At 43.7% G+C, this 144179-nt stretch overlaps 2 protein-coding genes across 2 annotated transcripts; both read right to left on the reverse strand.

The window, feature by feature from the left end:
• Window positions 1–842: 842 nt before the first annotated feature.
• DKK2 (dickkopf WNT signaling pathway inhibitor 2) lies at window positions 843–61728 on the reverse strand. Its single transcript, XM_035113453.2, has 4 exons — window positions 60827–61728; window positions 12050–12200; window positions 9895–10044; window positions 843–5869 (listed from the first exon to the last, which is right to left on the reverse strand). Exons 1-4 carry the CDS (start codon window positions 61085–61087, stop codon window positions 5619–5621), a joined length of 813 nt encoding a protein of 270 aa, XP_034969344.1. The 5' UTR covers window positions 61088–61728; the 3' UTR covers window positions 843–5618.
• LOC132592675 (uncharacterized protein K02A2.6-like) lies at window positions 61248–99093 on the reverse strand. Its single transcript, XM_060279129.1, has 2 exons — window positions 95943–99093; window positions 61248–61645 (listed from the first exon to the last, which is right to left on the reverse strand). Exons 1-2 carry the CDS (start codon window positions 99091–99093, stop codon window positions 61248–61250), a joined length of 3549 nt encoding a protein of 1182 aa, XP_060135112.1.
• Between the last annotated feature and the right edge of the window lie 45086 nt (window positions 99094–144179).

The raw sequence follows: 144179 nt of genomic DNA on the forward strand, positions 1-144179 counted from the left end.
GCAGCCTTACAGTGCAATGCTGCACATGTCTCCTTAGAATTAACCCCACTGAATTCATTGAGGATTACTCCCAACTAAGGGTTTATAGGTTTGCAGCCTAAGCCACAGTTTTAGAACTGATTTTGCAGTGCTGTTCTTAAGTTTAGCCCTGTTGACCATAGTAGGACCTCAGAGTAAATATGCATATAATCTTGTAGTAATGTAGATTATAGAGCATAAGATTGGTTGCTTAAAGCATTAAAACAAGGACAGCGGCTTGGGTGGGGGGGTCAGTTCATATGGTGCAAAAATCAGAAATCCCCACATATATTTCATCAAGTTTTTCATATTTATAAAGTGTTGTGTGCCCATGTAGTAATTTACATCACTGTCACATTTGATGATTTACATATGGCAGTTGTGAAATGTCCTACACAGAACTGACTTTTCACATAAGATTTTCTTAATGTGATGGGGCAATTATTGTTCACAAAGTACTTAGTGTTCGGACAGTGTTCTGTTGTAATGATTAAAGGAACCCAAGGCTTCTGTTTTCTCTGCAATGAGGTTGTAAGTTCAAATGTTCAAGTCAAAATATTTTCATTTTAAATGTGTTTTATAGCTTGTATTTCAGGACCAGAACCAAGATATCGGGGGTGGGGGTGTGTGCTTGTTCTCTTCTAAATCTTCCATGCAATTGATGTAATTTGAACTGCTTTAAAAACTGTGACAAAATTGGAATCCCACCTCCCACCCCCCCACCCCCCAGCCACCGAGCTGAAAATGAGCAGAGACATATTGCTGGAAACTTATTTATTTATGAAAATATTTATATTTTCAGCCCCATTCCAACATGGCTCACAAAAGCCTTTTAAAACAACATACAATTGGTAAAGCGATTAAAACAAAGAACCCAGATGAAAACCAATAACCAGATGTTAAGATTGCAGAAGGGGAGAAAGAATCTAAGAACAATGAATGAGTCAACACAGGAAAATGCCAGTAAATAATGAGTCAGTTGGGCTTCTTGCGGAACATACTGGTAATTCCACAATCTGGGTGCCAAAACTGAAAAGGTCCTGTCCCATTTTCAGCCTCTGAGAAATGGCAATAGGACAAAGAGCACTGCCTGTGATAATGATTGTACTTTTTGACCAAACTTACGTGGGGGAAGGCAATTCTTCCAAGTTGCCTACTCCCAGAGTTTATGACTTTATATAGCTAAGGACTCAATTCACTGAATTGTGACTGGAAATGCCAGTGCAGTTTGAACGATGTCGGAGTTACACCCTCTGAAAAACAGTTCACAGACAAAACATATCTGCTTTAGTATTATAAATTTAAAGTATATTGTTTGCACAGTTTATTGCTCACCATACAGATGTCTTGTAACATTTCCTTTTGTCTCATCTCCATCAACTTAGTTACTGTAGAAATCAGTCCTTGTTGGGGATGATCTTCCCAAACCAAATAGTATATGTTTTGGATTTTGGATTATTTTTTTAAGGTAATTACAGCTTTTATGAAACTTGGGGGGTTCAGTTTGAGGGAGGGAGGATGACGCCTGACATAGAGAGAAGATAAGTCTCAATGATCTGATTGTGAGTTGTTTGAAGTGTGCAGCCTGTGGGCTATATCCTGATGGGTCTTGCTCTTGTGGGTTCAAGTCAGAAAGAAACAAGGCCTCTTTGCTTCAGAATCAGATGCATTCCATATGGCAATACTGGGAGGTGCAAAGATAAGGGCGGTTGTTTGTACAAATATTTTGCACAAATATTTCCCTGGCCTTGATGTTAAAACATGCTTAAAATCTGAGCCCAGGGGTACACTTTAAAAGATGGTAAACAATATATGATGTTTGCTTACTGGGGTTATCTGAAGGAAGTCCATGTTTGTTTGAGAATTAACAACAGCAGCAGGAAGAGTATTACTCCTGTCCACTCTACTCTACTGGCAAGAGTAATTTCACAAGCAACGAAAGCTTCAGCCTTCCTATTTAAATGGGGTGGCCACATTTCTAGGTGGGGCATTTGAGGGAAGGAGGTGGAAAGGATGTGAGAGCCAGATCAGGAAAAGGAAAAGGCCCTCACTCCTCCTCCATGCAGAGAGTATGTTAAAAGTCTGCTGACGACTGGCATAATTTGCTCCTCAGTGGGAAAGAAATTGGATTAAAACAAAAGAAAACCAGAAAAGCACAGAGGAGAGGAAGGTTGTACCTTTCGTTTCACTTCCACCCTGCCAAAAGCAGCTCAGTAAGTCAATGGATTTGTCCACTTTCGGTTCTTCCTCCCCAACCGTCAACCCCATTTTAGGATGACAGCTTAAGTCAGGCATCCCCAAACTTCGGCCCTCCAGATGTTATGGACTACAATTCCCATCATCCCTGGCCACTGGTCCTGTTAGCTAGGGATCATGGGAGTTGTAGGCCAAAACATCTGGAGGGCCTCAGTTTGGGGATGCCTGGCTTAAGTGATCTTTGTTTTTTTTTAATTATTTCAGCAGTGGAAGAGGACTCTGTGGGTACAGAGTCTGCATTGGCAACACCCCGAATGTGAGCAAATGAGCAAAGAATACAAAGACAAATGTGGGCAAAGGGACATTTTAATATATTTAATCTTTTTATACATTTCTTTCTAAATTACAAAGTCGACAAGTTGCAAGTATAGTTTGCTGCAAAAAGCTTTCTGTACGAAATATCTTCTATAAGAAAATACATCTCATTAAACATTTCCTGTAAATAAATTACTTCAAATGCTAGTTCTTGCAGGAGAATTATGGGAAGGGCATGCAGAAGCCATCAGATAACGCTTAAATGAGTGGGAGCTTTACTCTGGCTGTGCTGAGGGACACCGACTCCTTCCTGTAGTCTCACAGAGGCAAAAGGATTTCAGATACGCACTTCCATCCCTTAAGGGCGTTCAGAAATGAAAATGTCTTCTTGAAACTGTACATTTTTCCAGCCTTAGTCTTGTTTTCATTGCAGTAGAGCCTTGGCGGAAACCTGTAGTACTCCATGTGATGCAGTGGAGAGGAAACTGGGGCTCTCTACCCCTAGGCAGCACAGAGACAATGGTAAGAGAGGTGGAAGAGGTTTCCCACCTCTCCACTAAAGTAAGCCAATTACAGTTTCCTGTATTCAGTCCTTAAAATAAGTCCCAGTGAGATACAGAATTAAGCCTTTCCTTTTTGGAGTTTACATAGTCCTTTGTAAATAATATTATTATTTAGAAAAATACAACCATGGGCAAAATCCCTCTGACCTAATCTTAGTTAGTTTGCTTCTGTTCTTAGCTACTGATATGTTGCCATCTACATGCAAACTACATGTTGCACACAAATGCTAGAAATGAAGACCTAGCTGTTTTTCAATGAGAAGGCTGAATTTTTGAATGAAGTTGTGCATGGAAAGAGAGAGGTCAGTCTGCCATTTTCCCACCACTGTTTTCTCACTCAATATGCTCCCCAAGCTGCTGGTCCTCCAAATGATGGTGGACTTCAACACCCATCAGCCCCAGACAGCATGGCCAAGGGTCAAGGAGGATGGCCATTGGTAGTCCAGTAGCACTAGGCAGGCCACAGGTTCCTTGCCCATGCCTGAGAGGGTGTACATTATCCCGAATATTGTGCATAGGTGTTGATACTAAGGCCTGAGGTCAAAGGGCTGAACCCAGGATATATAGGCACTATGCTCTTAAAACCATTTCATTGTCATGGCTTTCTTTGAAGTCCATCAAAGTGGAATCTTAAAATAATTCTCAGCACTCTCCCTAAAGGACAGTTAGTGAAGAAGCCATGGCAGATGGACTGGTTCAAATCCAGTTTCTATTTGTAGTGTAGACACATGCTCCTAGATAATTTTAGGTACCTTCCAACCCTTTGGTTCGATAATGACATGATAAATCATTCTCCTTATTCACAAATATATGAGAGTTACCTTTTTTAAAAAAAAATAGAGATAAAGAAAATGTAGCATAAGGCTTGCGTTTACTGAGAAATTTCGATACTGGTTACAAATAGACCATAATTTTCATGGCACGTTGTCATAAGGTGGCTACGGGAAGCCAGGAAAATATGGCTTATGGAAAGTGAGATAGCCAGGGAACCCCTTTTCCGTTAGACTGCTTCAGATGCTTCATTTTCACATAGATACGATCACACTGCTGTTGCAAATGGCACATGGTAGCAGGAAAAACTCAGTCTAACACACACAGACACACACACCCCGCCTCTGAGTAGCATTTAAAAAGGGAATGCCAATAATCAACAATATTTCCTGGAGAGTGATCCTACCCCTTTTCAAGGCTCCAGCGCTTACACAAATAACACATTTGAAAAACAAGTATAGTATAGTAAAAGAAAATGCAAGAGTGTTAGGAGGGTGGTGGTGGAATGATTGAACAGGTCACCATTCATCTTTGTCAGTCCATTAATACTGTGGCGGTGATAGTGAACACTGTTATCCACTACAGTCAATGGGAATCCAGCAGCAAGTGATACTATCCACATTCCAAATCTTTGCAAGTCTGAGTTGTTATATTTTAACATGTGATGCCATTTGCTGATCACACTTTGTGCCTCCATGTCCATCTCGTTTTCTTTTCCATTTCCCCCCTGTTGCTGCCGGCATAGGATGCTTTCATTTTAATGTCTCCAAACCACAGAAGATCTGTACTGAAAGCCCTCTTGATGCTGTTATTTAGTAGTATGCACAGTCAATGGACACTGGATGCCCCAGCCGGAGGCAAAGCTGAAAAAATAGTTCACAATACAACCCACAATTCCCCACTATTTACAGCTAGCAGCTCAGTATACAATTCTGCTCAGAATGCATTCATGGGCACTTTGCTTTTTTTCTCTGTTAGCCCCCTGTGTGCTAGCAGTAAACTGAGACCAACAGAAGCCATTGGCTATGAAGATGAAATTATTTGGGTGTTGTGGTCCAAATGCTTAACAGCATGAAAATCGAAAACATCATCTCTGCTTTATTACCTCTGTTCAAGGCAGATTTTGCCAGGCGTGTGTGTGTGTGTGTGTGTGTAATGAGTGAAATTTTTCCATTTGCATTGCATCTTCCAGACGTATCCCTTGTTTGGCAGGAGAAGCTTTCTCATTCAAGTGACAGCCTTGGGTTGTTCATGGGTAATGTTAACAGATAAAGACATGTATGGTAATTCCCCCCTTTGGCCTCTGATAGCTTCACTTTACTAAGATGGTTTTTTGTTCGGTACCCAAGAAGGTGCCGATAGAAAAGTCATTTGGCAAAGCACTGCTTTGTGTTGTAAATATGTCATATAGCAATATTTTACAATCATAATGGGGGGGGAACCTAACCACAACCAATGTGGAGAATTCACAAAGCCATACGTCAAAAACATGAGTTAAATGTCAAATGTCATTGGCACAGCGCTTTTCCACAAATGTCTGGCAGAGAGGCACCACGTCACAAATGAAAGGCCAGCTGCCACCGTATTCACCTCCAGGGCAGAAATATAATTCAGTTTGGGATGTTGTTTCTTCCCACAACAATGCATACTTCGGCCATTTGGTTCTTATTTACAATCCTTGCATTCGACGATGCTGCGATGCGTACATTTTGCCAGTTCTTCACGGCCTCTGAATGACAGTCTCCCAGTCCACCTTCAGATCTTCTGGCACACGTGAAGCCTCGCTTTTGAAGAGTAAGTGGCGTCTTTCCAGATTTTGCACGACAGCCCTTTGGCACAGTCACATCGCTGGAAAATCTCCAAGCCGTGGGACCCCTTCTTGCGTTGCTTGGTGCACACCTCCCCCTGGTGCAAGACGGGCTTGCAAATTTTGGTCCAGAAATGGCGAGCACAACAAAAGCCCTCAGTGCAGTCGGAAGACCTTAAGCAGGAGTCTCCTTCGTGGCCTAAAAAAAAAAGCAACTGCATAGTTAATATACAGGGAAGAAGAGCACGGAAAGGAATCAAACATGGGCTTTATATATTAAAAAAAACTCACAGCACAATACAGTTGAGGGAGAAACTATGCCAGAAGTGGGACTTGCAATGAAATTTTGTACTGTAGGCTTACCCACCAATGGGAAGGCTCCAATGTGGATGACTTTAAAGAGGATTAGACAAATTCATGGCTCCTGGACATGATGGTTATGGTGAGAGAGTGCTCTTGTGTCCAGGTCCTGCTTGCAGGCTTCCCACAGGCCACTGTGAGAACAGGATGCTGGACTACCATAGCTAGGCCACTGGCCTGATCCAGCAGCTTCTTTTTATGTTCTTTAGCACCTTTTCCAGGCAAGTTTACTCAAAGGTGACACAGAATTTAATGCTAGTAAGTGTGTTTAAGATTCCAAACTACTAGTCCAGTTCTATGCATGTAGGTCACTAATAATAATAATAATAATAATAATAATAATAATAATAATAATAATAATATTTCCCCAGCCACTCTGGGTGTCTCCCAATGGAATATTAAAAATAGAATAAAACATTAAAAACTTCCCTAAACAGGGCTGCCTTCAGATGTCTTGTAAAAGTCAGATAGTTGTTTATTTCCTTGACATCTGTTGGGAGGGCGTTCCACAAGGCGGGTGCCACTACCGAGAAGGCCTTCTGCCTGGTTCCATGTAACCTCACTTCTCACAGCGAGGGAACTGCCAGAAGGCCCTCGGCATTGGACCTCAGTGTCTGGGCTGAACGATGGGAGTGGAGACGCTCCTTCAGGTATACTGGGCCGAGGCCATTTAGGGCTTTAAAGGTCAGCACCAACACTTTGAATTGTGCCTGGAAACGTACTGGGAGCCAATGTAGGTCTTTCAAGACCGGTGTTATGTAGTCTCGGCAGCCACTCCCAGTCACCAGTCTAGCTGCCGCATTCTGGATTAGTTGCAGTTTCCGGGTCACCTTCAAAGGTAGCCCCAAGTAGAGCACGTTGCAGTAGTCCAAGCGGGAGATAACCAGAGCATGCACCACTCTTGCAAGACAGTCCACAGGCAGATAGGGTCTCAGCCTGCATACCAGATGGAGCTGGTAGACAGCTGCCCTGGACACAGAATTGACCTGCGCCTCCATGAACAGCTGTGAGTCCAAAATGACTCCCAGGCTGCACACCTGGTCTTTCAGGGGCACAGTTACCCCATTCAGGACCAGGGAGTCCTTCACACCCACCCGCCCAAACAGTACTTCTGTCTTGTCAGGATTCAAACTCAATCTGCTAGCTGCCATCCATCCTCCAACCATAATAATAATAATAATAATAATAATAATAATAATAATAATAATAATAATAATAATAATATATTATTTATACTCCGCCCATCTGGCTGGGTTTCCCCAACACTTTGGGTGCACTTTAAAATACAATAGTCTATTAAACATCAAAAGCTTCCCTAAACAGGGCTGTCTTCAGATGTCTTCTAAAAGTCTGGTAGTTGTTTTTCTCTTTGACATCTGGTGGAAGGGCCTTCCACAGGGTGGGTGCCACTACCGAGAAGGCCCTCTGCCTCGTTCCCTGTAACTTGGCTTCTCGCAGCGAGGGAACCGCCAGAAGGCCCTCGGCACTGGACCTCAGTGTCTGGGCAGAACAATAGGGGTGGAGGCACACACACAGGACATTCACCGCCTTCACTGGTTCTGATTTGAAAGAGAGGTAGAAATTTCTTCAGTGGGGCCTATCCAGGTAAGCGTGCTTAAGACTGCAGCTTTGATCAATTAAAAAAGACCTCATTCTTTCCAGTCATATTTATGAAGGAAACTCATTGCTGAATGTATGTATTGCTATCGCTGTATATGAGCATCTGATTAATTCAGTATGCTAGAATGGAGTAGCTCCGCATCCTGTGAAACTACGGTAAAGATTACGAAATGCACATTGCAAAACACTCACATGGCATTTCAGGGTTTTTAGAAATATGTTATTGCCATGGAAGGATGGGCTATAAAGAGTTGTAGCCAAAGTTTGTCCTACTGATGACACATTGAAACTACTAGACGTGACTGAGGCTCACTAATTTCAACGAATCTTCTTGGAACTGGATTACCGTTGGATGCAATACAAATACTCATAAACAAACAAACAAGCTTCCACTGCCAAGGCACGGGACTTCATAAAAGTGGGGAGAAGTCTTCTTTCAAATCAGGTGGCCACACACAGTTAAGATACGTCTCTGCAGAGGCACTCCTTGGGCTGTTCCAAGCCATCGCTCTCTTGCTTGGTGTGGGTGTCTTGTTTATGTACCAAAGAGGTGCATTACAAATGTGTCATTTGATCCTTTCAAGCAATGTGCTGCACGACTTTTCCACAGTAAATATGTTTACTGAAAAGGGGGGAGTGGGAGCATGCTGTTTTAATTCTTAAAAGTACACAGAGGAACAGAACGAAAACATGGGGGAATGGGAAGGGAGAGAGAGAGAGAGAAAAAAAATCCTAGTCTAAACAAAAGGCTGCAAATACTTGCATAGGTGGCTATAACTGCAATCATATGCTCACTTTTCAGGGTATAAGACCCATAGGATGCAGCAGGGCTTTCTTCTGAGTAAATGCACTTGCATTGCAGGACTGCACTTTTAGGTCATTCACATTTCCAATCGCCCAAATTCTGTGATGTGCACACACCCTTCCTTGGCTCCTCTTAGGCACTAACCTGTTTATTACAGTATGAGCTTTCATACTCAAAAGTTGCATGCTTAAGAGGAATCAAACCAGTACAACACAAGCTGTTACTAAGGCTTTGTCTCTTTTTTACTAAGCTGTCTCTTTTTGGCTTGGCTAACCCCTGAAAAAGGGGACCCAGGTAGCGCTGTGGTTAAACCACTGAGTCTAGGGCTTGCTGATCAGAAGGTCGGCGGTTCGAATCCCTGCGACGGGGTGAGCTCCCGTTGCTTGGTCCCAGCTCCTGCCAACCTAGCAGTTCGAAAGCACGTCAAAATGCAAGTAGATAAAAAGGAACCGCTACAGCGGGAAGATAAACGGTGTTTCCATGTGCTGCTCTGGTTTGCCAGAAGCAGCTTTGTCATGCTGGCCACATGACCTGGAAGCTATACACCGGCTCCTCGGCCAATAATGCGAGATGAGCGCGCAACCCCAGAGTCGGTCACGACTGGACCTAATGGTCAGGGGTCCCTTTACCTTTTTTAACCCCTGAAAAGTAGTTCACCACTGTTCCTCCAATGGCATTTTTTTATCCCCTTCTTTAAATTGATTTATTTCTAACCTGCTTTTGGTCTTACCGTGCAATATAGTTTTTACTAATCTTTGAATTATTGCTTGTCATTGCATTAATTGTCTTTAATAATTTCGTACGCAGCTAGAATTTTTTTTGATAAATGATAGAAATGCTTCAAATAATTAAATAGAATATATGAGCAAGTGCCCAAGACCATTCATGGAGTTTGATTTGAACTCAAAGCTATGCTGGTTCACCTGCTCAAGGGAACCCATTGCCAACTGATATCATGCCCTCACCCTGATGCTCCTCCTCCATGTTTACTTGTTTGTTTACCTGCTGTCTCTGAGTGAGTAAACAGTGACAGGAGAAAGGTAGAAGATGCTCGCCTTCCCTTTCTCCTTTCAGAGGAAGAGGCTGCAGCTCAGTGGTAGAGCTGGAAAAGGCTCAGGTTGGAAATCTTGCAGACCCGCTACTAGATAGGACAACACTGAGCTCAGTGGACCAATGATTTGACTTGGTATCAGTCCCAGAGGATTAGTCCCAGAGGAAGAGGGCAGACAAAATGGGAAGCCAGATACGGCCACAGGATCAGACTGTGATTCACTAGACACCATACTGCCTGCCTCTCTCTCTCTCTCTCTCTCTCTCTCTCTCTCTCTCTCTCTCTCTCTCTCTCTCTCTCTCTCTCATGGCAATGTTAAACATTTCAAAGCAAAAAGCTTTTCAGAAGACCATCTCTTCAAGGCAGTTTATGGACAACACGGCCTTACCTTTTGTGTGTGTCAGCTTGGTCTGCCCTTTCCCAAGATTCTGCCATCCCAAATCCTTAGTGGGATAATGATTATTTTTCTTGTTGCGAGGTACTTCCAAGGCTGGGATGTGGGGAGTAAGAATGCTCTCAGTTACTGGTATACAAATACCTAGAAAGATGAATAGAATTGAGTTACAATGGAAGGGTTCTTGGGGGAATAACATGGCAGAGGACAATTTTCACAGAATGACACAGAGAAGAGCCTCTTTGCTCATGAGTTTGTGACTAAGATGGGATTTTAATTGTTAATAATAATAATAATAATAATTCATTTAAATGCTGCCCAACTGACTGGGTTTCCCCAGCCACTCTGGGAGGCTTCTAATTATAAAACTACAGCAAAGCATCAAACGTTAGGTCTACAGGATCTGTCTATTGATTCATCTAACAATCAATACCATAGCTGCCAAGTATCCCGTATCCGCCGGGAAAACCCCTTTTTTCTTACCGTTTCCCGGCGGTCTCCCGTTTGGCGGAAAATCCCGGCATTGTCCCTTTAATTTGCTTCTTCCCGGCGGCCATTTTTCTGGTGCCGCTTTGCCCTTCTATGGGCACCAGAAAATGGCGGCGCCGGCGCCGGAAGTCGCTTCCGCGCATGACCGGAAGTTGCGTGACGCGACTTCCGGTTGCGGTTTGCCCTTCTATGGGCATCAGAAAATGGCGGCGGCGCCGGCGGAAGTCGCTTTTACGTGTTTTCGGTCATGCGCGGAAGCGACTTCCGGCTCTGGCGCCGCCATTTTCTGGTGCCCATAGAAGGGCGAAGCGCCACCAGAAGTTGCGTCATGCAACTTCCGGCCATGAGCGCGCTGCCGATCCCGGATCTTTACGATCCGGACTTGGCAGCTATGATCAATACATAGGTGCTTATATTTGGTACAGTACAGTGGTACCTCGGGTTAAGAACTTAATTCGTTCTGGAGGTCCATTCTTAACCTGAAACTGTTCTTAACCTGAGGTACCACCAGGGACATCTTAAGCATATCTGTTGCCCTGGCGCCGTGGTGCAAAGATCCCTCCAGCGCCCCCCTGCCTTGTTTCCCAGCGCGGCTGTCTGGCGGGCGCAGCAGCGTGGTGCCCCCCTGGCGGCCCTGCGCCCCCCAGCCTTGCCGTAGGGCCGGCCCTGGGTACCACTTTAGCTAATGGGGCATCCCGCTGCCGCTGCACCGCCACTAAGCAATTTCTGTTCTCACCCTGAAGCAAAGGTCTTAACCCGAGGTACTATTTCTGGGTTAGCGGAGTCTGTAACCTGAAGTGTCTGTAGCCCGAGGTACCACTGTATTTCAAATTTGACAAGCTAACCTTTTTTATTTTTTAAAAAAAGGTTCATTTTACTTTGTTTTACTTTGTTTTGCCATTGTCAAATCAACAGGGCTCGTCCCTTCACTAGGTCTGTCTCCAGTTTGAGAGAACCTGCTTTCATGCTTCCTTGCCGCTGAGAACCCTGCCTTAAGAGGGTTTCTAATATGGAGGAGATTAGCCAAATGCACTTACAAGTCCCTTTCAGACCTTCATGTTAAATAAGCAAAGGCCAGGGATGAAGGAGACTCACCTGTCAGTACTGGGGCAGGGTTAATGCATTCACCCCACCCCCTACCCACTTTAGCCCTCACACGCGCAGGTTGAACACCTGAAGAGGGCTTATATCTACGATGGTTAGAGGAATCCACAGACAGATCCTGTAGACACATGTATTTCAAGTACACATAATTAGTACTGTATATTGATTATAAAACCCCATATTGATCATTTTAAATGTTTATGCAGAGAGTTATGCAGAAATTCTGGTTTAATCTGCTGGCTGTTTGCCATAATAAACACTGACTGCCCGATCGATCTTGTAGACATCAGTTTTTGCTGTTCTAGACCAGGCACCCCCAAACTTCGGCCCTCCAGATGTTTTGGCCTACAGTTCCCATCATCCCTGACCACTAGGGATCATGGGAGTTGTAGGCCAAAACATCTGGAGGGCCGAAGTTTGGGGATGCCTGTTCTAGACTTCCCTACTTATTGACTGTGCAGTTCTAGAGTATGTGGATTGTGCATCGACAGAGAGTTAATACATTGAGCCATCCATGTTGTTCAAAGGGCATCAAAGTGGTACATATAGTAGATACCATTGTTGCAGCGGTTCCCAGGGCAGCACATGCCGTCTCTGTGACAACGCTTCTTTTTCCTCCTACAAATCATGCAGGCAGACGTCGCTTGATGGGGACTGTGGCAGTATTTCCCAACTTCACACTCCTTGTCATTGGTGCAAGGGTAAGCCTGGGTGGTAGGAAGAAAAGAATGCAGTGCTTTATTAATAATACCTTGCCAAATATAAAATGTAACAAATGAAGAAACAAGTTAGAGTGCAGCCCAGGGTAATTCCAGATGTTAAACTTGAATGACATTCAAACTGTAAAAGTTTAATGGCACTCCAAGTCCTCGATTTATGACCCTGTAATCTTTATTGGTCATAACTGATGGCACAAAAAACTTGCAGTCCAAAAGTATTCCATGTATTAGAAGAATATCAGAGAAATGGAGTCGCATTGGATCAGAAAGCAATTCAGGGCCAGGTGGATTTCTGTTTGACTGAAAAATTTTTGTGTTTCTCCAACCAATGTAAGGCAGACAACATGGGCTGAAAGCATTTTGTCAAGTGGCAAGACTCATTTGCTCTCAAAATTATTCATCAATTAATAAATCCATATAAACCAGAATATGACAGCAAGGAATTCAGAGTCCTCATCCTTAAAAAAAGAAGCACACACACACCCCATGCTCTTCAAATGGAATAAATAGTGCAAATTTCACACATTTCTAACTACAGTGGTACCTCGGTTTACAAACACAATTGGTTCCGCAGTCGAATAAAGTATATTGTATTGTAAGTTGTGGTGACAAGGGACTTTAGAATGATATGCCACACTCTCCTAGAAACTGTGAAACCTTATACTGTATGTAGTCCTCAGAAGCAAGTCCTAATGCTTTCAACCAGGATTACTCCAAGGGAAGTGTGTGAGAATTGTCAGCCTTTGTTCAGCTTGTAGAGCATTTGGCTTCCAGCAATAATTTTATCCCAATGACTCCTGGCCACTTATGCTGCCTAGCTTTCCAGGAGCAAAGTAGGATCCAGGAGAACCTCAGGATTTGAACCTGCTGTGACAGAGGGAGCACACACACACACACACACACACACACACACACACACACACACCAGTGGGGAGCAAGCCGATTGGGCACATGGGCGGCGCACATCTAGGGGCGGGGCCAGACACCTGCGGGGTGGGGCGAGCTGGGGCAGGACACTCTGCGGGGCCTCCGAGGAGTCTGCCTGCTTCTAACCATTCAGCCGCCCTACAGCTGGGAGGGAGCCAGCAGGCAGACCGTTTGGGGCAGCATGGCGTCTGTGGGCACCCAAGCCACGTGTCACTCCCAGGAGAGACGTGTGGCTCGGGCACGCTGCAGGTCCCACAGTGAGTGCCGCCTGGCATTTTGTCACCCCCCTCAGTGGTGACACCCGCGGTGGCCTGCTCCCACCGCACCCCCTTCCTCTGCCCCTGAGCACCCCACCCTGTGCAAGCATAACAACAATACATTCACAGGCTTTAGAATTTCCCATCCACTTCATTTGTGTCTTGATTCAGCTTCAGATCCTTTAGCCTCATCTATTCGTCATCATTTTCAGACAGAGGACTAAGATAACAATACCTGGGTATTTAGATAAAGCAATACAGAGCTGAGTGTTAACTGGTCACTAAACTATTTTATGGCAATATCCACACGCATGGAATGTGACATTTACTATTTATTTGCCAGCAGGAAGTTAGCAAGAAGCCAACTTACAGTTTTTCCACAAATCTTTAATATCTGGGTAAATTAACAGAGCTCCCATTATGCAGCATGCCTATCATTTAAAAAGACCAGAATTAATCAGATTTCCCTTTCTTGTATTTGACATGGTCCTGGCCCTGATCCACATTTAGAAACAAATGACAAACCACAAAAGCTTTGTACAGTGGAACCTCGGTTTATGAATTTTCGGTTTATGAACACCGCGGACCCATCTGGAACGGATTAATTCACTTTCCATTACTTTTAATGGGAAAGTTCGCTTCAGTTTATGAACGCTTCAGTTTATGAACAGACCTCCGGAACCAATTACACCCATGTTTCAGTTTATGAACGCTTCAGTTTAAGTACTCCGCGGACCCGTCTGGAACGGATTAATCCACTTTCCATTACTTTCAATGGGAAAGTTCGCTTCAGTTTATGAACGCTTCAGTTTATGAACAGACTTCCGGAACCAATTGTGTTCATAAACCGAGGTACCACTGTATTCATAGATGAGTACTTAAAAGCTATTAACGTTGCATAGAAAATGTTATTAATCAGTTAAGTTCCAGCATTTTACCCTCTTCGGTTTCTGTACATGTAAATGCCTCCTAATATTCTCGCATAAATCTTCTCCTCTACCAACGAGCCCCATTTTGGCAAAACATTATAAAGCTGAAACACTTATCTGAATTTATTACAGTGTCTTTGATCTAGAAAATTTGGCAATGAGAACCAGTGGGCTCGTGAGAATCCCAGCAGGGTGCTTCTTAATTGGAAGAGAGCAGGAAACACTATGAGGAGAGTGTAAGAGACACTCAGAAGATTCATTTTTTTAAAAAAATATTAAAAATAGAGTGTTTTTAAAAGATAATCTAATCACCGTGGCTTCTTGAGTTGTTGGCAAGGCCTTGTTATTAACTCAAGAAGCTGAAATGACTAGATGGATAGATTTTTTAAAATGTTTGTGTGAATGAAAGAAAAATATTGGGGAGGGAGCCTTAACTTTCCATTACAGATTTCATTGGTTTGTGTCATTGGTTTATGACCCCCCTCCACTCTCTTAACAGGGTGGAGTTTGATCTATATTCCAACAATCTGCCTGTAGATGTTGGATTTAAGAGAACCAGCTGTTCTTTGGTGGTGTCTCAAACTACTGGGAATATATTAATTTCTCATGAAGCATCTTGATATTCTCATGCAGCAAAAGAAACCAGTCCGTATACAAGAGCTCAGCCATCAAAAGCTATAAATCATGAAAAAGTCTGTCGTCTGTCCATCCCCCAATAACCATAAATTAGCAAGTACTGCCCTGTTATTGTCTGCTGGGTTCACATATCTAACCTTATGGCTGGAAATGTACCGAGGAGAAATCCCCACTGAATTCAAGAGGGTTTTCTTCTTACTAGGATCGCACTGCAAATTGTGTGGCAATATTGGGAAAGGGCTCTCTGTGATTATATAAACTTAATTCTATCAAATATTTAGCACCATCCTGTTGTTTTCGTTTTTGTTGTGCTCTTTCAACTCTATTCCTGTATTGCTCACATGCAGGGCATTTCCATGGTGACTATGGAGCAAGGCAGCACTTTGAGCCCTGTCCACAGTATAGAAACTTCTTTCTGCCAGTGGAGTGTGCTTGTCTGCTTAGAAATGCCAACACATGAGCACCCCAGTGTCACACACAAAGAAACCAAGATCACGTATAAACGTACTCAGCCACAAAACAGACGTGACCAGCTGATAATTGTCTCAATATTGCATGATTATTAAATATAAACTAAACCAAAACTAATTTTCAAAATTAGTAATTTTCAAATTACTAATTTTCAAAATTTGAATTTTCAAAATTCAAATCAAGTCCCTTGCTCCCATAGAATACTGTAGGAAGTTCAAAGGTATGAAAGAGTTCATTCCAACAATAATGCTTGTAATATTGCTAGTCCATAAAGTAAGAAAGCAATTGTCAAAGGTGTACAGCACATATTGTGGAGTCTTGTCTTTTGTGGTTGAACACATGAGCACCACCCGCTCCTGTGTAGGGACTCCACACAAACAAGACACCCATGTCATACCTTTCAACACAGGTGTCAACGAGGTGACAAACCAGGGCACTGTCTTCCGGGACTGTGCTCCCATGTGAGCCACATAACCTGGGTGAGATTGTGGGGGAAGCTGCCTGGGGCGGGGCGAGGGTGGGGCACACCGTGGGGCCTCCAAGGAGTCTGCCTGCTTCCTCCCACTCAGCCGCCCTACAGCTCGGGGGGAGGCAGCGGGCGGACCGTTTAGGCAGTGCGGAACCCGCACGCGCCCAAGCCACTGTGTCTCTCCCAGGAGAAATGCGTGGCTCGGGTGCACTGCAGGCCCCACGGTGAGTGCTGCCCGGCATTTTGTCACCTCCCTCTGTGGTGACACCTGGGGTGGAGCACACCCACCGCACCCCCCTTCCTCCACCCCTGCCCCTGAGATGGGAAGAAGATAAAGTCCCTACCAGAGAAGTGTGGCAAATTAAATTGTTGGACTATGCCGAAATGCTCAGGGACAAGGAAGACCAAAACGTTAATAAGAAATGGGGGGGGGATTATAATTTATCTTGGAGACCACTGTATGTAGTTGAAAACACTAGCAGTATTGCAATAACACTTGTATTGTAACGAGAGACATGAATATAAAGGAGTATGGATCATTGAAAAAAGATGCAGTAGAAAAGGTTTAACAACAGAAACCATGGAGGGGAAGGTGGAAAGTCCAGAGATTCAGAGGGATCTTTTAATTGTGGATGTTTTGTGGTATTATTATAATTTTAATTTTGTATAACCAAATAATAAGAATAATAAAAGATTGTGGGGGCCCCCAAAGCACTGTTTCGGAGTGAGTTTGTGGTACCCAAAATGGCTGCCATGCTCTCACGTGAAAAAGAGAGAGGATGTCCCGGTTTTCCTAGGACAGTTGAGCGTTATGCCATGCAACCTGATAAGACCATAAGAAGGGCCATGCTACACTGCCTTGCTGGTCCTGTGTTGCACCTTCCTTGAATGTTTCTGCTTAGCTGGATGAATTCTGATCACATCACTTGATTGCCTGAATGGAGCACAGAGACAGGATGTAAGTGTGGATAAAAACCTGCCTTATGTACAAGGGTAAAATTCACATTTATTTCTCCGCCCATTTTTTCCCCCTCGCCCACCACTGTCATGTGGACCCCAGAAGGGTATGTGGCCCTCGAGCAGAAAGAGGTTTCCTACCACTGCTATGCAGTCATAATTAGAAAGATCAGAAAGATGGCAGGCCTGTTCTTGACATGGCAAGAATATCCCCTGTGGCAGACCTTTCCCTTTCAGGTCACTTGACATAAACCTTCTGAAAATATCTATGGAAAGATAAAGACACCAGGCGGAAAGATAAATATTTGTGAGGGAGATGTGTTAGGAAACCAGCTCTCTTAGAGTGATGGGTTACAAGTTCTGCTAGTGGGAACACATAAGCTTTTGAGCTTCATGGAGATCTTTTCCAACAAATCTAACTGTTGTTATTGCTAGTACTGTATTTGGAAATGGAAAATAGATTGGTTCATTTTACCACAGACTGGCTGCTGCTTGCATCCAGGACTTCTGGCTTTGCCTTATGACTTTATAATTTCCCCGGGGTATCCTTATGGTTCATTCAAAGCCCTTGATATTACAAGCACAACTTAAGATGCTATTGCTAGAGGCCCCTTCTTCATTTCATGTCTAGGTCTCTTCATGACTTGGCTGGCACACGATATTCCTTGAGGAATGGTCCAAAAAGTACATGCCATGGCACAGAATGAGAGAAAAAACTCCCCAGAGACTCCCTGGAAAGCTTTTACTTCGTATCTGTATTTTAAAACAATCAGATGTTGGAGTCTTGTCTCCCTTGCTCGTACATGAGGAGTGTTTGCGACATACTTCAGCTATAAAGAGCTTGCAGTGAAAGAAAGCATATTTGCAAGAACAGTGAATTCAGGGTGAAGTCACACAGCTCCCCACCCACCCGTTCACCATAATCCAGCCAAAAAGTCAGAATCATGTGAGTTGTGTAAAGGCTTCCTCATGGATTGGATTACAAATCATCCCTACAGGGACAGACTTTGGTCTTTCAAATTTCAGCGGCGCTCTGTGTGAGGCCAAAATTTGACACCCCCTGCCGCTTGCCTTCTCTTCTGCTCAATCCACTACATCATAGTTGCAATGCCCAGTGGTGCCCCCTAGGCTCAGTGCCCAGTGCAGCAGAACCAGTCACACTGCCCTAAATCCGCCTCTGATCCCCACTTAGGTCGCCATCCTATACTCATGGAGTAAGTCCCAATGAATTCAATGCTATTTATTTCAGAGTAGACATACAGTCGTACCTTGGATCCCGAATGCCTTGTGAGTCGAACGTTTTGTCTCCCGAATGCCACAAACCCGAAAGTGAGTGTTCCGGTTTGCGAATGTTCTCTGGAACCCGAACATCCTGCGTGGCTTCTGCCGCTTCCGGTTGGTTGTAGCAGCTTCCTGCAGCCAATTGGAAGCCGTGCCTTGGTTTCCGAACGTTTTGGATGTCAAACAGACTTCTGGAATGGATCCCATTCGACTTCCGAGGTACCACTGTATGAGACAACACTCTTACCCCAAGACAGCCACATTGCCAAAAAAGAGTGGGAAAGCGTCACCAAAAACAATAAGAAGAAAGAGGACGCAGATTTGCATATATTTTGTAAATGCTGATTCACGTGGATAGATGCAAACTTAGAAATCACTGCTCTCTTCTTTTAAACAGAAATTCAATGCATCTCACCCTAGTGGAGAAGGTGATGTCAACATGACCAAGTGCCCCTGCTCAGTCTGGCCAGCCTTAGCCACAGAAGGCTCACCCAGTGGCGTGGAGCTGTAGCAATAGCCTCACTGCTGTTTACTGGAGGAAGGAGCAGGTTGAGAACCAGGTCAGGGTGTATGGGTGTACCAATGGAAGTGATGTATTGGCTCTGCTGGTGGGCCTGCACAGACCATAACTTCATTGCTGCCTCACCTCACACACACACACACACCCCGGTAAGTGGAAACAGTGCCCCCGATATTGCTGCAGATCCACACCACCAGGGCCGTCTTAAGCATACCCGGCGCCCTGGCACTCCAGATCCCTTCGGCGCCCCCCTGCCCCATTTCTCAGCGTGGCGGGCCATGCTACACTGTTGCGACGCCCCTGCGTGCGGCGGAGGCGGCCCCAGGCCCGCGCGCCTCCGGAAAGCGGCCTGAAGCCGCTGAACAGCAGAGGTGCGCCTGGGGCAGCCTCAGCCGCGGCGCCCCTGGTGGCCTGGCGCCCCGCGCCACCAGGAGCGGGCCTAGAGCTGGCCCTGCACACCACCACTCCTGATCTTGAGGCCTTATGGTTTTTTGTCTTCCAGCAGGACCAGAATTGGGCAGGCCTTCAAGCAGAAGACTTCTTCAAAGAGAGGGCTGTTCCTAAAAGCCCTTCAGATCAAGGATTGTTCCTGTAAAGTAGGACACATCATCTCTCCTGTGTAAAGATTGTACTGTTGATCAGGAGAATATGTAGATTGACCCTTAGAAGCCAGAAGAAGCAGGGTTGCAAGGTCTTTCTCCATGAAGCGGAATTATATAAGATTGTGTGTGTGTGTGTGAGTGTGTGTGTGTGAATGTGCTTTAATTGCAGAATTCAACTTGTGGAAATCAAGCTCAAAAAGCCTCCAAGGATGACTACTGCTATGTTCACGTGGTTCAAACGGAAAACCTTTGGCAGAATCCAGAACTCACAGTTAGTTTGTATTCCAAAGCCTATCTTTTATTCCTTCTGCCTCTCTTTAGTAGAACGTAAATAGCATTGTGTTAGTTGCAGCTCATACCCTCCAACATTTCTCCGATGAAAATAGGGACCGTTCCATTCCATAATGATACATTTTATTATTTATACCCCACACATCTTACTGGGTTTCCCCAGCCACTCTGGGCAGCTTCCAACATATATGAAAACATAATAAAACATTAAACATTAACAAAAAACAACAACTTCCCTATACAGGATTGCCTTCAGATGGCTCGGGGGTCAGATAACTCCATACCCTTCAACATTTCTCCAATGAAAATAGGGATATCCTAAGGAAAAGTGGGACATTCCGGGATCAAATCAGAAACCGGGATGGTTTCTCTAAATCAGGGATGTCCCTAGAAAATATGGACACTTGGAAGATCTGGCTGCTTATTAATCAGTTTTCTTAAAGGAATATAAAGTAATAATGAATTTGCCTCTTATTATAGGAAAAAAGTAGGTAGTATGCTTAATGGTTTCTGGAGACTGGAGGTGACATTTTGACAAAGTACCAAGTGAAAATGAGTCTGATGATCTCAGTTTTGCCTGTGGTGGACATTTATTCCTCTCACAAGACCACATTGCTTCTGATAAAGTGCAGCTATTTCCTGGTTTTCGTACAGGGAAATAACATAGTTACTGAGCCACAAAAGAACTGACTGGAAACCACTGTGGTTTGTCTAACTCTTATTAGTGGTACGTTATAATTACTTGAATGCCCATGTCTAGTACTATGACTTATGGTAATTCCAAAGGACAATCAGGACGACAATCAAGAGAGGTGCTCCTCTTGCAGTGGGTTGCCTAAATAAATCCTCCCAGGAGATAATTCATGGCCAGGAGAAAAAGCAAACAGGAGCGAAATTATGTGTCCCTTAGATGCGGGTGGCGCTGTGGTCTAAACCACAGACCCTAGGGCATGCCGATCAGGTCAGCAGTTCGAATCCCTGTGACGGGGTGAGCTCCCTTGCTCGGTCCCAGCTCCTGCCAACCTAGCAGTTCGAAAGCACAAAGTGCAAGTAGATAAATAGGTACCACTCTGGTGGGAAGGTAAACAGCGTTTCCATGCGCTGCTCTGGTTCGCCAGAAGCGGCTTAGTCATGCTGGCCACATGACCCAGAAGCTGTACGCCAGCTCCCTTGGCCAGTAAAGCGAGATGAGCGCTGCAACCCCAGAGTCGTCCGCGACTGGACCTAACGGTCAGGAGTACCTTTACCTAGATTCTGCAGAGCTGATCACAATTTTTGGGATGCATTTTCAGACTATGTCTGTACAACGCATGTTGTTAAAAGCATAAACTATTACCACTATAATTGTCACCGACAGTCACATAATGCTCTAGAAGTCATGGGAGGGAGGGTAATACCCACTGTGACAAGAAGACTTTATCACTTATTTATATGTCATGTCTGAGTGCTTCACCAAAGAGTCACTGAAAGATGAAGCTTGTCTGTGCACTTTGTTCCCCATCCAGGTTTTGTTTCTTTTAATAATCTTACTGGTCTTTCATCTCTGCTTTTTCCTCTCCCACCCATCCCCCATCTGCTAGTTAGCTTTTTAGTTTAATCTCTGAGTGGTTATTTATCATCTGGCCTAGAGTTAGATCTGGCACTTTGAACAGTCAGCATGCTGCTTTGGGAGAACATAAGAATGAAAGGACAGCTCTGTTGGATCAAACCAAAGGCCTACCTAGTTCAGCATTCTGTTTCCCACAGTGTCAGCCAGATGCCTCTGGGGAAACCCATAAGCAGGGCTCAACGTCAGTAGCCCTGATGTTGTTCCCCAGTGACTAGCGTTGGAGAAGGTACCGGTATCTGGTGACTCAGCTACATTAGTTAAGAAACAGCAATTTAAATGCTTTATAAACATGCAACACCAGATGGTGCTGTAGAGCACAAAACCTTTCTATGCGGTTTTACATAGGGTTTTTTCCTTTTGTTACAATGATTTAATTTATGGCATATTTATAGGTGCCCCCCCCCCGTATAGATCTGCCCTGGGTGGCGACTATGAGTACAGAATGCTGGACAAGACGGGCCACTGGCCTCATCCAGCAGGCTCCTCTTTTGCATTTAAAGTTACACAAAGGTAGATTACAGCTGAATGTTAGGAGAAATGGCTTGACAATAAGAGAGGATGGAACCTATGGTGGAACCTATTACCTAAAGGGGTGATGGGCTCGCCTCTGCCCAAGGCTCTCAAGCAGAGGCAAGACCACCGTCTGCTGGGGATGCTTTAGTTCTGCATTTCCTGCAATGAGCAGACTGCTGCAGTGGTGGCTGGCGCCCATTGAGACTGGTGGGGTGGAGGGCAAGGAGGGCAACACTAATTCAGTTTTTTCTACCATCCTCTCTGCTGAATCCTACAAGGAGCAACACTGACACTTAGGGAAGGAAGGACTTAGGGAAGGAAGCTGGTAGGCAGGGCCACCCCCACCCCCACCCCCAGCCCACACACCTTGACTAATTGTAGGAAGGCAGCAAAGTAGGGACTGGCTGAGGGCGGACTGAAGTCGGTAGGGCAGTGCCCCATTTTCCCTCATGTGTCAGCCTCTACCGAACTCTTAGACAAGATTGCTTAAAAGGCCTCGGACAACTCAAAGCTTCTATAATGTGAAATCTTTTTTCAGTCTGGGGGCCAGATTTCTCTCTAGACAACCTCCCAGGGTCCCATGGTAGTGGTGGGCAGGACCAGAGGCAAAAGCAGGCAGAACAGCAAGTGTGGATTTTCCTTTTGTGCAGTAGCTAATATCGTACATGCCTGCACACACCTATCTCCATCCTCCATCCAGACAAGCAAGCAACGTGATCAAAGGGCATATTCCAGTCAGGCAAAAACCCTTGGGGTGCAAACCAGCACCAATGAGAGGTGTGGCCTGGGGAGATTTCATGCCCTCTAACATCCCAGTGATCAAAATTGGGGTGCTCGGTTTTTTTGTGTTCCTTAGCTCTTGTGGGAGCATGCAGGACCAAAAAACAACCATCTTTTGGTCTAATGCTCTGGTGTGAGCCAGCTGATTCACACAAAAGTGTGAGACCAAGAAATGAGGATTGTTTGGTCCAGCGCTCTGGTGCGAGCCTGCTGACTTGTGACAGAGCAGCGGACCAAAATTAGGACATTCCGGGATCCAATCAGAAGCCAGGATGGCTTCTGTGATTCTGGGGTGTCGTGCTCAAATCAGGGAGGTTGAGAGGTATGGGATTTCCAAGGGGCAGCTAGAAAGACTTAGTGGGCCACACTCAACCCCTGGCCTGAGGTTCCCTAAACCCTTTTAATGAAGAGGTGAAGCTCAACAATCTTCTACAGCAAAACGAAGAATAGCAAGATCACAATGTTGATGTTACAGTTTGCAGTGCTGCATTTCGCTTTTCAACACTACAAAATCTTTCCTCAGACAACTTTATTTAGCTAGGCATAGATAGATGGAAGAAACAGAAATCTAAATGAAACCACAACGGCCTTTGTCCCTGCTTCTCAACAAGAGGAACTCACAAAATACATTCCAGGCTAGTTGTACACATGGGAGATTGTTGTCACATAATCAAGTCTGGTGGTGAAACTTTTTGGCAAGGTAATGAAGGTCGAATGGGAACATGAGAATGTAGTTTGGAGAAATCACAGCTAGATAAGTGAAACTCTGAAATTAAAGAGCAGCAAAACTGACACACATATGTTTATTGGTGCTCAGTCCAGCATACAACACAATTCTTTCTACCCATTGAGTCCTATTGCAGCCCTGCTAAGCTGGGGGATGATGACTGGCTCATGGTTGTTCACTGTGCTTCATGGCTGAGAGTCAGACACTTAGACCAGGGGTAGGAAACCTTTTTCACCCCAAGGGCCACATTCCCTTCTGAGCAACATACCAGGGGCCAGTGCTGGGTGGGGCCAGAGGCAGAAGAGAATGGAGCAATAAATATATATTTTACCTCTGTGAAAGTTGGAATACTGGTCTATCTACCTCATTTTCTTTACTGACTAGAAGTTGCTTATCTAGGGTTTAGAAATGAGTTTTTCAAAGCCACACTTTCAGAGGCAGGGGACATTCTGCCTGCAGAACGTGTGCTCTGCTACTGAGCTACAGCCCTTCTTAGTCCAAGGTAGCCCACAATGGGATATAAATGCAATAATTAAAAGCAGGTCATTTTACTTTTATGTACATAACGCTAATTATAATTATTATTTTTGCATTTCAATTGTCATGGTTTTATTAGATATTGTCTTGGTTGTTTTTTATTAGTGTTTTTAAGTGCAAAATTTTACTGGGTTGCTTTAAGTATTACTGCCTGTCCTTAGGCGCCAGGGTGTTTCAAATACATTCAATGAATTAAAATGTGGAAATACTGTCTGATGTTGCATTCTGATCTCAACTGCAATGGCTCTTTTTTCAGTACACTTCAGCTTCTGCTCTTTTACAATAGCCTTTTGATCTGCTTCAGCATACTGGCTTTCTCAAAACAATATTCCTTGAAAGTTCCGTTTGGGAACCTCGTCTTCCCTCTTGGATGTCTTTGAAACTAGTCAATGTTCAGTCATTTCTTCTTTAAAAAGTCCCAAATCCTCTGGGTTTGGCACAACATCAGACCAAGGGTTGTTCCTTTGTAGAATAAATATCCGTTGTTGTTTTTTTGTTTTCACACTGGTCACTCTTATTGTCCGGTGGGTGGCCCAATTGTGCATTCATCCTTTTGTGCTTATTTACCACCCCTCAGACAACTCTGCCTGAAAGAACGCAACTGCTGCATTTCTTCAAAACCAAGGAAAGGTTATTGTGATGCAATTTCATTCAAATGTGCTGCTTTATGAATCCCCAAGGAAACAACAGATCAGAGAAGGGAAGACCAGCCTCTTTCCATTCTGTGCCAGTTTTATATAGCTCCATAAGTCCATTCCATCTACTTCTTTTTCAGATTGCTTTTTTAAAAAAACAACACACCACCTTAAATTTTATTTGCCTTTCCCTAATTTTTGAATTCTTTCCTTAAATTTGTATTTTTGTATGCTTTTCAGTGTGTTTCCCCATAAAAGATATTTTACTGTTTGCATTTTTCTGTAAAATACGTGTGTTGTATCCAATACCGCTAATACTCAGAACAGACCCATTGAAATTAATGACTTACTTAGGTTTATTCGTTTCAGTTGGTTTACTTGGACTGGACTTAGTTGGGTAAAAAACCAAGCATTTTATGTGCATTTTCTTAAACTAAAAATGCCCTGTAGAATTCAGAAAGTAATTGACAGCTGGCTTCTGATCCACATACAAGCTTTTAAATGCAGAGTGAACCATATTTCTCCCTCCATTTCTTACGACAATCTCTTGTGAGGGAAAGTGTATATAGATCACCTGTGTAAGGTAATTTATAAAAGATTTGGCTGGATCCCTAGAGTGACAGTGCTGAGTTTCCAGCAAGAGAGACACCCCAGCTGAGTTTTAACATCACAAAAGCAAGCAGTAGTATAGCATGAGGAAAGTAGGTTGTTAGGCCTCTTAACTATCCTGTTTAGTCCGCAACCAGAGGTTCCCCATTTCTACTCTTCTTATCATTGAATAGGCCAATTTTAAAATGCTTACTGTGAATCCTGCCACCTGCAGAGGCTCCTGTGAGTGCACGTGTACCTCGGTTTAAGTACACAATTGCTTCTGGAAGTCTGTACTTAACCTGAAGCAAACTTTCCCATTGAAAGTAATGGAAAGTGGATTAGTCCATTCCAGATAGCCCGCAGAGTACTTAAACTGAAGCGTACTTAAACTGAAGCGAACCTTCCCATTGAAAGTAATGGAAAGTGGATTAATCCGTTCCAGACGGGTCCACAGAGTACTTAAACTGAAGCATACTTAGCCTGAAGCGAACTTTCCCATTGAAAGTAATGGAAAGTGGATTAATCCATTCCAGACGGGTCCGTGGAGTACTTAACCTGAAGCGTACTTAACCTGAAGCGAACTTTCCCATTGAAATAATGGAAAGTGGATTAATCCGTTCCAGACGGGTCTGCGGAGTACTTAACCTGAAGCGTACTTAACCTGAAGCAAACTTTCCCATTGAAAGTAATGGAAAGTGGATTAATCCGTTCCAGATGGGTCCGTGGAGTATTTAACCTGAAGCGAACTTAACCTGAAGCGAACTTTCCCATTGAAAGTAATGGAAAGTGGATTAATCTGTTCCAGACGGGTCCGCGGAGTACTTAAACTGAAAGTACTCAAACCGAAGCGTACTTAAACCGAGGTATGACTGTATCTGTTTTGGATGATTCCGCAACACTCCAAGAGGAGCTTTTCAGACGTTCCAACCTAATATCTTTTCCTCTGAACCATCAGATCACACAAATTGTGCTTTTTCATACTACTGCACATTCTATAAATGGCCACACAGTTGTATTGCAGTATCTACACCAACAGTAGATGCTCAATAAAATTATCTGTTAATATAAAGGGACCAGGCTGTACCTCTGTGATAGTGTACACTATAACATACACATCTAATACACCTCTTTGTCCTGGCTTTTGACACTTGAGGTGTATATTTTTTAGAACCCACCTTATTTCTGTTAGTTGCTTTAAACTGTTTTTAATGTTGTGTTGTAAAGTTGTGTTTCAATGTCATAACCTGCTTAGGACCTTAGGGTGAAAGGCAGGTAATAAATTGAATCATCAGCATCCTCTACATTATTCATGGCTATTTTTGCAAATGTCTATATTCCCATGGTCTGAAAATCTACTGAATATAAAAATGATAATTATCATCCCAGCCATTTTCATGGACTAAATGGCTGGGATCAGCAGAAGTGTTGAGCTGGAACCCACGTGGTTTTTCAACAATTTCAGTAAGTAGCGAATTGAAGATATTCAATGTATTATTATTATTATTATTATTATTATTATTATTATTATTATGCAAACCTGACCATATGGGGGGAGATGCCAGTGACCAAATTCCAGTCTCCTTCCAACCCTTCCTCTGCTGACTATTAATTCTGCATTACAAAAGGGGCAAAAGGTCATAAAAGTTGACGCAACTGATTATGAACTCTCTTGCCAGTTCTGAAAATTGTCAAGGAACGCAAACCCCAGAGACACATTGACTTCTCACTTTCAGTGCCCAAGGCACAAGTGCAGCCGATAGCTTCCTTCCAAACTCTGCTAATTCCAAATTTCACACTCTTGGGATAGTTGAATGAACGGGAATGCCTGCTACAAAGTCCGACTTCCTAATACAGGAAACGGCTGCTGCTGAGAGGCACGTCTGTAAATCCTTCTTCGGCACTGAGTGTCAGATATCACGATTCATTAGTAATGATTTGTTATATTGTAAGACATCCGTCTCACTTTGTATGTGTAACAAAGCGAGTGAAACACTGATTGCTCTGGGGGCAGGGGGGCAGAACTCACATTCGCTTCGTTGATAAAGTACCCGAAGGTCTCTGCTCTTTGATATTCAGGGAAGGTCCTCAAAACTCAATGCCCTTAACACAACCGCAGGCTAAGGCAACAAATGGTACAAAGGCTTAGAGGCATAGAAGCATTATAACTGTATAGTTAGAAGGGACCCCTCTCCCAACCCCCTACAAAGCAAGAATCTCAACTAAAGTATCCATGACTGATGTCCATCCAACCTTTAGCTGATTAACAATCCACGGCCTTTGGGATGTGTTTGTGGGAAATAGGGGGTTTTGTTTTTGTTTTGACTATTTATTTGTGCCTTTACCTTGTATTTTCATGTTAAGAACTACCCTGAGATCTTGAGATGAAGGGTGGTGTATAAATCTAATAAATAAAAACAATAAACATAAATAACACCTCTGATTAAAAACCTCCATTTTCCTCCTTCTTCCACATGACAGCCCTTTAGATATTTGAAAATGGCTATCACTCTCCTCTCAGTCTCGTCTTTTCCAGGCTTGTTGTTGTTGCTGTTTAGTTGCTGTTGTTGCTGTTTAGTTGTGTCCGACTCTTCGTGACCCCATGGACCAGAGCACGCCAGGCACTCCTGTCTTCCACTGCCTCCCGCAGTTTGGTCAAACTCATGTTCGTAGCTTCGAGAACACTGTCCAACCATCCCATCCTCTGTCGTCCCCTTCTCCTTGTGCCCTCCATCTTTCCCAACATCAGGGTCTTTTCCAGGGAGTCTTCTCTTCTCATGAGGTGGCCAAAGTATTGGAGCCTCAGCTTCACGATCTGTCCTTCCAGTGAGCACTCAGGGCTGATTTCCTTAAGAATGGATAGGTTTGATCTTCTTGCAGTCCATGGGACTCTTAAGAGTCTCCTCCAGCACCATAATTCAAAAGCATCAATTCTTCAGCGATCAGCCTTCTTTATGGTCCAGCTCTCACTTCCATACATCACTACTGGGAAAACCATAGCTTTAACTATACGGACCTTTGTTGGCAGGTCCTTTCCAGGACCTGTCCAGGCTAGACAAACCCAATTCCTTCGAGCATTCCTCATAGGGCTTGGTTTCCAGACCCTCCTCTGCACACATTCCAGCTTGTCAATATCCTTCTTAAATTGTGTTCACAGTATTCCAGGTGTGGGCTGACAAAGGCAGAATAGAGTGGGACTATCACTTCTCTAGATCGGGACACTATACTGGACACTTACTGTTGATGCAGCCTAGAATAGCTGTTGACTTGTGTTAAGCTTGTGGTCCACAAAGACCCCTAGATCCTTTTTGCATGTACTACTAGCAAGCCAGGTGGCCCTCATTTGTCTAAGTGTCACCTTTCACTGCTTTCATACATCAACTAGCTTGCAAGCAAGATGCTCCAAAGGGATGGGACAGGAAGAGAGCTGTAGCTCAGTAGTAAAGCATCTGCTTTGCATGCAGAAGGTCTTAGGTTCAATTCCTGGCAGTGAGAGAGAATTATCCCACCCCACATCCATGAAACAGTGGGGGAACCCAAAACAAACCAGTGAGAACTGAGCATGATCAGTGCTCATAGAATGGTGGCTGATAGATTGTAGGAAAATTGTATATGCTAATGTATATATATAGGGACAAACTTAAAGTTTTGCATCCTCTTCCCTCTAATGGTTCCTTATGTTTAAATCAGATTTGGAACAGGTAGCCTTTCAAAAAGAAGGCACCTTTGAATAGAGGACAGTCCTCTGCAGAATAGGACACATGGTCCCTCTTTTCACTGTACTGTGAAGACATGTCCCATATCTCATTCCCCGATGCAGAATCTCTTTGTTTAGCTCTAGAGACCCATTACAACAATCTAGCTGGTGTAAAGAACATTCCCCTCGGATATTTTCACTTTGGCCTCATGTTTTATGCACACAGAGACACTGAAAATGCTCATTGGTTACACATTCATTGAGGAATGCACAGTAGTATCCTTATCTGTTATATCGCATACAGTTTAAGAAGAGCTATGGGAAAGCTCAAAAGAAAAGCAACAAACAATGGCTTTCATGAGAATCCATTACACTCAGATCTTGCTTCCAAACAATGATGAGGCTATCCACAGCTGTTGGATACTTGCAGAGACTCTGGGAAATAATTTGTTCTATAGAGTCAGGCCAGCACTTATATTGCCTATCCTGGTGGGAGGGAAATGATACAAATGAATGGAAAAGTTGTAGTGGACCAACAAAAGGACCTCACCTTGCCAAAATCAAAACTACAGTATGTTATTAACTGACTTAGCCCTGGAAAAAGCGAAATAGTCATGGTCTGGACCTAACATAGCCAGTTGCATTGGCTTCCATAGGGTAAGTTAATGAGTTCTAGCAATACAAGCAAAGCCCATTCGTGTGGATAACAGCTTACAGCCCTAAAAAATGTAAAGAACACCAGCCATATTTCAAACCTGGAAGCATTAATTTGCTAGAAAGGGATAGACTTGGAAATGTTCAGTTCAAAAGCAAGCATTGTCATTTGGGGGCTTAGACTCATTGGGAGTCTTTTAATTAACAAAAATGGGCGTAAATTACATCTATGGGGTGGAGGGGGAGACAATGGTCAATGATCTTCCAGAATAAAGTATCTCTTGCTCTGTCCTGTTACATAGAGCAGTTCTGATAGAGCATAAAGCAGTAACAAATATTTTTATGATACTTCATGTTTTCACACTCCTTTATATGCTTATTTCCCCCTCCTCTTGTGGTGATGTTAGATATATATGAAAGGAAAAGAGGTGGTGTTTAAGGTTAAACCACAGAGCCTAGGGCTTGCTGATCAGAAGGTCAGCAGTTCGAATCCCCACGATGGGGTGAACTCCCGTTGCTCGGTCCCAGCTCCTGCCAACCTAGCAGTTCGAAAGCACATCAAAGTGCAAGTAGATAAATAGGTACCACTCCAGCGGGAAGGTAAACGGTGTTTCCGTGTGCTGCTCTGGTTCGCCAGAAGCAGCTTTGTCATGCTGGCCACATGACCTGGAAGCTGTACGTCAGCTCCCTCGGCCAATAACGCGAGATGAGCGCTGCAACCCCAGAGTTGGTCACGACTGGACCTAATGGTCAAGGGTCCCTTTACCTTTATGCTCAGATCCTGAACCCGAAGTTTCCTGAGATGAGAAGCAAGAGTAGATGCACCCTGCCACAGAGCTCCTCATTGCTAGTTACTCAGACAATCCAATAGATCTGAATATTTTGCTCCCAGGTCTGGAGGTCTTGGGTTCCTGGTCAGCTCTTAGACCAACCCCAGGCTGCAGGAGCAAGAGGAGATGGCAAGCCAGATAGGAATGCCAGAGCTGCCACCGAAGTGCCTTAGCTGCTCCTCAGGAGGAAATGGAATCACATGGAAAAAACCTGCATAGATCAGGGCCTGAGAGAGAGCAGGGAAAGGGGTGTAGCCTCCACCTATATAAGGGTGAGCTGCATCATTATTGAAGCAACAGCTCTCATCATAGATCCAAGCTCCTGCTTGACCTGTGGAAATGGATAGGTGGCAATTGTATTCCAGCCTAGATGACAGCTGCCATGGGTCCAACTTTACAGAGGACACCTGTCTCTCTCACTGAAGGGAATGCCAGTCCAAGCCAGGTTTGGACTTCCAACATGGGTGGCCATATGTCCAGATTTTCCCAGACATTTAAGCAATTTTCACCTGGACACTGTTTACGAGGGTGAAATACCATTCGTGTCCAGGAAATTCTGGAAGTATGGCAACCCTACTACTGTAGTGTCTTTTCAAGCCCTGATACTTTGTAGGTGAGGACACCGCAGACTAAAACTGTGACTTGTTCCATAGGGAAAATAGAATCCATGAGCTATTGAAAACTATTCTCTTGCATGTTCTCCACAGCTTGGCTTGAATGGATTAACGTTGTTGTTGTTGTTGTTGTTGTTGTTGTTGTTGTTGTTGTTGTTGTTGCCAGATATGTTGTAATGGCAGCTCTAAATTTTGGTGTGGGACAACTTCTATGTCCTTGTTATCCAGGAGGTGTAAAAGCTCAGGGGGTTTCCCCAGGAAATATATAAAGTACACATTGCATGTGAAGTGAGTGAAAATACCCTTCTTCTATTTGCCATAACAGCAACCTTTCTGGGTTTGTTGACTAGGGGTGCACATCAGATTTGGACAAATCTTGAATCTTCAGACAGATTCAGGGCTGGTCCAAACCAAAGCAGGCTTTTTTCCAAGCACCCTGCAGGGGTCTGTGAAGCAATTTGGGATGCTTCAGAGGATTAGGCATCGAAAAGACTGCTGCCATAACAGAAATCTTTCTCCCCAAGGCTGCCATATAAGAAAAATGGCACGGTTAGGAGAGGAAAAACAGGGAGCGCTTTTGTGACTGGTGCCAAATCAGGGTCTGAACTGAATTTTGTGGTCTGTGCACACCCCTGCTGTTTAGCACATATCCCAAAAGAGCTTGTGCTAAATGGAGGTGGGGAAGCTGAGCAGGGCAGAATCTCAACCTTATGTGCACCATGTCAAATTGGCAATACATTCTTCCATCCATGCCCTGCATATTAAATACAGATTTTATTTCATCATCGCCCCAACCACATGTGTTTGGAAATATTCCCCATTGACTTGAATAGGATTTACTTCCAAGTAAGTGGGATGAGGATCACAGCCGTAAGATATATTTTTTCCCCATTTCATTTCCTTCTCTCTGTTCGAAGCCATTTTCTATGTATTTTTTTCCCTTTTATGAGCTACCAAATTACATAAGACCAAATGTACCTATTTAGTGAAAATGGTTTCCATTAGTTTGTAACTTTAGCCAAACATTGTTTTCTTTTGAAGGAAGATAATGGAGAACAGGTGGAGATGTTTAGCATCAGGCTGCTGTTTCTAGTATTACATATCATCTGGGAGTCACCGGCAATCTCTGAAAGCTGTCAGGGCTGCTGGGGAACAAGTATGATCCAGAGCACATTCCATACATAAAAAGCCTTTTTGAAAATTTAAGTAGGTGAGACAGGAGAAAACTAGCTGGTTGGCAAAAGGATTTTAAAGTGTCCTTGGTCAAGGTCAGGCCTTCCTTCTGTACTTAAACTGGTCTCCAGTTCTGCAGAAGCATCTCAACATCCTTTCAGAGATGTAACTAAAATAGATCACTTCATCTTTTGCAGCCTTGAATTCGGAATTTAGAAACGTGAGCAATATCCATGCTACCAATGTGAATGTAGATAGATGGATGGTCTCCGAGAGGAAGATCATTTGAAAAAGGTGACTGCAAATAAAATCACCTCCTTAAATGCTTTAAGAAGACTAATCCATCAAGCCCAGGAAGAAGTGTGTGTGCCATTTCAGCTATCAATGGCATCTTTGTTTTCACTATGGTGCCAGTGTCCCTTGCTGTTAGCTTTTGGCAGCTTCAAGTAATTGTCCAGCATAACCCATTTTTCATTTCACTTTTAACTTACCGGGTATATACAGTACTTACTGTCTTTCTGTATTGCTATACACAAGGCAGTTTGCAAGCGGGAGGTATGCAACAAAGATCGCACACCTTATAACAATCTGATCCGATACAAATAAGTCATGATAAAAAATATGACTTGAAAACAAGCAACTTATATCGAACAGAGTGATATTCAACAATCCAATGGACTATAATAGTACACAATAAAAAAATAACCCTCAAAATATCAGCAAATACTAATTAAACAGAAATTCATTCTCAACCACTTCAATAAATCATTGCTAAACTATAACCAATCAGAATAAGAACAAGTCACAATACATAAAATATGTATTTTTTTAAAAAAACCACCTACCAGGGCTAACACCTGCCCTAGATCCCACCCACTCCTCATAAGACGGCCGGGTCTTTGTGCCATGTTTTAATTTTTTTCACAATTCCCCCAGTGTAGCATAACTCCAGGGACCCAGGTAGCGCTGTGGTTAAACCACTGAGCCTAGGGCTTGCTGATCAGAAGGTTGGTGGTTCGAATCCCTGTGACGGGGTGAGCTCCCGTTGCTCGGTCCCAGCTCCTGCCAACCTAGCAGTTCGAAAGCACGTCAAAATGCAAGTAGATAAATAGGAACTGCTACAGCGGGAAGGTAAACGGTGTTTCCATGTGCTGCTCTGGTTTGCCAGAAGCGGCTTTGTCATGCTGGCCACATGACCTGGAAGCTGTACGCCGGCTCCCTCGGCCAATAATGCGAGATGAGCACGCAACCCCAGAGTCGGTCACGACTGGACCTAATGGTCAGGGGTCCCTTTACCTTTACCTTTAGCATAACTCCAAGGCACTGTGAGGAATAAGATGGTGGCTTGTAGCCTTTTGCTGCTGACTCCTTGCTGCTAAAATCTGAGTGCCACAGCTGATAAGACCCGGGATACTTGTCAGTTTGCAGAGCCCAAGCAATTCCATATATTAAAGTGTTGTTCTGGTGCTGGAATTGTTACACCCCATTGGAAATGCTTCTATGCTAGGTCAACGTACTATTTAAGCTGCTTGCCACCCTGACTGACGGTGGATCTGCAGAGACTTGGGCTGAAACCTTTCTCAATAGCTGCCACTTGATCCTCTTCACTGAAGATGCCAGGCCTTGAAACTAGGGTTTTCTTCATACAAAACATGTTTTTTTATGACTGATCTCCAGAAAAACTTGAAAGTCCCTCTGATTTCCCTAGTGTTTCTGGGAATTGTTTCTGAAAAGCAGCAACTTTAAGACCATTACTTCTCAAGCTATAGCACAATGTCTTTTTAAAAGGAAATTTTTCTGTGTCAGTGTTGTAAACTGCAAAGCCGCAGTTGTGACAAATATTCTGAGCGTTGGTAGAACATGAGGCTACGGAAAATTACAACCCTGGTGTTTAATCTACAGAGCATCCATCATGAAAAGTGGGCCATCAATATATACAATGCATAGGCATGATTATAGCTCTTTAACCTCAATACTGTATAAAGTTCAGCTGGTTTTGTTCAACGTGTCATGTGATTATTCATAAAAAAGCAAAACATGCACATGCAACTTCCTTCCTCCATGTTGCCAGCAGCCCAGCATGTAAGGGTCCTACACAGAGCTAAAGAAAAAATTAAAAGTTCTTGGTTGCTACCATTACTTGGTGAAAAGTCAGCATGAAAATGTAGGTGGGAGTTAAATATTAGGCAAAACATCTTGTGAAATCTGTAAACCAGTGATTCCCTATGTGCTGGGGCACTCTAGCCATAAGGGGGACTGAAATGTGCTTTAGGCACTTTTAATCACCAGGTTAAATATCCCTGCCACTTTCTGCTCCTTGGAGTCGGGAGATCTCCTGCACAACTGATGCCCTGCATGCCTTTTCTCATGGCCAAGTCTAGAACTTCCAAGGAGACAGGGGCGTAGCGAGGCGCCGCAACACCCGGGGCGGCAAATTGCCCGTTATGTGGCAGGGTATTGCCGCCCCCCAGCGCCTCCAAAGCCGCACGCCTCGCTCCAGCTACAAACTCCAGGTAAAAAGCCTGCTCAGCATTGCGGGTGCGCCGCGGGGCTTTGGAGCCGCCGATCGCGGGGTGGGGGCGTGGCCCTGAGTGACATCCCCTGCAGGGCGGTGCCCGGGGCGTACCGCCACCCGCTTGCTCCGCCCCTGCAAGGAGATACTGGTGATGCAGCCCTGGTGCCCTGATATTATAACAGTCAAGTTCTGGTTGCTGAAAAACTCTAGAAAAGGTCGACCAAAATGATCAAGGGGTTGCACGAAATGCTCAGCTCCTGCCAACTTAGCAGTTCGCAAGCATGCCAGTGAAAGTAGATAAATAGGTACCGCTGTGCCAGCGGAAAGGTAAACGGTGTTTCCATGCGCTCTGGCTTCCGTCACAGTGTCCCGTTGCGCCAGTAGCGGTTTAGTCATGCTGGCCACATGACCCAGAAAGCTGTCTGTGTACAAACACAGGCTCCCTTGGCCTGAAAGCAAGACGAGTGTCGCAACCCCATAGTCGCCTTTGATTGGACTTAACTGTCATGGGGTTTTTTACCTTTACCTTATATGAGGAAAAGGTTTAGAATGCTTAGGGCTTTTCAGTTCAGAAGAAAGGGTTAAGTGGAGGGTCAGACATAATAGTATGTATGGTAGTGAGGAATTAGACTAGGAGACATTTAGTTCCCTCCCTCGCAATACTAGAACCTCAGGCCATCCAAGAAAGACTGAATGGTGGGATATTCAGGACAATGAATGGGAAGTACAGTTTTTCATATAATGCACAGTGAACCTGTGGAGTTGGCTACCATGACATGTGGTGATAGCCACCAAATTAGATTGCATTTGAAGAGAACAAGGCATGTTTGAGGAAGATAAAGGCTATATACTACCTCAAGGATTGGAAATAGCACGTCTCTGAATACCAGTTGTGGAGAACAAGTTCAGGAGAGATGTTTTGCCCTTGTGTTCTGCTTGCAAGACTTCCCAGAGGCATCTTTTTAGCTTATGCCACCCCGTCCTCAACACTTGCAGGCTGTAATTCAAAGATTCCTACACAAACAAGCCTGCTGTGTGCATTAGTGCATGTGAGAACCTCAGAAATGGTTGGTGCTACCAGATGGGTTGGAGCCCATCACCTCTGAATTCAGCCTTCCCACCCTCTAAACATGGTATTGATGTTACAGAAACTGACAGCACTGACCACCAGGTTTGTGTATGTATGTGCATCCATTTGGCATTGGCCTGCCATTAAGTGAGGTGACTACTTCGGGAGACAGATTTCAAGGGCCGTAGAAGCCGCAACCAAGCTGTTCTCCCTAATCCTCTCTGTTGGAGGACAGAAGTGTCCTGTCCCTCTGCCCTCCAAAAGCTATCCTGCTGCCCCAGGAGTTGTGAAGAATGTTGCCAGTGTCATATGATTAGACTCCCCATCTGGTCAGCTTCTGTATGTAGACTGGGAAGGGAACGCCATCTTATCCTTTGCCTCAGGGAGTAAAAAGTCTCAGGCTAGCCCTGATGATCCAGGGACTGCATGAACAATATCCAGATGTTGGGTGCAAGCAGCTGAATCATCTGAAACATATGCACAGCACTGTTCTGTGTGATCAGTTCCCAACCCAGCATGGCAGTTGCATGCAAAAGCTTGCTTCACTTACTCAGGGAGACCAACTGCAGCAATTGCTTCCACCGGTGCACTGATTATTATTCCACAACTTCTCGTGAGTGCTTTCACAAAGGCAATCTTAAAACAATGCTAGTCTCACCGCATTTCCTTTTAATCAAGCAGAACTACTAATGGCAGGAATGCCACTATTAAACGCTAAGACCACAGTCCAGCCAATGTTAACCTTTTGCATGGCAGTTCTATGAGTAGGTAAAGTCCTACTGTGTTCAATGGTACTTACTCTCAAGTAATTGGGTATAGGATTGTGCTGTTGATTACCTTTACCTGTTTCTATTTTAGTTATAAGCTGCATGGAGTCCCTGACAGGGAAAAGGGTGGGATATAATATGATGAGCATCAGGCCAAGAGGAAAAACATAGTTCTCTGTCTGGCCCTTGGTACTTTCCCCAGGCCATGTCCAGAGGTGCATTTAGGGCAGCCCAACCGGTTCCACCACATGGAGTGCCAAGTCTAGGGGGTGCCGCGAGGCATCACAACTATGACGTTAGCAGTGGCGTAGCAAGGTCAGGTGGTACCCGGTGCAGAAAATTTCTTGTCATCCCCCCCCACACACACACACATTGAAATTACAGTGGTACCTCTGGTTACGAACTTAATTCATTCCAGAGGTCTGTTCTTAACCTGAAACCGTTCTTAACCTGAGGTACCACTTTAGATAATGGGGTCTCCTGCTACCGCTGGCGCTCAATTTCTGTTCTCATCCTCAGGTAAAGTTCTTAACCCAAGGTACTATTTCCAGGTTAGCAGAGTCCGTAACCCAAAAGTTTTGTAACCCGAGAAGGAAAAATAAGATACTTACAGTTGCAAGTGTTGTTTTCTGGTTTAGTTACTTAACATTTTGTGATGGGAATTTCTTATTTTAAAAACACATGTTTTTGCCATTTTGTCACGCCCCTCGGTGATGACACCCGGGGTGGACTGCACCCACTACACCCCACTTCCTACACCACTGGGTGTAGAGAACTGAGCAAAACAGAAGGTGAGAGGCGGAGGCAGGGTGCCAAATTCTGTCCTTGCACAGGGTGTGCCTGAAATTTGAAGGACCAAAGCCTGCCTCTAGGCATACCCCTTCCCCAGCCACTCTCCCTCCCCTAGACTCACGGGTCTTGCTTCACACCCTCCTTGGGTGTCTTTGCATGGCTGGTATTTGCCCTGGAATCCTGGTAGTGACTCTAGCTTGGCTCAATGGCAGATCGAGGGGCGGTGGGGGGGGACGGGGACGGACTAGCCTTTTGTACAAAAGTGAAATTTCAATCCATTGCTCTGCCACTTTTGCCTCTATCGCTTCCCACCACTGGCATGCATCCTCTAGAAAGAGGCCCAAAAGGGAATGTGGTCCACGTCAATATGTGCAAGACAACTCCATGCAGTTGTGCCTATATTAAGATGCTGGCATTAACCTTTTCTGACATTACCTGCTGCAGCGCAACCTTTCTTCTCTTTGGCAGTCTAGATGAATTCACGACTAACAATGCAGCCCAATCGATGGCAGCCGAATTCCAGTAGCTGCAGCCATTTTACCACTTTTGCCATATTACTGCTGCGGCGGAGAAGGCAGTCCAGCTAAGCTACGGGCCAACACCAATGATAAAAACAGGATGTATCCCAGCAGAAATGCGAATGGGAAGTCAAATCAGAACAATCCTAGAAAAGAATTTTATTCCAAAGCGACCTGATCTAGAAGCTGTCAGCTTACCGAGTTAAGAGAGGTTATTAACATTTCTATGACTGGTGCCATTCAGTGTGAGAGCTACCATGTTTGGAGCCAGCAGAGAGTTTATAGCAAAGGACATAGACGAAAAGATATGGAAAACCCAGATCATATTCTGTTGAGACTGAACATGGGATACTTAACAGAAGCTGTTGATATTGTCTTATTGCAAGAGGAGGCAATCACTAAATGCAAAAGCATTGCCTCAAAACCCAAGTCCATCATCTGGGCCTGCTTGCACCATCTTATAAGGCTGACCACAGTGATACTACTCAGAGTCACACACAGTCTGTATGAGTTATTTACCAGCCTTTGTGATAAGTTACTACCTGGACTACCAAACATTTCAACATGGTCAACGGTGGTTTCTGCATGTGCTGTAGAAGATTATGAGAGGCATACGGGGGTCGTCAACCTGGGAAGACAAGGAAAACTCTGATCCTAAACCTCAGCTGCCTGGAAGGATATCTTCAGGAGAAGAAAAGGCTAAGGAGTAAACCCTACACAAAGCTGGAGTCCCTAAGACAGTTGGAAATGCCTTGTATGCCTCCTTCCAGGAAGTCATGTAGCCAAGCTGGTGCCAAACGTATTTGCTGTGTTTTCCTTTGGACCACATCAGTGAAGCCAAGAGTGTGGTCTTGTTGTCTAGAGCGGCAGCCCAGGACCTCAGTACACATTGCCCAGGCTTGCACCCCAAGGAGGTCACTTTAGTGCTGCTAACACAGCAGTTTGACTTCATCCATTGCCTCTTGACAGATTAACCGCCAACAGCAATGTTACTATTACTGTTAATTGTCCTCAGCAGCACCATTTGGTGGAAATGCAGAATACAAATTTAACTGATAAATAGCTAGGTGGAAGAAATTGCCTCTCCCAATCCACAATTTTGTTGAGGTTCCAATAGACATACACAGATAGTTTTGTTGATATTTTTGGGTTCATATGCACCAATTACTATTAATTTATTAGACTTAATAATGACTTTATCTGACTTTTGGATCTCAAGGCAAAAATAGCACTATGCAAATACAAGACAAATAAGATCTAAAATTTAAAACACAGAAGTAAGTAGTACCACCTTGAGGTTATTGCTTTTTGCAAAGGCTGTCCCCGATTCTGACATGGAACTTTCAGTCCACTCGGCAGACAATAATCTGGATTCAATTTTCAAATGCAAGACCGCTTAATTAGGCACTTCATACAACAAAACAACAACTTTAGAATGCCTTTGCTGACGTTGGGGGGAGAAGCTTTTTTCAGCTTTGGCCATTATTATTTATTTTGATGTTGGTTTTAGTTCTAAGCCGGTGATTGAAAATGTTTGGGGACAATTCTGATTTATAAGCGGTCTTATTTCTAAGACAAAGAAAGCAATCAATTCAGGAAAAACTAATCTTCTGTTCACAGAGATACTGTCTGGAATGGCAGTTCCTTGTTCTGACATAAGCAGATGGCTAACATTTTAAGGAGAACACATCAATTCAGGTGTTCCAGGTAAGTCCTCCCCCCCCAAAAAAAATTCCAATACATAATTTGTGCTGGTCTCATATAAAAGTCCATGTATCAGGAGTTTCCTAATACAGGTTTCCATAATAATAAAATGAAACAGAACTATGTTGGCTGAATGCTACCTTTCTACAGAAAGTAGGGACAGAAGCCTTATTCTCTTTAGAAAAATGATCAGCCTTTTTGCTTACTGTTTGTGTTCTAGCTGGTGTTTGTTTCCCTGTTACGTATTTTCAGCATGTGCGCCCCCTAGCCGACATAGTAAAAATGTGCAAGTACTAGACAAGAATTTTAAATCTCCCAAGGATTTGAACCACGCTGGCCATTAAAACAAAACCAAGACTAACTTCTTCTGTACATTCAGTCAAGGGGATATTAGAAAACACACATCTTCCATGCAGTGATTTGTTAGTGGACATGATTGAAATTTAGAAAGATAAGACTGCCTGCTCATTTTTATAGGACACTATTAAAATCCACAAAGAGCATTGCTAACATTTTCATTGTTGGAGCAATTCGTCGTGATTAGTTTCCCTTGATTTTTAAACAGACCAAGTGACGCCAGTACATTCCTCTTCCTCAACCTTTCTAGCTTCTTCCCAGTTCTCTGCTAATATTTTCCTATCTCCGCAGCCAGAAGCAGGCCAGCAACACTCCACTGTGATCTACATCAGGAGTGGACAAGCTGTGGCCCTAGGATTGCTGGCAACTATTGGCTTAACTTCATGCAGCCCTTGACCTCATTTCAAAAGCCCACTGCAAATGATTAATTCAGACCTATGGCATGAATTCCGTGACCCACTCACAGCAGCTTGCTGGTCAGAGAAGAGGGGGGGGTGGCAGAGAGGAAGCAAAAAAGTGGATCTGTCTGGTCCCTCCCATTGTTGAATTCAGCCCCCAACAGATGATCCCCTAAGAAATGTGACCATCAACAGAAAGCAGGAACACCTGATGTACATCAAGAGAAGAGCAGATTGTTCATTCTTGTACATCTTTGCATCATGCATGCATATGAACTGGGTTGGAGGAGGCAGACCCAGAAGGCACTTGATAGCCTGGGCACAATCCTTCCCCACTACGATGTGGAGCATTTTCTTTGCATTTCTATTTAAACTATTATTTCTAAATTTACATCTATGGGTATAAATTAGCACATGCAAGTTTTATGCAAATTGGCATCCTCTTTTTTATGGTGCCTTTTCTTTCTTGTGATAGAAAAAAGCAGTTATGACTTATACTGCATCGGACCCAGTATTGTCCACTCAGATAATGTATTTGTTGCCACCCTAATGGAACAGGAAAGCCAACTACAGTGGTACCTCTACTTACGAATTTAATGAGTTCCAAACGCACATTTGTAAGTCAAAAAAAATTGTAAGTCGAATCCCATAGGAATGCATTGGGAGAAAAATTCGTAAGTCGAAGCAACCCCATCTAAAAATTCGTAAGTAGAAAAAATCCTATCTAAACCACATCCAAGATGGCAGACGGAGCTCCATTTGTAAGTAGAAACATTCATAAGTAGAGGTACCACTGTATGTAGAAGAACTTCTGCAGCACATTTTCCTTTGGGTATCTATGAGCAAACCCAGCCCAGGTCATTAATAAAACTAGCAATCCCAACAGTGCCCAACCAGGTGAGTAAAACCAAAACAACTACTGAAGGTGTTCCCACTGAATTGTGTCTAGGCCTGTCTTTGGGATGCTGGTCTTAAGCCAGCAGAACATTTGTTATGGTTTAAGGCATTTAATTGAATAATAACTGCATTTTAATGGGTATTTTCTGTTTGTTCCTTAATCCGTTGTTACCATAAGGCTCTTGGGTTATGAATTCAAATGTATTTCCCATACTTCCACATGGATATTTATTTCTGGCTCGGAAAATGAAGCAACCCTCAGAGATCAGCCATTGGACACATTTTAACAGGCAGAAGGAGGCTAGTGATCAAATCCTTGGCTATACCCCAGGCAGCGTTGCAGAACTCCCTGCATGTAAAGACACACAGAGAGGTCAGCCGATGCCCTAAGATGAGAAGTTCTTTTTGTACTCTGGGGCAGAGGAACCCCAAAGCCCAGCAGGAACCTTCAAAGCAATGTGGGAGGCATGCTGCATTGTATGTGTGTGTGTGATAGAAACCATGAGTTACAATCATCAAACGCAGTCAAAGGCTGTGGGTCTTGCCACATTTGTTACAATTTGCAACACTATTATTGTCTATCTCACCAGGGGACAGTTTCTACCATCCAAGAAGGTCCCCTTAGGGGATTTTTTTTGACTCCCCCAACTGTTCTGCCCTGTTTTGGAAGCAGTTAGAAGCAGTGTAAGAAAGCAATGGCGAACGCCTTGGGAGAGATGCTTGGAGAGTTTGGGTTTTTTCTTTTTTCTTTTCAATGAAGTATTTCTGTAAATAAAAGCTGGAAGGAAAAATGCCATGGGGCTGGAAATCTGCAGCTGGGATGCTGGTGGGGGGGGGAGGGGAGAGGGATTCTAGGGTGGAATGGCGATTATTAGTTTCTTTGGGGAGGGGGAGAAGAAGAAATTAACATATGTATTTATCGTGACTCCAGCTGGAAGGGAAGGGCATTTTAGAAAATGATTTTTTTTAAAGAAAAATCATTATTAAATATATTTATTAAATCACAACTTGTAACAGGAAACTGCAGCTGTGGGAGGGAATGAAAAGAATGGTTTTTTTTCTTCTTCTTCAGACCATATGCAAGCATTTGCTTTCACCCGGCATAGGAAGCCAGACCTTTCTGATTCAACATCAAAGTGGACAAAAGGTCTACTTCAAATCTATAGTAACCTTTTATTAGCATTCTTAAACTTCCTGCATGCTTGCTCTAGCAGCTTTAAGTAAAAAAACATGGAATAATAGGCCTGAAAGGGAACTCGGACCATTTAGTCCTGGCTCAAGGCAGCAACGTCTCCTCCCCCAGAATCCCCTTGTCTCCCACAAGCAACCCATGTAATCAATGCCATAATGAACCTTAAGCAGAGAACAGGGATAAACTTGGTGCACACAACAGAGGATCCCAGCTGAATTGGACCAAAGGTCCAATGACCCTCCACAGAAGTCTATGTGAAGCTCACAAGCAGGACTTGCATAGGAACCTTATATCAAAGCAATACCATTAGTCGTCCCAGCTTACTACTGTCTATGCTGACTGGGAGAGGGTCTCCAGGGTTTGGGACAGAGCACATTCCCAGTCTGACCTGGAGATGTAGGGAATTGAACACGGGACCTTCATCGTGCAATACATGTGGCTCCCCTACTGAGCTACAGCTTGCAAGGGATCTGAGAAGTGGCCTCTCTCCCTACATCCCATCTTGGTTCTTCAGATATATGGCTATAGATCTGTTGACGATGCCACATACCTTTGTGGTAAAGCATGCGGTGACTCAAGCTCATGCTTTTATTGCTGTGCCACCCTTTTATTGCTGTGCCACCCTTGGAATTCGCTCCCCTTACTACTGAAGCAAGCCCCAGCATTGTCACGTTTTCAACATTTGCTGAAAACCTTCACAATCATAGAATCACAGAGCTGTAGAGTTATCTGATTTCTCATTTTCATTCACATATATATATGGTTTCTATTGTGTGGTTTTATGCAACACTTTGATATTTTTAATGAATTTTTGATATATAAATATTGCTATAAATAAATAAATTAGCCATTGATCCTCTGAATTTGTCTGATCCTTCTTTTAAGCCCAGCCAAGATGGTGGGCACTGCAACATCTCGTGGCAGCACATCCAATAGTTTAACTGTCTGAAAAAGTACTTCTTCTCATCTGCCCTGAATTTCTCATTGCTGGGATAACCCTGGGTTATATAATACTGGAGTATTATATGAGAGAGGGAGAATACGCAGGGTCATTCAATGAAGCTGAATCCCGAGTCTGCTCCCAAGGCAGTCGTGATGATGTCAACTATGCCTTTCTGATTTGGAGCGTGTTTCATTGGTGTGGTTGAAATTGCTGTATCTCCGTCAAGAGTCTCTTTAAACAAAGAACTCTGTCCCCACAGATGTGTTGTTAAGAGGCTACCCAGCACAAAATAAACCTATTACTCAGGCTCTAATCTCTTCAAGGCTCCCTAAGAATGTATTAAAAATAGAGCAGAGGCCCTTCCCACCTAACATTCTGGCTCTGGGGATCAGTTTGGGCAACATTCCCCATGAAGCAGACATGCTTCCACATGAGTTGAGATTGGGAACAATACTGAGGCCTGCAAGCTTCCTTCAGGCCCCATTCCTCCCACATATCGTTCCTCATGTGTGGAAGATAATTCCCAAATCCCTCAATAATGTGAGAGCTGTCCTCATGCGCTGAAACCTCAATAGTCCCATTCACATGCAAGGCCAGTGCTACTGTGAGGCAAAATGAGGCAATGTCCTCAAACAGTGGCGACAGAAGGCAGCCAGTTAGCATCCTACATACCCCAACTCACTTGTCTTACTGGCCAATACCCTTGTCATCCATTTGCCTTGCTGCCACTCCCACCCTACGAGGCTCCAGTGGGTCAGAGCTGCAGCAACAGCCTTTCATGATAGCAACACGATTGCCGCTTACCAGGAGGACAAGCTGTGGCCTGGTGATGCAGAAATGTTGTTGGAGTGCCAAAAATTTCTGGTGAGAGCCCTCACTTTGCCGCCTCGCCTTTCTTGGGAAGTGACCGTGACACTGCTGCCAGGAGCTCTGGCTGTGGCTCAATCCCACCAGAAGAGCCACTCCTTTTTTATATGGAAGCATAGATTGGCAGCAGCAGGATTGTACTTGTGGAAGCACCCACCCACCTTCATATCTTCATCCAGAGTTCTGAACAGAGCCTAGATTAGCCAAGGGCAACCTACAACTTCACATGGTTGGGGGAGACCAGAAGGAGAGAAGGACCAGAAGGGAAAGCCCATGTGGATGAGGCATAGCTGCCAAGTCTCCCGTATTCCCCGGGAAACCCCCGTTTTTCCAGCTGTTCCCAGCCGAAAAAATGGATTTTTTTGTTTTCCCCCAGTTTATTCTGGCATGGTGGCCATTTTGGAACTGGGCGGAGCATGCTCAGAAGCGACTTTTGATGCTGCTTTGCCCAGTTCCAAAATGGCTGCAGCGCGACTTCTGGTGTGACGGTCATTTTGGAACAGGGCAGAGCAGCATCAAAAGTAGCTTCTGAGCATGCTCCGCCCAGTTCCAAAATGGCGGCAGCGCTACTTCCGGTCTGCTACTTCCGGTCCAGTCCCTTATTTCTCAGGCCGGAACTTGGAAGCTATGGGATGAGGTGATGGAAGCTGGGAAGGGGGGAGTTCTCTGTTAGTGGGCAATCCAGGTCTATAACACGAGAGACCTGTTCCTTCCCAACAAGCTTACTTGGTTGGAGAAGAGGAGTGAGAGAAAAAAGAGAACGGAACTGGCTTTCATCCTACCCACTACTGGCCCTCCCTGGGCTGAGGAATGCAGCCCTTGGGAGAGAAATGGTTCCACACCCCTAGCCTGATGCATACACGGTGTAGATTTTGCACAAAATATTTGCCCAACCAAGGTCCATGTAAAATGTTTCTATAACTTGTATACATATAGGCTCTGTTCAGAGCTTCCAATCCACCTGTGAAGGTTGGGGTTAGAGATTCCTTTCATTCATATCCATATAGATGTTGAATGAACTGGTTCTCTCTCTACCAGAGTTGATCTGGATAACATGGGTGTCCTGCATCGAGTGTTGTCCATGTTGTGATGCCCAAGACACGTACTGAGTATTCCAGATGTGCTTACGGGCACAAGAAGGTTGGAAACCCCTGATGTATTGTATTGTTTGGGGAAACCCAGCCAGATGGGCGGGGTAGAAATAACACAGTAATTATTATTATTATTATTTATTGTTATTTGCTTTTCATTTTATTTTCCCATGTTTAGTTTGACTTGTAGATTCAGTCCACTGCTTGGTGAACTGCTAAGTTCTGCTTTTTATCTCAATTTTTTTTAATCCTATTTGTTTTGTTTCTGGGTTCCATTCAGCAGAAAGGCCAGGCATATATGCAAAAATGAATGAATGAATGAATGACACTATTAATGCATGTACTGAGATCAATGACTCCCAGCAGCCTGAAGCAAGATTTTGGTTTCACACACACACACACACACACACACACACACACACACACACACACACAATGTAGGGCAGGAACAAGTGTGTTCTCAATTGTGGACCCAGCATCTCTGGCACCTCATACTAACCCCACTGGAATTGGAACTTCTGAATGGAACCCCTGAGTAGAGTTGATCTCTGCCAAAGTAGATTTGCACATTAAATTCAATGCAGACTGCAAGCCCTATTTGGGGCAAGAATCTGCGTCTTGAATTCAATGCATGGCTGCAATGAACCTTCCTCGGCTGCCCCAGGTAAGGGCTGTAAAGAAAGAAGGAGAGGATTGGGAATACACTTAGAATTCTGCCCGTTGTTATGGAGAATTGCAGAGGATGTAAAATCCTCTGCAATTCACAAATCACATTGCAGAGGATGTAAAAATGTTCCATTTTTAGACATTTGCATCAAAGCAGCAGTGTTTTGGAGTGCATGAGTGCCGAACTACAGCTTTCTGTCTGATGGGGAAATGCTACAGCAATTTACTGGTACCCTCTGGGTCAGTAAGTGAGTGAGGCTCAAATGTCTTAATAATACCCGATATACCGGGTTCATCTGACAGCCATTTTTTTCCATAGAGATGATCCCTCTGTATTTTACTGCTGACCTTCTGCCCTTCCTATCAGGCAGCCCAAATGCTGATTGCTGAAAGGTGAGCGGCAGAAATGCTGTGCAACCAAAGAGGGAAAATCAAAACCAGAATTTTGGCCCTAGTTAAGTCTGCATCTAACACACACACACACACACAGAGAGAGAGAGAGAGAGAGAGAGAGAGAGAGAGAGAGAGAGAGAGAGAGAGAGAGCGCTTTCCTCATTCTGAATATAGGGACTCTCACCTCACACACTGCTTCTACCACTAGCACCATATTCCTGATCAATGGGAAATCACTTAGATGCTTTTCTGGGGAACAACGCGGTGCCTGAGCTTCTGGAAGGGCAAAATCAAAACAGACACGCAGAGCTGCCGGTCTGAATTGGCACGGCTCTCCCAGCTGCAGAACACATGGGGCACCAGTTTGTCTTCTAAACGTCGGCAAGGCCAGGAAGGGATTCATTAAAGAAAAGAAAAAGGCACAATTCTGCTTGTAACATCCTTGCATCCCTGTCCAGTTTTATATAGAAAGCATTAGATCAGTGTAGGAATAAAGGATTATGGGTTGCTGGTGAAAGGGTTGTTTCATGCAGATGAAATGCATCCTGCCCAGCAGTTGTCTCTCAGATCGTCAGTGCAGTGTTGATCTCATTGCTACTGAATGATGGCTACAGGCCTCAGACTGGCAATCGTCTGGAATACACATATAAAGCATCACAGTAATCCTTATAAAAATTCCTGGGAATGTATGAATGACTCTGCATAAAGTTTCACAGAATGGAGAGCTTAAGGAAAGCATGACAGACAGACAGACAGACAGACGACAGACAGACAGACAGACAGACAGACAGACAGACAGACAGACAGACAGACTGTAAGTAGCAATTCCTTCTCATAGTGCTGCACTGGAACAGTAACGGAACATTGTAATGGGGGAAATGCCATATGACAGTGGTAGAGCCTCTACCTTTTAGGCAGAAGGTTCCAGGTTCAAGCCCCGGCATCTCCAGGTAGGGCTGGGAATGGCCCTCACCTGAAACCCTAGAAAGCCTCTGCCAGTCAGTGTAGACAATACTGAGCTAGATGGATCAATGGTCTAGCTGAATGTAAGGTAGCTTTCTATGTTCCTAATGGAGTCAAAAGAGCTTGTGAAAGCACCCCAAGTGGCAAGGTTGTGTCTCAGAAGGAAACAAACATCACAATACATTTGTGATTTCATTCCCTTGTATTAAATCACGTTGAGCTTTATTATGATTCAGGGAAGGGTGGGGGAAGGAAGGAAGGAAGGAAGGAAGGAAGGAAGGAAGGAAGGAAGGAAGGAAGGAAGGAAGGAAGGAAGGAAAGAGACAGATAGAGAGAAATATTGTGCTACTCTTGAAAACTACACAGCAAACCAAGAAGTAAGAGTGGGCAAGATTTTTTTTTTTTACTTTATTTTATTTTATTTTATATTTTATGTGTCTCCATTATTAAAGATCGTGTTTCAGAAGGGAGTTCTACAGCTATAGGAGCAACCACAGAAAATTAATCCTGCACTCCTAGCTTAAACCATGGTGAGCATCTTCCTTTGCACATGCACACACACTGTTGTTGAAATCTCACTCGCTCTTCCCTTTTTGTTCTAGAATCAAAAGGGAGAATCTGTGGCCCTCCGGACTCTAATTCCCATCAACCTCAGCTGCCATGGCCAATAGTCAGGGGTTATGGGAACAGTAATATTGGGGGGGGCACAGGTCTCCATCCCTGTTTTAGAAGGAATGGGAGCAACTGAGAAGAAAGAAAGAAAGAAAGAAAGAAAGAAAGAAAGAAAGAAAGAAAGAAAGAAAGAAAGAGGAAAATTTTGGAAAATATAAACGTATGAACATCTCACAGAAGAAGAGGTCAAAACAGGGGCAAATAACCCTGAATTCAGCTGAGAGATGCATCTCCCTCAATGTACATACAGTATTTCTAGACATCAGATATCAGGGATAGTTTTGTGAATAATGCTTGTTGTTCTGTTTTGCTGGTAAATTCTGTATCAAAAGATCCAATTCCTAAGAGTTCAGATAATCCTGAAAAATGCTGTGGTATTTGGTGGGATTTTATCTTGCATACTTCAAACATAGCTACACATTTTCATATGATACATGAAATCTGGCTAACTTGATAGACTCAAGTACAATACTTTTCTATTGATAAACTTTTCTCAAAACCCCTACTTGCTGCTTTTTACCTGCTTTATTTTAATATAATCTGGGGGGAGGGTTGTGTTGTTGCTTTTTTTAAAAAAAGATCCAGTTCCCAATAAGTTGTCTTGCAGGTTATAATAATCATAATTACTTGGTCACTCATACTTTTAAATCTGAAACACCAATTGAGAGTAAAGTTCACTTTCAATTTGTTGCAGCTGCTGTGGCGAGGACCCCTTTGGAAGAAAAAATATTATAATTTCAAGAGGATTCTTCTGGTTAAAAAACCATTTCCTTACAAGGGAAGTTCTGGAAGATAGTAAATGTTGGGGGGGGGGAACAAGCCCAGAATTTTACAAGCACTCCAAAAAAGCATTTTGGAAGCATTATATTAATTCAAACAATTGCAAAAAAACCCCACACATTTTTACTGAGTTAAGGAGCATAGCCCTTCCAATGAAACTTTTAATATCGAGTGAATTTTTAACTTAGCTTTTGACAGACAGCTGTTCTGCTTCAGTGAACACATTACCCTTAACAAAACGCACATGAGGTAAAATGTATCACTCTGATTTGCTCTGGGAGCTGTAGAAAGGAAGGCTGGTGGCCAGTTTTGCTTTGTAGTTGTCTGGAAGCCACTTCAGTGGTGGGGGGGCGGGCCGACAACCCATGGTTTCCCTACAAATGCACACCCTATATATACCGTAGCCCAGCACAAGCTCTCTCAGAACAGGGCTATGCTAATTGAACTGCTTCTCTGTAAATAACGTTTGTTACAAATGGAGTCCCCAGATCCTTCGTGACCAGATCCTGATCTCTACTGTTTCATTTGTTATTGGCACGCATCCCCCAAAAACCTTGGATGAAAAAGCATTCAGCCCATGAGTGAATAGTAAACTGTTGTATGTCATCTACTTGAGACTCAGCATCTGGGGGCTTCCCATTGGTTACTGCCGTCATGTGGTGTAACATCTGCTCCCAGACTGGCTGAAGAACTTCCAGCACACTAAATAAATACTCGTGCCAAAATGTGTGCGTGTGTGGTGGGAGAGAGCTTCTTCTTTTTCTTCTTTTGCGAGACATCTGGGATTTCTGTACACCTGAAGGCCTCCTTCCATATGTTCACACATAACTAATAATATTATCCTACAACAATGGTACAGTGCATATATTTATGAATTGATTCCTCAGTGCTTGCAGAGTTGCTCTGTTTCCTAGGAGAGTCATCCGCCTGCCATGCCTGCTTAATGTCCCATACAAAACCCTCATCTCATTTATACACTTTCTCTACCACCATCACCACCACCACAAAATATACATTTTCCCTCTTTTTGCAAGATCTCTTTATTCATTACTCCATAAACCCTCATTTCCTCAGTTGCATACTTGGGTAGATCTCCTAATTCTCTAAAAGAAATAGCAGGAGCTGAGTAGTTTCTTTAACATATTGTCTTCTTCTTAGATGTGAATTCTCAAATCGGTTTTGTCATAATATTTTTCTGGAGAACTTTTAACAAGAACAAAGTATTTTCTGGATGGGTAACTGTTTGCAAAAGAGCTAGAGATAGGACAACAGATTTGTCATTGCCTGTGGTTGTCTGTACTGTGGTCACCATGCAACTACTCAGTGTTGAAAGTTCTAGATGTTGAAAGTTCTGGAACACCATGGACAGTGCAAATGAGTGCTTACAACACAACTGGGGGACGTTGTTTGTGCTGAGGGCCATATTCCCTCCTGGGTAACCTTCCAGGGGCCATATGCTGGTGGTGAGTGGAGTCCGAATCAAAAGTTGGTTGAGCAACTCATGTTTATTTGTTCGCACATCTCTCTCCCTCTCAGACAAGAGGCATTATCGGAGTTCAAAGACTCATTTTTGCTAAAACACTGGATGCAAAGCAAGGCGGGTGAGGGGCATGGCTGAAGATAGGCTGTGAGCTAAGGAGAATCCTAAAGGTCAGATAGAGAGGCCTAGAGGGCCACATTTGGCTCCCAGACCTGAGATGCCCCATCCCTGGTTTATACGATCCAAACTGATGGTGCTGCCAAAGCACTTTGAGCTCCCGGGAGTGGGTGGGAATCTCCAACCAAATACATGTTGACCCATCAACCTCCAGCATTAGGAGGCATCTGCATGTGGAAGTCAAGACGTGCACCTTAAGAGGTCCTGCAACAATGCTTACCAGCAAGACCAGCATCCGTATCTGACATCATAGGGCAGTTTTCATTGCTGCACTTTGATTTCTTTTTCCTGTCTGGGAGTCAAAACAGCACAGGCAGCTGGACCTAGACACCCTTTTAATGTATGCAATGTTCCTAGCCTAGCAATATTCTGGGCCATTGTGGGAAATTAGAAAGAGTAGCCGGAGACCCAGCTAAGAGCTTACTTACTCCATCATCCTGTTTTGCTGAATGGCCAACCCGATGGTTCTGGCCTGTTCTCCCTAAACTAGTATTCAGAGGCATGCTACCTGGAATGCTCCCACAGCCACATGAGAACATCAGAGGAGGAGGCTTACCATATGACACCTTGCCCAGTGCCCTCTTCAAAGTGAACAGAGGAAGCTGCCTTATATCGGGTAGGACCATTGGCCAATCTAGCTCATTATTGCCTAGACTAAGTATTGTAGACTCTGCACTGCCTCTTTCAAAGAAGGATCTCTCCCAGTCATACTTGGAGATGCCGAGGAATGAACCTTTTACTTGCAAAGCAGATGCTCTACCATGAAGCTGTGGTTAGGTGTCAATTCTGGAAGCAACATTCTACTAGAGAGAGATGTACAGGGAACTTTCTCCCTAGAAAATGCTATTGATCCCATGGGAAAAGTCAATCAATGCTACAGCCAATGGGTGGGGTTTGCAGCATGGCAGGATTCTATAGGGCTCTCTCTCCTCCCTACTCCCTCTGCTATCCATCTCTCCCTCTTTCCTTGTCTGTAGCTCCCACTCTCTCACTCAGCATTATAAGATATGGGGAACGGGTTGCAAAACTAATCTATGCAATCAAAGCTTGAAGGCTGTTGTTGTCTATGCCTGTCCCATCACCCAGCCACCCATCCCATTGTGGAATTGCATTCTAAATACGGAGGGCCGTTATACAGGGGAAATCATTATCATACCAATGCTTTCCTAGCTTTGCTGTATTACTGGTTTGAATTACAAGATCATCCAATCAAGGATGCTCTTATCCTGGTGGGTTTTTGTACATGGTTCAGCCAAGTAGGGCTCTGATCTTGACTACAGGCTGGGGCTTATTATAGTAGAGATAATAAAATACATTATGGTATTTTTCCCCCTCTTTCAAGTTGCCATATTAAAAATGCAGTAAATCAAAGGAGCCTCCACATGACAAGATGAAATCCCTGGAAGGAAAAGCGAATAGGAACACCAACAGTAAGCAAGGAAGCTTCATCGTAATAAACACTTAAGACTTTATAAAGCAAAGCACAATGGCAAACAGCTCTCACTGCTCGTCTAGAACTGCAATTGCTTCTGGTTTGCATAGTGAAATTTTTGCTGAGGTCCCATGGTTAAGGATTTGGAATTCTCTGGGTTACTAATTATTTAAGATGCTGTGGTTACATGTTTGGTGTTCAAGAGGGCCTATTATGGCTGTGCCTTCAGGATACTGTGGTCAATTATTCAGTGTTGTACAGATTTATTTGCCCACTGGTATGAAGCCCGAACTAGGGATTCTTCTCGGGATGTGACAAGCTCAGTTTTAATGGTATGCTCCAGCCCAGGGGGGGAAATTGTACACAAAGGACCCAAACAGAAATGTTCTGGTTTGGATTTAAATTCTCCACCCACTGAGCTTCCTTAGAAATCAGAGTGAATAAATAATAATTGCAAAGATAATCAAGTGATTGATAAATGTAAAAGAAGATCTCCGATTATACCCCATCAAAAAACTGCATCGCATATTTTTCTTGGTTTTTACCTAACACTGTCAAAGTCTACAGAGAACTAGCTCTAAGAAGTCAAGATGGGCAATGTTTGGTCATCCATGTTTGGTCAGTTTTTGGACCAAGATTTACACCCCCTGTGCTCTAACTGCTGACCCTCCTGTTTTATCTCACATAGGACACTAGAGTACCAAGGTGACTTACATGCTCCAAAACAATGACTAGGGCACTCAGGACAAATTATGTCAATGGCTCTTCCCATCTCACCCTTCCAGAGTGAGAGAAGAGGCTCAACGGGAACACCAGGCAGGTCAGCTGGCCTGGAAATACCTCCAGAGCATTCAGGAATCCATCGGATTCCATCAGTCTCCCAGGGTGGAGCATCTCAAGAAGTGCCCCACCATTGAAGAGTGGAGTAGCTGCGTTCAGCCCAGACCTCAAATTTAGAATTGATTGCTATAAATTAAATAGAAATACAATGTGTATCACCCTAGTGGGGAATACATGACCAGGTGATCTGTGAGCCTGTTCAGTCTGCTGTCCAGGTGCTGATCTTAAGACCGCTGCTCTCTTCTGATTCTGTATTACTAAACCAGAATTAAATCAGATTGTTGTCTGTAAAGAAAGACGCACAGGTACCCTACTTCAAATGCAGCCCTCCATAATATCATACGGTGGGGGTGTGATTTAAAGCACAAAAGGAATGTACAAGCAAAAGTTCTGGTCCCTCCCCACCAGGACTGCCTGAGGTGAAGTCCTCACCCTTCCACCTCTAGAAGCTGACCAGATTGGGAGCTCATTTATGCTTCAGTTGCAATGAGACAGTGTCCTCAACTGTATCCAAGGGCTGCAGGCTTGCTTAGAGGGTGAAGGGCATGGCAGGTAGCATGCACACACTCTCAACAACCTGAAGCAAATGCCTCATTTGCCCAATGGTGGTGCCAACATTTCTCTCCCAGCTTGGGTAGCGTCCACTATCAAACTTGGCGGCATGAAAAGTGACTTTTGAGGACAGGTGGCAGAGGTAACAGAAGCAAAGCAGGGGGTGCAACACTCCCCACCCAAGCACCCTTTTGGCATATTAATCATATCCTGCACACTCTGCTTGTGGTAGAGCACAGGAAGTTGCCGTAAGCCACATCAGACCATTGGTCCAGCTTACTCTAAATAGCTTTTGCTCTGCAGGATTTCAGAAACGAGTCTCTCTCCTGGGACCTCGTACCACTGAGCAATGCCCATTCCCCAGAGTGACTGGGGCAGAGTTACACTGGAACACATTGTGCTGTCCTGCTGACACACAAGTTTCAGCCATTGCAGGGGGTTGGAATAGATGAGCCTTGAAGTCCCCTCCAACTCTATGATTCTAAGTTTTGTGACTAAGGAATCAGTGCCCAGGCTGGCACTTCCTTCAGGACAACCTGATGGTTCTCTGTTGTCAAGAATCAGGAGGAGGACGCTTGAAAACCTTCACTGGATTCTGGCAAGAAAATCAAAGCACTGTGTAATGGAGCACATCGCTTGCCAGGAAAAAGAAGAACCACAAGTCCAGTCTCTAGACCAGCTGTGCAAAAACTCAGGCCTTTTTCTTTTCTTTTCAAAAATAGGCATGGCTGGAGCACATGTTATTTTTCAAGGTGTATGCCTGGATTGCAAAGTTAACACCTAAAAATGTAACGTTTGGATATGACAAGCAGGAGTTTGAAAACTCTTGCATCGTACAGATACACCTTCTAGAAAGCCACAGTTGAGTGCAGCTCCCTGTTGTGTATACACTTGTTGGGAAACCCATGTGTCTCATTGCACACGGCCATAGCTGCCAAGTTATCCCTTTTTTAAAGGGATTTTCCATTATGCTGAATAGGCTTCCTCGCGAGAAAAGGGAAAACTTGGCAGCTATGCACACGGCATGAAATGGCCCCCACACATTTGTGTGCAGCAGGAATGCAAACTGTAATGGAATGCACTACAGATTTTGGCCTGCTCTGATGTGGATTAGCAGTAGCAAATCACATGGAAAAACTGCTGTTCTGGACACACCCTAACAGTGCAGTCCTTTCCACGTCTACTCAGAAGGAAGCCCCATTGAGTTGAATGGGGCTTACTTCCAAGAAGGTGTGCACATAAGATTGAATCCTTTATTTATTTATGAGGTATTTTGAAGGCAAATTGATTAATCGGTTTAACCCAACACACACTGAACCCTGTTCTTTTGTGTAGCCTGGAATCATTTTTAATGTGCAGGGCAGAATCATCCCAACTGCACTCCATTAATTTACAGTGGGATCACTTTTTGTAGCTTTCTAATAGCTACAAGTAGCAAACAAAGCCATGTTATCCCATTCGTTTTGTGCATTTGCCTCTTTTTCCAAAGTTACTCTCTCTCTCTTTATGAAAGGAGGGAACCGTCTTAGAAACTAATCATATCAAAAAAATAAAATGTCATAAAGGAAAAGGAAAAGAAAGCAGGCAGAGAGAGAGAATGAAGAGAGAGAAAAGGAAGCCTTGTTCTTTTAACAGAGTTTTGTGTTCCTCCAAACAATATTTTGTAGTCTAAACAAGTCAGGGAGAAGTACTAATCTAATAAAGGTTTATTTAAAACAAAAAAATATTTGACTGTTATGTGCTAATTATTTAGGATATATGAAACCACTCTTCTTAAAGGCAAGACTTCTAGCTTTGAAACCGTTAATACCATCAAAGCAAATGATCAGCTGAAGAAGAAAATCATTATCAGTTCATAACAGAATAATGACTGCAGATACTTGCAGGGTTAAACATACTGGCCACAATTAAATTTGAAGGAGTGTCAAGCCAGACAAGGATGGCACCCAGGAATACCTAAGGGTGCACCCCCAAAACACAGATCTCAGCCACAGTACATTAAAGTCTGGTCTTTATAGCATAGATTAAATAGTTGCTCATATAATAAACACTTTCGCTACTCCTTGGCTCCTCCAAACTAGACTTTCTAGTCTGTCTGTAAAACTTACTCCCCATAATTCTGTAGGTGACAATGAATTCCCTGTGTCCCATCACAGGCTCTCCCTCTTGCCATGGGCAACTCTGGAAATGTCCTTTGCATAAGAGGAGCCTGCTGGATGGCTCTCCTAGTCCAGCATCCTGTTCTCACATCTCAGCACGAGAAAGCTTCATGCTCCCGTGGTTTCCAGCAACTGGTACTATTCAGAAGTACTGCTGTTCCAGCTGTGGAGGCAGAGCTTAACCATCATGGCTAATAGCCTTCGATAGCCCTCTCCACCAATTTCTCTAATCCTCGTTTAAATCCCTCTAGGTTGGTGGCCACCACTGCCTCCTGTGGGAGTAAGTTCATCGTTTTAACCATGCACTGTGTGAAGACATATTTTATTTTCACTGTCCGGAACAGGCCCAAGCAGAGTTTGTCTGAGGCCTGGGGCAGCAGGAGTCTTGTTAGAATAAGGTTATAAACTCTTGGCATGATGGCGTAAGTCCAAAAGGCTCCTGGCAGGGCCCCCCCCCACCCAGTTTAACTCTCCACGGCCTGGGGACAAGTGTACCTGGCTGCCCCTGGCACACACTCTGCATGGACCTGGTCCTGAATCTTCCAACATTCAACTTCTTTGGATGCCCACGATTTCTAGTGTTATGAGAGAGGAAGAAAAACTCCTCTCTACCCACTTTCTTCATGCCATGCAGAATTAAAAAAACTTCCATCACGTCACCTCCTAACTAAAAGAAATCCCAAATGGTGCAACCTTTCTTCATAGAGTTGCCCGCCTTTTTCTTAACCTTCCAGGCTTCAGAACTACGACTTCGAGGAAATAAACCCAACTGATTTCGGCAGAACTTACTTTCAAGTAAGTGGTCTGTGTGATTAGGCAAGTCATGTTAACAAGGCATAATAAAAATTGATGCATTGTTTAATCATTCTAGCCCCCTCCTGCTTTCCGCTCTGTTGTTATAAGTTGCTTCATAGCAGAGATAAAGGGATAGCTTACATATTTAGCAGAAACAAATGGTTATGTTCTTTCCGGACTGTGTGGTTGCAGGCTTCAGGATAATGTCTAAATGCTCTCTCTGCACACTGAAAAGCAGCATGTCAAGGAGAAAATTCCCTGCACATAGAAAGACAGGAAAGCAAGGAGAAAGTGGAATGAGCTTTTCTACTGGCATGCTAGGTTTGTAGGTACCGGGGGGGGGGTATTCATCGGAGGAGAAGCTTTCAGGCTTCTCCATTGTGTTTTCCATCTATGGAAGTGGTTCTCAAACGTTTTTCTCTGGGCCACACTTTCAGAATAAAATTTTGCTCGTGCCACACCAATTTTTCCATTGATAAGAAATACTCTGGAAAACAAAAAGAAACAGCTCCTAGCCATGCTTGATTTACAACACAGAACACAACTACTTTATAATATGACCATGGGACATCCAGGAAGGATAAAACAATGCAGCTATATAAGAACATGAATCATTCACAAAATATAAACGAGCCACTTAGATATGTACCGTAAGTATATAACAACTCAGTGAGTTTGACTGCCCTTGAATCTTCCCGCCATGCTTGCCATCCTCTCTTGCCACACCAGAGTGATGCGCCACACCCAGCCGGTCAGATAGATAGGCAATACTGTACAGTTTTAAAATAAAGAAAGAAATGAAATAAATAATACCCCACCTGAAGCCTTTTGTGGAAGAGTCCAGACTTTGCCACTTGCTTTTGTTGGGTGAACTGACCCCAGTTTACATCAATGATAGGGAGATCCAATACCATTTGCTAGAACCTTTGTTCGCTGTGTGAAACCCCAGTTTCAAAACAGCACTGACTTGAACAGTGTTTCCTTAGGAGTGGAACGCGTTTGAAATTATCATATAAATCATAACGTTTGGCGATTGTTATGTACTAAAGTTTTCTTGCATGGCATTATTTTAAACCTAACGGCTGTGGATGCTGTATTGTACATTAAAGGCGACTTTTGCATCATCTTTTTAAACCGAGCAACCCTGGTTGCTGCATAAAGGCAATTGTATACAGCAGTGAAGTTGTGAGATGATAAAATATCAGCAACTGCAACAAGCAAGGAATCTCAACTTGAAAGGAAAAGATGCTACAGTTTTCACTTATCATCTAAATGGAAGCTCTTCAAGGATCTATCAAGCAGATCAAGGATGTTTGTATATTCCCCCCATTCCATGATTCAGCTACTTAACTTACACATTAAAACTCTCTTGATAGTTAATCTGCTTCTTCTCAGGCTGTTTTACTCTCACGGTCCCATGATGGACTAAGGAGTGCAATCAGTCAATTTCCCTTAATTTAGTGGACCTTTTGTATTGTTAAATGCATTCTTCCTTTCCGTTGTCTGCATTTATAACTATTTCAAAATAAAATCCCAGGCAAAATCAAAAGGAAAAGTGTTTGCAGGAGTTCATTGAAGGCAAGGCTTTTGCCATCCTCCTCATTTTAGTAGCGAATGAGTTTTCCACTACTCTTGTGGAACTTCATCAAACTGCATGTCATGTAGTTCTAATCTAGGTCTTATTATTTGACCCTTTAAAATCGTGTTCAATGGCATCCCAGACATTGACTTTCAGAGAATGATAAGTCAGTGAATAAACAGAATGAAAAGCAACCTTGGCCGTAGCTCTTACTTCTGTCCCAACTACTGTGATGTACTGGATATTTGTTATCATGCATACTGTAAATAATGTACAGGGTGCATAACATTCCTTCATTGCAGGGGGTTGGACTAGATGACCCTCATGGTACCTTCCAACCTTACAGTTCTATGATTCTAAGTGAGGGTAAGGCTAAGATGGAACTTTAGAGAGGGCTTGGCTCAAAATTAATTATCAGTGAAGAGCTTAAAGGGAACAAGCGATATTTTAGGTAGACCTCGAATGGCAGGATTTTCAGGTAGCAAAGCTAGAATTTTCTTTTGTCTGGCCCTGAAGATTCTGGGCAGATGGACTGAGTCATGCTGGATCAATGGACTGACTCTGTATAATACCGCTTACAATATTCATAAGTCATTTGCTGAATGTAAAGGAGATCGATCCAACCACATGGGGCAGCATGGTATAAGGCATGGAGATAGAAATGGAAGAGGAAAAGGGAGGGGGATGGCTCAATGACTTTGTGATGGAATAAGCAAGACCCTCTTTATTTTATTGGGGTTTTTTATTTTAAAAAACATACTTTATTGGAAACCCCACTGGGAGAAAATCCTATCAATATAGTGCATATTATTAGGGAGGTACAAGATCAAACTATTTTTGAACTACCTGTGTTTGCTACCTTATCCACCAATGAAGCAGAACCCTTCCAAAGCAAACGATCACAAATACATGGTGACAACTTCATTCACTGATCTAATGTAACTGTCTATAGTCTGGGCTAAATTCCAGCATTGTTTTCCGACATTCTCAATGGGTAAAAATAAACAAACAAGCCAGAATGCTCGTTAATTCTCCCATTAGCTAGCATTACAATCCCTCATGGCAGAATTGCCTGTCTCCACTTACTATCCGTCTTAAATCCAAGGCTGGCGGAAGATTCCTTCCTTGAAGATGCCACTTTGTCAATTATACTCCACGGGGCTGAGTTGTGAATGGTAGCACATAGAATAATAGAATTCTTGGCATATGCCTGTCAAGCCATGTTTCATACCATCCCATTAAAATGTAATCTGCTGTAACATCTTTTTGTTAACACCTTTAACCGAAGGGTTTGCAGTTAACAGAATGAGGGAAAGCGGTCAAAATTCAGACAATGGATCTGTGACTCACCCCCTCCCCAAATATTATATATTTTCCTACCTGGTAACCACATATTCCGTCATAAACTGTTACCGTACATCCTATTATTCAGAAGGTACTGTTAAAATGTTAGGAGAGCCCGTCACTTGGTCAGCAAATGAAGCGACTTAGCAAACAATTGATGGTTGACTGAATCTTAGCAGTTCAGTTGCTGCACTGTCTGTCTCCTTGTGGCGCATATCAAACAGTCTTACCTTAGCAGCCAAACACTGTCTGGGCAGACCACCAACAATACACAAATGTCTATGGGTTTGGGGTGTTTTTTGTAGAATGCAGAGTTATTCAACTTATTCAAGTCAGGAGGCAAGGGGAGAAACCCCACGACTCAATATGAGCACAATGTCCCTAATAATCTCCTGAGTATCAGGAAGATGGGACAGGAGTAAAAGAAACCTTATTGTCAGGCAAACTGGATGGGGTACCACCCAGTTAGCACCTCCTCTGTGCTTACCACACCAGGTATGGAAAAAAACAACTACAATGCCAACTTCCATTATGAATGTCTAAGGGCCAAAACAGACATGGTGCAAGAGATCCATTTTCAGATCTCCACACTTAAAAATAAATAAATTAAAAACAGCTATTGGGGTGTGTGCAAATTGCACCAGGGCTTAGAGAGGTGAAAGCAGTAGCAGCTATTATGGAGGGGAGCAGATAAAATGCTCACTCATCCGGTTCCACTGTCCCACTCATTTCCCTTTCCCCTCAGTTTGGGTAGATCTGATCACAGATCTCCAGTTACCTTAGTTTTGACACCCGAACCCTGGCTAGCAACTGATCTGGTGGTGTGGGGACACTTCAGTAGTGGAATGGAGGGTAGAGTTTGCAGCTCCTGCCACACACACACACACACACACACACACACGCACACACACACACGGCAGATAAATTAGAAACAAGTCTTCTTTCCACAGCCACTAATGTCTTTCTTACTGTTGAGTGTATGTGGTGGAGATTTGTTCTGTCAGGGAGCTGAATTTGATTCCTGCGCTCTCCAGCTATGGACCTCTATTATGAGAGTGAGCATTGATGCCCTTATCCTCACTTAGGAGAGCAACAACTATTCTCCTATAATTGGAGACACGTTTATATCCTGATCCTTAAGCGCTTAGCAATCAGTCCCACTGATTTCAATCAAGCCGGCTTAGGATCACTGTCTTACAATGTTCTGGTTTCATGCTGAACTTTGCATTTTTGCACCTCTGCCAACTGGATGCACTAATGTCACACAACAAATAGCAAAACAATGAAAAATTATCATTCTTCCTAGTAGCGCCCACTGTTTCTACTACTGTGTAAAATGTAATACATCTCACATTTCCTCCATGGAGCAGAAGGCAACATTCATGAGTCCCACTCTCCTCCATTTTACCTTCACAACACCCCTGCGAAGTGTACTATTTGTGCACACACACAACAGAGAGAAAACACTGTGCTAGGGGCTGTACAGGCTCGGCAATCATTACTCTGTTGTCATGTTTTCTTATTTCTTTATCTTTGGGCTGCATGCAGTGCAAGTCCTACGCAGAGTAGGCCCATTCAAATCAGCCAAGTATTTTAAGTCCATTAATTTCAGTGGGTCTACTCTGAGTAAGACCAGCATTTTGCTACAACCCATTCTTAGCTAGAGATCCCAAGACAAGAGACCCTCCATGTTCAAGAGCAGTATATCTCTGAATGTTGTGGACGGACCTGAGAGGGGAAGGAGCTCCTCCTAATCCTGAAACTGGTGTTTGTTTTTAAGAAAAGAGGGTTAGAGCTAAGTTCCTGAAGCATCGTGTGGGCTGATACAGAGCAGTTTGGTCGCAAGCAGAGGAAGGCAAGGATGGTATCCTACCGAGAAAAGAAAAGAGAGAGAGAGAGAGAGAGAGAGAGAGAGAGAGAGAGAGAGAGAGAGAGAGAGAGAGAGAGAAGCAAGCAGGCAAGGATGGCTTCCTACCTCGCCTTGCCGGTGATAATGCTTCAGCCCCTTGCCCCCCTGGCCCAAGATTTTGCCCTTCTTGCTGCTCCCGAGAGCCAATCCTTGGTGGAAGGTGGTCGACCTGTTGGTGGTCGCCTGCGTCGGCGTCTCGCCCATTAGCGTGGACTTGATAGAGTTCACCTTGGTGCCGTCTAGCTGGGAGCTCTCCACCACCAGGAGCGCGGCTAGGAAGAGTAGAGGGCGCGACGTGGAGAACTGATTCCAGCTCAGCATGATCATCTCCCCTCGCCCCAGAAAGGAAGGCTGACGCTTCTTTTCCGGGGTTTGGGGGTGGGGTGTGGGTCTTGTTCTTGCCTTGACTGGTGCGTTTTATATAGATATTTCAAAGCACCTTCTGCTTCTTCTATTGCATCGCGATGTTCTTCTCATTCACGGAAGCTCAGGCGATGCACATCAAAGTCCCCCAGATGGCATTTTGGAAAAGACTCCGAGGAGCTTGGCGCGAGAAGCGCTCCCTGGAGGGGGCGGGCTGGCGGGTGGCTCGGTCCTTGCGGCAGCGGCTGCGCTTCTGGAGAAGGAGTGAGCGAAAGGAAGGCAGTCCCTGCTCGCCGCCCGCCTGCTCCGCCTCTAGCTGCAGATGCTGCCGGAGCAGCCCGCGGGGCGAACTCCAAGGCGACCCGCTCCCGGTCGAGGCAAGGCTGGCTGACCGGACAGGCTTAGCGCCCTCTCGCTCGCGCTTCCGTCGGGGAAAAGGGGACACGCTCGCCTCCTTCCCGCTTGCAGTTAGCTGGTCCCGGACATCCCGAGGGGAGGCCAGGAGAAAGTCCTGGGTGGGTGCTGGGGGAGAAGGACCCAGCGCGCCTGGCCGGGCAGAGGTTGATTCAAGCGCCTCGTCCGTCCCGTCGGTCCGCGCTCCAGCCCTGTCCCCGGCAACTCGCCTAGCTCTCCTCCTACCCCCTTCGCTTTTATAGCTTCCCCAGGCGCAGTTTTCCCTCCGCCCCCCAAAAGCCGAGCCGAGTTGACAGGGAGGGAAGCTGACTCATACGCCCTCCTCTCTCCCACTCCCCACATCTCCTCCCAAGTCCCACCCGGCGCCTTCCTCCTGCTCCTCCTATCGAGCCCTCGGAGTACAGAAGGAATAAATAAAACGGTCTGCCCTTGTCTCTGTCCGTGTCTAGAGTGCCTTCCCGCCTTCGCACTCATCTCTGGTGCGGACTTTCTTCCTCCTACCCCGGAAAAAAAACCCTTTCTTTTCATACCGTAGTAAGAGGGCTTTTAGGGATGTTAGAGCCCTCCTTTTCTTTTGGAAATGGAACCCCCCGCCTCTCAGAAATGTTGGGGACCGGTCAGGATTGCCAGGCGTCGGAAGGAACACAAAGCTTCCCCGCTTTGCACTCAGAGCTCTGTGCGAGACCGGAAGCCTGCGAACCTTCGACACAATGTTTTGCTCAATAGGGTTTTCTCGTCGGCGAACACACTGCACAGTTTGCTCCGGAATCCGAAACGCATGGGGTGGGGGTGAGGATTTTTCTAGTTGCGCTTAAACTGTTAGGCGTCTGGCGGCACTTGAGAAACTCATGGGTTTGCCTGGCGCATTTCATAGTACTATATATACCTTATTCTTTGGCGATTACTCGCCATATAGATATGGAGGGAGGTGTGTGTGTGTGTGTGTGTGTGAGAGAGAGAGAGAGAGAGAGAGAGAGAGAGAGAGAGAGAGAGAGAGAGAGAGAGAGAGAGAGAGAGAGAGAGAGAGCGCTTTCCTCATTCTGAATTTAGGGAGTCAGACCAGACCTCCATGAAATACAAATGATATAAGTCTGTGCCATTATTCTGCAACCTTTAAAATGTATCCAAGTTTAAGCAACGGGGCAGTTCACATCAGCAGGACTTGGCAGTATTGCTCTCATTACACCTGATATTGCATATTTCGATATCAACCACCAACCGAGGCTCGCCAGTCATACATGCCGGGCAAAGTTCGCTCTGGCCCTGCGAAGCTTTCGTTGCGATCAAATCTGCTGGCCACCAAACTCCTTGTAGCTGTTTCCTGCTGCAGCAGAACCGACGGGACTGGGTCTTGTCCCTGACGCCAGAGGAGACCCTTTTATTGCTTTTATTGCTGGATACAGCCAAGCTGAGCCTCTCTCCCCACTCCAACTCGATGCCTGAACAGAACCCACCACCCATGATTTCAAATCCATCAAAATATTTTCCCCTTTCTTGGCTGAGCTGAAATTCAAAACGCTTCCATTCTTTGCTTTAGCGGGCTTGCATGGATCAGGTTGAGGAGCCCTCGTGAGAAAGTTATCTCAGTGCCCCATGGGCATATATTAGATTTAGTATATCCCCGACCTGCATTGCAGGGGGTTGGACTAGATTTCCCTCGGATCCCTTTCACATCTTAAATTCTATGATTCCTTGAGCTCTTATCCAAGGAGAGCTCTCCCATCCAGGCAGGCAGGGCTTTCTGCATGTGCTCAGAGAAACACACCTCTCTCAGAGCCTGGACGATCTCATGCTACAGCACCCTTCTAATTTTGGTACTTGGAAAAAATAAACCCTGGTCCCCTCTATCTCTTGCTTCGCGAAACATCTTGTCTGATAAAGAGTTCTGGAAAGCTTGTCTCGCTTTCTGTGGCATGTTTGGCTGGTGAACTTCGGATTTTGGAGTTTCCGCTTGTTTCACGTGTACCAAGGTTGGGTCTAAGGTAGCAAAAGATACTGGATCTCTGAAAGCCGAGGACAGTAGTTCCAAGTCACATTTGCCCAGAGCTATAACTCTGCGCTCCTTCTCCATCCGGTAAGCAACTGTAGGGTAGTCCCAACAAATATAATAGACTCCGCAGTCCAAGGGGGTTGAGGCCAGAGGGACCATTGGACTGACCTGCCTGCGTGCTGTAAGTTCTTTCCTCTTCCTCTCTCTCAAAATATCTTTACAGGCAGGGACGGTGGAGTGGTTAAGACTGTCGGACGAGGATCTGGGAGACAAGGGTTCAAATCCCGCCGGGCCATAGAGCTCCCTGTTTGTCCTTGGGCTAGTCACTGCCTGTCAAGTCGACCTACCTCAAAGGTTTGTTGTGGGGATAAAATGCGGAGGAGGAGAAGCGTGTACACCACCTTGAGCGCCTTAGAGAGAGAAAACGAGATATAAATGCAATAAATCAATAATAATAAATGTTCTAAGAGATTACTCTCCTTGCGATTCCGGAGGAGGGCAGGGAAGGGCAGCCTTCATCCTTCATCTGCTTTCTTTTTTACTAGATTCCCCCAAATGGAGCCAGGTGCAAGACACATCCATTGGGACGAACTTATTCTGAGCCGAGGAATATGACCTGCAGAACTGAGCTGAGTTCAAGTCCTTCCACGCAAAGATCCGCTTCAGCTTTCTTCATTTCAGTCCTTTCTTTTAACGGTGTGTGTGTGTGTGCGTGCGTGGGTGTGATTTTGTCGTGACCCTTTGTTAAACAACAAGGCTCATAAAAATCCTTCCCGGTCTACCCAGAGAAGGAGCGGAGAGGCTGCATTTTCTGGTCAATTTATTTCCTCCCTGTGTAAAGAGGCGCCAAGGCTGCAGCCTTAGAGGTGTCTTGCTCAGAAGTGAGTGGGTATCCTCCTAACCCCACTTACCTGAGAGTAAGCCTCATTTTCAACGGGACTTACTTCTCAGTAGGCACAGCCAGGACTGGGCTGTAAACCACGGCCATTGGAGGTCTCCTCCGGATTCGCCTGGTTCAGGAAAGTGACAGCATAGGAATCCCCTTGATCCAGGAAATCTCGATCTAAGGAGGATATGCACACACACACACAACCTCGCAGGACGGTGCTTTAGAGGCGGCTCCATGGTCCTGAACATTAGCTTTCAACGGTCGTCCCCCCTCCCCACCAATTCATGGGCGCAAGAATTTCCCATTTGTTACCAACCAGAAGCAGCGAATCTGAATGAAGTTTCTTCTCCCCATGAGATCTGCCCGGGATGGATCTGCTTCTCAGTAAACACGCATGGAATCGGAGTTCAACGGGGCTTACTCCCAACAAAATGGGTATTGGTTTGCAGCATAAAAGCAGCGAGAAGAAAGTTTTATTAAATTTACGGGACGTATTTCTCAAGAGATACGCAGGGGGTTGGACTAGGAGCACTGAGATCCCTTCCAACTTTATAATTCTTTGATTCTAGGTGCCAAACCCCATTTTTCTTTGGGGAGGGGGACACACATTTAGACACCCTTTGAGGTAGTCACATGGACTGATGGTTTACACGTGTCAGACAGAGTAGGTTTAAGTGCCTATATGGTCATAGTCTTATTCCCAGGAAAGAGGACTGAGGGGCGCGATCCTTCTGCAAAGATGTATGCATACCTATGCGAAACGTGGCGCTCCGGGGTTCCTGCCCCGAATCACGATTAAAAAATTCTACTTATCTGGGAATATATGCTTCTCTGTGTGTAGGCGCCTCTCACACAACCAGCACCTTCTGAAGACGAAAAGGAAATGTTTCATCTGCCTAGAAGAGGACTGATAACTAGACGGGCTCTTTCCAGCTGAGACTGGCAGGAAGGAAGATGGCCAGGCAGAGAATCGAGCGCTGATGTACAAACAAGGGACATCTCGACGTTTTTCTTTGATGGGGTTTGGGAGTAAATTGCGCTGGAGTCACTGGGATTTACTTCCAAGTCTTCCTGCTGTGATCGAGTGGAAAAGATTTCGACTGGCAGAAAACGTTCACACGGAGGGCCTGGGGAAATGTAATCTTCCTCAAGGCGGGGGTGGGAGATTTTCCAGCAGCCTTTGCCAACCTGGTGCCCTCCAGATGTTTGGCACTACAGCTTTCATGCATCCCAGCTAGCACAGCTGGGGAGTACTGAGAACATGCATCCCCACCCCCTCCTGCAGTCTGAAGTAGTACAAATCCATACACTCTCTCCGCAGCCGAGAAATCTGCTGCCCCCCCATTCCCCCATTATTATTCTCCCTGTGTAAACCAGAAGAATCATACATAGAATTGTTGAGTAGGAAGGGACCCTGAGGGATAAACTCCTGCCTGGAACCACTGTGGAAGGATGTGTGGATCCATAATTGGCCTTCACAGTCACTTACGGACTCACTGTTAAAACCGTGTTTATGGAAGACAATCTCACTCGGCTACCAGTGATCGCCAAAGAAAGAAAGAAAGAAAGAATGCAGGAATCTCAACTTGATCATACATGACAGGTGGCCATGGGCGCCTGGGCGTACCCAACGTGGGGCGGGGGGGACAGCTGCCCCCCCTAGAAGCAGGGCCGGCGCTCGAGAGCGGCGCTGCCAGCGGGCAGAGGTGGAGGCGGAGCACAGCCCGGCGGAGCGCGAGTTTGGCGTTCCCGTGCGCCGCGCCGCGCCCTCCCTCCAGCTCCCCGTCACACCCTCTGGCAAGGCCAAGTGCGGCGGGGAACCAGAGAGCACGACGGGAAGCTGGAGGGCGCGGCGCGGCGGGCGGGAATGCCGAACTCGTGCTCCGCTCCGCTGGGCTGTGCTCCTCCTCCACCACCTGCCTCTGGAGACTCCCCCACTGCCGCTGATCCTGCTGCTGCTGCCGCCGCCGCCGGCCCCCTCGCCCGGCAGCCATCGTGCTCCGGCTCCTCCCCCGCCCTGCCCTGTTCCGCCGTGCATGCTTCCTCCCTTCCCTTCCCTCCCATGCCTTGGCCCCACCCCTTGCCCCCCCCTAGTTTTGATCCTGGGTACGCCCCTGCAGATGGCCATCCAATCTCTGCTTGAAAACCTCCAAGGAAGGAGAATCCACAACCTCCAGAGGGAGTCCGTTCTACTGTCAAACAGCTCTTACTTTCAGAAAGCTATTCCTGATGTTTAGTTTGACTCTTTTTTCTTGTAACTTGAATTGATTGGTTTGGATGCTAGCCTCTGGAGCAGAAGGAACCAAGTTTGTTCCATCCTCAATGAGAAAACCCTTCAGGCGATCAGATCTCTTCTCAGTCTCCTCTTTACCAGGGAAAAGATAGCCAATTCCTTGCCATAGCTGCCAAGTTTTTGCTTTTCTCGCGAGGAAGCCTATTCAGCATAAGGGAAAATCCCTGTAAAAAAGGGATAACTTGGCAGCTATGTTCCTTGCCCCAGAAAGTGTAGTAATGGCCATGAATGATGGACTCATCATTCCAGCAACATCTGGAAGATCAGATGTTCCCTACACCTTTGCATATATTTCATCTCCCACTCCACACACACACTGCCAAAAAATGTTCTTTGGTACCATTGCTATATAAAAAAAAAACCCTATGTTATGGGTATCAGTAACAGCATAGTAGTATACAGCTGCAAACTAAACAACACTACAGCCCAAAAGTCTGTTCAGCGTCCTCAGCTTTTGCAGCTGGAGTCAGGGCCCTGCCCTTCCAGACCAGCTGGGGAAAGTCCTGCAACGCAAGGGAGCAGGTCTTCCAGGACACACAGCCAAGATGGCCTCTGAAGCCCTGCAGAGCTGCAGCCAATCAGTGTAGCAGACTGAGCGGCATAAGGCAACTTCCTCTAATTATTCAAAGTTCCTTGGCTTCATGGTTAAGGACAAGGCTGTTCAATTCATATTTGACAGATGTATTTATTTACAGAAAAGGGAGTATCAGCTAAAGTTTGCTTAGTTAGTAGTAAACAGTGTACTTGGCCTGGGAAGATCGAGAAACATTTTCATAACCACTTGGCTTAGATATATGCAAATCTATTCACTAGTTTTAGGCTTTTGTGAAATCTAAACCACACCAAAATGTGAGTGATGGTTTAAATATTCTACATTATTGCTGTTGCTGTTCTCATCATTCTTATATTCTGCATGGAGATGTTAAATTTCAAGGTGAGGAGGTTATGACAGGCCACAAATACCTTTTTGGCATCACAGAATCACAGCAGGGGGCACATGGAAGTGGTCAATAAAATATTAAAAATTTAAAAAGGAATTGGAAAATTGGGGGAGAAACCCCTTTGGGCATCATTGTTTTAACTTATTGCTATGACAGCAGCAATTCAATTTAATTAAAAGCTTCTTTTTTAATGGACAGATTTGAGGAGGGCCTCAGAGGGTCACAGGGAAAACTCCACAGTATCACAGACCTCTGGGATACAGTAAGTTCCCAGTCATTGAGAAATAGTGACGGCCATGGACACTGTCTAAGAACTGAGGATAGTGGGTTGGATGTTAAGAAAAGATGGAAGTTGGCTGCTGTCGGCAGTTACAAGTGCTACATAGCTATCCATAATATCACCTAGTGGTCTCATATATGTTGAGTGGAAGTGAGTGAGACTGGAGTGGAGCTCTTGAAAGGAAGAAAGGCTGGTCCACTTTCCACCACCGAAGGAGCCTTCTCATCAAAACTGAGCAAAGCCACTCAAAAGATGCCTTGCAAATAGGAAGTAAGAGTACCACTCTATTCTGCTTCGGTCAGACCACACCTGGAACACTGTGTCCAATTCTGAGCACCACAATTTCTGGGCACAAGGATGCTGACAAGCTGAAATGTGTGCAGAGGAGGGCAACCAAGATGATCAAGGGTCTGAGAAACCAAGCCTTATGAAGAACGGTTGAAGGATCTGGATATGTTTTGCCTGGAAAAGAGAAGACGGAGAGGAGATATGATAGCCATCCTCAAATACCTCAAGAGCTGTCTCATGGAAGAGGGAAAAAAGTTTATTTTCTCCTGTTCTGGAGGGTTGAACTCAAACCAATGGCTTCAATCTACAAGAAAGGAGATTCCGACTAAACATCAGGAATAACTTTTTGACAATAAGAGCTGTTTGACAGTGGAACGGTCTCCTTTGGGAAGTTGTGGGCTCTCTTTCCTTAGAGGTTTTTAAGCAAAGGTTGGGTGGCCATCTCTCATGGATGCTTTAGCTGAGATTTCTGCATTGCAGGGGATTGGACTAGATGCCCCTTGGGGTCCCTTCCAACTTTACAATTCTGTGATTCTATTAAACATCTGCCAGAGGAGGTTGTCCATAAAGCAGTGTCCAAAACATGCTATCCCATTTTATTTACACTGTTTCTGTACTTAAAGACTATGAATTCCTTTTATCTCATTCATTCTATCTACTCTTTTCAGACAAAGACTTTAGCTCTGAGAAGCTGTGGAAGTGGAACCCCAATAGTGAATTTTAATCACCAGCCCTAGTGCTCTCCATAGGCACCTACATTCTTCTGCACTTGGATCTAAACGATGCAACAGATTAAGTAGCTTTGCGAGAGTCCTTGAGCCTTAAAATTCCTTTTCCTCCAGAAAGGATTTCCTGCTCTGGAGGGTGAATTCCTCTGAAGAGCATCTGACCATCTGTAAGAAACATCTTACAATGTAATGCTTTCTAAGTATTTCTGAAGGTGGGGTGGCGTTCTAAATTTCCAAGACAGTGTGAGAGATTGGATCAGAAGGAAGACCGACATTATTGGATGCTACATGGAAACAGCTGAAAATTTTAGCAGCAAATCCTAGCCAGATGCAGACTGTGCTGAGAAGGAGGTGGAATGGGGTCAGAAAAGGCCTCAGAGCTGAGTACAGGTAAATTGGCATTTGACACACACATATAGTGTAGAAAGAGTTGGACTCAGGCCTGGAAGAATCTGGGTTCCAATCCCTGTGCAATCACATTCTCCTCCAGCTCAGGTGAGACAGAGATAGTTGGATTCCGAACTATAGGATGCACTTCAAGCTGCAGATGGGAAATACCATTTCTGAATTATCATTACAGTAAATAACTTCCTGCACGTAGGAAATGAGCATGTCAGGGAGAAGAATTCAGTATAGTCCTCCCCTTGACATGTTAGATTTTTACTTATAAAGAGTTGCATTGTGGTGTTTTCTTCCCCAGGGGAACATTAAAAAATTGAATGCCTCCTATTGCAGGAGTGAGGAAACTTCTTCAGCCCAAGGAAACTTTGCAAGGGCCACATGTCTGTGGTCAGCTGGGACATGTCTTTTATTATAATAGGCTTTGCTTTAGCCAGTGGTGGAGCTTCATACTCCAGCACCAGGGGAGTACACAGATGCTTCTGTACATGTATAACAACACACATCCCTTTATCTTCTATCCAGGCAAGTAAGATGCAACATCTCAGTTCGAGGACACATTTCAGATGGGGATGGGCAAATCTGCCAATTTCAACTTATCTCAATGTCTCATTTTTTCCTCCCCAACCTAAAGCATGTGTTTTATATGTTATTTTCACCAATATATGCTATATATGCACACGTTTCACATGTATATGTGTTTTTGCTCACATTAGCTGGCCTGAGAACTGCACTACAACATTTAGAGAAGTGCGAATCTCAAAGGATGGCTGTGTTTTGGTTCATGGATGGTTGTTTTTTTGTTTTGTTTTTTAAAAAGTGTAAATTAGATCAGTGAACTGAATCAAATCCTTCCCCTAATTCCAGACAGGCAAATAATAGGGGAGGGTGAAAAGCAGGACTTGTTAGAAGTGTGGCCTTGGAGAAAGAGGGTGTTGTCCTGGAAAGTTCTGAGGGCCAGATACAGTGGGCAGTCACCTACCCCAGGTCTGAAGTTCCCTGCCTCTGCCCAGCATACTACCATAGGAGTTCAGCATCTCACTCATCTTCATGGGAGGGTGTATCCAAACATCATAGTCATAATAGACCCATTGAAATCAATGGTCCATTCATTTAAGTGAGCCAACTCAGAGTATGACTAATGTTGGTGATCACTCTGTAGATTCACTCTGGTTTAGGCTGCGTTACCATTAGTAAGTCAAATCATTTAAATGCAACCATACCTGACTTACACAAGCATGAGGTCATTTCCCCCCCCCCCCGGATCCTGCATATTTCCCCCTTTAAATAAACAACATTACCTGCTCTTAAAAAAATGAAATCTGTTTTTCATTCTCTGTGAAGTTTCGGAGACAATGACTGAATGAAAGACGTTGTATAAAAAAAATAAAGGTGTATTGTTCAGTGATTCTGAAGCTTTTTTACAATTTTCCTTTCCAGCTGCAATGAATTTCTGACATCCCATTCAGCAACCCTTATAAGCCATATATAGTAAGAGCTCATCCCTTGACGTATTCTCCCCAAAGTGCTCCCTTCGCAGTTTTATTTAATTACCAATTGAAAAATATATTGTAGGTCATAAAGACATTCCCCGGTTGTCCATAATAACAGTGGACCAAGCAAAGTGTGTGAAGAGAGTATGAAGTCCTGGTTACTTATAGGGAAGAGGAAGGAAATTTCTATGTGACTAGCAAAGCTGGAATGAAGTTTGGGGGGTGGGGGTGCTCAGTTCCATCACCTGTGCCTTCTTGCTGAGCATCGTTGCGTCTGGAGCCAGACCAAATTACCATTAGGGCTCCCACTTCTTTATTGGCATTCTGAGATGAAGAGTTATTTAACAGCAGCCCAAGAAACAACTGCTTTTGGATCTGTTGTGCTTGCCTCCCCATTTTTCCTACTGCACTCATGTCAGATACGTTTCCATTTATGGCTCATACGAAATGGCTTCCTTAATCAACAGCCTTCTGAATCAGGCCACATTACTCACACTGCAGTCTATGAAAAAGATGGTCCATTTCCTGATTCTCCCTGATGTGTGTCACTCGGTTATAGGCATGGATATTGATTTGTCATTAGGAACTTCCACAACTCCCACAAAAAATGGGATGATTGGGACAGTTTAGGCAGCATTGTTCTCTTGCCATCATTCCTGGTCAGAAACCAGGAATTTCTGACAAATACAATCAACGACACTCGTCCCACACACAAAAGCAATTATTTGCATCAAAGATGCTGCGTGTAACAAAACAGTAACATGACTTCAAATATTTAAAGGCAAGGATTCATAATGTCATTCTACTAACAAGAGTAATCCATTGACTCATATGCATCATAACCATAGTGCAATTCATAAGCAATTTAGGCTGCCATACTTATGCTGAGGTTTGTCCATTCTATAAGCCAGCCAAGCATGAGTGCACTAAACATTAGTTTTAAAGGCTAACTTGGAAATGGAAGCATTTGGGATCGCGGTGTTTTCAAGGGTGGGCAAACTTTTTTTCACTTTTAGGGTAGTCAAGGGAGTCGGGACACGGGTGGTGCTGTGGTCTAAACCGCAGAGCCTAGGGCTTGCTGATCGGAAGGTTGGCGGTTTGAATCCCTGTGACGGGGTGAGCTCCGGTTGTTTGGTCCCAGCTCCTGCCAACCTAGCAGTTCGAAAGCACGTCAAAGTGCAAGTAGATAAATAGGTACCACTCCAGTAGGAAGGTAAATGGCATTTCTGTGTGCTGCTCTGGTTCTCCAGAAGCGGCTTAGTCATGCTGGCCGCATGACCCGGAAGCTGTCTACAGACAAACGCCGGCTCCCTCGGCCTATAGAGCGAGATTAGTGCCGCAACCCCAGAGCCGTCCACGACTGGAGCCAACAGTCAGCCTTTACCTTTTACCCTCAAGGGAAAGTGGCCAGGGAGTGCAAAGTAGTGGTGGGTGTGTCAAAAGCTGGCAAGCACCCCATCTCTTCTTCATCCAGCCTTTACATGCACTCATTCTCGCTCCCATCAACCTATCCATCCACATTCACACAAATACAGAGCCATATACGCAAACTCCCCAGTTCATCATCATCATCACACAAAGCACAGTAAAAAAAAAAAGGAAGCACCTTCTCTCTTTCTCTCTCTCAGTCTCTCTCTTCACCACCCGCTTCCCTCTCTCCATTTCTTTTTTTCATACACACATTCATAGAATAATAGAATTGTAGGGTTATCTAGTCCAATCCCCTGCAATGCAGGAAACTTTTGCCCAGTGCGGGACTCGAACCCACACCCCTGGAATTAAGAGTCTCATCCCACACTTTCTTTCCCTCCCATTCACATAATCACCTCCCATTCTCCTCTCCTTCCGTGATGGGCAAGGGAGACAAAGCTTCATTTCCCCCCAGCCAGCCTAGCAAGGAAATAAAGTGAGATGCTAGGGCAAGAATAGATTGATCTGTTTCTCCACTGGCATCCTGGGAGCAGAAAAAGAGGCTTCTCTTTCTCTAAGCTTAGCAGGGAAGAAAAGCGATCTGCTGGAGCAAGAATAAGGCAATTTATTTCTCCATAGGCAGCTCAGTTGCCATGTCAGTTGATACTTGATCAAAGTAAGATTTGGAAGATGCCGGGGGGGTGGGCATTGGGGGCATACAGAGTAATTCAAGGGCTGAATGTGGCACACGGTATGCTGTTTCCCACCCTGAGTCTTTATTGTATTGAAGAGAATGGACTGAACCGAACCGTGGAGTTTTCTGAATCGAGTCACTTATGGATTTCAATCCCTGCACAGTTACTTGGCTTAATGGCTTGCATAGGATCAGGCCATTAGCTGCTTCTGACTTCAATGCAACGACAAGGCTGTAGTGCAAGTAATTTGTCTACCAGCGTAGCTCTTCTTCGGATGCCACCCGACCTACAGAGTAGGTGGATTGCCTTAGCAGGACCTTCACACATATTAAATATGGACTCCAAATGCATGGGCTCCGATTCATATTAAAGGTGCAGGGTGGCAGCAGAAAGATAGATGAGCTGAAGGTTTTCTTCAGTGCCCACCACATGTAAAGGAAACATGTTGGGGCTGCGTGTGAATGAGACCTGTATCGTGGCATAACCCGGCCAAGCAAGAAGATGGATCAGGCTGAACATCATTCAGCCAACAGCCTGAGAGTAATGAACACTAAAGATCTAGGCATGAGGCCTAAAGAGTCAAGCAGCGATTTGAGTCCTGAGAGGACAATATTATTGCAATATCTCTCTTGTGTTCTCCCTTTACTCTTTCTTCACCTTTTCCGCATTTCTGCATGCTTTCTTCTAGTACATCTTTCCATGTTTTCTTGCTCGTTGCTCTTTGCAGTCCTCTCAAAGAATAAAACGAACGAGACATCGGGGACGGCTGTCTGAATTGCCTGTTTGGGGAAATGACCCATATGAGCAGGGAGAAAGGGACCAATTTACATTAGTCTAGAAAGATGTGTTTTAGGAGCAAATTGAAGTGTTACTAGAAGTTTTAGAGCAAATTATATATATATATATATATATATATATATATATATATATATATATCCTGGAAGTCAAGTCCAAATGAAGAAAACAGAAGGGAGCATAAACTCTGGGAAGTTAAATGAAGGGGTGGGGGGAAACCTATAAAAAAGCTGGTCAAGGGGGAATTTTTTTTGGTGTAACCAGCTAAAAAAAACATTAAAATGAACAATACGATTTTTTTTCTTAAATAAAAGAAAGCTGAACATAGGAAACTTGCCAGAGAGTCAGTGAGACTAGTAGACCGCTCAAACACTGAAGAAAAGGAAAACGAGTTGTTTCTGCATAGGGTATCAGTATGTTTATATCCTATTTTTCTGTTATATTTACAGAACTTCTGCCTGATCATTTCTATGTGTGTGCTAATCACCATGCTAATTTAAGAGGAGTTAACTAAACTTGTCACCAAAATGAAATGTTAAATATTATGAGTGGCATCCAAGGCTTGCACAAGCTGCCTTCCCTTTATTTTCCCAAATTCTTTGCTCCCATGGTACTATTCCTCCCACACCTCCATGTACCTTCTTTAGGATCCCTGTGTAGGTTGTTGTGAGGATAAAAATGTTGGGAGACAACTACATATGCTGCCTTGAGCAACTTGGGGGTGGGGGGAATGCGAATGCAATAGACAAATAAATAATAAAACCCTGCTACCTTGGGTAACTGAGCTTGCACTTGGCAGAGACCATTCACGTGATACTCTGCAACGTCATATTGGTAATCTTGACTTCTGCCACAGGCACCAAACAAACCATTATGGATTTTGGGAGATGCAAAGGCAAACAGTGAAGAAACTGCAAAGCAATACCCTTGCAATATACATCTGATGTGATATTCACAATGCTTGCCAACCAGTTAAACCAACATTCCTCAACCTGGTAGATACTGTCCAGATGTTTTGAACTACAACTCCCATGATGCCTGACCATTGACCGTGATGGCTGGTGCTGATGGGATCTGGAGTCCAAAACCTCTGCAAGGACCCAGGATGGAAGGCTTAAGTTGAACACTCACATCTCTAAAACCCAGAAGCCCCAAAAAGAACAAGACAACTTTTCAATGTCAACTTTTAAAAGAGAAAACAACAACCAAGAGTCCCGTGGCCTCCGATTTGACAAAGTGGGCTTTAGTCCACAAGCTCTTATGCCTCGGTGAATATGTTAGTCTTTAAGATGCCAAAGGACTCTATTGTTTTTGCTATAATAGACTAACATAGCTATGCTTCTGTAAATCATGTTAAAGTTGTTTCATGGAAGTCTAACTTCCTATGGCAAACAAAGCCATTCAGTAATTCATTTGAGTGGAAGACCGGGGGGAGGGAAGTCTGTAAGTAAGGTATCATACCTTGATATATGCCAACATTATGAAATACAAATGAGGAAATATGCTTTCTGCTCCGACCACCCACCCCCACTTCCACCATTTTCCCTCTACGCTATGGCAATTGCCCCCTAAACCAAGCAAAGCAAATGCTTATTAGCTCTCTAATTCCACCCAACACCACAGTATGTTGAAAACACAAATTCTAGGCAGGAGAACTATCATAAAAAATGGTCTCCAGCCCAAACCCAGAGATTTGGTCAGTTTTTGCCTGTCGTCCCTGGAAGATGCTGATTAATTATGGTGGTTGGGTCTGATAGCTTCCGCTCCAACTGCCAACAAACACCTCTTCTGATTTGAAAGAAACTGAGGTCCGTGAACAAAGAAAGGAGTGTGAGCAGCAACTCAGCAAATTATTATCATCAATATTATTAGCAATAACTATACACCTTGTATACGTGCATCAAAACGATTTATATTGTTATAGAAGTTGGGTACCACGCCACTCTCTGCCAAGCAATAGCAAGGTTCCAGGGGCTTCCCAGAGTTTGTGCTCCTTTAGGGAATTGAAGATGTGGTGTGAAGGCTGCCGTAACTTTAAGAAATTGAATTTATTCACATATTTGCACCTTCAGTCTGCATGGAGGGAGTCCAGATCTTACAGCATGGTCATTTCGAGAGGGACTTGTTCCCCACAGCAGTTCTGCACTGGAATGCAAGGCATCTCTCTCAGCCAGCCTTCAGCCGGTCTGCCCAAGATGGATCCCTTCCTTTTGTTTTCCCCTTTTCCTTCCCAACACACCTTGCTCAGTCTAAAGACTCTCTTTTCCCACATGCCCCATCAGCATGGCAACCTCCGTCTGCCCAGGCCCAAGATTCCCCTTAGATGGGACGTCAACACCTTTTGTCATGTTAATGTCTCTATCCAGAACTTTTTAAAAGCCAGAACTTGCCAGAACTCAGTTCTGGCACCTCTCAGGTGGGTGCTATTACAATTCTAAGAGAATGAAGGAGGTGTTCACGATGGTGACTTCCAGCACTTTTCCTATAAAAATAGCACTGCCTCTATCTATCCCAGGTGAGGCACTTGCTTGGAAGGAAGCTCAGCTTGTATTTTTCCACTGCCCTCCAAGCTTCCCTTCAATACTCCAAATAATCAAAATCCTACCATTTATTAATTTCTAGGATTTATGGAGGTTCCCCCATCTATAACACACACACATTCTCTCTCTGAAGACAGGTTTTAAAACAATACAAAATGAACATCTAAGGCAGAGACCTTTTCATCCAGCTGGAAAAGCTTGTTGAAACACCAAAACGTCCTCGATAGTTTCCAGAGTATATATCCATATATTCATCGTATTTCAGAACACCTCCTCACTTTTCTACAAACAAGCAGTCTCGTAACAAAGACAGCAATTCTCTTCCTCTTTCTGTGCTGCTGTTTGAAAGCACATCCTCTATGAATCCAATCCACTGTGTTTTTAATTCCCTTTCAGAAATGCCTAAAGAAACCTGAATTTACTTTCCAAGATTTAATTAGCCAGTTCCTCTGTATTGTACAGTGTATATGTTTTGTGTGTGTGTGTGTGTGTGTGTGTGTGTGTGTGTGTGTGTGTGTGTACACACACAAGCTCAAAAAAGGCTGGGAAACACAAATGAAGAATGCGTGGGTTTTGGCTGAGAGATTAGCCATGCTTTAGTAATCTAGTGTGCCAAACTGTTTCTTATTAATGGATCATGCAAGCTCTCCCCAGCAGCCCCCACCCCACCCCACCAAGTCTGCCACTTTCCCAACATATCAATAGCAAATGTTCTGTGAAACACAACTTTTTCTGATGGAGCCCACCCTGACTTTTATTGTGTGATCTTAAGCCGCCATCAAACGTTAATATCAGACGGAGAGGAGGCTTTCTGTTGCTGCTAAAGGAAACAATTCTCTTTCTTTTATAAAACACACACACACACACACACACACACACACACACACACACACAAACTTAGAGCATCTGAAGAAGTGTGCATGCACACGAAAGCTCATACCAAAATAAAAACTTAGTTGGTCTTTAAGGTGCTACTGAAGGAATTTTTTTATTTTACTTCGACCCAGACCAACACGGCTACCTACCTGTAATTAGAACATACAGTTTAACTGGTCAGTGCTTCCCCCCCCCCGGGGGGGGGTACACGAGGGTATGCGAAACCAGCACCTTTTTTTTTCTAGAAGAAAAGCACTGAGTTTAACACAAAAAGTAGTTAGATTTGTTCTGGGAAAGAACACAAAAGGATATTGTGCGAGGCCTGGGGACAAGCCCTTCACTGCTGCAGCACTTTGCCGTGGAAGGCTGTTGTCTTCATTGAAACACATATGGTTTCCCCCCAGTATAAGCAAAGTAGTCCTACTCAGAGGAGACCCACTGCAATTAGTGAACCTAATCTAATAATGTGCATTAGCTTCATTTAGTCTACTCCGAGTAGGACTACAGTTGAATACCACACACATTGATACTGAAATGTTTGGCGCTGGCATGCAGAAGTGGCATCTAGAAGCACTTGGCGCTGGCTACTAATTTACTCTTGTGTTAAACAACTTGGTTCCTTAAGGACTGCTTGATTCTTTATGTCCTGCCTTGATTGCTCAGGTCTTCTCGTGGGGCACTTTGGGTAGTCTCACTTGGCCCTGTAGTTCAGCTGGCCTTTACTAGGTCCAAGCTTTCAGAGTGGCATGCTCTGCCCTATGGAACTCCTTGCCAATAGAAGCTTTGCTGTCTGATAACACGTTGCCTTCTCTTTTGTGTTAAAGCAGGGGTGGGGAAACTTTGGCCCTCCAGGTGCTCTTGGACTACAAATCAGACTACAATTTTGCCTCAGCCATTGGCTATGGTTGCTACGGCTGATGAGAATTATACTTCAGCGATATCTGAAGAGCCAAAGGTCCTCCAGCATAAAATAATAATAAGTACCCATTTTCATTATACATCATACCACTTTAAAAGGTCATGGCTTCTCCCAAAGAATCCTGGGAACTGTAGTTTGTTCAGGATGCTGAAAGTCATGGTTGTTTTTATTAATATGCATTTATTATAGTTTTTTTAACATACTGATTTTAATCAACTGGTATTTTAGTTTGCTGTAAATCACATTAATGTTCTTGAATAATTGGTGGTAAATATATATGGATAGATTGCTTTCACAGTGCAATTAAGAGGAACAGAAAATGTGCAAATCTTCCCCATTTCCTTTTCCTTGTTCAGATAGCTAGGTAATGCATCAGACAGGAATTAGCTGCCGACATCCCACCGAAAAACAAATTGGGAATGTCTGCCTACTATGATAAATCCAGACCGCCTCCTTGAGAAATGTTAGCTGAAATGTTTGTGACAAGTGCAAAGAAAATGGATTCCAAGGTATAACATCCAAGCAACTGTCAAAGACCATGGTTAATCAGACTGGCAACTTTAAAGTAAAATGGGGTTCAAAAGGGATTTGCTTAGCAGAGGCTAATGGTTTTCTAAAGGAATGATCTGAATGACATGGTGTACCCTGACATTCTCAGTAGGAGGGCCGTCATGTGTTCTACTTTACAGAGTCCATCATCTATTTTGAGGACTGTTTGAGGACAGTGTCCTGCTTAAAGGGCTTCCTATCCCAGGTTCAGTTTAAAGATAGGTGAAGGGAGACCAGAAGATGTGCATGAACGGCAGAATGAGGAGGCACTCAGATCACCAGGTCAGTCTTCCGGTCTACGCCAGTTTATTCCTATTTAAATTACAGGAATTATTTCTGAAATCCCACCCATCTATATAAATTAGCACATGCAGGTGGCATGCAAAACTGTGTCCATTTTTGCCCCCTTTTATATCATGTATTTCCTCTTTTTTGCCCTAATCGTCCATCAGACCTGTCCAGTTGAAAAACCGTTTTTCATAGCATCCACTCTTAACTATCTTATGGCAGGTCCAGTGATGTTGACTGTTTTTATGAATGGCTTGGCTCTGAAAGAGCTGACTTCCCAAGCCTGAAAGAAAATGTAATTTAGTGTCCAGCTGCTTATGACTTCTTCATTCATGCTCCCATGTTGCATGGTCAGGGATGAATGGAGCTGAAGTCCAATAAAATTTGGAGGCCCAAAGGTTCCCCTGTCTTGAGATAGAGCCTATATAGTTCAGTTGGTAGAACATGAGACTCTTGATCTCAGGGTCATGGGTTTGAGCCCCACATTGGGCAAAAACATTCCTGCATTGCGGGGGGTTGGACTCGATGACCCTTGTGGTCCCTTCCAACTTGACAATTCTATGATTCTATGACTGTAAACAATTAGTGCTTTCTCCCCACTAGCAGGGAGGGAAAAACCATGCACATACAGTTGCATATTTTTAGACTGCACACACATGAAGATGCTGGCACATGTTGGATAGGGGGAGGGGGCAGCTATGTCTGATTGGCTCAAGATGTTCCTTTCTCCCTTCTTTATTACCTGTTGGTATATAACAATATTTCCTAAAAGTTATCTCTGAGCTGCATATGCTTGGACTGCTAGCAGAGGTTTTGAACCAGAGCCCACATTCCAAACACCCCGGAGTAGAAAGGATCTGATAGAAGCAATCTAATGGGGCTGTTTAGATCTGGTTCTTGCATTTCATCCATCGCTGCTGGCTGCCTTACAAATGCATCTCGGCCCAGGAAGACACATCCCATGCATGCATAATTAGCAGGGACTTTCAGACAAATGAGTTGAAGTCTACCTGGTTGGAAGCACCCATCCAGTTCCATCTGAAGCCCATTATCTCCCATTTTCAAAGCATCTCATCATAAGGAGGCATTGTGGAATGATCTTGAGCATCTGAGCAGAGCAGCTGCCCAGTCATTCCTCGAAGTTAAATGTGCAACTGCCCTGAATATATAGACAAGAAAAGAAATTGGGGTTCAATTTCCACAGCAGAAGAGGTGTGAAGGTGGATCGGTGCCATCAGGTAACCAGTGTAAACCTCCAAAATCATGGAGGTGGAGAGGGGCGGACCTGGTCCAGCCAAGGATCTGCTGGATCCTAAGCCTGTCCAGGTACCAGCAATGGGCCTGATCTAGGTTCGTCTGCTGCACCAGCCTGGAAATGGCACAGCAAAGAATGAGGGGAGAAACATTCTGGTTGGTCTATGATTCTATGGTTCTATGGCACTACCATCAGAGTTTTGAATGTGGTGGTAGTTCTGCCACTCTACTCCACTTCTCCCAGTTGGAGGTTAGAATTGCTTCTAAAGTTACCTAATTGCTCCATTAGCAGAGGTGAAGCAAAATAAGCTGCAACAACGGGTGTATGGAGGATTCTCACCCACTCACCCTTTCTGCTGCTACTCATTGTGTGTAAACATAGGGAATTACCATCCTCATGTCTAGTTTGACTTTCAGCATTATTTATATATAGTATTTATTTTCTGATGAATTGGTTGTGGCCCATTGTGACACCAACAGTAGTGCCTTTTATAAGGAGGTGTGCAGCTGCAAGGATAGTAAACCTACTCTAAAGTTGACAATCATAAGACAGTGCCTGAGAATTGAGACAGCTTTTGAAAACACATCAAAATAATGTGATTCAGACAGCTTTGCTCTACAGCCATGAAGACTAAAGACTTGTGCTGCTTTTAAAAAAAGAAAGAAATGAAATGACATTTTACAGGATTGTAATTTAAAGCAGGCTTAGGGGCTCTTTTTCCTAACAAGGGCCATTAAGCCACATTAAAATCAATTGGGGGCCACACAGTCAGTCGGGGCCTGGCTGGCTTTGATGTACACCAGTGACAGGGTCAGCTGGTTCATTTTGCATCTTCAAAGCTCTCCTCAGGCTCTCACCCCCCCCCATCATCCCATCCACCTTGTTCCCTCTGTCTCCTTCCCACCTCAAGCAGGACTCGGGGCAATCCAGGCATTTGAACAAGCAAATTGGGCTGGCTGACATCGGACCAACCCATGTTTTCAAAGGCATTTCCACCCTCCCACCCAGCCTTTTATTTGGATTTGGATTCCATGCATGGAGTACATATGGTTGGGTGTTGTTACCCAATGGAGAGGTGAATGCCTTTAGGCAATGGTGACCAATATTCCCTCCTCTAGCCAAGCCTTTCCAGGTTGAAAGCTTGGTGGGGGAGGGAGCATGCACCATGGGCTTCTCTCTATAAATAAGTGGAGCATGTTTAGACAACAGGAACCAATACACCCTCCTCCCACCCAGCCTTCCTATGGGTTGAAGCTGGATGAGCAGAGGAAGCAAGTGGCATGACATTGGGATCTGCTGAACACCAAAAGCCAAATGGAATTAGCCGCATAGGGCCCATGCAGATAGGTGGGATAGGACCCACCATTAGGCAGACTGAGGAGGTTGCCTCAGGTGGCAGAAGCCCTCAGGCGGCAGCTCTGCCTGCCTTGCCACCTTTCACCTGAAATTGGTGCCAAGCCAGCACCATTTCTCCACCAGTAGCAGAGGTGGCAGGGTGGGCGGAAAAGGTGGCGGTAGCAGCAAGTATGGTAGTGGTGGCAGCAGCAGACAAGGCAAGGCTCCAATTCGTGAAGCGGGATGTGCCACACCTGAGCCCCTGGGTCATAGGTTTACCACCCTTAGCCTAAAATCTCTATTGTGGAGAACTGAATCTGGTCAGCAGACTGAATCCTTGTCTCCCCTACCCACTGTGGGTCATGCTTGACAGGTGGGCAGAGTCATCCACCTGTCAATCACCAAAGATCATTGTCACGTCAGGCGACTCATTTTTGTCCACATAGTTTGCAATCGAACTGTGCAGGCAAAGCTACTGCCTGTGAAGGCAAGTGCTCTGCATGGGACTTTGCAGAGCAGACTCCAGCCACCAGCCAGTCATCAAATCTTGCATAGTCCCGTGCACAGCACTCTGCAAGTGCCAAGGACCAGCTGGTCATTGCGTTCCGCAAAGACCCATTCACAGTGCTCCTCAGCACCCAGCAATGATAGAGCTGTACAGAATCACCGCTAGGGCACCTCCACAAGGCAGTCAGTCCCACCATTCTGCTGCCCCAGATCAGTCCTAATTCTTTTCTGCTGTTATTGTTGGCCAGTGTGGTTTTCACTCAATTTTAGACACATTGAATTTATTCCGCTCTGGCTTCAATGTGCGACAATAACATGTGACTGAATCTCTGTACCTTCCCCCTAAAATAAACAAACTGTAGATGACTAGTCCAATATGATAATAATCAGTATGGCGTGTGTCTGGGCTTTGAGCATTTGTTTTCCATGTGCATTTCCTTTAAATGTCAAATATCACATTTCTTGTAAAAAAAAGAGAGAAAAAAGAATGCTATTTCCCAGCCTTGGGATTCCCATGGTATTGTTGCCTAATTCCTCATCCCGGAAGACACAAATAGGTATTGGTTCAGCAAGCAGCTAAGTTGCTTTTAATGCTCAGTGATGGGTCACGTGCTGGGATTGAGCATTTGGCTGTGTACACATTACTATTTACTCCTGCTCCAGTGCATTCCCACTGCTGGTGTCCGAGGCCAAGTGCACATGCTGTTAGCCACAATCCATATCTATCTTGCAGTTTTCTGAGAAATGTTGAAGTTCAATGTGTTTTCTTTCAAAGCAGCATCCATCCAGTTTGAAAATGCAAGCTATGATTAAGCTGGGGTGTATACATTTCAGACAGCTGTTACACATGTGCAGATGACGGCTTCATTGAATAGGAGTTCAGGGTGGTCAATTCAGGTGTAAAATAAATCATGTGAGACTAGATGGGCCATTGGCTTGAACCAGAAGGCTCTTCTTGTGATCTTATGCTTCCCAAACCAGTGCTGGGAGCACACTCAGGGCTTTTCTTGAGCCAGAACTCGCTGGAACTCAGTTGTGGCGGCTCTCGGGTGGGCGCCATTGCCATTCCAAGAGAACGAGGGAGGTGTTCTGGCATCTCTTTTCCTAGAAAAATAGCACTGAGCACACTGAGTTAGCCAGTATTGGGTTAGACCAAGGGTTGGGAAGCCTTTGGTCCTCCAGATATGTGGCTCTCCAACTCCCATCAGCTCCAGCCAGCAGGGCTAGTGGTTAGGGTTGATGGGAGCTGCAGTTTAACAATATCTGGAGTGGCACAGCTTCCCCAACTCTGGACTCGGAGGACCAATATTCTGAGTCAGTACATGGCAGTTCTGCATATTCATTTCATATGGGAGGTCCTGCTATCAATCTGGTCAGGATTAGTCTCTTTGGGAAATGAAGGCGCTTCAGATATCTGCTGTTCAACAACAGTCCCGTCTCAATGACAGTAACTCCATTACCTCACACTTCAGAATGTTCCTGCTACATTCAAGGTCAAATGGCTACTTTTTCAAGGGAAGCTTTTAAGAATTAAAAATGGTTTGATAGTTCTTCCTTGCCCACTGCATATCCATGATGCTGGTGCCTGTTTTCCCTAAAGAAGGGCTTCTGCAAGGGCCAGATCAGAGAGACAGAGACAGAGTTCTTTGCTTCTCTGCAATATGTATATGGGAACCGATATCTAAATGTACTAACTCCCTTAAGTCATATGATTCATTTATACATGAGCCCTAAGCAGGCCATTTTAAATGGAAAGGGCTTGCCTTAATGGTTCGATGCTCTCCATTTCTCGCATGTTTTCAGCATAACTAATTTCTGCTCCAACTCCTGCTTGTCTCCATAGTGAATGCAATCAGAGAGATATTTATCGGTGGGGGGAGAGGCAATGATCCATTACGTAGATTAAGTCCCCACTCCCCATTGACCACTGCCTCTGTGGACCACAGCCAAGGGATAAAGCCACAGGAATCTCCTATTTGTTTGTTTACCAGAAGCCAGATAAATCGCACACATGCACATACAGCCTCGCTTTATGGGCCAATATCCACACATGTGTGAAACAAAGAGCCATAAATATGTCAGCGGTGTGGGGCTCCCAGCCCCTCTTTTTCGCAGAACGTAGTGAACATCTCCGGAAACATGCAGAAGTTTCCCATTCTTCTTTCTTCCTGATTGGTGAAGCAGTGATTGAGTAGCCTTCGTGTCAAAATCCATTACAGTCATTTGCTATGCTGACTGTGTAATTTTGGCACTATCTCCTTATGCTTGTAAGAACATCTTTTTGTAATTTCCATTCTTTCGGTTGGACTGAGTGACATTGGCAGGGTCTTAAGTCTTAGACTCTAAGAATTCCCACCTTCCTCCTTTGGCCCCACTACCGACTCCTTGAAAATTGGACCCATAAACAGCACAAAGGAGAAGGAGCAGCTAATCACACAGCTGTCAGTAGAACCGGCTGACAGCCTGCTCCTGTTATCGCTGAAATAGTCGGGCATGGGATGGGGGGGGGAGAGCTCCTACCTTGCATAAGGAGACTTTGTTTGTTTGTTTAGTCGTTTAGTCCTGTCCGACTCTTCGTGACCCCATGGACCATATCACGCCAGGCACTCCTGTCTTGCACTGCCTCCCGCAGTTTGGTCAAACTCATGTTCGTAGCTTCGAGAACACTGTCCAACCATCTTGTCCTCTGTCGTCCCCTTCTCCTAGTGCCCTCAATCTTTCCCAACATCAGGGTCTTTTCCAAGGATTCTTCTCTTCTCATGAGGTGGCCAAAGTATTGGAGCCTCAGCTTCACAATCTGTCCTTCCAGTGAGCACTCAGGGCTGATTTCCTTCAGAATGGATAGGTTAGATCTTCTTGTAGTCCATGGGACTCTCAAGAGTCTCCTCCAGCACCATAATTCAAAAGCATCAATTCTTCGGCGATCAGTTTTCTTTATGGTCCAGCTCTCACTTCCACACATCACTACTGGGAAAACCATAGCTTTAACTATACGGACCTTTGTTGGCAAGGTGATGTCTCTGCTTTTTAAGATGCTGTCTAGGTTTGTCATTGCTTTTCTCCCAAGAAGCAGGCGTCTTTTAATTTCGTGACTGCTGTCACCATCTGCAGTGATCAAGGAGCCCAAGAAAGTAAAATCTCTCACTTTCTCCATTTCTTCCCCTTCTATTTGCCAGGAGGTGATGGGACCAGTGGCCATGATCTTGGGTTTTTTGATGTTGAGCTTCAGACCATATTTTGCGCTCTCCTCTTTCACCCTCATTAAAAGGTTCTTTAATTCCTCCACACTTTCTGCCATCAAGGTTGTGTCATCTGCATATCTGAGGTTGTTGATATTTCATAAGGAGACTAATACTTTAAAAACGTACCCAAAACCTAGTATCCAATTCAGCTGATAGCAGCATTGCTTCTTCGTCCAGCTCAATGAACCCTAAACGTTTTGCAGTAAGAAGCAACATTTTGCACAGCCTCACCTGTTTCCTCAAGAATAAGCCCCTCATATGCATATTCCCCCCTATGTTTTCATCCCCAAAATGAGACATCAGGAGGCAGATGCCATCCAATCTGGTGCTATGGTGATTGTCTGCAGGGTCATCCCAGAGCAGTGGAAGGAAAGGGCTCTGTCGCAACCCTGCTGATGATCGCCAGAGCGCTGGACTGGAAAGACCCACGCCAGAGCACTGGACCAAAAAAGCAAGACAATCTGGGATCCAAGCAGAAGCCAGGATTGGCTTATGTGATCTGGGATGTCCCACTTAAAATGAGGCACTTGCGGTGTATGCTGTTGTGCCCAGGGGACTGTGCCTCCTCCATTCACAAGCAAAGTCTCAGCCAATCCATGAGGGTCTTACAAAGTGAAAGTTCTCCCTCCCCCTACCAGGTGGTTCTGCAGTTTCAGGAGCGTTGGAAGCTTCCTCGTCCCAAGGTGGAGTCACTCAGCCATCCACCTGACTACCAGGCTCTCTCCTGGCTGAGGTTCTGCACAGGCTTCATTCCCTTGACAGTGGTGGTTTGGGGTGGGGTGGACACAAAAGGGAGAAAGTGCTTCTCTCATTCAGCTCCCATCCAGGCTTCCTTCTCTTGGTGTTAGCATTGGGATAACGACATTCACAGCACCAGGAGAAGACAGACTTCAGATTTTTGTCCCATTCTCCCTGATGCTTCTCGCCTTCCTCCAGTATACCATGGTGGAGTGTGTAAGTTTAATTCTTTCTCTCCCCATAAAAATCTCCTCTCTGAAATAGCTATGGCCATATCATGGGAAGGTTTCAGCCTGACTCATTCTATCCTTGCCATCTTGAGTTGCTCAGGCTGCCCCATCGCTACTTTTTCACATCACCAAAACGCATATGAACTAACTTCACTTCTAGCTTGACCCTCAGCGTAAAGCCAATTCCAAAAAAACATATCTGCATGGGAAATGGGCAAAGACCGAGGCACATAGCATCCCCCTCCACTTGTGGGAAGGGCCATAGCTCAGTGAGAGGGCATCTGCCTTTGAGAAGGTCCCAGGTTCAATCCTCAGCATCTTCAAGTAGGGCTGGGAGAGACCCTGACTGAAATCTTGCTGCCAGTGAGTGGACATGAGTCAACAGTGTGATGCAGCGGCTAAAAAAGCCAATGCAATTCTGGGCTGCATCAAGATCAAGGGAAGTATAGCATCTAGATCAAGGGAAGTAATAGTACCACTGTATTCCGCTCTGGTCAGACCTCACCTGGAATACTGTGTCCAGTTCTGGCACCAAAGTTCAAGAAGGATATTGTATAGCTGGAACGTGTCCAGAGGAGGGCAACCAAAATGGTCAAAAGCCTGGAAACAATGCCTTATGAGGAATGGCTTAGGGAGCTGGGTATGTTTAGCCTGGAGAAGAGAAGGTTTAGGGGTGATATGATAGCCATGTTCAAATATATAAAAGGATGTCATATAGAAGAGGGTGAAAGGTTGTTTTCTGCTGCTCCAGAGAAGTGGACACGGAGCAATGGATTCAAGCTACAAGAAAGAAGATTCTACCTAAACATTAGGAAGAACTTCCTGACAGTAAGAGCTGTTTGACAGTGGAATTTGCTGCCAAGGAGTGTGGTGGAGTCTCCTTCTTTTGAGGTCTTTAAGCAGAGGCTTGACAGCCATATGTCAGGAATGGTTTGATGGTATTTCCTGCTTGGCAGGGGGTTGGACTGGATGGCCCTCGTGGTCTCTTCCAACTCTATGATTCTATTACACAATTCTGAGCTAGATGGACCAGTGGTCAGACTCGGTATATGTTAATTTTCTATGTACTGCCAAGCACAATATCCATGTTACTTATAGACTGCCAAGCACTGGAACAGTACTTGAATTATAGGGGTGGGAGTGGGGGGGTCACCCCCTTTTCTTTGGGGCTTGCTTCATAAGCTCCTGTTTTTAGAAAGTTGCATGACTGGCAAAAATTGGCACCCTGTACCTTTTGTATTGGACCAAAGTAGCAATACTGAGCAATGCTAAAATGAGTCACTTGGTTTTGTCTTGCTGTGCTCTTTTCTTTTTCACAAGACACAGATGTTGAGACTGTAACCAGCAATGGAAAAGCAGCTAAAAATCACTTGCCACTTGCCTCCCTTCATGTAAAATCATGGGTACCCCAGTGTTCTTGTTGCTTCGTGGAAAACAGCTGGGGAGAAGTGATTCACATCAAAAGATGGGGCTGAAGGGAAAGGGTTAAAGGAAACCCTTCATGCCCCACACCAGTCTTCCACTGCAGATTGCAGCCTTTGCAAAAAAAAAAAGAGAGAAAAGAAAGGGTTTTTGTAGGAGATAAAAAGAGAAAGAGAAAATATTAGGGTGGTGGTTGAGGAGAGATTACATACATTACATGGTTTGACCCTGGTGCGTCTGGGTTTCTTCAGAGCGAGCTTCACGCGACTGCCTTCCTCCATAAAAGGACTGTTTGGAAAGAGTCCTCTGCTTTTCTTAAAAGCTTTAACCACACTCTGCCACACATGTTCAAGTTCTGAAAAGAGAACACAAACTCCCGATGCTTGGGCAATGGATATATTTCTTCAGCTTTGATCTCTATGCATCTAAATTTTCTGGAGTTGTTTTCAAAAGCACTTGTCCTTTGTCTCTCCTTACCCATTTGTCAAACATAATTTCAGCTCAAGGCATAGGCCATGATTTTGGAGTAATGTTCTCTTTTAAAAAAAAAATCCTATTCATAATCCTTGTTTGTCATGAGTTTGGTAGTGAAACTGTTCTCCGTTCTTCCACATATGGGATGCAAAGTAGCCACTCTGAAGTTGGAGACATTCGGTCTACTTCTTTGGACTGTCCTAGACCTCAAAAAGCACTTCAAAAATGTGTGGTAAATAAGATTCAGACTTCAGAGTGTCTAGTTGCACTGGACAACAAAAACAGGACTAAAACAGTTCATTATGCAATTTCCATCCTAGATAAATCTGTCAGGTGACTTCTCTTTGCACTTCTAATTGAAAATGCTAATTATTCAATTAGCTTTGTGCATAATTTGTGTTGTGTTTATTTTAGAATGCAACCTCTCAAAATTTACATGTTTTGAGGTTTATTACTAATTATTTACTAATTCCTCACTTAGCTTTTTATAATATTTTGCCATTAGTCCATCTGGTCCCGGAGACTTGCCACTTTTTGTCCAATTCATTGCCTCTAATACATCTTGCACTGTTATTTGGGAAATTTAGAATCACTAATTGTTCCTCTTTTATTTTTGGCAGATTACTTATATATATATATTCCTCTAACTTAAAAACTTTTTCATTTCCTTTCTTATACAACTTTGGCTTCCATTTTACCATATCAGTTAATTTACACCTAATTTCGTCTTTAAACTTTTTTTTTTTTTTGGCTTTTACCTCTGATCGGAAGATCCACTAATTTTGCCTGATTGTTCTGATTCTTTTATGTTTTTAATTTGTCTGATTGTTTTTATGTATGTCAGTTTTATACTGTTTTTATTCTTGGTTGCAGTACATTATGGGCCTATGGCCGAAATAAAGTTTATCTAGTGCTCATAACGAGAAGATTGGGTTAGGGCGAGATCCCATGCTCTGCTGGACCCCTGGAGTCCCCACTAATCCATGGGGGGGAGTTCGGGGGGCCACCTAGCCCTGGCACTCACCCCCTGTGCCCTATCAGCCAGGACTGTGCCATCTTTAATTGGACAACACAGAGTGCACCGCCATTCGACCGGTTTGTATGATTGAGCAAATCATACACTGTTTTTAAATTAATTCATCTTAGCATTTTAAAAAAGAAATAACAAAATCCAAACCAACAGCATCAACAGCAAACAAACATAAATTGTGACAGAAGGATCAGCCAAGATATTGAAAGCCGCTGTCCTGAAGCGGCCATTTTGTCTGTCCCAGCCTCCATCTCAATGAGCCCCCTCAGTGAGACTTCAGTTCTATTTTCTAATAATGCTTTTGTGGGCTGGGAACGGATTGTTATCTTTGAAGTCTCACAAAGGATGGCATTTTAATTGGCACCACACTCACCACAATGTAGCACGCATGTTTCTCATTTGCCTGCTGTCTTAAATCAGCTCCCATTGATAACTGAAGCATAAGGGACAAGTTGTAAAAGAAGCTGCGTTGTAATTTCAGTCTGTCGATTTTATTCAAACAATGGTCCTCAGGTCAGTTCCGCTCTCTGAAAAAGATGAAGACTTCATGATGGGTCATTATGAAATGATTAGGTGAGAAATTTTGTGGTAGGTTTCCCACCCACCCCTCAGACAGGAAGCAGAAATTTCAGAACCAAACCTTCCTCAGTTTGATGGGGAAAGTTAGACAAGCTGGAGACAGTCAAGAGCTTTTAAAAGAGTTGAAAGCTGTTACCATATTTAGGGATGGAGGGTAATTTTGTTCTGTCCACATTTTTAAGCGAACCCACCTAATTTATGCTGTAGCCTTATCAGCTACTAAGGGTCCTTTAAGTTGCGCCCAGGCAGGACAGAGATAGTCAATGATGACACCGGGGTTGAATTCAGAGAAAGAATTTTAATTTCTTATTAATAAGAGACTCAAGGTGATCAGCTCATGACAAGAGTAAAGAAACACAAATTGCAAAGCTTCTTATACACTCCTTGGGCTCCTTTCCCCCTCCTCTGTAAATGTGTGCACGCAAGGGGGTCACAAGTACATATATGGATCTTCCTGTGTCCGGTCCTGTGCATAAACACATGCTGACTCATGCTGCCCCGGTAGCATCCTCACTCAGCCTTGAGTAAGACTATGCGTCAAGGATTCCAGCGTCAGCGTCAGGCTGGCAGTACCGCTGATAAACCTCTCTGCCTCTCATTCTGTGTTCCAGACAAGCCAGACAAGGTCAGCTCTTGGCCTTGATAGCCAGTCTCACTGTGACATTGCACTTTAACACACAGAGGCATAGAGGCAAAGAGGAAAGCTTCTTTAAGAAGCATTTTAGGAGGAATATGGGGGGGGGCAATGCAAACTATAGGATCAGATCTAGCTCAATAACACAATTGGCAAACCTCTCCCTTCAATACTTCCAGATTAATGCATGGAACAGGACGGTAGATCAGTGGTAGAGCATTCGGTTTGCATGTAAAAGGTACCAGGTTCAATGTCTGGCACCTCAAGGAAGGGTTGGAATGGTGCAACTAGGTTTGGACCTCAGGTGGGAGGTCCAGGGTCCCACAGGCCATGGGACATCCCCCCCCAAATGTCCACCTGGAGAGCAGCAGGTAACTGGGGCAGTGGCAGGCAGGCCTAGCAACACCATATGGTGAAAAACAGGCATGAAAGTGCCCAGCAGTTTACTCAAACATCCTTTTGGAGATGGCTCAGTGATAGAGCACATGTTTTGCATGTGAAAGGTTTCAGGTTCAATCCCTGTCATCTCCAAGTAAACCTGGGAGCATCTCATATCTCAAGCCCAGAAAGCCATTGCCAGGCCATGTAGACAATGCTGAGGTTGATAGGGGACGCGGGTGGCGCTGTGGTCTAAACCACTGAGCCTCTTGGGCTTGCTGATTGGAAGGTCGGCAGTTCGAATATGTGCAACAGGGTGAGCTCCCATTGCTCTGTCCCAGCTTCTGCCAACCTAGCAGTTCAAAAGCATACCAGTGCAAGTAGATAAATAGGTACCGCTGCAGCAGGAAGGAAGGTAAATGGTTTTTCTGTGTGGTCTGCTTTCCGTCACAGTGTTCTGTTGCGCCAGAAGTTGTTTAGTCACACATGAGATGGCAAGCTGTCTGTGAACGAACGCCGGCTTCCTTGGCCTGAAAGCAAGATGAGCACCGCACCCCATAGTCGCCTTTGATTGGACTTAACCATCCAGGGGTCCTTTACCTTTACCTTAATATCTGCAATAGTGTAATATCTGTAATATTGACAATATTCTCAAGTAAGAAACATTTCCCATTTTATTCCTATGGCCATAGTGGCACTATCATGTGACTTCAGAATTTTAAAGTACAGATGCTCTGTGTACTTGTTTCTTTTTTAACCCATGTATTACCTGTGCAAAGGATATAGCCAAAGCAACAATGCCTTCCTGAACCTGCAGAAAGACAAACTGTAACCTGAATGTTAAAGGTGACAATGTTAACAATAGCAAGAATGCAGATATTGACCCTGCCTCCCCTGCTGCTAATCATTTTCATTTTATGGGAAAGATTTAACCTGCTTGTACATTCCACATTCCATGCCTCTTGTGTTTCTCAGAGTTCCAAAAGCTTTAGCTGCCTCCTGTCAAAACCCTCCAGACTTTGATCCAATCATCTGCATAATGGCAAGGTGGGAGATAAAACAGAAAAGACCTATCCCCTCCCCCCCAAAAAAGTACAGCAAATACATGGAGGTGACTTCTCTGATTGCACATTTAATGTAAGACACTTGCCCCATCAGCTCAGTTTGATCATTTAATTGAAGCAACTTTCCTCCACCAAAAACAGGAATCTCACCATAAGAATTTACAGCTAACTTGAAGTGCAGTAATTGGAGAAACTGAGTATGGAACTCATTTCTTCAGGAGCTGAGAATGACCATGGATTTTTACCATCCATTAAATTTAACTACTCCAAATAAAAAGTTAAAAATATCCACAATCCCAAACCTCTAACACATAATTTGCAAGTGAAGAAGAAAAAGTATGTCTTTGTTTATTTTACACAATATCTTTGAAGCTCCCGAGACACCATGGTGATAACTGGGGGTAAAATGCTAAGACAAAACCTTCTTTGACATCAGCCCCAAACAAAACAAAAAACAAAAAAAACACTCATCAAGTGATAAGGTTTTCTGCCATGAATTTGCTTAGCTGTCTGTATTGATAAAGGCAGTACTTGACCCACACTATTGAATCTGCAGGGTGATCAGGGGCAAACCCCAGGCCCCTTGGCACCATGCTTCATGTCTGAGCAGAGCCTATAACACATTCAATTATATATGGATATTAGTACTGAACACACATTGAGTAACTCCACCTGCTGCAATATTCCTGATTGTATAGACTCTGCACTGAGCGAGCCGATGTGCACTCCACTTGCACATCTGTAGTACATCAAGGATAGACTGCCTCCCCCTGTGTTCTTTGATCACACAAGGAGGTTTGTCAGAATTGTCCTATTGTGGTGAAGGGATCCAAGCATAGCTGTCAAGTTTTCCCTTTTCTCGTGAGGAAGCCTATTCACATAAGGGAATTTCCCTTTTAAAAAAGGGAGCACTTGACAGCTATGGATCTAAGAATGCCAGGCCCCTTCTAATCAGCTTACCTTTAACCAGAAAGGGGGTTGAACAAATCACTGGCATGAACAGAAGTCCAACCTAGTGGGTGGATGAGTTGGTTTCCCAACAGGATTCAGCATAAATGGATATAGTGGTACCTCCGTTTACAAACACAATTGCTTCCGGAAGTCCGTACTTAACCTGAAGCGTACTTAACCTGAAGCGAACTTTCCCATTGAAAGTAATGGAAAGTGGATTAATCCATTCCAGACGGGTCCGCAGGGTACTTAAACTGAAAGTACTCAAACCAAAGCATACTTAAACTGAGGTATGACTGTATCTAGCTTAGCATCCCTTCTTCAAAGTGGCCAAGCACATACCTTTGGAAAGCAGCACATGAAGGCAATAGCTCATAATCGGTATTCAGAGTCATAATGGGTAGATCCACGCCATAAATTTAAAGCACATCCAATGCACATTTAAAGCACATCTTCCACAAAGAATCCTGGGAATGGTAGCCCCCCCCCTCACAGAGCTACAATACTTTCTGCCCAGGAGGATCCAGTTGACCAGCCAGTCAAAAGTCATATGGTCCTTCAATGAGAAGCTGACACCTGCAGTTCAGTGACTCACCACCCAGGGCAGCTGCTCACAGACTGTGACACCAATGGGTCCTTTCCAGTTGGTTAGAGGAAGTACAGTTGGAAGATGGCTGACATGTACAACTGGCTCTTTGACATACACTGTCTATGGTATTTGCTCTTTGTATAGCATTGATGTCTTTCTTAATGTTGTAAACTGTTTCAAGGATTTGTAATGCTGCACAGTACAGAAATCAAATCAATAGAAAGTAAATCAAATATATTTCTTCTGCACTCACTGCTAAACCTCATTTTCCTCCCTGCTGATGATTACAATCAAATGTACCCTTTCAAAGTAGTCACTATAGGATAGTTTATCATGTGAAACACATATGCTAAACAAATACTTCATTTGAATATAAGATCTGTCATTTAACATGAAACACTGGAAATGTGGCTTTGCGCTGCCCTACTACATAAGGTGTATCACCCTGTGGAGGTACATTCAGATGACATATGTGCCACGGTTTAAAACTAACATGTTAAAGTTAGCTTGTGGTGATGTAGGGCTGGCTTACATGTGATGCTTACCACATGGAGGCTGATTTAAAATCACTTCATGTGGCCACACAGTAAGCCACACTTGATGGCTTTATTGTATTTAGTTAGATATGATATCTTAATCATCATGTAGAAACAAAACCCATCAGCTGCATACACATGACATTTTATTAGAGAATCAATAAAATGAGTACTCCCCCCCCCTATTCAGTCCATGCATATATATACGGTGTATATATATAAAAGGTAAAGGGGGCCCTGACCATTAGGTCCAGTTGTGACCGACTCTGGGGTTGCGGCGCTCATCTTGCATTATTGGCCGAGGGAGCCGGCGTATAGCTTCCAGGTCATGTGGCCAGCATGACAAAGCCGCTTTTGGCAAACCAGAGCAGCACATGGAAACGCCGTTTACCTTCCCGCTGTAGCGGTTCCTATTTATCTACTTGCATTTTGACGTGCTTTCGAACTGCTAGGTTGGCAGGAGCTGGGACCAAGCAACGGGAGCTCACCCCGTCACAGGGATTCGAACCGCCAACCTTCTGATCAGCAAGCCCTAGGCTCAGTGGTTTAACCACAGTGCCACCTGGGTCCCATATATATATATATATGTCCCTGTTAATAGCTTCTTGAGAAGCTGGTTTCATTGTGAATAAAATCTCATTGCAGATTGATTCTGCATTACCCTACAGTGTGTCCATTTTAAAACAGATTAACACAGATGGAGGCAGGCCCAGTTTCCCAATGACATTATGGGTGAGCGTTTACCAAGATCACAATCCATGCTTCCTTCTTCATCCACATGCACAGGGAGAAGAAGAAAGAAAGGATAATATAATCAAGGGCAGGGCTTTCAAAAATGCATCAAGTAACCAGTGGCATACGATGCGGTGCCGCGATGACGCCTCTCCCTCTGGCCCTCCCTCCACCCGTCCTTACCGTGCTTGAGGTGGTTCTCCTCACAGCCAGTTTGCGCTGGCTCCATGGGGGCTGGTCCTGCTTGCCCGCCGCCTGGCTTTCTTCAGGGCCATCGTGGAGGTGGGCAAGGGCTGCGCTGCCGACGGAGGGCGTCTCCTCCGGCAGGGAGCAGAGGCCGTGGAGGAGCCGGGCTCGGAAGCTGCCAGAGCTCTTTCCGCAGCGCACCCCGACATCGCCTCCACTTGGGCGGTGAGGGCGCTCGCAGCGGCAGCAGCAGTTGGAGGTGGTCACCCCCGTCCAGCCTGCTGCCCCCCCCCGCCCAGCGTGGCACCCCCCCACCCCACCCATTACCACACCACTGCAAGTAACCAAAACCACCATTATGGGCAGCAGGATGAATCTAGATTGAAACCAACATGTTGAGCGTGGGCAAAATAAAACTATATATTGTTGTGACGTGGGGTTTGTGATTTCAGCTCTCTTGACATAACATGCTGGAGACAGTTCTCTAGTAACAGCTCTTTATTAAAGTGAACAAGACTGACTGTGAGGGCAGGAAGGCTACATTTATAGGGACAGGGGACTGGCTAGGAAGGGATACATTTTGGAGGGAACAATATCAGGCAATCACAGTGCTGCCTTTTGGAGGGAACCAATAAGACAGAGGATCCAAATACAGCAGCTTAAATGAACCAATAGTAGCTGTACCCTCTGGAACCAAAAGGCAGTTACTTTATCCTAATGCAAATACAGACAATAATAATACAGATATAAAATCCTTTGACTCAATACACAACACCCCTCCCCCCCTAGTGAGCACAGCAGACGTAATCCCTCAGGTACTGTGGGGTCCTACAACTTCTACCTGATCTCCTGACAACAGGTGTTGCAGGTTCTGGATTGGGTGTTACCTGTGGTGGAGGGGCTGCTATAGGGGTTTCGTCAGGAACAGATGGAGTCCCAGACACCTCAGGGTCCCCTACCTGTACCTCGTCATCCTGAGGACTAGCAGACCCTGGTTCATTTGCTGAAGCCCCTGGTGACTGCACCTCTGGGCCATCTTCACTCTGGTCTTGCAGCTGTGCGTCATTAGCCAGGGATGAATTATCTGACTCCTCCCTGCTGAGCGCCCGGCGCCTCAGCTGATCTATATGTCTCTTCCAAACCTGCCCATTTTCCAAGGTCACATAATAGGACACAGGTCCACTAGCCCGGGTGATCACACCGGCCACCCACCGCGGACCTCGTGAATAGTTCCTCACCCAGACCAGATCTTCAGGGGCGAGATACCTTGTTGTGTCAGTCTCATCCTGGGGGGTTGCTCTTGAATTACGGTTTGGCATTTTATCTGGGTGGACATAATCCAGCACCGTTACCAGTCTTCTACCTAAGAGCAGCTCGGCTGGCGACTTGCCCGTCGCAGTACACGGCGTCGCATGCTGCAAAAATAACATTCGTGCAATGCGAGCCGACCAGTTACCCTCCATTAAGCGCGCAATGGATTCTTTGGCTGTTCGTACCATGCGCTCAGCCTGCCCATTGGAGGATGGGTGAAAGGGCGCGGATGTGACCCCTCTTATGAAGTTATCAGCCAAGAATGCCCTGAATTCTTGGGATACAAAAGCTGCCCCATTATCTGATACAATGGTCTCAGGTAACCCGTGGGTTGCAAACAGCTGCCTCAACACCTTGATTACGGCAGCTGATGCCATGCTAGGGACCATCGCCACTTCTAACCATTTGGAATATGCATCAACGATAACCAAAAAGACCTTCCCTTGGAATGGCCCAGCAAAATCTATGTGCAGCCGGCTCCAGGGAGTCCTGGACTGCTCCCACCAGTGGACTGGTGCTCTGGCCACTTCTGGCCGCACCTCTTGGCATGCCTTGCATGTTCGTACCCATTGTTCTATGTTCTGGTCCATTCCAGGCCACCACACATAACATCGGGCTAGCGACTTCATCCTGACCATTCCCGGGTGTCCCATGTGAAGCGTCTCAAGAACCCTGTTTCTCAGTGGTGCTGGGATGATCACCCTATCTCCCCATAGGAGACAACCCTTATGCATGGACAATTCGTGCTGCCTTGTCGCATAAGGCCTGAATTTTTCTTCATGCGGACCACCTGGCCACCCCCTCCCCACCCAAGTGAGCACACGGGAGAGAACAGCATCTTTCCTAGTTTTCTCAGCTATATCCGTAGCTGTTACAGGAGCCCCCGGAAGTGTTTCTAGCATCATAATGTGCTCCGCCGGAGCAGGATCCTCATTGCTCCCGCCAGGAAGGGGCAATCGACTCAGCGCATCAGCATGGCACAACTGTTTCCCCGGCACATGGGTCAAGGTGTACTGGAACCCATTCAGGAATATTGACCAACGCAACATTCTGGGGGAGAGAATTTGTGGCGTTTGTTTGTTTGGGTTGAACAACCCTAACAGTGGTTTGTGGTCCGTTTCAATGGAGAAATGGCGACCGTACAAATAATCATAGAACCTTTTGATTCCGGACACAATAGCCAGTGCCTCTTTATCAATTTGAGCATAGTTGCGCTCTGTGGGCGACAACGTACGGGAATAGAAAGAGATGGGCTTTTCCGACCCATCCGGTTCCCTATGACTCAGCACAGCCCCCAGACCGTATTGAGAGGCATCACATGCCAGGACCAGCGGCTTTGACTCATCATAATGAGCAAGGACGCTCCTGCTACTCAGCATTCCTCGCAAGGAGTCAAAAGCCTTCTGCTGCTCCCGCCCCCATCGCCACACATTCTTTTTCTGCAATAGTCTATGTAATGGTTCAGCTACCGAAGCTTTCTGGGGTAAGAACGAATGATAAAAGTTAATAAGTCCCAGGAATGACTGCAACTCCGTCTTGTTCTGTGGTCGTGGTGCCTCGATGATGGCCTTAATCTTAGCATCTGTGGGGTGGATGCCTGATGCATCAATTTTAAACCCCAAGAAATCCACAGTTGGCACCCCAAAACTGCATTTTTCTTTTTTCAGTTGCAACCCCACCTCCTTGAACTTGAGCAACACTGCACGGACACGCGCAACCAGTTCCTGTGGGTCTTTTCCAGCAATCAAAACGTCATCAAAAAATGGCAAGACCCCCGGCAGACCTCTTAACAGGCGTTCCATGAGCCCTTGAAAAATCCCTGGGGCCACACAAACTCCGAACTGTAATCTGTTAACTCTGAACGCCCCTTTATGTGTGACAATAGTCTGTGCTTCCGCTGATTGTGGGGTTACTGGCAGCTGTTGGTAAGCTTGTGCCAGGTCAATTTTGGCGAACACCTTGCCCCCAGCCAGTTTAGCCAACAGATGTGATACGACTGGAATGGGGTATGAGTTTCCCCTGAGTGCCTTATTGATAGTACATTTGTAATCTGCACATATCCTGACTTCCCCATTTGCTTTAAGGGGCGTGACGATTGGAGTCTCCCACTTAGCAGAGTCCACGGGTGAGAGAACTCCCTGCTTGACCAATTTATCCAGCTCTGCCTCGATCTTGGGTTGCAGTGCAAATGGCACTCGCCTTGGTTTGAGTCGGATTGGGGCCACACCGGGGTCCAACTCGAAGTCAACTGGGGGCCCTTTATAACAACCCAGTTTTCCATTAAAGAGACCAGCAAATTCCTTGCATAATGCCTCACTCATCTCAGGGCAGGTTTGGATTGAATTAAGCCCTGAGATACTCAGTCCCAGGGCGGGGAACCAGTCAGTGCCCAGGAGACTGGGGCGACTGCCCTTCGCAATCACCAGTTTGAGTACAGCCTGTTTGTCCCGGAACTGTACTCTCACGGCACACATTCCCATAACATGGATGCGGCCTGCTGAGTACGACTGCAAGGTTGCCGGGAAGGGCTCCAGAGGGGGCAACTTACCCCTGGGGAAGAATGTCTTCGCGGTCTGGTCCGACACGATGGTGAATGCAGATCCGGAGTCCACCTCCATGTCGCACTGCTGACCCTCAATCTTCACCTTGACGTGTGCCTTGCCTTGCGCTGGAAACTGCACGGCCCTCCCGTTGATCTCCGTTACGTAGTGGCAGTCCTTTAGAAAACGAGTTGCTGTGGGCGGTCTGCGATGCTCCAGTCTAGGTGCTCCTGTTGCTCCCGACGCCGCCGATCTACAGACCCTGGCGATGTGACCCGTCTTTCCGCACGTCCGGCACATAGCATCCCTGAAACGACAACTCTTCCGCTCATGGTTTCCGCCACAACCTGGGCAACTGCCTCGGCGATCTTTGTGCACTGTGCAGGCCTGACGCACCAACTCGACCCCACGGACTGGGCTCTGGCTCGGAGTAGCCTCTAGCTCGTCCATGGCATGCACAACTTCTATCTGTGGCTTAGTGGCCTTGCGACTGGCATCAAGCTCCTCTCTTTCATAATTCTCCGTGGCGGTGGCCTCCTTCAAGGCTGAAGCAAGGGTAACCTCTTCTTTAGCCACGATGCGTCTTCTGGCTTTCTTGCTGCTCAGACCACCAATAAACCGATCCAGGAGAGTCTCTTCCAGATTTTGGAAGCCGCAGTGCTGAGCGAGCTTCCGGAGTTCAGCCAGAAATGTGGATACAGACTCCCCAGCATGCTGCTGCCTCTTATGGAACTCCATCCGCCGGGCCATCTTGGTCTCAGTAGGCGCCAAGTGGCTTGTTAGGCAGGCAAGAATATCTTTGAGAGATGTCTCACTCAGCTTCGCTGGAGCAAGTAATGCCTTGGCCAGCTTGAAGGTCTCGGGCCCACAGTAGCTCAGGAATGTGGCCCTTCTTTTGCTGGCATCGGTGATCCCTTGAGCCACTGCAAAGAACTCGAAGCGTTCGACGTAGTCTTCCCATGTGTGGGGCTCTGATGGCTGGAAGGGCTCCAATACCCTTGGACTCTCCATTGTCCTAGCGGGCAGGGTCGTCTTCTCAGCTGGCCAGTGAGTCTTGTTCTAAGCTGCAATCCGGACTCTGAGGCAGGGCTGTGTTTAACCGCTCCTCAGCATTCCGGATCCCATCCTCGTCGCCAGTTGTTGTGACGTGGGGTTTGTGATTTCAGCTCTCTTGACATAACATGCTGGAGACAGTTCTCTAGTAACAGCTCTTTATTAAAGTGAACAAGACTGACTGTGAGGGCAGGAAGGCTACATTTATAGGGACAGGGGACTGGCTAGGAAGGGATACATTTTGGAGGGAACAATATCAGGCAATCACAGTGCTGCCTTTTGGAGGGAACCAATAAGACAGAGGATCCAAATACAGCAGCTTAAATGAACCAATAGTAGCTGTACCCTCTGGAACCAAAAGGCAGTTACTTTATCCTAATGCAAATACAGACAATAATAATACAGATATAAAATCCTTTGACTCAATACACAACATATATAATTTTCTGCTACAGATGTCCTTGTGTGTATGCAGCCTAAGCGTCACATAGAAGGCTGTTCAATCATTCAAAAGCCTATCCAACAATTGTCTTAGCTGAATGGAACGAACATTGCTTGAGTGGAAGAAATTTTCCATGTACAGTGGTGCCTCGCTAGACAAATTTAATTCATTCCACGGGTCTATTCTTATAACGGAAAATTCATCTAGTGAATTCCATAGGAATGCATTGAATTTTTTTTAAATTTTTTTTTTTTTTGCCCATAGGAACGCATTAATTGAATTTCAATGCACTCCTATGGGAAACCATGATTCGCTAGACGAATTTCTCGTAAAATGAATTCGTCTAGCGAGGCAACCTCCGCTAGAAAAATCCTTTCTTTAAGCGAAAATTTCGTCTTACAGGGCGTTCGTTAAGCGAGGCACAACTGTACATAAGTAGAGGACCCCCACCCTACCAAGGAGGAAATTTGGGCCTATAGGTCCACCTTCTGAATGCCTGAGGCAGTACCAAATGCAATTGCACAGAGAACATCTTATATAAGACATACACGCGTGTGCATTCAGATCAGTAGGATAGGGTGAACACACATCCGTTCACTGTGACATCCGGTATCAATGAAGGTGTGCATTCCTATTCATTTTTCAGTGTCAATGACAATGAGTATTCTAATACTTCAACCAATGCATACAAGTATCCCAAGGTCAGGATTCAAGAGAATTAATTGGCATGGTTATCAAAACATCAGTTAAAAACTAATTCTACCTGATATCCCATTATTATTATTATTATTATTATTATCATCATCATCATCATCATCATCATCATCATCATCGAATTGGAAGAGACCACAAGGGCCATCCAGTCCAACCCCCTGCCAAGCAGGAAACACCATCAAAGCATTCCTGACATATGGCTGTCAAGCCTCTGCTTAAAGACCTCCAAAGAAGGAGACTCCACCACACTCCTTGGCAGCAAATTCCACTGTCAAACAGCTCTTACTGTCAGTAAGTTCTTCCTAATGTTTAGGTGGAATCTTCTTTCTTGTAGCTTGAATCCATTGCTCCATGTCCGCTTCTCTGGAGCAGCAGAAAACAACCTTCTTCATCATCATCATCTTCATCATCATCATCTCTGCAATCCAAAGAGAAACTAAGAACAACAGTTGTAACAATCCTCAAACTTTTCAGCACTTCAAATTTGATTCGGCATTTTTCTCTGGCCAATAATAGTATAATCCTATTGGCCATTTAGCGTTGTACATATTGACGGTTTCTTTTGGGGGCTTTGCTGCTTTTTAAAATATAGATATTTCTGCAATTCTGGTCCCAAAGAGAAAAGCATTTGTGGAGCTGTTTTTAATTATAACGTTCAACACAACTGTTTAAAGCCAACACTTCTAATTTACGACAGTGCCTGTTAATTTGCAACACTGAAGTTGTAGCGTTTAAGTAAACATTGCACTTCTGGATGACAGATAGCTAAACACTGAAATAAAACTTCAGAAAACAGCACTGCTTCTAGAGCTTACAAACAGCTTCCAGAGCTTCAAAACCAAACGACTTTCAGATGGTCAGTTGCTTATTACATGTTATGTGCCCTTTGACTGATAAAATATGGGGAAATACTTTATAATTGTCATACAGAATATTCTTTAATGTCTCCAAATCCTAGAGCCAAGCACTAGAGTCAAAACAGTCTTAGAATTGGAAAGAACTGAAAGCAAATTCAAAGTGACAATTTCAGATCTTGGCTTTGTTAAAAGTGGGGCACCGCAAAGAAGATAAATCATTGACTTTGCAATCTATTCCATTCAAATTTCCTGGTCTGTCACAATTCTGAATCTGTTCATAATCTACCACAGTGCAAGAAAATGCTTCAGGCTTTTGTTTAATTTAGGAAAAGAGGGGGTGAAATATTTTCTACTGGTGAGTACCTGGTTGCTATCCCAGAGAAATCATCTTACCTTGTTCCCAAACCAAACACTAATATTCTTAGGTCATAGGATTAAGGGAATTTTGCACAATATGGCACATCCTTGTGAATTTTAAACATCCTACAAATCTCTTTGTTTTCAAGCAAGCCAGCTACAGAAACGTAACAAAGGTCTGAGTGGCTGGAACATAAGAGCACACTTCATTGTAGATCAAATTGTTTTGTGCATCTAAGGGCCTCTCAAAATTGGTGTGTTGAGGATTTTTTTTGGCAGATGTTTTCTGCAACATGTTATTGACACAATAAGAGTGGTGGATTTAATGGTGCCACATTATTGCTATCCGGAGGGGCTACAGAGTGATGGAAATGGGACAAAAATAAACATTGGTTGGATTTTAGCATGATGTTGTAGGATATGCACTGAATGGAAATGAAGCAGTGTGGCCACTTGAAAACTTTTGCAGGAGCAAACAATACTGAAAGTGAGAGCATGTGTGACCATCTCAATAGCATCATGAGCCCAAATCATGATGAATCGAGGGGCCCTCCACTGCATCGTCTTCTCTGACTGATCCCAACTCCTGTCAGAACTCACTTGCCATGAGTCAGCGCCGCCATCTTGGTTCTCACCGGCTTGATCAGAGGCAGCGAGCACGGTCTCTACCCTTGCATTCAATATGACAAGTGCCTCACAATTTTTGTGACTATGCAAAGCGCTCCAAGGTATATTCTGCTCTTTTGTACCCCTCTCCAATCATGCAGAGAGCTTTCAGAAGCCACTAAAGAATCTGGTTGTGCCTGCCAATTGCAGAGGGTAATTGATCAAAGCCCGGGGTCAAAGCCACATGGATCAGGGGTGAGGAGATGCCCCCACTTCAGGGATATCACGAAGCACCACCCCTCTCTAGATGTCCATCTATTAGGAAAGGCATTCAGGTAATATCCCATCTAATTGCTCGCCACAAAGTGTTACAACTGAGTAACTTTAAACCTATTAGGCTACCTGTAATGTATCTTTTGGCTGCTCTGCAGTAACCCCTTGTGCCTTTAGGCCCTCAAACTGTGTGGCTATGGCTTGCCAATGCTGTTATGCAACTGCAGTTCAATGACTGCTGATAGGCAGCCACATATTCTGTAACTAAAGAGAATATTGGAGATGGGGTGGTAAAAGCTTGAGGCATCAACATTAGGAATGCTTTCAAGACGGAGCCTGACCACTGCAGATCTAAGTCTCTCAGACACCCTTGCCGTCCTGAAGCTACCTTCATTGGTTACAATTAGCCCGGAGCTCAGCTTTTCCTACCTAGCTTTATCCAGTTATTAAGTGCTTAGGTCTAATTCATGATAGCTTATTTATATCTACCCAAGCACACCCTACATGTCATTGTTTATCCCCAACTCGAACTGATCGAGGACAAGGTTTAAGTCTCTCGTGCCTTGAGTTTAGACTCTGCTAAGAGATCACAGGGTTGCCATGTCTCAAATGCACAGCTATGCACAAATGTCAGCAGCGGATCACAGGAGTATGCATTAATTTTCGTGACTGATTTCTTTTCCAGATGTCACACAACTTTCTTTTTAAAAAAACAATTTATTAAATTTTCAAATAAACATATTAGACAATAACAAACATTCAACAACAAACACAACAACACACAATAAACACAAAATTTTCTCCTTTTAACATCTATTCCATTATCTCAAATTCACTGTGCTCTGCCAAGCTTTGACTTCCCTCCCTCCCCTCATTCGGTTTTCTTATCCACTCCTATCTCGCAGTTCCTTTACTCCCTCTACTTAGAGTCATTTTGTAGGATTTATTTCAGTCCTGCAAGTGTCTTTAAACTTCTACAGTTCCTCTCCATATAGTCCACAAATTGACTCCAGTCTTTTTTGGAACCTTGCCTCTCCCTGGTTTCGGATCCTGCTAGTCAGCCTTGCTAATTCCACATAGTCCATCATTTTTGTCTGCCACTCTTCAATCATCGGTAACGCCTGAGTTTTCCATTTTTGGGCTAACAAAGTCCTAGCCGCGGTTGTCACATACATAAATAATACTTGGTCTCCTTTTGCAATCTCCTGATCTATATGTCCCAATAAAAAAGCCTCCGGTTTTGGGGGGAAAGTGTATTTAAAGATCTTTTTCAGCTCATTATATATCATTTCCCAAAATCTTTTAATTTTTTCGCATGTCCACCACATATGATAAAATTCACCATCCTTCTCTTTACATTTCCAGCATGTTTTACTACTCATCCTGTACATCTTAGCTAATTTTACTGGTGTTAAATACCATCTATACATCATCTTCAAGACATTCTCTTTCAGGGCAGTACACGCAGTAAATTTCAATGTTTGATTCCACAATTTCAACCACACATGGTATTCAATATTATACCCAAAATCTTTTGCCCATTTTATCATCACATCTTTTGTCAATTCATCTTTCGTATACCATTCTAACAACAAATCATACATTTTTGACAACAGATGTCACACAACTTTCAGTGAGATACCGTTGCTACTGGTTGACACAGAAAATGACACAGCCACCCCTGATCACTGTTCATTTTGTTGTCTAATAAAAAATATCTTACTGACGTCAATGGCTGTTTGCCCCAGGAAGAACTCTGAAAAGAAGTTTAAAAGCTGGTTTATTATAACTGGGAAAGGTGCCACTGACATCCGCAAAGGAATGGGGACATGCTCCAGAAAATAAAACGCAGCCTCTGGTGCTCTGAATCTGTTTTGTTTTATTCATGCTTTGAAACTATTCTTCCCCCTGCTACAGTGAATTCCCAGGTCTGTGTTGCCTTGAATTAACAAGGAGCTCATGTACATATTGTGGTGATACTGTGACTGACACCGGGGCCTAGGAAAGGAATTCTGCCATACCCAATACATCCTGGGCCTAAACTACCTTCCGTCAGTCCCGTCTAACCTTTGCACACTTCAATATTGATTATGCTTTTGTCGTTTGGATCAATGGGAGAGGAAACTACTGTACAGTGGTACCTCAGGTTACAAACACTTCAGGTTACAAACACTTCAGGTAACAAACACTTTGGGTTACAGACTCCACTGACCTGGAAGTAGTACCTCGGGTTAAGAACTTTACCTCAGGATGAGAACAGAAATCGAGCCGTGGCAGTGAGAGGCCCCATTAGCTAAAGTGATCCTCGGGTTAAGAACGGTTTCAGGTTAAGAACAGACCTCTGGAACAAATAAAGTTCGTAACCAGAGGTACCACTGTATTGCAAAGAAGGAGGGGGGAGATAAAGAAAATAATACTGACTCTTAGATAAGGGCGAAGCAATGAGAGAGCAGGAAAGGAGGAGAAGCCGATACATGTGGACTCATCTGCCTTCTCCAGATCTCAGTTGTCAATCTTGCTCCTTGATGCTTCAGTTGTTGTCTGTCTTCATTTCTTTCTGCTCAGGAGCACTGCAGGAGCTTTCAAATCAGTCCATCTATCACAATAATAAAAGGGTTCTTTTTAAAGTGCAAAGCTGCTCTTAGGGTGGGGGATTGTTCCTTGGGAATCCCACAGAGTGGGTACCACACACAGCCAGCTTCTATTGCAGACGTATCGCTGGGCTGCAGTGAGACACCTTCAGAGTGGCCTCCACTTCAAAATGTTGCATGTCTTTTCAGTTCACTGCCAACTTTAACAATAAAGTTTTAATAAGGACTTAGTAAATAATAATCTACAATATTCATTCATGAAACTGCATGCACTTACTTTATGTAACATGTACTAGCTATAGATGTCTAGGCTTAAATCCAATGTCATTTATACTCTGAATCAGGGACAGAAAGAACTGTCAGCTTCGTTTTTCTCAGTTTCTCCTTTTTTCAATCTGGAATGCAGTTCTTCACATTTCTGCAGCAATTTGCAAAAGCTATCATTTTTTTAAAAAAAAATCCCATGAAGATTATTCAGCATTGTACGTGTGAATTTCTCCTAATAAACACATTTTTGTAACCAGTTTTTATTAATACACACATTTTTGCAAACACATTATTTTAACATGATGCATTTTTGGTATGTTATATTAATCTATTTACTTTAATACACACTTTCCCCTAATACTTTTGTAAACATTGTTTGGTTAGACATCTGCACCACAAAATTCGAATGTGTGAATTTAAAAAAAAAGGCTGTGTTTTGGTTCTCCAAGTGCTCCAGAAAGTGTGAATTTGATAGATATATATCCAACTGTAAATTGAATCAAATTTCTCTCCCAACCCTACTCAACGTAGACTTGTTGACATGAATAGACATTACTAACAGCTCCATTAATTCCAATGAGTCTGCTCTTTGTAAAGGATTATTGGATGCAATTCTTAATACACATTAAGAAAACACATGTCCCTCTTATTGCATTTCACCTGCAATCAACCTAGATATAATAGCAAATATTTAAACAGTGGGCAATTTCAAGCAATTCTTTTGAACCTCCTTTCAAGCAATTCTTTTGAACCTCCACTTTTCCAGTTCCCAGGAAGAAAATAAAGCTGTATGGCTGATTTTATTCCCACCACCACCACCCTATTGTCCCAAGGTCATTCAGAAGACATTCACATTGACCTGCAGTTAGGAACAAATGATTTAATATTGGGCTACAATACTCTGGCAAAAGTGGTAGGAACTGCAGAATGAAAGTGTGGTACAAATGAAATTCCATCTCTGCCTCCTGGAGGGAGTAGAGATTCCATCCTCCTGGAGCCTGCTCCTTTTATGCTCCCCCCACCAAGTTCAGAAAAAAAATCCCATTAGAATCCACATTCCGCAAATATATCAAAGTGATATTAATACATTCTTCACATGACTGGTGGGAAGTGGGGAGGGGAGTCTAGAGTCTAGAGAGGAACAGTCATATTTATTGCCTTTGAAAGGAAGACACCAGATAAAACGTTATCTGAAAATATGGACAACTTGTGCCTCTGACATGCTAGATTTCATTTGCATCTTTAGCCAACTAACATCAAGTCACACAGGGGACAAAGCTGGTGGGTGTTTAGGGGAAGGTTGTAGCTCAGTGAAAGAATGGATGTTTGGATGTAAAAGGTCTCAGCTACAAACTCAGCATCTCCAGGTGGAACTGTATAGGAGTGAAGCGCCTTTCCAAGAATCAGGACATTCACACAGTCCTGGTAAGCCATAGTTAGGCTTATCGTGTTGTTAACCTGCAATTGTTAACCTGCAAAACAGAAAATAGAAATAGAAAGCCATGCAGTTTTTTTTTTCTCGCCTGCGTTTTGATCTGCGAACCTATACACACTAACTTGGGAGAGAGTAAGTCCTACTGAAGTCAATAGCACTTTCTTCAGAGTAGGCAGTATGCATATGACTGCAAAAGAGAAAAGATGGCCCAACAGAGAAAGCAAAGTTTCATTTTCTTTTCTTCTGGCTATTTTAAAGGACAGCTTCCAAAGTCTTGCCATTTGGTGACCTCCCAAAAGCAGGCAAATTCAAATTCAAGGCAACACGTTCTTTACATCAGACTCTGGGCAAAGAGGCAGGGGTGAGGCTGAGATGGTCAATATTTGGTCTGGAATCATACAATTGACATCTGCTAGAAAACTTCAGTAATAGCTGTTAGAACATTGCAGCCCCAAATGATTTTTGGAAGTGTCTTTGGGCAATTTGATGCAGGTGTGGGAGAACACTTTTATCCTGGAGCCAAAATGGAAAACTGAAAAAGAATTAGTGACTGTAGCTAACTGGAAGAACTAGAGCAGGGGGGTGGGAAATCCTTGGCCCTCCATATGTTGCTGAACCACAGTGCCCTCAGCCCCAGACAGCATGGCCAAGGTCAAGATGATGGGAGTCCAGCTACATTTGGAGATCCATAGGTTCACTTGCTCTATGTGTCTAGAGCAAGGTTTCCCAAACTTAGAATCATAGAATCATAGAGTTGGAAGAGACCACAAGGGTCATCCAGTCCAACCCCCTGCCGAGCAGGAAACACCACCAAAGCATTCTTGACATATGCCTGTCAAGCCTCTGCTTAAAGACCTCCAAAGAAGGAGACTCCACCACACTCCTTAGTAGCAAATTCCACTGCCGAACAGCTCTTACTGTCAGGAAGTTCTTCCTAATGTTTAGGTGGAATCTTCTTTCTTGTAGTTTGAATCCATTGCTCCGTGTCCGCTTCTCTGGAGCAGCAGAAAACAACCTTTTCCCCTCCTCTATATGACATCCTTTTATATATTTGAACATGGCTATCATATGCATCACACTCCTTGGCAGCAAGTTCCACTGTCGAACAGCTCACCCCTAAACTTTCTCTTCTCCGGGCTAAACATACCCAGCTCCCTAAGCCGTTCCGGGCTAAACATACCCAGCTCCCTAAGGCATCGTTTCCAGGCCTTTGACCATTTTGGTTGCCCTCTTCTAGACACGTTCCAGCTTGTCAGTATCCTTCTTGAACTGTGGTGCCCAGAACTGGACACAGTACTCCAGGTGAGGTCTGACCAGAGCAGAATACTGTGGTACTATTACTTCCCTTGATCTAGATGCTATACTCCTATTGATGCAGCCCATCAACTTGGGCCTCCAGCTGTTGTTGGACTACAACTCCCATCATCCCTAGATAGCAGGACCAGTGGTCAGGAATAGTAGTCCAAAAACAGCTAGAGATCCAAGTTTGGGAAACTCTGGTCTAGACACAGAGAAGTATATTTTGCTTCTGCCTTCTGAACATCACCCATTAGTCCATTACCCATGAAATGTGTCTTCCATTAAAAAGGAACTCAATCAATCATAGAATCATAGAATCCTTTTCCCATGTAAGCAAACAATTAAATGAAAATTGAAAATGAAAAAAAAAAACTTCTATGAAACGTAAATTACATTTTCCCTTGTTCTGGGCATTACAGTTGTTCTGGATTTCTTCATTTTATGAAACAACGGCCCTGAAATTTAATTCAAATACATGTCAGTCAGGCAAAATAAAATCTATTAAAATATGTGTAGCCGTTTAATCTAATTATTTTCTCTGGCAGAACTGTAACCCACTCTCTAATTCATATTATTTTTATTTAAACAACATGTTGACTCAGAAAAAAAACCCCAAACTGTATTTGCATATTTAAGCATCTGGATACTACTTCACTTTATATTTGGCTCAGGCCAAGCTATCTAAATTCACATATAACTGAGAAACATAAAGCTTCGGTGATGCAAAATGTTTATAACAACTGCTTTATTTTCTGCTATAGAAAACAATCAGTGTGGTATTTTTATGAGCCGGGAATATTAACAAAGGCGAAGGCAGATTGTGTGCTATAGTGATGTCACTAGGGAAAATGTAAGGAGCTATTTCAGAGACAGATGAGCCCCAGCCTATACATACAACATTTAACCATCATAAAACTGAAAATATAAAAGACAGACAGCTTTGTTGTGGTTAAAAATAGTGACTATCTCAGAAGGTGATGGGCTTTCCTTCCTTGGAGGTTTCTAAGCAGAGGTTGGATGGCCATCTGTCATGGATGCTATAGTTGAGATTCCTGCATTGCAGGGGGTTGGACGAGATGACCCTTGGGGGGGTATCTTCCAACTCCACAATTCTATGGTTCTATGATTGCGTAAAACTAGAAAGAAGTTACATCCAGAATGCAGGAATTAAAGTGTGAAATAAATGCAGGTAACAGTGGGCCCCTTGTCATAAGACAAAATTATTTTGGAGTTTAAAAAAAAGCATTGGGTGTTGAGGTATGCTGATTCAATTGAGGATAGCAGGGTATGTTTCCTTAAATTCAGTAATAAAAGGGGGGAAATGTTTCATTTGATTCCTGCTGTCTTTGAGTACCTGTGAATTAGAAATTCCATATAAGGCCTATAAAGAAATGACGACATATTCAGAAGATTAATCAAATTTAAAAGTTAATTAAACTGGGGTTTTTTTTTAATTTAAAAAATATGAATAAGCTGCTTTCTAAAGTTTACAGAATTCTCATGAATCTTGAAATGCATGAAAGAACATTTCCAAAGCAAAATGCCAGATAATAAAATGAAGTTACATTTGCAGGGACTCTCTTATTTATTCAATATAAGGCAAAAAAATACATACATATACACAAATAAAAATCTAAAAATGCTATTGAATTAGTACCAGTTTTTGTAATGGAATCAAGTAGTTGGCACTTTCTCACATATATGGTGGGACTGTACATATGTTCAGGGTTATTGGAAGAAAGTTGTAAAGGGCTATGAGTACATATGATATTGCATTGTGATTGAAAGCTATATTATCAGATTCCTTAAAGAATTCTTAAGAGTGGATGATAGAGGTGAGGTTAGAGGTTTCTTCATGATTCTACTAATATATATATGGTGGAATGTTTCTCAAGAGTAGAAAAGAGTTACCTGCTATTCTTATGAAGCAACTGCCTTTTTTCAAGCACTTTTGAAATGCCATTTGTAATCAAGCACGGACAATAAATACTGTAATGTTTTCCTGGAATAGCAATAAGCCAGAGGAAAATGACTAGGCAAAAAGAATTCACCTAGTTTTAAGCTGTAACTAGGTGGAGACCATTTTTCTTTTACTTGGCTTAGCATCGGTTTTGTGTTATTCTATCTTCTCTATGTTAAAATTCAGTAATAAATTGAAAACATTACCCTAGCTACATAGAGCCAGTTTCTCTTGAGTAACATCTCCGGAGCTGGCACATTTAAGTGACACGAGCACATAATATTCAAATGACACTACCACATGGCGAGGTAGGCCATATGGGTCCCAACCACAAAATTGGCACCTTGGGTGTGGAGTCAACGGGGATAAACCCAAACCATCGCTCCCCCACCCATGTGGTTTGGCTATTTAAACATTATCCCAGCTGTATGGGAGTCACTCATGAGCAGCAGCTCCCATGAGGCAAGGGTAATGCTTGAAGAGCCCCACAGTTACTCCCAATAAAGTGATGAGAAATGTGTCATATGTTTTAAAGTTCTTCCTTTATTCGTTAATTTTCATCAAGTGACTTCAAACAACTCAAACCAAATGTTGGCTTGATTCATAGGGTAAGTGATTCAAGGGCTTTACAAAGACCTCCTTCTCATAAGGTTCTTTTTTAGTTAATTAAAATAGATACAATATGGCATTTAAGAGTGGAAAGAGTGTGTGTGTGTGTGTGTGTGTGTGTGTGTGTGTGTGTGTGTGTGTGTAGGTAGTGGAGGCGGGAGACAGACACACAGACAGGATGATGATTGGTCAATTTGATGGGCAGGGGTTGTTTGGGGTGGGGGAGGCTTCCCATTCCACCCCATACCATATACCACCCCTATAACTTTAGAACTCCACGTTCCCCTTGTGGTTCTGTTGCCGTGGATAGAAGGTATTCTCCTAGGTTGGTGGAACCTAGAGATTCCTCACTGTTGACTCCTTCTCCTTTTCTCACCTTTCTCTTTCTTCAGTGGTGATGCCAAGGAAGAACATTGTAACAGGGAAGGTGCACAGAGCCAGTTCATCATTTTCATCATACTTGAAGCATGACAAAGAACCACACAAACTGAAGAATTAGCTTTTATATGGATTAGATCGTAGAACAGTATGCTTTGTATGCAACAGATCCCAGATTCAATCCCTTGCATCTCCTAGTAGGACTGGGAAAGACAGCTGTCTGAAACCCTTGAGAGCCATTGTCAGTCACTGTAGATTCCTGAGCTAGATAGACTACTGGGCTGACTTAGTATAGGCAACTTCCTGTATGCTTTCCCAACGTATCCACCAGTAAATCCCAGACCGCATTTATTTAACTGTTGGCATTCTCTGGATTGTTAATCTTCTTGAAACGTATCTGGGATTGTCTTAGACATTCACGGTAAGGCAGATAGCTGGAGTTGCAATCATGACTCTATTATAACACAGGAAAGTTCCAAAGCAAACAAGATCAATTCGTACAATTTTGGAGCTTGGTCTCCAAAGCTAAATTTATCATTCTTTAAATTTATTGGAACATCTTGTGACTTGTAGTTCAGCTTCACATTGAATTGTATTTTTATGTCGATCACATAAACAGTTGCTTCCCCCACCCCACCCCCGGCATTTGTTTCTTGTGTGCAGGATGAAAGGAAATGAGGGTATTATTGGATAACTGAAACTTTTAATTTTAAAATGAATGTTGACCTAGAATTTTCATGTAGGCATCATGAATTGACCGTAAAAACACTAGTATTGCAATTCTCAGAAATGAAACCTATCTCAGACCAATGACTGCTGAATTTATAGGATGCACACTTAGTAGGGGTGGGGAAAATATCCACAGATAGAGGGCTCTCATCATATTTCTTAACAGCAAGAATAATTATATGGGGGAATTTCATGGGTGAAATGTGCTACGCATGTATATATACATATACTTACATATCATGCATTGGGGGGGGGCATATAGCAAGGAAACTGCTCATTAGGTGGTTTGTAATTAGTAAAGGTAAAGGGACCCCTGACCATTAGGTCCAGTCGTGACCGACTCTGGGGTTGCGTGCTCATCTCGCATTATCGGCCGAGGGAGCCGGCGTATAGCTTCCAGGTCATGTGGCCAGCATGACAAACCTGCTTCTGGCAAACCAGAGCAGCACATGGAAACGCCGTTTACCTTCCCGCTGTAGCGGTTCCTATTTATCTACTTGCATTTTGACGTGCTTTCGAACTGCTAGGTTGGCAGGAGCTGGGACCAAGCAACGGGAGCTCACCCCATCACAGGGATTCGAACCGCCGACCTTCTGATCAGCAAGCCCTAGGCTCAGTGGTTTAACCACAGCGCCACCTGGGTCCCCATTAGTATTAATGGGGTATTGTATTGTATTGTAATTAGTATTGTAATTAGTATTGTAATTAGTATTAATATATTAAAACAAAATGAAAAGGGAAGAGCCATAGTTCAGCGGTACAGCAACTACTTTGCATGGAGAAGGTTTAACTCCCAACATCTCCAGGTCAGGCTTGGAGCATACCCTGTCTGAACCTCTGGGAACCATATGAACTAAAATCTTTAAATATCGAAGAATTGTCATGCTTCATAAAGTTCTATTTCTGGCAGCCCTGGAATCAAATCTGTGATTTCCTTGGCAGGAAATCAATGCGATCAATGTGCTTTGTCATTTCCAAAATGCATCTATAATCCTATATAACTAATTAAATTATCATTGGAATGATTTAAAATGGAAAACAAAAACATAATGGATGGCATGGAATTCAGGGGGTAAAAAACAGGAAGACCCAGATATTTCCAGTTGCATTTGACAGCCTTTTAAAAGTGTGGGCTTTCTTCTTCTTCTCAGGTTTGTCTCAAAACACTTAAAAAATTAAATTTCACTTACAGACCGCCTGACTCAGACTATAGGCTTTCATGCCCAGGACATCTGCTTTGATGGCTGTGTTGTTGTTTCCCTAGTCTTGGCTATTTATATTACCGAGGAGCATAAGTTGGTGAAGAAGCACACAGCATGTATAGGAGTGCTGTGATTCTGCTACTTTTAGAGCAGCAAAGTGAGTGCAGCTGGGAGGGCGTCAGCTGGAGCCTATTTTGCCTTTTGCTGTAAAAACAAAATTTGTCAGTTAAGTGCAGAACTCAGATGGGTACGTATGCCGAAAAAGAGGCCCCAAGATCCTAGACACAAATGTTTGTGCAACTTCACACCTCACTTGGCGTCCTTCTTTAGCAGAGCTGCAGCTGCAACATTGACTCCTACAAACCGCTTTCAGCTGACTGTTGATTCTGCAGGAATCTATAGCAATGCAACACAAACATGGAGTTTGCAGAACTCCTGGCATGCTTTTTGTAAAGGGGAAAAAGAAAAGGGAAAAAGAAAAGGGAAAAGAAGTCAGCTTTGATTTGAAGAGTTTGAGATCTGAGTGTTGCTGGAAATGGGGGGAAAATAGAAGTTGCTTTGTAACTTTACATTGCAATCTGAAGCAAACCTACTTGGAAGTAAGAACCATTGAAAACAATGGGATTTACTTTTCAGCAAAAATGCCTAGAATTAAAGTCCAGGAAGAGGTATAATCAACTTAGAGCTGGGTATTCATTTCACACAGTGGTTTCCTCTCCCCCCACCTGAATTTTGGTTTTGCAGAGTCAAAGGGTCATCCATTTTTGGTACACACATTGCTATATCATCACCCCAATCCATAATCAACAGGATAATTCTGATGCTTGCCCAGAAGCAATATTGGCTTCCACATTCATTTCAATGAAGTGAGATGATCTGTGCACACTTTTCTTGGACCATTTCTAAATCTATTTTGAATGACACACCGAATTATATTCAGCACCCAGTAATGCACACCAGTTCTATAATTAACTCCATAAGAAAGCTGTGTGAAAACAAATTTTTGCTCTTCAGTTCACTATAGAGTGAGGTGACCACTTAAGCATTGCCGAAAAAGAGGACAGTTCTCATGTTATCAAAAACAAGGGCACAGATTAACATGTGCTAATTTATTTGTGTGAATGCAAAATTACAAAGAATTACTACAATTTGAACAGAAGTGCAGTATATTTCACTATAGAGGGAAGGTCTGCAACCAGGTGATCTGTTCGGGTGCAGATTTTTGATGAGCAACTTAAGGCCTCTGGTCTCCCTTCTGATACTTCTTTAAACCATACTTGAGCTAGACAGCACTGCAAACAGAGAACCATTCTCTAAAGTAGGACACAGGGCCACTCTATTATGAAATGCAATGCACCAAGAACAACTTCTTTTTTAGCACACACACATACACTAAAAGAGCTATGAAAGGACACTGTAGTTTTTACTGGGTTAACTCAACACAGCCCTTCAAAATGGGAGGCGTCAGCTGAGTTTCAAAGACATATAACAAAAGGCTGCAGAGTTGTTCTAACTTTTGAACTACCAGTGTTGATTGTGGCTTCAGAGTTGAAAGCCAAAGCAGCTGTACCGTCTGAAGCAGATTCAAGTGTTATCCAAAGTGGAACACACAAACTTGTGCAAATAAGCCTTTGAATGAAACATTCAGAACACTTTCTGTACTATATCAGAAGACTGATCCACACAGCCACTTGAGAGAGGATACTTGTAAATCCACAGCCCAGCTTGCATCAGGATCACCTCTTATCAAACACCCAGAAAACCATCCCCTAACATTCTCTGTATTGTTCAGATGAATAAGGCGATCAGCATCATAGAGACATCATATTGTCACTATGCTCACAAGTCACTATGCTCAGTTCAAAATTGTGTGGAATTGGCTTGGCTTGCCAAGCTAGGAACTCCATGAAAATTGCAACCATCATCTTGGGTGGGAAAGAAGGTGGTCTTTAGGACTTGTCTTTGGGGTTACAAAATCATGTGAACTTTGATCTTGATTGCAAAATAGTTAAAATTGCGATGGCCACAAAAATTAATACAAAACTTTCTTTCGAATCCCTACCTCTTGATATGAGAGTCTTGCTTCCCCCCCTGAAAAACTATAGAATTTAATTCACTTTCATTTGTATGCAGTAAACACTGACACCCAGTGGGATGTTAGCTAAATGACTACTGTCTATTTTTATCAAGTTTCTGCTTCAGGGAATAGACTAAGGGTGGATACACAGGTGCTTGCAATATGTCAAAGGACTGGTTCAGCCATCTGACCTGGCAAACCCTTATACACATAGAAAGGAACAGGCACCTGCTTCAGAAAGAGCACGCCTTCAGTGATGTGAATGACCCTGCATAAGGGTTAGGGATTTGTGCAACGTCCACCTGATTTCCACCGTCCTTTATATCAGTTGAAATGTGACGATGTATGCCAACTCTGAGCTAACATACAATGGCATATGCACAGCCATGGGTACATGCATCCATCACATAAGAGTCCTGCTGGATCACACCAAAAGACCCATTTATTCCAGCACCCTGTCATCACATCGTCCAACCAATTCCCCCATGGAAAGTCCAGAAGCAGGAAATAAACCCAACAGCACTCTCACTCCCACTTGCACTCTCCAGCAACTGGCATTCACAGATATACCACCGCTGATACAGGAGGCAGCACACGGTTATGAAGGCTAGTAGCCATTGACAGCCACATCATCTCTAGATTTGACCAACCCCCTTTTTAAAGCCATCCAAGTTGGTGGCCATTGTTACATCTTATGGTAGCAAGTTCCGCAACTTAACAATGAAGTGCTTACTTTTTATTTCTTGAGTTTTGCAGTGTTCAGTTTCATTGGACGATCCTGGTTTCTAGCATAATGGGAAAGGGAGAAAAACATATCCCTATTCGCTTTCGCCACATCCTGTATAATTTTATACATCTTTGTTATGTTGTCTCTCGCTCACCTTTTTCTGAATTAAAAAGCCCCAAAGGTTGTACTTTTCCTCATAGGGGAGTTGCTCCAGCCCCATAATCATTTTGGTTGCCCTTTTCCGAACCTTTCCAGCTCTACAATACCATTTTCAGATGCAGAATTGTACACAGTATTCCAAATGCAGATGCATTGCACCATAGATTTGTATAATAGCATTCTAAAACTGGCAAGGTCCTTTTCAAGCTCTTTCCTAATGATCCTGAATGTGGAATTTACCGTTACCCCCCTCACAGATGCTGCACACTGAATAAACATCTTCATGGCACTACAATCCACCACAATCTAAATATCTCTTTCCTGGTAAGTCACTGCCAATTCTGACTTCCTAAATGTGTATGTGAAGCTGCTTGCCCCAACGGCTATTACTTATATTGCTCAAATTTGCCATTTCAACGCCTAAGTTTGATTCCACTTTACACTATATGAAAGATCTTGCTGCCACATTTCCCAAGGAATGTTATTGTGCATGCAGGTGGCCAAGGGAGAATGCTATTTCTGATGCTTCACACAAAGGGATGGGGATACGGATTCTGTTTGGAAACCTGATATCTTTAGGTTATAGGTGCCAAGTTCCGGATTGAAGTTCCGGACATGCGTAGAAGAGACTTCCGATGCTGCTGTGCCCATTTCCAAAATGTCTGCAGCGCCAGAAGTCGCTTCTACGCACTTCCGGACATGCATAGAAGCTGGCGCTGCAGACATTTTGGAAATGGGCACAGCGGCATCAGAAGTCGCTTCTATGCATGTCCGGAAGTGCGTAGAAGCGACTTCTGGCGCTGCAGACATTTTGGAAATGGGCACAGCGGCATCAGAAGTCACTTCTACGCATGTCCAGAACTGCGTAGAAGTGACTTCCGGAGCCGGCGCAGCACCAGAAGAACATGGCCGCCGGCAGGAGCTCCGTAATCCGGGGGAATACGGGGTATTTTGCCATTCGGGACACCTGCGGGAAATGGTAATAAAATATGGGGGTTTCCTGGGGGAAACGGGGTACTTGGCAGCTATGCTTTAGGTATTACTCATGAAAGTGAACCCTTCCAACATATATGAGCGATAAGATTTAACATGGTTAGAAGAAACTGCCCTCTTCTGTATATCACCACATCTAGAGAACCAGTATTTTCCAAGACCACAGAAGATACATCACACAGCATGTTTATTTTCTATATTGAGAATCAGACAGTTTTTGTGTGTTTTTTTAAAAAAGTGAAACCAACATTTGTAATCATAATACGGTATTATCTCTGAACAGATTTGACTAGCATGGAAATGGTGGGATGAGATGGCAGTTGATGTGGAAAAAGAGAAGAAATTTGCTATCCAGCATATAACTAAATTGCTATGGCTTTTTTTAAAAAAAAAATACAATGAATTCACTTTCTTACATGTATCACATTTTCTGATTATTATTTTTTGCTGGTAATCTAATTATTGTAATTCCTGGAGCTCTTTCATGTTCCACAAGAACTATGGAATTCAAATTGCTTGAATTTGCATTTCAAGTCATTCTACATTTAGCTTTGCATAGGAAAATGTCCTCAGGCATTTGGACTTAATTATGACAATTTTTAAGTTAACCATTAGCAATGCCTGCTTGACAGAACAACCCCTTTGCATCTCTCCTTAGCATAAAGCCCCATTGAATTCAAGAGGCTTGACTTCCAGGTAAGCTTGTCTAGCATTGCATCCCCAAATTAGCTGATATCAAGGCCTATGGCCATTTCCATTTTTTCTGAAGGCATCTTGGGTCCGATTCATTCAATAGGTTTCACTCACACCTTCCTAGCTTAAGCACTAGCATACCTGCCAACATTTCATAGCTGAAATTAGAGACATGCTTGATGTTTGTTACAGTCCTATTCTCAACATTGCAGATGACTTAGTGTGCCCCATCCTCTTCACAATTGCACGTAGTTATGGAGAAGAGGCATAACTCAGTGGTAGAGCACATGCTTTGCTTTCATAAGATCCCAGGTTTAATCCCCGGCATCTCCAGATAGGACTGGAACCAATCAGTGTAGACAATACTTAATTTCAATGGACCAATGAAATAAGACAGCTTTCTGTACGGTATGCTGTTTGCTGATAGTTGTATTGATTTACTCTTCTGCAATACCCTCTTATCTACTTCTTTAGAAGCCAAGAAGATGATAGTTCTTCTGGTTAGGTATATATGCGTAAAAAGCAATTGTCCGTACAACCCACTGTTTGTGAAGGGCCTCAGCAACCACAGTGTGAAATGGCAGGCTGACTATTCATGCCTATCAGTTTACCTACATGTGCACATATATCCACTCAGACAAAGATATAACTTCCAGACACTAGGGCTGCCATACTTCTGGGTTTCCCCAGACATGGATCTGGGAATAGCTCAAAAAAATTGTGTCCGAGCCAGGCAGAATTTTGCTGAATCTGCAAAATGTCCGGAAAAACCCAGAAGTATGGCAAGTTGGGCTATTTTTATGGAAAAAAATCTTAAAAAATCAAAGAAAAGGCCCGGGTTTTTTTGGAAGGCAGGTGTTCCCCAAAAAAGCTGTCCAGATTTTCAGTTTTGGGACTATGGCAGCCCTACCACAGACCCTAGCTATTCACACTAACAGGATTTTTAAACAAGGTATCCTCCAAGACTAACAATGGATTGTTATTTATGACTGATTGGCACCCAAGGATTGTCCCTGATAAACACGAATAGTGGGAAGCATTTGTTGTTGTTGTTTAGTCGTTTAGTCGTGTCCGACTCTTCATGACCCCATGGACCAGAGCACGCCAGGCACTCCTGTCTTCTACTGCCTCCCACAGTTTGGTCAAACTCATGTTCGTAGCTTTGAGAACACTGTCCAACCATCTCGTCCTCTGTCGTCCCTTTCTCCTAGTACTAGCCAATGAACTAGCCAATCAGACTTTGAACGTCAACAATTTCTGCACTTGTTGTATCTGGATGGGGAAATCCATTGCCTTGATTGTGTAGGCGATGGATGAATTGGGGCTGACACATCCAGCATAAATAGAGGTTCTCCTGCAAAAAGTGACATGGAGTCTATGGACTTTCCCATCTTTGGGGAAGGGCCATGGCTCAGTGGTCAATTATCTGCTTTGCATGCAGAAGGTCTCCGGTTCAGTCCAGTGCATCTTTAAGTAGAGCTGGAAGAGATAGCAGGTTCTGTCCATAGGATAGAACATGGGTTGCGGAAGGGCTAACAAGATATCCCAGGGCCTGGGTGGGTGGGTCAGTTTGGATGACCTCTGGTATCTGATTGGAGGGAATTTAGCATGTTGCAATATATATATGCATACTGAGCAGTTTGTGCCACCTCTTTGCTTCTCGCATCGAATCTCCCGCCCGCCCTCCGCTATGTTTAGGCCCTTTGCACTGACCTTGTGGCGCCTGTCATGGGGTCGCCTGTATTCAGGGGCCGGGTAGGAATTTTGCCACTTGGCTGATTGGCTGGTGCCAGGTGGTTTTTGCCTACTACACTGCAATTAGTCACAACTTGTAAGGTTGTGGTTCAAATAAAATGGACGAGGGGTACAGATTTTGGCTGGGCCTGACCCTCATTGATTGCTGGTGCCATATAGAAGTATTCCGTTAAAGGAAACCTGGTGCTCCACATGTTTGTCTGTTTATCCCCGCTAGGGGCCAGGACCGCGCATGAGCCTTGGGGAGCATCTGGGGAGAGGACAAGAAGGGCATGTGCCCCCTGCCCCGTCCTCTCTCAGGGGGTGCTTACTTACTGGCTCCCCTAGAGGGAGTCAGATCTGTCCCACGCAGGGGACAGATGGCTGGGGAACCAATGCCAAAGCAACCACTCACATTATTATTTGTATTTTAATAAAGTTGTGGCCAAATTTAATGCCAAAAACCTTAAACTAAAATTACGATGTTTGGTGTGATTTATTGGGGGGATATCTTGGTGCCTCGGCACGCAACCCTGTCTGAAACCCTGGAGAGCCATGTTGCCAATACTGATCTGGATGAACCAATGTTCTGATTCATAATAAGACAGCTTCCTGTGTTCGTATTTAGTTGATCAAGCGTTTCTACCTCCAAAATAGTGTCTTACCCCTTCGTATCTGCCCAGTTCTCCCCTCCCTTTGATTCCAACAAGTTTTGCACTATGATCCTGATGCATAAGCAGCCCCAAACAGCTTGAATTTGGCAATTACAGTCCTCTGCATGGGTTCCAAGAAGTCTGAAAGGAGAAATGAATATCTGAAAGTGAAGAAAGCCTTCTGAAACTTTTATTATTATTATTATTATTTGAGGGAGCTTTGAACTTCCATTAAATAGTGGTCTGGTTAATGTTTGTGCATAAAGATTGGAGGGGGGGGGCTGCTGGAGGAGGTTCAATTGGTTAACATGACCTGGCTTCTACATCTCAGCAATATAGCCATATGTCCTGGAGCTCCAGTGGACATAATTAGAAATCCAAAGAGTTGGCTGATAGAAAGAAATGATGCAAATGAAGATAAGGTTGTCTTCCTTGACGCACAAGGGATCTTTCAGTATTAAAGTGAAGTAATTCAATAGTGTCAAGAGCAACCGCTACTACCGTAAATGTTAAAAATCTTCTGGAAAGGTTTTTTCAGCGTCATGACCTGACACTTCTTTGGAACTGAGCGCCGCTATTGGCAAAAGAGGTCTAGCTTTAGCCTCTGCATAGGAAAAGCGATCTCATTCCTGCGTTAAAAGTGCTGTCGGAAGCACAAGCAACCTACAGCGGTGAAACCTGCCACTTCCATTTGGTAACAATAGACCAGACGTCGATTTTTCCTCTTATCAGAGGCCTCTGGTCCATAAGGATTACTGGCGCCTACTGAATTTTCTCCAGGGATATAACGGAAAACATCTGTGCTATTACTTAAAAAGCAAATCAATAAATTAAATCAAAGTTTTTGTTCCGTCTTTCTGCTCACCATTAAAGACATATTTTGCCATTGTCACTCCCCCCCCCCTCTGTTCATTTTAATAACTTACATTTTGCTCGCAAGTCTGGCTATCAGTCCCTCAGAGGTGACATGGTAGGGAGGGACTCTTGAGTGAGGTTCAAATATTTGCCCAGGGATAGAGTCGATATTTAACAGAAAGGAAGGAAGGAAGGAAGGAAGGAAGGAAGGAAGGAAGGAAGGAAGGAAGGAAGGAAGGAAGGAAGGTGTTAAAAGAAATCTTTTCACTGTAGATACCAGACACCTTGCAAGCAAGGGTTGCCAACCATTTGCGGCCATAGCTGCCAAGTTTTCACTTTTCTCGCGAGGAAGCCTATTCAGCATAAGGGAAAATCCCTGTAAAAAAGGGATAACTTGGCAGCTATGTTTGCGGCTCATGTGCGTAGTTGGAATTTTGGAAGGATGCCATGGGCACCACGACTTCTGGGTGTGTTTCTGTGCCCTCTCATAGATCACTTCCCCCTGACAGATATAAAGACAGAAAGCACACAAAGAGTCACCTAGAGATTCTTTGTTTTCCAAAGAGTCTAGATAAAAGCCTGATCCAACTGAATGAAAATGGATCCTCATGAATTGGCATGATTTGGCAAAGAATCCCTCCAAAAACTATCACCAAATAAAGCCTGCAATAGTGGATTGGGCCTGCTGCTTACAGCGGTGGACTGTTCCGGTATCTGAAAATCAGTGAACCAAGGCACAGATTTCCATGGATCTTCATGTATTTACAAGATGACAATGAAACCTCCAAAAAAATAAGAGGCAACCTGTGACTTGATGGCAGTTTTGGAGGGATCCATTGTAAAAGTTGTGAGGATCCATGCCTTGAATTCACATTTTTGCATCCTGGCTGGAAAGGGTTGGATCCATAATATTGGCCAATCAGACAGTGGAGACAGATGTGATCTGATGGCCAGACTCCCAGTTCAGTCCCCTTCCAATTGGCAGTGGCCAATCTGAGCCTTTAAAGGCGCATAGAGCTGAATGAGGAAATGGGAAAGAGCATCACTTTTCAAACTTCCTTCACTATGTATCTCGGGGAGTGAGGAATAGCCATCTCATGACCAAGGGGGTAGTAGGCAAGGCTCAGAGACTTTGTGAGTGCCAGGGCGATTCCTCAAATGCACCGTGCACTTCAGAGCTATAGCAATATGCACAAGACATTTTTAAAACAAAGAAGTTGATTTAAAGGGCTATTGATTAGATGTTATATGAAACAGGGGGACATCAATATATTCCGACTTTTAAATGAAGTAAACTCCAGAGCGTCCACATGGTTTGAACAGCGAACCTTATCTTTTTTTTTTATTTCTTCATGGGAAAGTCTGTTTATGGGGGAATCTGTCAGTCCCAATTCATACAAACAGGAAGTGGCGCTCACTGCTTTTTTCTTTGCTTTTTTCTAAACTACTTTTATGGAACCCATGCATTGCATTAGTAAAGAGGATAATTAAATATTTCATTAAAAGCTAGCCTTTGAACTGTTCCTTAATGGGGGAAAGTGCATTATGTAGTTTCTCATATGATGATTAATATTGCTTATACTAGCCATTTTGTTTCCCTCCTGGGGGGTGGGGTAGGGAGAATCACCATCCAAGGGACATCTGGTAAGCAGAAAGGGATGGGGCAAAATTTGTTCCGGAAGAGGTGAATAGAGAGATGGGTGAATTACATCTTCACTGCTTTCCAAATGGAGAGTAAATTCAGGATCCAGCCAAGGCATCAAAAGCAAATGTGCTTGAGTTGGATCCTTCATAACCTACGATACAGAGATGCTCAATCTGTCTAGAGCAGGCATCCCCAAACTTTGGCCCTCCAGATGTTTTGGACTACAATTCCCATCTTCCCCGACCACTGGTCCTGTTAGCTAGGGATCATGGGAGTTGTAGGCCAAAACATCTGGAGGGCCGCAGTTTGGGGATGTCTGGTCTAGAGCATGCTTTTATTATGTTCCTTGTCTTTTCCCATGAAAAATCATGCCATATTTATTTGTTAGCTATTGCTTTTTTTGATGGAAGAATGCTAACAGGAAGCAGCAATACGGGAAACAAACAGGGTCTAAACACGCACACAACCTGTATCCTGAGATGAACCCAAATGTTAAGACAAAACATTTCTATTCACTGATATTTAAGTGCCACATTATGGGAAATAGAAATATAGATTGAAAACATCTGGGTTCATAGTAATTACTGATGTGCATAACCTTATAAAATTGCTTAATGACACCTCTGTTGTAATGTTATTATTTACGTAACCCAAGCCATTTTGCTCTGCTATTTTAGAGGTTGGGAATTTAGCTGCAGATAAACACATTTGAGACAAAAGGATAGAAGTCAAGAGGTATCACAAGTTGGAAGTCAAGTCAATGAACAATCACTTCACTCCAGCAATTTTACTTGTGGTGCAGCAGAAAAACCTAAAACCAGGTATTATATTGTGGCATGCATGCAACCACTCAGCAAGCTAATAATCTGCATTGTCCTCTCAAGAGGCTCTCCTTGGTCTCAAATGTCACATTTGGGGGCAAGAGGGTGGTGGCCAGACAGCTTTAGGAATGCCTGGAGGAAGCTAAATGAAACCCATTTCAGTTTGGCTTCAGTACTGAAACAGCCTTGGTTGCCCCAATTGATTACATTTATCGGGAGAGGACAAAGGAAATGCCTCCTTCTTGGTTCTCCTAGAGAACTTGGTTCTCATAGCTGTGGCCTATGACTATGGTATCCTCCTGGGTTGACTCTGCAAATCAGGAATTGGAGGTACTATATTACAATGGTTCTGCTCCTATCTGTAAGGTCATGATCCAGTACAGGGGCTTTACTGACACTGCACCTTTACTTAGAAGGGGGTACACTACCAAATCACTGGATTTGCCTTATATCAGAGTCAATGTTCATTGCTTATCCAATAATCAAATATAGATGGTTTCTCCTTTTGCCACAGTCCTACCATATGTGTTAAAAGAAATCCAAAATCAGCCAGTAAAGGAGGAAAGCTTTTTTGGGGGGGTGGTGGAACCAGTAATAAAAATGGTGATGGAACAATATTAAAACCATACAAAAATGAAAACCATCAATTGGACATCAAAGACCTTAGGAAGGTTCCTGGAAAAGGCAATCATTGTGTTTCTTCCTTTTTTTCTTGCTGTGGAACTAATCTGATTTTAAAAAGCAATCGCCCTTGAAACTCCTTAAAAATAAAGCCACTTAGCTATGGTTTTTTTAAAATAAAAAAATCATGTAAATATCTGCATAATAATACATGGATTATCACCCACCATATAACTACATATGGTTTCTTTAAAAATAAAAAAGTGTTTCCTATCCTAATGCACTGTTATAGTTCTGAGGGTTGATGTTGTTTTCAGCATCATAACATTATTCGCTGCTTTGTTTTGGCGTCTGACTGTTTTAACAACCCACTTGATACAGTTTGGGGAAAGGAAGCATAGAATTTTTGAACCTGTATAATCTGCAAAGCATATCCACTAAAGCAGTCTTCCCCAACCTGGTTCCTTCCGGATGTTGTTGGACTGCAACTCTCATCATTCCTGACCATTCGCCATGCTGGCTAGAGCTGATGGAAGCCTCCAATAACATCTGGAGGTCACCTGGTTGGGGAAGATTGCAGTAGAATTTGGAAGCAGCCTTAAAGTTCAAAGCACAGGTACTCAAAATATAGAAATTCATAGTACTAGTTACAGGTAGGTAGCCATGTAGGTCTGACGCAGTCAAAACAAAATTAAAAAAATCCTTCCAGTAGCACCTTAGAGACCAACTAAGTTTGTCATAGGTATGAGCTTTCGTGTGCATGCACACTTCTTCAGATACCTGAAGAATATCTGAAGAAGTGTGCATGCACACGAAAGCTCATACCTATGACAAACTTAGTTGGTCTCTAAAGTGCTACTGGAAGGATTTTTTTTATTTTATAGAAATCCAGCATGCCTGCATTTGCCAGCATTCAATGCAGGAATTACCCTTTCTCTTCCGAGTGAAAGCTGTTGGAACTTGCTTTGTAGGGAGCACAGATCGGAAGGGCTCCAGAGTTTGTTAACTTATAGGCCTGCTTTTAACTATTTGCAGGATTCAAACAGGAAGGACAGACTATGCCTCCTTCATGCTACGATCTAGTCATCAAATCCAAAGGACTGTGAGCCAGTTAAGTTTGATTGTTTCTTTGCTGTTCTATGTATCCAAAGCATGTTGAGGATATTTCCAGCCACCTACATAGAGAATGGATTTGTTGCTACCGTATAGGGCAGCCATGTCCAACTTGAAGTTGACTGTGATCCACGATCCAGTATAGAAACTGACAGTGATCTACCATCCAGGGATGGGTGCAGGGTGGGCAGGCCCTGAGGGGGCAGTGATGGGAGCAGGGTGGGCGGGCACTGGCTGCTTCCCCTGAGGGGGCAGTTATGGGTACAGGGTGGGCAAGCACATGCCTATGGGGCAGGGATGGGCGCATGTGCAATGTCAAAATAGCCCCTCCCATGAGAGCAGCTGAGGAGGAGGCAGTGGCTGCCCAGGCATGTCTTCAGTGGAGGGCAGGTAGCGATCGAACAGAATTCATGCCAGGATCTACTGGTCGATCATGGTCGATGTGTTGGACATGTCTAATAGAGCACTAGCAAATTGCTGTTTGTGTACAAATATTCTATAGTATATTCATAGAAATTTGCACCAGAATGCTGGTGAATTTTCATGGTGAACAACAACCCTCAGCTAATAGACTGCAAGTGAGAGAATGACAGGTTTGCCCATCTCCCTACTTATATTACATCATCATGTAAGGATCTCTGGTGTAGGACTGGGACATAGTGTCATTTGAGCACAGGATACTATTGGAGAACCTTTAGCTAAAGAAGACTGTAGCTCTTTATACCTGAGGCCTCACACATGCAAAATGGATGAGCTGCCAAAACGAGATACAGAAGCTTGCCAGATTTCAAAGCTGGATTCTTATCCATAAGAAACTCTAGCAGGACAGTTTCCGAAACTCTTCCAAACCACCTTGAAGTAGGGAATTGTAAATTAAGCTACTGACATTAGAAATAAAATAGCTCCTGACATTTACATGGAGCCTAGATTTACATTCTCTATATTTTCCTCCCCAAACATACCATGGATGTCTTGCTTGCATAGCCTTTTCATGCCAGAGAATTCCACAGGATGTTAGACTGGAGGTAGAGAAAGGAAGTCAGGGAATGAATGGGCTCCTCACTGTCATTCCTATGAACCAGGAGTCCCCAACCTTTTTGGATCAGTGGGCACATTTTGTGAGAGTTCTGGGAGCACCAGTCACAAAATAGATGCTTTGGGTGATGTGGCATAAGACACATAAGACAAAGAAACCCTGTATGCTTGCCATGGGAAGTCAACAATGTGCAGCTGGTTCTGATTGTGAAGATCACAGAATATTGTTCTCTCACACACACACACACACACACACACACACACACAGAGAGAGAGAGAGAGAGAGAGAGAGAGAGAGAGAGAGAGAGAGAGAGAGAGAGAGATGTTGTTGCTCTCTAATAACAACAGGGGGCGATTCTTCAGTACCAGGAAAAATATACACACCGGCTACACCACACTCTCATTTCACAGAAATCACTTAGAACTTACCTGTATATTTTGCCCCATAGATTTCTTTCTAGAAGGCCTAGAGACTTCATTTTTTAAACAAATGAAACCTTAGAGTATGGAGCACCTTTGCAGAAGCAGTGATAAAAGCCTTCATGGGCGCCATGGCACCCACGGTGTACAAGCTAAGCAATGTGTGCAAAAATGCATATACTGGGGTGAAATGTTCAGAAAAATAAATTACTGAACATTGCATTAAAATGTGTTGCATTTGAGGAAATTGCTGGCCAAATGTTCTAAATATAAAATTGGTTGGCTTGTATCTCATCCACACACCACTAGGATTGCTTACAAGGGCAAAAAAAAACACAGGAAAAAAGTTTCTTTACTTACAGTTACTTCATATTCACAATGATTCTAATGGTGCCTATTAGGGAAAATTCACACTAAATTTCTGGTGAATTTTCATGTGGACTTTTTATGCAGTGGCTCTACAGGATTTCCGACAAGACTCTTGGAAATGCCAGGGGTTGACCTTAGGACCTTCAGCATGCAAGACAGATGCTCGACCACGCTTAAGATCCCCCCTCCTATTATATTCATAATGTATTGTACATTTTCTTTGTAGCCTTCTCTCCATAAAAGCAGGTGGTACCCGACATGAAACAGTTTGTGGTTCACAAATACTGACTGTGATGATCTCTTGGGTGGGCTGTCTGTCTGCTTCTGACATGGAAAAATCCCAAAGACCAGTTCCATGTGGGTCAACACTTGCTTGGACAGCAAGACAGCGGAAATGAGTCATGCAGCAATTGAACTGATCCCCCCGCCTTCCCGCTCGCAAGCATCTGTTCTACACGTGTTGGACAGATTCTCTTTGTCTCTTGTCCAGCAACATGTGTGTGAACTCTACTTCCCCCAGAGAGTGGAGGGATAGAGGAGGAATCCGTATAAAGAATTGTAGGAAGAAAATAAAAGATTACATCTTGTCAAAACATAGCTTGCTCTGCTCTTGAAATGTTGCCCTCATGAAGACAGTTGCAGCAAACAGTTAGATGACTATAACTCTAATACACGATTATTACTCCTAGTTGTGTCTTTTAACTGATAGAGTGATGGAGAAATATCATCACTCTCTATTGCAAGTTGTCCAACAGTGAAGCATTGATGTGTCTAACAGGGCTAAACAAAACTTCAACGGAGGGATTTAGACAAAATACATTTTCTTTGGTTCTGTTCCCTGGTATGTTGCTTACCGTATGTGATGGAACAATAACTGGCAGCTGGCAGCAAAATCACCCACATGTTTTTTTTATTTTTATAAATAATACTTATTTGAAAATTCCAAAATTTCACAAGACTATCACAATATTCAATTAAATATTTCCAGTTTTTAACAAAAGCACACAGTCTCTTCCCCTGCCTTTCACAATCGTATAACTTTTTCAATAGACATAACATACCACTCAGTTACTGTTGGAATTTCCCTTATTTCCAGTACAATCTGCTACATATTTTGGAAAGTTGTTTGTTTCTTTGTTATACATTTGGACACCTCTTAAGATATTGTTACCAAATTGTGCATGCTGGCTTCTGTGATTAAGGAGTGGATTTTTATTTATTTTAATGTTTGGATACAGTTGGGTGCCATTTTGAATCAAGATGGTGGACTTAAACTTTCAAAACTGCTCTGATTTTAACCACAGATTTCAGAACTCCACTGATTTCTGTCTGCACTATTTTTGCTTCTTAGAATTCCGGAGCAATGCTAGGTAAGAAGCTGTTACTGTATCAATTCTTTTTTAATCTACACTTTATCTTTAGTGCATATCAATAAGCAAAACATTGTTGCCCCACATTCACAAAAATGTATACTTTATTTAATTCTACTGTCTATTTCCCCAGATGACAGGCCTACAAACAATATCCATGATCATGATTTTAATTCTTCCAACTGCTATGATCACATAAATGGCACTGACCACAGGTGGTTCAAAACTAAAGAGTAGGATTGGATCACACAGTGATGTAAGGAAAAGGTAAATTGTTCAGTTTCTGTTAATTGGTTCTCATGGGAAACTTACAGATTCTTGCTTCACACATTTAACTCAAGGCAGTGTCAATTTACTCTTGGCAGAAAGCCAAGGTCTGCCTGGCCTGGCAACAGCTCTCTGATTGGTTAATGACCAGCACTGAACTCTGTTATCTAGGAATGCTAGCAGAGTTGTTTCTTGTTGGGTGTTAGGAGTAGGAGTGCTGCGTGTGGTTGGAGAGAGAGGGGGGGATTTATTTTGCTTTGCTTTGTATGCAGAAACTCTGCTGCTTTTATTTTCTTTTAATAAATCCTGTAAATAGTTATTCTGCGTCTAGCCGACTAGTCATTTCCACCTCAACTAGCTTCTGTGCTGTGCAGGAAAACTCTGCTACGTTTGGGCTAAAGCCACTAGAGCTATGCCTGACACTTCGAAATTCTAAGATAAAGATGTACAGCTGATTTATTAAGACAAGAAATATGACACATTTTGGCCTGGTGTTTCTTATTTTTATTTCCCGTACCGTCTGCAAGCCGGATTTGGAAGGCGATTGGGCCAGATGCGGCCCCCGGGCCTTAGTTTGCCTACCCATGTTATAGACTCTGATTTAACAGAACCAGTTTATTCCAGGATCTATGAACTAGAACACAGAAGTTTGACCTATTCAGTTCTTAATTCTCAGTGCATGATGGTGACAACTTTGAATCCTTACCATGTGAAGACATTCTCAATAATGCAGAAGTATTCAGAAATTAGCCCTCGGGATTTGTTGGGACATTCACTCAATCTTCATTACATTAGCACTGGTGATGCGGCCCCCTTGTAAATAAATGCAATGCTATTGTAATATTATTGCCTTCCACAAGACTTCATCTCCTCCATACCAAGCACTGTGGTCTAATTGATTTGTCAATCAGTCTTTTACATATTAACACCCTTTACCTCCAGCATGGGAATTGTGACACCTTTCTACCTCACAGGATGTTTCACCAATAAAAATATTCAAAAATAATTTGAGGACTGAGACACTGCCATCAGGGCAGCTGTGCAAATACTTTCGTTAGACCCCATACTCTTCAACAAAGACCACCCAATAGGATTGTATGGGTAACTGCCATAGGCCACTGTTCACCTGAACTTAATTGAGTAAAGACAAACGAGGTCATTTTCTTCCACAAGGAATCCCCTGCATTACCCACCCTCCTTCCTACCCAACCTTCTTCTCCCCACCAAAAACACTGTTATTTTTTCATTTCTTGCTGATCACACATCCAACATTCTGATACTGTACACAATGGAAATTCTCTTGGCTTTCTGGAACTCATTATAGGTTTGATACTTTCCTACAATATCAAAAGGCACGAAACAATAGAGGAGGGGGGCCTTTCCAGCTGTCGCCTTGAGTTTGCAATTCAGTGTTGAATGTTAGGAAGGAATTGCATTTGGTGAATATCACTTTCAGACTATGCAGAGCAACACTTCATTATCCTTAGGTCAACCCTCAGGTGTCCGCCTATGCCACTGAGTTGTCCCTCATGTAATGTTAGCATCGGTAACCCTGTCAAAAATATATTAAGCTTTATTGAGGTCAGAAACCGCACAAATGAAAACTCTGACCATTTTTGATATCTTTACAGGGTGATACAAATGTGTTTTGGTGGAAAGGAACCCATTGGCCAAGAATACACTAAATATCTAGCCTGCAGCGAAAATAGCAAGATGCATTAGTGTGGAGAGAAGCCAGGTAGCACAGCTTACAGACAGCATCAGTTCATTGTTGGGATATGAACTTGTTGCAGGCCATTAATCAGGTTGGTACGCTGGGATCTCTCAAACACAATTATGTGATGTATGCAGAAACATAATATATTTCCACTGCAGTAATGTCAGATTGGCTCTGTGACTGAAACTTGGAATGTAGCCATTTCCTTCTGCTTCAGAGTAAATTGCAGCTTAGCTAAAGTTTATGCCATAGTCTGTTAGCTAAAATACTTTTTTGCTTCTTTTTTTTAAAGGTAGATAATAGATTTGCAAAAACGTAGCCTTTGACTGATCTGTTACAGCCACTGGAACAGCTTTTAAATTTACCTGCCAGATCGGTAGGATACTCTCTGGAAGAAAAGAGTGTCTGGTGTTCTCTTTAAAAAGAAGAAAGGTAGCAGGCCCTTCTAACTGGCAACCAGATTGCCCAAATGTCCAGTTCTTTTGGGTGGGGTGTTGCACTGAGACGGCACACGCACAGGAATGTGAATAGACTAGAAGAGGAGCTTGCTGCGATGCTGCTGTTCTCCTCCCATTCTGCCTGCTCGTTTTTTCTCTGGGTTACTGTTTGAAGGGGTTACCAAAGGTACCAATGAGAGAGTCATACAGAAAAACCATTTCACTCTTTCCCCAGAAACTCAAACAAGCATTTACACCGAGGCATGAGTGATGACGCACATTGATTCAAACAGGGTCCATTAATTGGTTAAAAGGTGGCAATCGAACAGATATTTCTTTGTTTAAATTTATTTATTTTATAAATAATTTATCACTTGTCTTTTTCCGACAGTGAGCTGAAAGCATTAAAAACATCACCCAACACATTAAAGGCCATATCCAACATACTCTATCCAGCACTAGCACAAGAGTTCTTGTGTTAGTGGATGACAGATCTTCAAGGTTATTGTGTTTCTAATATTCTGTTGGGAATTGCCCAGAGTGGCTGGGGCAACCCAATCAGATGGGAAGCATACAAACGTTGTTGCTGCTGCTGCTGCTGCTGCTGTTGTTGTTATGGTTGTTGTTGTGCAGCAAAGGAATCCAATGCAGCAGTTGCAGTAGTAGATGGTTCCTGTGGTGCTATCCACGGCACAACAATCTTTGATAACGTACTTGTCTTTTCCCTTGTGCAACAAGCTTCTTCCACTGCAACAAGTATACAACTAAGTGACTTTAACTTAGCACTACCCATGCCCTATAAAATTATATTTAAAAATATGCATCAAATAATAGAAAGCATCAGTCATGGAAGAACAGGACTAAAATAATAAAAGAGAGATAGAGGTAGATTTGGTAACCAGATAACAACTCTTATGTTGGACTACAAGTTGTAGTCTGGTAGCACTAACTACCCCTGCTCTAGTCTAGAGATGGAGAGACTTTTGAGCCCCCCAGGTCTTGTTGGACTCCCATTGACCCCAACCAGTATGGCCAATGTATAGTGTAGACTAGCAACTTCTGGAGAGCCACAGGTCTGTCCGTTGAAACTCTTGTCCCAGAAAGGAAGGAAGGAAGGAAGGAAGGAAGGAAGGAAGGAAGGAAGGAAGGAAGGAAGGAAGGAAAGAAAGAAAGAAAGAAAGAAAGAAAGAAAGAAAGAAAGAAAGAAAGAAAGAAAGAAAGAACTTTATGTAGAACACAATGGGTATGTACGCACTGCATGCTAATGTGCATTCAGTGTTTGATGCAGACACCCAGCTTGTAGTGAGGGTTTTGGGATGATAATTTAATGAGGAGAATGCCATGTGGATGCTAAACAACAACAACAACAACAACAACAACAACAACAACAACAACAACAACAACACCCTTGCATGCATGTGCAGAACCTCTGTCATCCCCAATATATTGCAACGCCTTGCATGCCTGCAACTGCCTGTCGTAAAATGCGCCCCATAAGGATGTGTGTGTATCCTGATGCACATGAAATAAGACAACTGCAGCTGTACGATCCAGGAAAAATCAAGTAAATCCTCCTATTTTGCAATTGAGGGGGAAGAAATCCTAAAGCAAAACTAACTAAGCCCAGCTAGCTTTAGCTTTTGATGTTGGCAGATCAAGCATTTCCCACTCCCCCGTTTTTGGTTTGTTCAGAATCAAAAAGAACATCCTGATAATAAGTTTGTTGGCTTTTTATGATCCCCCCCCTTGATTTCCTGTGTGAACATTAATGCAATTAAGAAGACAGCATTTGAGACTTAAGCTCTTCTTTCTGCAATTGCACATTTATGAAGAAATAAAAGTTCTTAGGGCAGAACGATGAAGTTGGAATAAAGCCATACAAGCCATGACAGCACTGACCTAGTCTCTACCTAATTTCAAAGTGTCTCTAACTAATTTCAAAGCTCACTGGCAAGCTCATCACTTTGAAGAGGTAGTTGGCAGGGCCTTCCTGGATCTTGTGCTGACTGTGACTGTTTTAACCAACATACCATTTCAGGCCACATTCATCATAAAGCTCAGCTAAATTTCTGATGCAATTCTGAGAAATGTGCTCTTGCACATCTTGTGTTTTCAAATTCATGCAAGATTGCACATCACTTGAACGTCAGATCTCGGGAAGCTCCGAACGTGTTATACTTCAAAGCTGAACTTTCGTATCACACTTCAAAGTGGAACTCTTAAACTCTTGAACATTGTGATGGCTGGCTTTCAGTAGGCACAAGAGAGAGGTGTACAGCCAAGAGAGAGAGAGAGAGAGAGAGACAGACAGACAGACAGACAGACAGACAGACAGACAGACAAACTGACAGAGGTGTGTGCAGGAGAGAGAGAGAGAGAGAGAGAGAGAGAGAGAGAGAGAGAGAGAGAGAGAGAGAGAGAGAGAGAGAGAGAGAGAGAATATATATTGATATAGTAACTGTTTGAATTTGCTGTCAAAAGTCCATTAGTGTAGGATATTATTGGCAATAATATTATTGCTGTATAATTTCATTAGCTTGTAACCCACTTTATATTTTTTTAAAAAATGTATTATATTAAAAAAGAAAAGGAAATAGAAGGCACTTACAGGGCTCTTTGGGGGTAGACATTTTCTAAAATAAGCAATAAAAGCAACAATTTATTGGATCCAGAATTTGGGAACATGGAACATGTAATGGGAATTTCCTGCACTTGCCCAACTGATAAGGCCTCTCCATTGGTGGGTTTAGGGGGCTTTCAGTAAAGGCCTAGGCTGTGGTCAGTTAGATGCAGTCAAAGGGATAGGAATGGGAAGAATTGGTGGAAGCACCTTTGGCATGTGGAAGCACCAGTGGTTCAAGCTATACACCAGATTTTGAGAGATTTCTTTCTCCCACTGTATCCCATGCTGTTCAGGTTCCCCAGCTTTCAGGAGAGACTTTTCAGGGCAGCAGTTGTTAGAGCAGGCAGGCAAGTCCTCTTGAATGAGCCGCCTTCCATTCACACCACTTTGGACCCAACCCAATAAGTTCCTTATTTATTGGGGACATTTATATACTGCCTTTTGACCATCATGTAACTCAAGGCTCTTTCGACCATCATGTAACTCAAGGTCATCCCTCAATCAGGCATGGACCGGGTCCTTGTTAGAAGTGCAACAGCAGGGATCATTCAGTGTGTAACTTAAGGGTTAATTCTGTTAGTGTTTATTATTTATTTATTTATTCATTTCATAACATTTATACATTGCATTATTATTTTTAAAAATAAAATCTGGGAGATGTTGCTTAACAACCAGGTTGTGTGACAAGATGTTTGCTAAAGTATCAGGGGCCCTTATTGGCTGTGCACTTCTGTGGGAGGTGGGAGGATTTCATTGGGTGCATGAACAAGGCCTGAATTAAGCAAGACAAAACCACTCTGTCCTCCACTTTCTCCTTAAATCATACACTATGTTTTGTTCCATTTTTCCTCAAGAAATTGTTATCAGGATTTCTTTTCTATCTGGACTTGGTCTGCATTATTTGAGTATGCTAGCCATCCTAATCTGCCAAGATGGCCGCATCGCTCACACGCCTCCTGGTTTTGATACAAAAGTGTGCAGGATTGGATAAAAGTGGTTAGAGCAATGGTTTAAGGGGAGGTAAGGTGTTGGAGGAAATGTACAGTCTCCACCCCCACACTTTCCCAGAATTCATCAGATTGGTCTTGCTTAGTTAACAATATGTGATGGGATCAAAAACTCAAAAAACATATTATTGCAGGTCTGCACTATACCAAGCAAAGTCAAGATATATTTGAACTGATACATTCTTTTGTGTGTACAGCCAAACCACAAGATCAAAAACCTGCGATTCCACAGCCCAATAATGAATGATATGGGCTATTTACTGGATGATCTTTTCCCCATCGTAGCAGCAAGATACTCCATTGGAAAACATCTGGTTACATTACAGTGCAATGGTATTTCATGATAATGAGGTCTATCAATCATCGCTCTGATCACCCTATGTGAAATACGTGAATATTGCCTCGGAAAAGTAAGCATGATGCTGTTGCTTCGTTATTTGGAGCAATTATCCTGACTCCTGACTAAAAAAGAAACCCCAAAAAGATGTTTCTGTAAAGAAATTGCAATAATTGAAGTCTGGTGAACACTTTTGTTCAGATGTCTGTGAACTGCTGGAAACTCACCATGTTACACATATGGGCAAAAATGCAATACCATACAAATGGAAAGTCAGTAGGTCTGAAAGCATATCACACTATTTTATTCAGAGTTCAATACAGATTTATAATTGTCATCATAGCCCAATTCGGCCAATGTAAAAGGAGGTTGCAGAGAGACCCATCCATAAAATATATTTCGAGAAACAAATAAAATATATGCCCTGAATCAGACCTCCTTGAAACAGACACATACCTGAATCCTAGTATAATAATATTCAGGAAAGACAATATACTGCAAAATACTTTACACAGCTTACCATTGCATACAGTCAACTATTTAAAAAAAAACACCACTGAAATAAATTAAAATACATATAGTTTAGCATTGTTCAAACAGAATGGCATTGTAGAGATAATGGGTTGCATCCAAAGCAGCCTTAGTGAGATTCCACTGATACAACCACAGTTCTGTTTCCTCTAACCACCCCAAAAATATCTTCCCCGGAGAGTTCTCAAACCCTCAGAGCTGATTTTGAGGGCCCACTGAGAGCTACAGGGGAGAAAGGAGGAAGGGGATGTCCTCTATGTCTCGTGGGCTAGTGGAACAAGGGCATTGGATGCCACCAAATATAAGCCATGCCTTGCCGTGTGGTGAATAATAATCTGAACTGCCTGATGATTTACAAGCTTTTGGTCTTCTTTAGAGACAGAAAGGTATTTTCCTTTAGGGAAAGGGAACTAGTTATAGCTCCTCCAGAGTCTGATAAGATAATTTAGGCGTACTTAGATCAGGGGTCAGCAACCTTTTTCAGCTGTGGGCTGGTCCACCATCCCTCAGACCATTTGGTGGGCCGGGATATATATATATTGGGGGGGATGAATGAATTCCTATGCCCCACAAATAACCCAGAGATGCATTTTAAATAAAAGCACACATTCTACTCATGTAAAAACACCAGGCAGGCCCACAAATAACCCAGAGATACATTTTAAATAAAATGTCACATTATACTCATGTAAAAACACTCTGATTCCCAGACTGTCCGGGGGCCAGATCGAGAAGGCAATTCGGCCACATCCAGCCCACAGGCCTTAGGTTACCTACCCCTGACTTAGATCAAGGGTCATCTTCACATACTGTATATACATAAGATATAGTCTGTAAGCATTTTTTCCTTGCAATACCCACCTAATGAACAAGCCGATGAGTGTGTGCCAGGGAGGATGGCAAACTTCACACCACAGATGGACCAGCAGGGGGCGGTTCAAAAAAAGAAGGGTGATAGCCCCATGTCGGCAGTGCTGTGTCTCTTCACACAACTGCTTAGGGACTTCCTAGCTGCTGCCTCAACCACCGGTCACCCCTGCCATCCACAGGCAAAAACCTCTCATGTGTTTAAAATATTTGTACATGTTTTGGTTTTGCTTGGTTTTAATCATTTTATGATACAGAGTGTGTAAAATGCTCAATGTGCCTTGTAGTATATTGTTTCCCCTCACTTTCATATTGTTTGCTATTTTTCTTTGGTCCGGAATAATTAAATTCCCTGTCCTTTTTTGTTCCTGCACACACACACACACATGCATCCGCAATCACTATCCCATTGTGGTATTTCCTCATGGTTCAAAGTGTATTTGTGTTTGTGTGTGTGTGTGTGTGTGTGTGTGTGTGTGTGTGTGTGTGTGTGTGCTGCCCCTATTTTACTGCCTCTATAGGAGAATGGTGGGTCATATTGCTGTTTCCATCTCAAGTGGCTCTTTACCAGGACAAAGCTGTTGACTGGATGGAAAGGATCCTAGGGCCATCCTTGCACACAGCATTTCTGCATTACTACTGTCCCTGTTACCAATCTAATAAAAGAAGAGACTCAAGACGTTTAAAATAAATACCAAAATGTGCTGAGGAGGAGGAGGAGGAGGAGGAGGCTAATGATATCAAGCCACCTTGTAGGGGAAATATAAGGGGTATAAATAAATATCTTATATTAACAACAACAACAACCTCCCCCCCCCCCCAAGTACTGAAGGGGAGGCTGTTGATAGCATACTGAGGAGGGGTCCCTCTCTCGATCATGGACAGACCTCCACGGCATATGGTTGACCCAGCCAAACATGGTTGACCCAGCCAAATAGGAACACTTTTTTAAAAAAAAAATGACGGCAGCATATGATCATCAACAGCCTCTTTCCTCATGTATGCTGTGGTACTGCACACAAATACTCAGTGATATTGTCAAATGAAGTCCATGGGAAAGTGGGCCAGTTCACACAATTGCAAATCAGCCCTTGGGCACTTCATGAGTTTCACACGCATTTCTGTTAACCAAGGCATAATGCCCAAAGTGCTCCATCATGGAGCCAGATTGAGTTCCAGCCCACAATGATGTAACTTTTTGCATGCACCTCAGAACATGTCTTGAAAATCAATCTGGCAACACGACTGAGCAACCAGGAAGCCTGTTCATTGCATACCCAGCTCAGCTGTAATGACCATTGAATTCACCATACTGCCAGGGTCAATTTTTCGGTATGTTAATAAATTGACTCTTCATTCCAAATGTGTGCTTATTGAGTGGCAACTCTACAGATACAAATCAATCTGCTTCATCTGCATTCACAGTAATGAGCTGCATGTGGTGATGTGTATTGGACAATTCTGCTCTTCTTTCTTGACCAACAAGGCACACAGCAAGATTTGTGGAAACAAACACAGGAACAGCTCTGCTTGCGCTTTCTGCACATGCGTATGATACGGAGAGAATATTATTCCACTACATACACTGCATGGAAAGTGGCTATTTATAATGTGACAGACAAGCCAGGCTCACCTTTTGCATTCAGGAAAAGGCAGAGATTCCCATGGATTGTCTGATGAAAGGGGTTGAATGTTGAAACTAAGGTCAGATGGAACACTGTCCTTATCCCATTCAGATCTTGGTGGAAAATGGTCTTTTGCCAAACAAATAAAAGCAAGAAAGAAAGACTAATTATACCAGCATTCGTTGGACACCTTGCCAAAATTACACATTGGCCTTGGCCTTATTTGGCATGGAAAGTATCAGAAGAAGCATCAGAGCAGTTTTATTTAAGCTTGGCACAAGTAGCAAAGTTCATAGGAATGGCTGCTAAGTCTAGCAAACGCAGGCTGCTGTTAAAAAACACGATTTAAGGGTCCCACATTAAGCCATTAAATCCCAGGGAAACTTGTTAAGAGCTGGCACCATTTCACCTGGATGTGAGAACAGAGCATTTTTGGAGGGTGTTAGATTCTGTTGCCATAGAGCTGAAGTCCAAAGGTTAGCATCAGTTGTGAGAGACCACCAATAAATCACTCTTAATAACCATCCTGTTCAAACAGTAAGCAGGTGAACGTCCTTTTTTAAAAAACAAATATAAATCAGAATATTTCATGGCTTGGGTTCAGAACATTTTAACATGTCAAGGTTACTCCAGAGACATGACAATGGCAGGTCAATATGTTGGAGGTGGGGCGTTATTTCACCGACATTGCAAGTACACTGGCAGGTTAAGCCAAGTTCACTTTGGTGGATTGCATGATGTCTTTGTCCACTCTTTTTTTTCAGCCATGGTTCAAGCACTGGGGTACAGTGCTGAGCTGGAAGTGCTGGTAGGAGGATCCAGAAGGCTGGTGGTCTCCCTGGGCATCCCATGTTGAAGACAGTGGCTACACAGTCAGAAACTACCGTAGTTGGCTTCCTACCTGGGAACTAAGAGCCTCTTGTACCATGACCAGTAACAGCTCAGAGTAAGTTCTACAGCTTGAAGTTGGGCATCATACCTCTTCTCACATATCAGCACAATGCAGCGTGGAAACCCATATTATTATTATTATTATTATTATTATTATTATTATTATTATGAACATACAAAGCAGCCTTATATTGAGTCAAACTACTGTTTGACTGGCAGCTGATCCCAAATCTAAGGCAGAGGTTTTTTCCAGGTCTACTCTCTGAAATCCCTTTAATTCAGGGATGGTGAATCTGTAGCACTTCAGATGTTGTTGGGCTATAATTCCCATTATCCCTAACCTTTGGCCATGATGGCTGGGGCTTATGGGAACTGAGCTTCAGCAACATCTGGAGGGCCACAGGTTCATCATCCCTGCTTTGACTGGAGATTAAACCTGTGTCCTTACGTGTGAAAAGTATCTGCTCTGATACAGAGCTGTGGCCCTTCTTAAAGTTGATATTTTTCTTCTGTGTGAATGTATCTTATGCTATCAGTCCTTCAAGCCTGGTGTTGTCTGCCTTGGTTCTTTCCTCATCATAACTGCAGTTGCCACAGAGGTTGGCCTCCATCCCTCATGCAGGCAGCACATCAATTCTATTACTGAGCAATGAGTTCTCCTTATACAGTAGCTGTGCTTCCATGATCCACACTCTGCCACTGTGTCCTCATCATGTCTGACCTGAACCAATCTTTAGTGCTACTGACAGGCTAACGTAGAAGCATTGCCTTATGTTGTTTTGAGGCATCTGCAAGTTGTACAGAGAGAGACTGTGTGTTTGATCTATGCATGGGTTTTATTCTGAGTGATTTTACTGGAATGTTACTGCATGGTTCCTGGAACTGTACACAAGCGAGACAGAAAACAAATGACGAAGTCACAATCCCTCCTTCCACATTTACAGCTATGCATGCATGGGAGGATGGATCATGGCCTATTGAACCCAAATAAATGAATGGACCGTTTTTTAAAAGTTAGCCTTTCTGTGCTTAAGCCACGTTCTAAAAGAAACAAAGAAAGATCGCTCTAAACAACGCTGTTGGTAGCAGGTGCTGTTTTACGTACATAGATGGATTTTGACCAGCTGTTTGAATTTGCTCTCTTGACTGCCTTTTGGTGGAAAAATGTGTAGCCAATAAAAACAAAAGCCGTAGAATCTTAATAGCTGAGTGTTTTATAGAAACCATGAAATATGGTTTATCTGGAATATCTTGACAAACCAAATCCTAGTTGGGTTACCTCAGTAAGGAACTGGTAATTTTTCAGCTTGCTACAGAGAACTTATACACTGTAGAATTTCACTAGGGATAGCTGGATACATTGTTTTGGAACCCAACCAATTCATACATTAGCCCAAACACAAACCAATCCTTTCCATATTTCAGAATCTATTTTCAAGTCGTTTCCTTCAGCAGTCCCATTCCACACCATTTCTCACATTCTCACAGTGGCTTTTTTAGAGGAGTTTTTTAGGGGAAGGAGAAAAAAGGAGTAGATGAGGGATAAGCAAAACTGTCAATGTTGGTTTCTTATTTTTCTAGTCATCAGTTCAGCATAGTTCTGCATCAGTTTGTGAGATACATAGATGATAGATAGATAGATGATAGATAGAGATAGATAGAGAGGTGAGAGAGAGATGTGTTTTAGTGTGCATTACTTCTAATGAACACATTTTTGCAATCAATTTTCCCTAATAAAGCAGGTTTTGTATATTATTTTCACTAATGTGCAAATAGTGTTCCTCTGAAAGAGATATTGCCGATTTTGTGGTTCAATAAAAGCACCACTCTTTCACACTATCAGTGTTCCACTGGGATTTATTTGTGCCCACTAAAAACATCTTTTTCATTCCCTCTCTTTTATTGAGCCTTCCTCATTTAAAATTATAACACATTTAGATAAAGGATCATAGCACTATTAATATCTTTTTAATGCCCAATTTCATCTGATATATGCATATTTATACACATTTTTTGGTTGGAGAACAGGACCACAGCCTTCAAATTTTGAAGGGTAGCTGCAGTTCAATCGATGCATTGTACTGGGAAGTGTTGGTTAAGTAGGTCTCTCATTGAAATGCAAAGTAAACTAAATTTATCCCCCATTGCTAGGGCAGATGACTTGTTTTGTTTTGCCCTATAGCCCTGAAAATCTAGCATATATCTCCTATAAATTCCATGCAGCAGAAACCGTCCTTGGATCAGTCTGACACTGAGCTGATGCAGAGCATAAAAGGGTAACGCAAAATCGGATGACAAAAATGGCACGGATTGACTTTGGGATAAGCTTGGAATCGTACATGCTCCTGGCCTTGTGCCAAAGCTCTCTGCCACCACTCTTTCAACATGGATAGTGCCGAAAGCTTCAGAGAAACCCGCCCACCTATAGGTCCGTATATGACAGGCCTTTCTGATCCTTGCAGCGCCATTAAGCCATGGACACAGCTGCAAAGCTGTGGGTGGGGAGACAGTTGCTCTGAACAAGGTATGTGGTAGCAGATAATGGAGACTGGCCTATTATGGTGAATGGGGCACTGCTCCACCAACCTCAGTCTGCCTTCCATCAGCCTCTACCTGCATGCTGTGTTTCTTAGAAACTGTTAGCAGGAGCCTGTTATTGGCTCTGGCGCCACCTAACGGTGGTCTTCCTGCCTAGTGTCCTACCAGTCCCAATGGACATCAGCCACCAGGCTGAGATATGGGTGATCATTTCCGGGCCTGGACATGGAGGGTATGTTCTCTAGCTCAGGTTCCCTTAGGTTGGTGGAGCAAGGTGAGGGGGGGGGGACAGTGGGAATGGAGTCCACCACTGGTGCCTATGCTAGCCTTCCCTTTTTCACCTATCAGGTGAGTACTGGGGGAACTTGAAGCCACCTTTTAAAAAAAAAAACTAAAAGCTTTCTTTCACTTACAAACAAAAGAAAACAACAAAGAAGCACTTAAATCATATGTAAAATAATATCCAGTGTTGTTGTTGTTTAGTCGTTTAGTCGTGTCCGACTCTTCGTGACCCCATGGACCATAGCACGCCAGGCACTCCTGTCTTGCACTGCCTCCCGCAGTTTGGTCAAACTCATGTTGGTAGCTTCGAGAACACTGTCCAACCATCTTGTCCTCTGACGTCCCCTTCTCCTAGTGCCCTCAATCTTTCCCAACATCAGGGTCTTTTCCAAGGATTCTTCTCTTCTCATGAGGTATCCAGTAGGAGAAGACAGAACTATTACAATATTTTCTGTGCAAGTAAACATTTTCTTAAACCAAGGAATTCACTTATAGATTTGCCAACAAAAAATAATAATGGAATAATGAAGAGTTAACATTAATTCCCTTGCTTCCCAGTTATTAGTAGTCCAACAGAAATGTAAGGAGCATTTGTCTGCCTAAGCATACATACTAGGAGCTGATACAGGAGAAGGCTGCACTTGAAACATTTAGAACTGAGACTGTAGGGCTTTAAATGACAAAATCAGCACTATATCCAATGATGTATAACCGGCAACAATTTACTAAGGCATGCAAGCTGGAATGGCATGCTCCCAGCCTTCACCAACTTGGTGCCCACCAGATGTTTTGGGTGACAATTCTCATCAGCCAGAATGGTCAATGGGCAGGGATTGTGGGAATTTGCCCCAGAACATCCATAGGGCACCCAGTTGGGGCAAGCTGATATACAGCTTTGAAAACATGTACAGAACCAACAAAGATGATTTTTTAAAAAATCAAAAAAAATCAACATATTTGATCATTTCTAGGAGTCATAAGACACAAACCAAAGCAGATGATTCAGAGACCACAATCATTTACTTTTAAAAACAAGAGAAGAAAGATGCTGACTGATAGTCCTACGGAGGGAAAGGGATAGACCAAAAATCTACTGAAGATATTAAACATCTTTATATTGACTTCAGTAGTGGTGTCAGTCATTCTCCATGGAGGAAATGGTGTGACTTATTTGATGGGCATCTTCCAAACATTATCCTATTGCACCATCTATCTTGGGGGTATAGTATAATATGTAGAGAAGAATGCAGTTTACATGTTGATAGGCTTTTCTTAATTAATGATGAGAAATTAATATTTTAGTATTCTATTTTATATTGTTGAAACCTGGCCTGGGACCTTCTGCTGAAGGCTGAGTAAGAAATCCAATAAATTGTAAAATTGTAAAATGGGACCTATTTAAAAGAATACATGGTTGTTAATATAGTCATCATTATTGCTACTGTTATTAACTGTGTCCATTTCACAGAAAGAAAGGTAATGAACTGTGTTGTTTTGTTGTTTAGTCGTTTAGTCGTGTCCGACCCTTCGCGACCCCATGGACCACAGCACGCCAGGCACTCCTGTCTTCCCTTCATGGATAATGAACTGTAGACTCCTGCAAATGCCATTGTGGTGTAGTGGTTAAGAGTGGTAGACTCGTAATCTGGGGAACCGGGTTTGCGTCTCCGCTCCTCCACCTGCAGCTGCTGGGTGACCTTGGGCTAGTCACACTTCTTTGAAGTCTCTCAGCCCCACTCACCTCACAGGGTGTCTGCTGTGGGGGAGGAAGGGAAAGGAGATTGTTAGCCGCTTTGAGACTCCTTCGGGTAGTGATAAAGTGGGATATCAAATCCAAACTACTACTCCTCCTCCTCTTTGCATCTCTCCTATTTATCTTTACCAAGTGAAGAAATTCTCCTTTATAATTTGGTTTCCTCAAACCATGCACAAGTAGTCCAACTAACTTACCAATGCCAAATCCCCAAATCACTCCCCTTCTTCTCCCCCTTTGCATTTTTCTTCAGATAATATTGGCTAACAAATAAGCACTCCTAGGAAGAGACAACCGAACCCATTTCTTGAGCTCTGCTGAATTGAAATATGTCCACAATTTCCTATTTTTAGGTCCTTTTTCTCCAGCTTTTTCCAGCTGCTTTCTTTCTCCTCCCTTGTCTTTCCAAAGCATCAGCATCAGCTTTCCTTGCTGCTTTGTTTTGGCTCTTGGTCCCTTGCCAAGATTCATCATTTCCTGCTTACACAGCGATCTAAACCAGACCTTCTAATCAGCTTCTCTGCTATGGATCCCTCTCCTCTGCACTTTTACCTATAGCTCACAAGCCCCAAGGGCTAGAAAACCACGGGTCTCTTTCCATTTC

The sequence above is a fragment of the Zootoca vivipara genome, chromosome 9 (genome assembly GCF_963506605.1).
Source record: "Zootoca vivipara chromosome 9, rZooViv1.1, whole genome shotgun sequence".
In the NCBI taxonomy this organism is placed as follows: Eukaryota; Metazoa; Chordata; class Lepidosauria; order Squamata; family Lacertidae; genus Zootoca; species Zootoca vivipara.

Bases quoted from the DNA above. Each gene is read 5' to 3' on its own strand.
- LOC132592675 (XM_060279129.1), bottom strand. From the start codon at position 99,093: ATGGACGAGCTAGAGGCTACTCCGAGCCAGAGCCCAGTCCGTGGGGTC. The intron at 61,646-95,942 runs ATGGGCAGGTTT...CTTCTCCCCCAG, and splicing joins CTATTATGTGACCTTGGAAA to CACCCACCCAGGACTTTCTC.
- DKK2 (XM_035113453.2), bottom strand. From the start codon at position 61,087: ATGATCATGCTGAGCTGGAATCAGTTCTCCACGTCGCGCCCTCTACTC. The intron at 12,201-60,826 runs GTAGGAAGCCAT...CCTACCACCCAG, and splicing joins ATTATCACCGGCAAGGCGAG to GCTTACCCTTGCACCAATGA. The intron at 10,045-12,049 runs GTATCTACTATA...TCATCTTTCTAG, and splicing joins TGGGAACCGCTGCAACAATG to GTATTTGTATACCAGTAACT.